The 132,022-nt window shown below is 46.8% G+C and overlaps 15 protein-coding genes, 1 long non-coding RNA gene and 2 pseudogenes across 41 annotated transcripts in view; 6 read left to right on the top strand and 12 right to left on the bottom strand.

The window, feature by feature from the left end:
• Positions 1-17,394: 17,394 nt before the first annotated feature.
• Positions 17,395-17,760, bottom strand: LOC120704702. The gene has a single exon (XM_039989187.1). The coding sequence runs from the start codon at positions 17,758-17,760 to the stop codon at positions 17,395-17,397; it is 366 nt and encodes a 121-aa protein (XP_039845121.1).
• Positions 17,761-27,611: 9,851 nt separating this feature from the next.
• Positions 27,612-29,545, bottom strand: LOC120702345 (WAT1-related protein At3g30340-like). Its single transcript, XM_039986108.1, has 4 exons — positions 29,160-29,545; positions 28,988-29,050; positions 28,388-28,907; positions 27,612-28,248 (listed from the first exon to the last, which is right to left on the bottom strand). Exons 1-4 carry the CDS (start codon positions 29,354-29,356, stop codon positions 27,955-27,957), a joined length of 1,074 nt encoding a protein of 357 aa, XP_039842042.1. The 5' UTR covers positions 29,357-29,545; the 3' UTR covers positions 27,612-27,954.
• A 3,532-nt stretch (positions 29,546-33,077) lies between these two features.
• Positions 33,078-34,892, top strand: LOC120702343 (60S ribosomal protein L9-like). Its single transcript, XM_039986107.1, has 3 exons — positions 33,078-33,588; positions 33,719-33,841; positions 34,539-34,892. The coding sequence occupies exons 1-3, from the start codon at positions 33,226-33,228 to the stop codon at positions 34,623-34,625; spliced, it is 573 nt and encodes a 190-aa protein (XP_039842041.1). The 5' UTR covers positions 33,078-33,225; the 3' UTR covers positions 34,626-34,892.
• A 206-nt stretch (positions 34,893-35,098) lies between these two features.
• Positions 35,099-36,776, bottom strand: LOC120702344 (annotated as a pseudogene).
• A 1,157-nt stretch (positions 36,777-37,933) lies between these two features.
• Positions 37,934-40,861, bottom strand: LOC120702342 (deubiquitinase DESI2-like). Its single transcript, XM_039986106.1, has 4 exons — positions 40,626-40,861; positions 39,557-39,818; positions 39,316-39,383; positions 37,934-38,867 (listed from the first exon to the last, which is right to left on the bottom strand). Exons 1-4 carry the CDS (start codon positions 40,752-40,754, stop codon positions 38,541-38,543), a joined length of 786 nt encoding a protein of 261 aa, XP_039842040.1. The 5' UTR covers positions 40,755-40,861; the 3' UTR covers positions 37,934-38,540.
• An 8,725-nt stretch (positions 40,862-49,586) lies between these two features.
• On the top strand, positions 49,587-52,219 carry LOC120702341 (probable polygalacturonase). Its single transcript, XM_039986105.1, has 3 exons — positions 49,587-49,741; positions 50,478-50,807; positions 50,890-52,219. The coding sequence occupies exons 1-3, from the start codon at positions 49,703-49,705 to the stop codon at positions 51,973-51,975; spliced, it is 1,455 nt and encodes a 484-aa protein (XP_039842039.1). The 5' UTR covers positions 49,587-49,702; the 3' UTR covers positions 51,976-52,219.
• Positions 52,220-58,552: 6,333 nt separating this feature from the next.
• On the top strand, positions 58,553-61,377 carry LOC120702340 (protein CWC15 homolog). The gene is made up of 7 exons (XM_039986104.1): positions 58,553-58,841; positions 59,823-59,929; positions 60,028-60,063; positions 60,146-60,233; positions 60,619-60,715; positions 60,807-60,913; positions 61,019-61,377. Exons 1-7 carry the CDS (start codon positions 58,711-58,713, stop codon positions 61,140-61,142), a joined length of 690 nt encoding a protein of 229 aa, XP_039842038.1. The 5' UTR covers positions 58,553-58,710; the 3' UTR covers positions 61,143-61,377.
• Positions 61,337-66,318, bottom strand: LOC120702337 (protein ACCELERATED CELL DEATH 6-like). Of its 2 annotated transcripts, none has more exons than XM_039986090.1 (5): positions 65,635-66,318; positions 64,598-64,777; positions 63,552-63,663; positions 62,446-63,060; positions 61,337-62,332 (listed from the first exon to the last, which is right to left on the bottom strand). In XM_039986090.1, the coding sequence occupies exons 1-5, from the start codon at positions 66,271-66,273 to the stop codon at positions 62,253-62,255; spliced, it is 1,626 nt and encodes a 541-aa protein (XP_039842024.1). In that variant the 5' UTR covers positions 66,274-66,318; the 3' UTR covers positions 61,337-62,252. The 2 variants fall into 2 exon arrangements, with proteins under 2 accessions (XP_039842024.1, XP_039842025.1); XM_039986091.1 differs by having other exon boundaries at positions 62,456-63,060.
• A 4,497-nt stretch (positions 66,319-70,815) lies between these two features.
• Positions 70,816-72,693, bottom strand: LOC120702339 (putative septum site-determining protein minD homolog, chloroplastic). The gene is made up of 2 exons (XM_039986102.1): positions 72,130-72,693; positions 70,816-71,451 (listed from the first exon to the last, which is right to left on the bottom strand). Exons 1-2 carry the CDS (start codon positions 72,617-72,619, stop codon positions 71,015-71,017), a joined length of 927 nt encoding a protein of 308 aa, XP_039842036.1. The 5' UTR covers positions 72,620-72,693; the 3' UTR covers positions 70,816-71,014.
• Positions 72,694-72,769: 76 nt separating this feature from the next.
• LOC120702338 (protein REVEILLE 6-like) lies at positions 72,770-80,418 on the top strand. Of its 16 annotated transcripts, none has more exons than XR_005686350.1 (10): positions 72,770-73,112; positions 73,378-73,435; positions 73,905-74,028; positions 74,120-74,281; positions 74,354-74,467; positions 75,233-75,345; positions 76,284-76,340; positions 76,829-76,905; positions 76,990-77,113; positions 80,202-80,418. XR_005686350.1 is itself a non-coding variant. In XM_039986093.1 (9 exons), exons 1-8 carry the CDS (start codon positions 72,916-72,918, stop codon positions 78,493-78,495), a joined length of 927 nt encoding a protein of 308 aa, XP_039842027.1. In that variant the 5' UTR covers positions 72,770-72,915; the 3' UTR covers positions 78,496-78,529; positions 78,785-79,995. The 16 variants fall into 16 exon arrangements, 9 of the variants coding, with proteins under 9 accessions (XP_039842027.1, XP_039842031.1, XP_039842028.1 ...); XR_005686348.1 differs by lacking the exons at positions 76,829-76,905; positions 76,990-77,113; positions 80,202-80,418 and adding exons at positions 78,394-78,529; positions 78,785-79,068; positions 79,554-79,995; XR_005686349.1 differs by lacking the exon at positions 80,202-80,418 and adding an exon at positions 78,394-79,995.
• A 5,849-nt stretch (positions 80,419-86,267) lies between these two features.
• Positions 86,268-94,997, top strand: LOC120702335 (protein transport protein SEC16B homolog). 3 transcript variants are annotated; one of them, XM_039986085.1, is made up of 14 exons: positions 86,268-89,731; positions 89,809-90,132; positions 90,884-91,003; positions 91,082-91,204; positions 91,316-91,477; positions 91,980-92,105; positions 92,180-92,314; positions 92,629-92,756; positions 92,826-92,937; positions 93,020-93,340; positions 93,407-93,514; positions 93,601-93,899; positions 93,969-94,531; positions 94,613-94,993. In XM_039986085.1, exons 1-13 carry the CDS (start codon positions 86,522-86,524, stop codon positions 94,519-94,521), a joined length of 5,721 nt encoding a protein of 1,906 aa, XP_039842019.1. In that variant the 5' UTR covers positions 86,268-86,521; the 3' UTR covers positions 94,522-94,531; positions 94,613-94,993. The 3 variants fall into 3 exon arrangements, with proteins under 3 accessions (XP_039842019.1, XP_039842020.1, XP_039842018.1); XM_039986086.1 differs by having other exon boundaries at positions 93,410-93,514; positions 93,969-94,997; XM_039986084.1 differs by having other exon boundaries at positions 86,273-89,731; positions 93,969-94,993.
• Positions 94,998-95,110: 113 nt separating this feature from the next.
• Positions 95,111-99,962, bottom strand: LOC120702336 (protein arginine N-methyltransferase 7-like). 3 transcript variants are annotated; one of them, XR_005686345.1, is made up of 15 exons: positions 99,621-99,962; positions 99,314-99,539; positions 99,104-99,229; positions 98,839-99,003; positions 98,649-98,767; positions 98,478-98,578; positions 97,736-97,992; positions 97,214-97,450; positions 97,039-97,112; positions 96,815-96,924; positions 96,527-96,620; positions 96,270-96,419; positions 96,114-96,188; positions 95,617-95,713; positions 95,111-95,512 (listed from the first exon to the last, which is right to left on the bottom strand). XR_005686345.1 is itself a non-coding variant. In XM_039986089.1 (14 exons), exons 1-14 carry the CDS (start codon positions 99,923-99,925, stop codon positions 95,459-95,461), a joined length of 2,073 nt encoding a protein of 690 aa, XP_039842023.1. In that variant the 5' UTR covers positions 99,926-99,959; the 3' UTR covers positions 95,111-95,458. The 3 variants fall into 3 exon arrangements, 2 of the variants coding, with proteins under 2 accessions (XP_039842023.1, XP_039842022.1); XM_039986089.1 differs by lacking the exon at positions 96,815-96,924 and having other exon boundaries at positions 95,111-95,505; positions 99,621-99,959; XM_039986088.1 differs by lacking the exon at positions 96,815-96,924 and having other exon boundaries at positions 99,621-99,957.
• A 1,826-nt stretch (positions 99,963-101,788) lies between these two features.
• On the bottom strand, positions 101,789-103,838 carry LOC120702334 (annotated as a pseudogene).
• A 764-nt stretch (positions 103,839-104,602) lies between these two features.
• LOC120704971 (lipid transfer protein EARLI 1-like) lies at positions 104,603-105,076 on the bottom strand. Its single transcript, XM_039989520.1, has one exon. The coding sequence runs from the start codon at positions 105,043-105,045 to the stop codon at positions 104,662-104,664; it is 384 nt and encodes a 127-aa protein (XP_039845454.1). The 5' UTR covers positions 105,046-105,076; the 3' UTR covers positions 104,603-104,661.
• A 2,162-nt stretch (positions 105,077-107,238) lies between these two features.
• LOC120702330 (DExH-box ATP-dependent RNA helicase DExH9-like) lies at positions 107,239-115,458 on the bottom strand. Its single transcript, XM_039986077.1, has 14 exons — positions 115,056-115,458; positions 114,403-114,603; positions 114,094-114,312; positions 113,553-113,891; positions 113,352-113,456; positions 113,013-113,123; positions 112,167-112,417; positions 110,711-110,834; positions 109,767-110,043; positions 109,278-109,423; positions 109,029-109,178; positions 108,725-108,957; positions 108,067-108,331; positions 107,239-107,907 (listed from the first exon to the last, which is right to left on the bottom strand). Exons 1-14 carry the CDS (start codon positions 115,353-115,355, stop codon positions 107,629-107,631), a joined length of 3,000 nt encoding a protein of 999 aa, XP_039842011.1. The 5' UTR covers positions 115,356-115,458; the 3' UTR covers positions 107,239-107,628.
• A 2,938-nt stretch (positions 115,459-118,396) lies between these two features.
• Positions 118,397-120,462, top strand: LOC120702332 (BAG family molecular chaperone regulator 7-like). Of its 2 annotated transcripts, XM_039986083.1 has the most exons (4): positions 118,399-118,837; positions 118,892-119,182; positions 119,413-119,688; positions 120,002-120,462. In XM_039986083.1, the coding sequence occupies exons 1-4, from the start codon at positions 118,511-118,513 to the stop codon at positions 120,203-120,205; spliced, it is 1,098 nt and encodes a 365-aa protein (XP_039842017.1). In that variant the 5' UTR covers positions 118,399-118,510; the 3' UTR covers positions 120,206-120,462. The 2 variants fall into 2 exon arrangements, with proteins under 2 accessions (XP_039842016.1, XP_039842017.1); XM_039986082.1 differs by having other exon boundaries at positions 118,397-119,182.
• On the bottom strand, positions 120,248-130,192 carry LOC120702331 (rho GTPase-activating protein REN1-like). 5 transcript variants are annotated; one of them, XR_005686344.1, is made up of 26 exons: positions 129,609-130,191; positions 129,219-129,338; positions 128,611-128,724; positions 128,180-128,216; positions 127,898-127,974; positions 126,858-126,928; positions 126,692-126,770; positions 126,276-126,423; positions 125,387-125,491; positions 125,191-125,268; positions 124,939-124,994; positions 124,771-124,840; positions 124,505-124,589; positions 124,044-124,287; positions 123,723-123,941; positions 123,104-123,131; positions 122,801-122,997; positions 122,682-122,731; positions 122,283-122,343; positions 122,108-122,191; positions 121,703-121,819; positions 121,466-121,617; positions 121,322-121,382; positions 120,987-121,235; positions 120,609-120,898; positions 120,248-120,519 (listed from the first exon to the last, which is right to left on the bottom strand). XR_005686344.1 is itself a non-coding variant. In XM_039986079.1 (26 exons), the coding sequence occupies exons 3-26, from the start codon at positions 129,252-129,254 to the stop codon at positions 120,704-120,706; spliced, it is 2,613 nt and encodes an 870-aa protein (XP_039842013.1). In that variant the 5' UTR covers positions 129,255-129,338; positions 129,451-129,504; positions 129,609-130,191; the 3' UTR covers positions 120,444-120,703. The 5 variants fall into 5 exon arrangements, 4 of the variants coding, with proteins under 4 accessions (XP_039842014.1, XP_039842013.1, XP_039842015.1 ...); XM_039986079.1 differs by adding an exon at positions 129,451-129,504 and having other exon boundaries at positions 120,444-120,898; XM_039986080.1 differs by having other exon boundaries at positions 120,435-120,898; positions 129,981-130,191.
• Positions 130,193-131,814: 1,622 nt separating this feature from the next.
• The window catches only part of LOC120704970, a 1,732-nt gene continuing 1,524 nt past the window's right edge, over positions 131,815-132,022 (bottom strand). The window contains exon 3 of the long non-coding RNA XR_005687742.1: positions 131,815-132,022. This exon is cut by the window's right edge and continues 248 nt beyond it. This is a non-coding gene — a long non-coding RNA (uncharacterized LOC120704970).

The raw sequence follows: 132,022 nt of genomic DNA, 5'->3' as shown, positions 1-132,022 counted from the left end.
TCAGTGAGGTCGTCTACTTCTCCCCCCGAATCAAAAAAGTACAGTGGGCGGTCCCTGCCACCGAGCACTGTGGAGCATGGTGCCGGGCGTGTCCTTGCTCTGTGGCTCCAGTCGATGGCGTGGAGATGACTGCTGAGTGCGCAGTGCCTTGCGTCGGATGAGGTGGGGCATCGAGGGTGTTGGAGACACCGGTCTTGCCCCCCTCAAAGGCCGCACTGTGTCCGAGGCTCGTCGCCCATGCCCGCCGAGGGTCCTACATGGGAGAAAAGTACAAGGGTAGGTGGCACAGTGGTGGGCGGTGTCAGGCAAGTCCGTACTAGGTGCCGTAGACCTGCCCCGCGCCGAGAATAGCAGTACAGTGGCGGGCGTAGGTTGAGAAGATGCCGGTCACGTCCGCTGTGTGGCATGGTGGCCGACGCCAGCTGACGCCGCCTGACACCATCTGACTCCCACCCCATGTCGTGGAGTGGTTGGCGAGTAAATGCGCCCTGTCCCGTCGGGTGGTTGGGTCGCCGCCCCAGTCTGTCGAGGGTGGTCTCGAGCGAGGCGGAATTTCCCCCGTGCCGAGGCCCTCCGGGGGGCTCGGCTGAAAGGGTCTCGAGCGAGGCGGAGATTGCCCGTGTTTCGAGGGGTCTCGGCAGGGGACCTTCGAGCTAGGCCGTACCGTGGTGCTGTGTCGTGGGCCGAGCGTGACTTGGGCTTCCCGTACCTGAAGAGGTGTCGGGCATCCAAGTTTGGACCTCGATGTTGCTTAGGGAAGGACTCGACCCAGGTGCCTAATCCTGTTTTGCGTGTTTGAGGGTGTTTTAGCCCTGGGTTAGGGTGCCCCATAATTATGGTACCCGACAGTAGCCCCCGAGCCTTTGGTCGAGTCAGAGACGCGGCCAGAGGATGATTTTACTCCTTGATGTGATCGATCGGCACAACACTTCCGCTGGGCGCATCTGGGGGCTCGCCTGCGTGATGTGACGACTCGCGCGTCGGGGTAGTGCGCCTGCAGAAAAAGCACTCCGAGGTGCGCGCCCTTCTTGTTTTGTTTCGGCGACGAGATGCGTCAGCGCGTTGAGCGGGCCAGGGCCATGATGGCGCTCGCTGCTCTGCGGCCAGTGTTGATGCCGCGCTGTTCGGCGTGCAGGGTTTCAGCTCTGCCCCTTTCGGTCGCTTCGCTACGCACCGTCCGAGGGCAGTCGGTCAGTGCCAACACTGCGCTGCTCGGCGTCCGGGGGGCTCGGCTTTATCTTGTCCGGTCACGTCACGGTATGGTAATCGAGGGCATCTTTTGTTCATGGGGTGTCGTGCCGTCACGGGCAATCCAAATCTTACCCTCGCAACAGGCTAAGGCTTGGCACCCGATGTGGCTATAAATAGGGGTCCTGGGACTCCCTTTCTTCTCCAACTTTCCCTGCTCTTGCTTCTAACCTTGCCTAAGTTTTGTAATGTTTCTTTCCATCTTCCATGGCCGTCCTCCAAGGCGGTCTGGTTTCCTTAGGTCCCGATGCTAGAAGAATGCTTGTGAGCGGCGGGCGATAGCTGGAGAAAACGTCCTCACCATCCCTCAGCTTCAGGGGATTCAGCAGAAGAACATAGGGCCCATGAGGGCCTACTTCTGCAATGTCCCTCAGCCTGAAGGGGTGTTGAGGCGCCTGATCATGACGTCAGCGCCAGGATTCATCACTGTTCTTCGCACCGTCCCTGTCGGCGACAAGGTCGCTCTCAGGGAGGCGGCGTCGAGGGTGTTGTCCGCAAGGTCTTCGGAGGAGGAGAGGCTAGAAGAAAGCTTGCGAGAAGGGCATCCCTTCGGACCTGTACGGTCTGAAGATTGCTTCTCGTGCTTTCCTCATAGCCCGGCCAAAATGTCGGCCAAGGACTCGGTGTCCTTTATAGGCGGCCATTCCTCCCTAAGACGGTAAAGATTGCCACGTAAGTGGCAACGTGTTTGTATCTTTTGATGGCTTTGAGCCGGTAACCCTTTGTAACCTTTGCGTGCAAAAAGCAATGAAGTCTTTACTTCTTTGGTGTGGTTTCGCTTCTTGCTTGCTTACCAGGGGTTTGGTTCTTTGAACTTGTGAAGCTCTTCCCGTGGGGGCGCGTCAGCGCACCCGCGGGTGTAGCCCCCGAGGCCTTGGAGGAGTGGAATCACTCGTTCAAGGGCTGTGAGCATCATGTCTGTATGGTTGATTGGGTAGTAGGGCCACTCAGCATTCGTTTCAGCCGGCCACGGCATTATTTCAATCGGCATCAACATTCTTTTCAGCTGGTAAGGCGACCTTTGCCCCTTGTAAACCAATTCAAATAGCTCATCAAGCATGCAAGGGGTATGTCTGACATGTTGGACTTCACCACCGGGCGGCAGCCGGTTCGTTCGAGGGTGCGGCTCTTGCCGAGACGCGCGAGGAGCCCCCGAGCCCTAGCCCATGTGAGGGCGATCAAAGGGAACCCTCATCTTACTGTTACGACCCTCAGTCTGCCTTTCCGCAAGGAGGAGGGGTGAAGCAAGCCATGCTACCCTTGCCCGAGCCACGAGTTATGGATGCTTCTGTGAGCTGTTAGCGGATAGTTCGAATGAACGTCCGTGCCCCGTTCGATGAAGGTCGGATCGTGGTCCGGAGACACATTCCATGAAGTGCTTGCAAAGGTTCGCTAGGCAGGGCTCAGATCCGTTTGATTGGGTCCGAGGGCTCGATGCTCTCCCACGATGGGATCCCTCGTTCTAGCCGCCTCTGTCCGGCCTCGAACACAACGTAGGACATCTCGAACTCGCGTTCGAGGCTTAGGCTTTGTAAGAGCATGCCCGTGTTGCCCCTAACTCTATTGATCTGGGGCGGCTGTTCGAACCCTCGGTGGGTCAGCCTTCGAACCCCTGATCAGTAGGGCTCGGAATAGCAGTTCCTTTGTTGGTAAGGAACCCGTCACAGTTTTCGGCATGGTGAGCGGAGTCGTGGAGTAATGCGCGTCGTGGCCCGGTGCGCGCGGAGCAGGCGCGCCTTTTGAGGCGGCATCCTCGGGTAGACGGAATGGGATAGGCGGCTGTAGGGCGATGGGACGCCAGCGACTGTGCGCCTGCGCCACTTCAAAAACTACCCCGCTACAATTACTACGCGCGCGCGTGCTCCCGGGATCGTGGGGCCCAGCTGGCAGGGACAACGGTAACTACAGCATTTAATGTGGTAGATTTGGAACCGCCGCGGCGAATCCGCCCGCCTGCTGCGGTTAAATGGGGAGGCACGGTGAGTCCGTTCGGCTTACCTTTGCCATTGCCTTTTCCCTCCTTTCGTCGTCCTTCGCTCGAGCAAACAGATGAGAGAGAGAGAGAGAGATTGCGAGAGCACCTTCCCCTTGTTCAAGCCTTCTTTCTCCACTTTCCTCTACCGTCACAATGGTGAAGCTAGTGTAGCTTGTCGACCCGGTGCCCTGTGGCAGGTCCACAGCCGACCGGCCGTATCTAGAGTCGCTGGTCGCCGCCGGACAGTCGCCGCCCAACACCGATCCTGCGCACCCGGCGTGGATCCCGCCGAGGTCGGAGACGGTGCCGAAGCCCCCGAGCGGCTACGTCGTCAGCTTGGCGCGACTGCACGAGCAGGGCTTCGGCGTTCCCGCCGGCGATTTCATCCACGCGCTCTGCTTCCACTACGGGGTGGAACTTCATAACTTCGCCCCCAACGCCATTTCGCAGGCGGCGGTCTTCGTTGCCATCTGCGAGGGCTACTGTGGAGGCACCTCTTTCGGGGCGAACTCTTCACCGAGTCCGTTTCGCAGGGGGTGAGGAGGCCCGTCCATGCCGGAGGCCTGACGATACAGCTGTGGGTTTCGAGGAAAGACCTCTACATCCCCTGTACGATGACGTCGAACAACCGCGAGTGGGACCGAGTGTGGTTGTACCTTCGCAACGACGGCGGGCGGCTCCCGGCATACACCGGCAAGGTCTTGATGGAGAAGCCGGATGCCTGGGGGTATGGGGTATCGCCCCCCCGAGTGCCAAGCTAGGCTGAAGGTGTACACCGACGCTCTCCAGTGCCTGGCGGACAAGGGGCTGACCGCGGCCATCGTCATCGCCAACTTCAACCAACGGAGGATGCTTCCCCTCATGGAAAGGGAGCTTCCCCTCTTCAGGATGATGGAGGAGGCCCCGTCCGAGGGTACCCGGATAATGGTGGAGCCGCTGTCCGATGCGGTGGCCGCTCAGCGGACGGCACGGGTGGTGTCCCAGCCCCCAAACAACCTCGGGGACTTTTGGAGGGTCGCGATGTGCCCCGACGAGGGGTACATCCATGTGGTAAGTCTCGTTCCCAAGCCTCGGCGAAGATATTATTTTTCTTTCCTAACCCGAGCCCTGTTCGCCGGGGGTGCGTGGCCAGGGGTACACCTTGGATTCCCCGCTCCCTGAAGTCTGGGCCGTGAACCGCGAGTTCGCGGAGAGACGGAAGGAGCGGAAGGACGCGGAGAAGCGGCATCGTGAGAGGAAAAGAAAGGACAGGGAGGCATGGGAGAAGGAGAACCAGGCGCGGGAGAAGAAAGGCAAGTCGCCCATCCCGACACCCGACTCCACACCGGAGCCGGAGTCCTTATCCTCAGCAGAGGGCGTGGTCGACTACTTGTCGTGGCCCGACCCCAACGCAGAGGCGATCGGCGGTTAGTCGCCGGGCCAGCGGGGACTCGGCACCAGGCCACCGGCGCAAGCTGAGGGCGAGGACACGCACGCACGGTCGCCAGTGTCCCCGCCGAGGCGTCAAACCGGCCCTGGCGCAGCGCTCGGCAATCATTTGGCGGGAGCCAGTGGGTTGGCGCGGTCCCCGAAGAGCGGCTCGAGGAAGCGCAAGTTAGACGCTGCCTCGGGGAAGCTTCTTTCGCTCGTTTTTTCGATTTCCACCTGTCCCCTTCGCTTTTGTAGGTTTTGACTCTTTCTTCTCTCGGCTCAGCATGAAGGTCTCCACTGCCCGGCTCCCCTTGCTGGCATCGTCCAAGGCTTTCAAGTCGGGGAGGACCACGACGCCGGCCTTGGCGCCGCAGCCCCCGAGCGGGGGGTCCCGGACGGCGGAGGAGGTCGCCGAGCAGTACCGAACGGCGATGGCCCGGGGGACCGCGACGGCCCGAGCGCAGATCGGCATGGATGACGCCGGCGGGCGTATCGCAGAGGAGGAGGTCTAGCCAAGTCCGAGGGAGAGGTCGGCCGAGGCAGTGCGGATAATGCCGCCCGGCCGGATGCCGGCAAAGAGGGAGGGACCGACAGGGCCGTACCGGGGCGGCCCGCCGATCAAGTGGAAAGGGAGGGCCCCATCCCAGAGCTCGAGGGGGCCAGGGATGAGGGGGCCACGACGGTGGCAGAGATACCGGCGACGGTGCCGGTGATGGAGCCGGTGCTGCAGGCGATGGTGCAGCCGGTGCCGAAGCGGCCCGAGGGCTCCGGTGTGGTCACACCAGGTACCGCACTTGGCGAGGCTGGCGCCAGTGGCCAAGTTGCGGTTGGTTCCATGGGTGGTCTCGGGGCCGGTCCGTCCGGGCCGTCCATCGAAGGGGTAAGCCAGGCGGTCGTGCTACGAGGCATCCCCGAGGACTTCATCCACGCTGAGCATAAGGAGAAAGAGGTCTGGCAGGAGCAACTCGACCCCGGCGGCGCGATAAACGCTGACCTCCAGCACGCCGCGTAGCTCCATTGGCAGGAGCAGCTCAACATCACCCGGCTAAGTACTCTTCCTGCTTCAGTTCATTTCCAGTTGCGATTGTTCGTTCCTTGCAATCATTGTCAGCTCACGTCCCCTGTCCATAGTAGCTGATGACCTTGTCGAGGGAGAAGAGCGTCAAGCTGGCGCAATTGTACTCCCGAGTGGACTGGCTCGAGAGGTACATTGCCAGCGTGGGTTTGCGGCTGAACGAGGCCACGACCCAGGCGTCTCGGATGGAGGTGAAGGCCCACGATCTGGAGGTCGCGCTCGCCCATGCCAACAGCGATCGTGATGTGTAGAGGGCGGCTGTCGAGCAAAGGGCCCACGATGCCCAGCAACAGATCACCACTCTGCGCGAGACCGTGGAGGAGCTCACGGCGAGGGCGGCTCAGCTGGAGGAGTCTCACAAAGCGCAGGCGTCTCCCTTGCGTAGAAAGAGGTCCTCATCGAGGGGCAGGGGAACACCCTTCTCACAGCCGAGGCTAACCTCACAGCTGCACGGGCGGAGATAGAGGAAGAAAGGAAATGCATCGCAGGTAAGTGCCGGTATTAAGTTTGATGTACTTAATTTTGCCGAGACTTATCTTTGTTTCTGCTCAGGGCTACGGAAGGAGGTGTCGGAGGAGACCGCAGCGAAGGAGGCCCTCCAGGCTGCGTATACGTCCGCGCAAAGGGACTATGAAGACCTGGAGGAAGCCGCCGTAGCCGTGTGCTGGGGGGCCGACTGAAGCAAGCAAGAGAAAAGTGAATGAGACATGAGTTGATGTGCATATGTTATCTCAAAATTGGAAAGCTTGCATATGAAATTAAATGGTGAATTAATATTGATAAAGAAGATTTCATGCATGACACAAATCAATGTAAAGTTCAAAATGGATGGCTAGTATAAAGGCAGAGAGGACCGAGAGGCGTGTTTCAAGAGGCTACGCAAGCATCGGCTTGGGGGGAGCAAGGAAACCGATACGGGTCAAAATACCGGAGATTCTAGAGTCATGGAGAGCTCTATTTTGAAGAGTGTCATTATTTAGAAAATAGAAGTGACTGGAGAATCAAAGATGAATTTCATTCTTATATGAAGGAAGATTCAAAGTCACTAGCTCAAACAGGCATGCTCACTGAATTTAAGAATGTTGACAATCTCAAGATATTGACTGAAGAAGTTCGGCTTGATCAAGACATAAAAAAAAACTCAAGTGTTGTGTGTGTCATTTTATGTGAACTTGAGTATAGGATGCCGTACTATCAAGGGGGATGCAACATCAGTGGTTTGACATAACTAAAAGTGCTCATAGATATCCCATGTGAGAAAAATCAGAGAGAAACACTTGGGAGAAGAATACCTAGTGTGACCGATCCAGCCGACCGGTCTGACCAGTCGGGTCCGACGGCTAGTTTATTTGAACCGACCGGTCTGGGGAACCGGTCTGATCGGTCTAACACTGACAGAGCAACGGCTAGTTTTTGAGAGAGAGGTATTTATACCCCACACCCTCACCCATTCGTGGGGGCTGATGCCATTGTGATTCTAAGCCATCTCTGAGCCATGAGAGCACTTGAGAAGTCCTCCCCAAACCTCTCTTTGTGAGATTTGAGTGAATCAAGATTAGATCCTTGAGTTGGGTTGAGTGAAACCTTTGCTAAGAGAGCATTTGAGCAGTGAGAGCATAATCCCAAGCTTGAGCACTTGTGGTTGCGTCGGCCAACTTGTTGAAGCATTTTTTACTCTTGGAGGTGAAGCCTCCTAGATGGCTAGGCGTCACCGGCTAGCTCCCAAGCTTGCGGTGAGCAGCGGCAAGTTTGTTGCAGCAGCGATCGTGTTTCACGAGGACACATAGTCATATAGTGGAAAGGAGGAGATAGCTTGACCTTGTGGTCGCCATAAGCTTCCTCAACGGAGAGTAGGATTCACACGTGGTGAATGTGGTGAATCTGAACTTCAGTGAAACAAATCTCTGTGTCTCCTTTGCATCATCTACATTTGGTTTGCCTCACACTTGTGCTCTAGCTTTATTTGTGCTTCCGTTTCGATCTACTTGGTTTTGTTGTTTCTGTGTGTGCAGGGTTAAGAAATATATTTGTAAGCACCTACAGAAGCACCACACCAAGTTGCATTTGTGCTAGAGCTGGTAAAGGGGAGAACTAACTCTGTTTGTGCAGGTTCTGCGTAGGACCAGTCTGACCGGTCTGCTCAACCGGTTTGACCGGTTGGTATTTTAGTTTTCTGTTCTAAGTGTAAGACCGGTCTGACCGATCTGTCCGACCGGTCTGACCGGTTGGTAGTTGACATTTGTGTTAAGTGTTTTAAGCTGCAGGATTTATTTTAAATGCCTATTCACCCCCCTCTAGGCGACATCACACGATTAAGGTCATTTCAATTGGTATCAGAGCAAGGTCTCCGTATTGAAGCTTAACCGTTTGGAGAATCACGATGTCGACACCACATGAGGTACCATTTGAGCCACTTTGCTGCAATGGCTCAAACTATTCTTCTTGGTCTGCTCATGTACTTAATATTCTAAGGACCATGGGTCCTTCCTTTGAGCTTGTTGTCAAGACAAATGTTCTTCCCAAGGACGTTGATGATTTATCCAAATTGTCAAACGAGGAAAAAGAATACTTGTCTTGCAACCATTGTGTTACTAACCTCTTGTTTGAGTATATGGACAGAGAACTCTCAGATTCTATACAAGAGGAGAGATTATTGCAAAAGACTTGTAGTAATGCTTATCGTCTTTGTAAGTTTTTGGAAAAGATATATGAAGACGATAGCGATAATGAAGATCAAGAAGAAGAGGAGTCACTAGAGGAGTATTCCACTACAACAATAAATACTTATCCTTTGGTGACTTCTCACGATGATCAAGGAGCAAGATCAAAGAAGTCTGCTGGTTCCCTGTTGGAACCGGTCAGACCGGTCCTACCAGGGGGCAGCGCAAAGAAAGCTAGAAATGTTCTCGTAGGCGATCAAGACAAATTAAAGCTGGGTCAGCATCCTCAAGTGATGTTGATCACCAATGCTTGATGGCCAAAACAAAGAAGATGTCCAAGAAGTCGAGCAAATAAAAGCTATAAGAAAGGAGCTAGAATGTCTCAAGCTCAACTACGACCTCTTGGTAAGCAAATCGGAAACCTCCTCTGCGAATTCTTCACATCGTATAGATTCATTGCAGAAGGAGAATCAGGTGCTCAAGGATAAATTGGAGAAGCTCTCAAGTGAGTATGTGATCCTACAAGGAAATCATATGGAACTTGAAAAGTCCTATGAGAAGCTTGTGGAATCACATGTGGTGATTGAAATGGCTTATGAGGTCATGGTTAACACGGTAAAATCTTATGAACCCCTCACACACACTTGCTCATGCTCACATGTTCAAATTGACTTGACTTGCACTAAACCATGCTCTCAAGCAAGCCAATCTAGTATTGAGCAAGTGTTTGTAGAATCTTGTGATGACCTCATAACACAAGAAAATAAAGATCTTATGTGTGAAGTAAAAAGGCTCAAAGAAGAAGTAATCAAGTTGAAGGGCAAGGGGCAAGTGAGACCATCTCAAGATAACCGTGACCCCGTGGTGAAGAAGCTTGATATGGATTCAAACTTCACTAGCTCAGCTCATCAACAAGGTCAAAAGAGCATCAAGCACAAGATTCCAAGAAAGAAAATTCTAGAACACATCAAGTGCTTCAAGTGTCTAGAGAAGGGGCACTATGCAAGATATTGTCAAATCAAGTCAAATGAGAAAGCTCAACTCTCAAGAAATCAAAAGAAGCTTCCAGAAAATAGGATGTGCCATGGATGCAAGGAATTGGGGCATATGGTTCACTGCTGTCCACAGCAGTTCAGGTCTGACCAGTCATACCCGACCGGTCATACCGGTCCAGGCCAGTGCAGCTGCTGGACCTCTCAAGAAGCCCACAAGGAGCACTCTTGCACCCAAAAAGACTACTGATGCCCAGAAACTCAAAATACAAGTAAAGAGCACCTTTGTCAAGTTCAAATATCGAATTTGATGTACATGTCGGGCAAAAGGTCATACGAGCAAGGATTGCCCAAATGGTAAAGTACTCAACTCAAAAATTGTTCAATATGACTTTGCTAGACTTGGGAGGGATAAAATGAGTACTTATACTACTAAAGTGTTTCAATCATCGAATGCTAGCATAAGAGCTATTTGGGTTCCCAAGTCAATTGTGATTAATGTGGTAGGGTCCAACAAGAGTTAGACACCAAAGAATGCTTGAAAAGCTTTCAGGTACATGGAGATGCATTAGAGAGCTTGGTCCATATACAGATATTGCATATTCAAGTTAATGACTGAGTCTATGGAATTATTATCTTCATCCAATGTCATCTTGGTAACTCGTTTTCAATTCTCTGTGTCTCAGTCACTTGGCTCTAGATGAGAGCAAGCATGTCATTAGTGACACTCTATTAGTGACAAAGACATACTATTTTGAGTTACTCCCCATTTGCCGTGAGATACGTTTAATGGCTCTTGTGTAGAGCAATGTCTTGTTTTGCTTACAGGTATAAATATACACATGAAGAATGTTTAATTGAGGCAAGACATGGAAGAATTGAAGCATTCTGCAGTCTAACTGGTGCGACCAGTCTGACCGGTCCACCAGACCGGTCCACCAGACCGGTCCACCAGACCGGTCCGAATCAACAAACTGCAGCAGGCAGACAAAAGAAGAAAGAAGAAGTGTAAAAATACTTTTTTATAAATATATGCTTCAAGAAGGATCTCATGGGGTCATGTACCACAGGCAGTAAGAAATTCTTACACAAGTTTTCATTTCATATCTTATTCATGTGCTTTGTGACAAAGATTGTGAAGTGACATCTTTCAGTTCCTTAACATGGATAAAGTACATCAAGGGAAATTCAAAACTCTTATGCACTTATTTAGGGGGAGATCACTTTACAATCTGCGTCTTTGAGACTAACATTTTCTTTGAGTGTACTTGTAGTCTCATACATGAAGAATGCTGCTCCATATTAATCTGAGAATTTATCTGAATCATCATAAGATCGAGTCAAGTCAAATAGTCTGAAGATGATGAAGACCTGGAGCTATTCTAGTCGGAACTTCCGACACAAAGGTCGGAACTTCCGATGAGTATCGAAAGTTTCAAGTTTCTTCCGACAAGGGGTTCTCGGGAAACTGTCTCTGGACAGACCGGTTTGACCGGTCTAACCCAGAGCAGTACAACAAAGCCCAAAAAAATGAGAAATAAGGTCAACAAATATTATATGAAATAGTTTTTCACTCAAGGACCACAATTTGAGTACATTCAAAGTAACAGTAAGGATCTTAAGATCAAATTCAATTACTTAAAATGTCATTTGTATTTTGACCAAGTTTGTGTTTAAGCCTCCCATGTCTTTAATTGGATAAAGTGCTTCGCATCTAAGATATTCAAAATCTTAAGCACTGCTTTAGGGGGAGCTTATTCTCAAACTTGCATCAATTTGGGACTAACAATCTCTTTGAGTAATTTTGTAGTCTCATGTATTTGATTATGCCATTTTGGATCCAATGTGGTTTCATCATTTATTCAACTCTTGGATCATAATATACATGTTAGCATAATCATTAGTGCTTGTGCAAATGTTGAACACTACTTCTCATCATTAAGAAATAGTGTTTGAGCTTAACTCGTTATATGCACAAGGTTGTTGGCTAAGAGGCAAAGGTATGTTTTCTAGAACACTTTATAATACCTTTGAGCATCTAGGCCACTTTATCTTGCCAGTGTGTGCATTTTCATGTCTTGTGTGACATAGGACAGTTTATTTCAAAAATTCAACTAGCATGATTGGAAGTGTGAGTGTATAGGTTAGAATTTATTGTTGGTCTCTGTGACCCAATCGAGCTATTTGCGACTATCGTTCTCATTGATTGCTTGATGGCTAGTCACAAGTAGTGAGATTCTCTCGAGTCCACAAAATCAAAATCTCTCTCTCTCATTCTCTTGGAAGTATCAAGAAAAGCTTGGAACAATGGAATTATGATAAAAATCTATCTAGTTTCCTAGCCTACATTTCATCTCAAAATTCTGCTAAGAGAAACATCTTTGGACTTCAACTCCTAGCTGCCTGGGGGCGACCGGTCTGACCGGTCTGGCCTGGCAGTTACCTTTTTACCCCCCCTCTCACGGGTAAAATAGTAGAAACTCATCCTTTCACTCCCCACCGACACCTCTTCACCGTGCCCTTCTCTCCTCCGCGCTCAAGGCACCCCCATTGGCGATCTCAAGTTTCAACCAAGGAAGAAGGTGTTTCTTTGGGGGATTTGGTGCACATCACTGGCCTGACCGCCTTGCCAAATCGGTCCTTCGTTTTCTCCATCAAAATCTCGGTCTAAAGGTACTCTACACCTTGTTCTTCATCGATCTACTTATCTAGGCCGTAGATTTGAAATCCCTCTGATAGAACAACTCCTGCTACATCCTAGAGCCTGCCCCTAGAAGATGTTTCATTTTTGTTGGATATTTTGGAAGATTTCACAACCTAGGGTTAGACTGGCTCGACCGGTCTGACCAGTGAAACCCTAAGTCGTGATTCTGGACATTGTGATCAACACATCTATGCTAGGTCTGATCTAGATCTCCAGAGAAATTATTCTTGATCAGACTCCTGCTGTAAGACTAGCATTGGAGCCATTGGCTCTGTTCTGGATGCGACTGGTCTGACCAGTTGCTCAGACCGGTCTGACCGGTCTAGCCAGAACAGACCCAATTGCTTTAATATTGTTCCTAATTCTTACACATCCAAAGCCAATCTATTCATGTGCCCTTATGCTTTTGTTATACATCTTTTGGACCCAGGATCTACAGCAAAATGATAGGTGGTCGTGAGAGGAGGACAAAGCACATATTTGATAGTGGCCGGGCAAATCAAGATGAGAGCGGTTTTAGTCGCACCAATGTGGTCAGTGGCAGAGAGTTGAGGCCAAGAGAAAGAAAAAGAGCAGCAGCAGCTGACATAGTGGAAGAAAGTGAGGGTGGATCCTCCAGTGATGATGAGGAGGACTCCCCTTATAGGGTTGAGCAAAGGAGTGGGAAGGCTCCAATGCAGAAAAACAGCAGCGAGGAAGAAGAAGAGACTGCTGATGATGATGAGGAAGAAGAGGAAAGTGAGGAAAGGGGGAAAAATCTCATTTATCCCATTTTACAGAGGTCTGTCAGACTTAGATCAAGAAAATGTGTTGATTATTATGGAAAGGGAATGACAAGGGAGGTGAAGAGATGGAGAGCAATTGATCCCTATCCTGAGCCAAAGACCTCAACTGATCCCAGATTTCACACTTTATATCAGCAGGACTTTTATGAGTCTGTGATTCTGAGGGACAGGAAAATTGCTATTGAAGTACAATGTGTTGATTGGAGGAGCATGGAAAAGTCCAATGATCCTTTGTTGTAGCAAATTATTGATGCATGTGAGAGCAAACATGTCAAGGATCTCATGGGATTTCAGGAGGATTGGAACAAAGAGCTTATCGCCCAGTTTTATGCCATTGTGCATTTTGGATATTTAAAGGACAAAAGGGCTATATTCTGGATGACTGAGGGAAACTACTATAAAGCCACATTTGTTCAGTTCATTCGTGTGCTTGGACTTGACAGGCATGATGCAAACATGCCCAAGATTCATAATCAAGTGGTTCTCCCAAATGAGGAAATGAAATTCATGTATCCCAGGAGTGAGACAGGAAATGCAGGGAAAGCGATCGGGCTATACACCTATTATTCCATCATAAACCAGTTGCTTAGAAACACTATATCTCAGAGATGTGGCAACCCATCAGATATATCACTTCATGCAAAGAACTTGCTAGCATGCTTTGGGCCAAATAGAGAAGATTTCAGTGTGGCTGATTATATTTGGGAGGAAATCAAGTATATCTCAGAGAACCCATTGAAGATCTGTGCCTATGCTTCTTATTTGATGGAATTGATTGAAAAGGTGACAAAGACTAAATATCAAATGGATGTAAAGCATGAGTCTTTTCGCCCTAAGATGCCCAAGCATAGAAGAGAGCCTTCACCTCACAGATATTCAGAGCCTGAGGATGATATGGACATAGAATAAGAAGAGAGAGGGCAGCACACTCCGCAGCAGCAGCCATCCCCTAGTGTGTAGACTAGGACCGGTCTGACCGGTACCCAGGATCGGTCTGACCGGTCTCGGCCTGCGCAGCACAGGCACAGGCATGGCTCATCTTCTCCCATTAAGAAATTGATTAACCTATTTGTGGGAATTTGTAAGAGTCAGAGAGATATAGAAGTTGAGCAGCAGAGGCAGTGGAGGGCTAGCAAGAAAGAAAGAGATTCTGTGAAGATGATGCACAACGCAATGAATTTGCAGACGCCACGTTCACCCATCTCTCCTTCACCTCCTGAGGCTGAGATCCCATCTGTTGAGGACAAAGTTCAGGGATATGTGGACTCCGGATACTTTGAGCAGTATGGCCATATCTTTTATCCGGATGTTAGTGGTCCATCTCATGCACCTCCACCACCTCCTGGAGAAGGTGTGTTTGGCACTTACCCAGAGTACTTCTATGGAGGAATAGGACCTTCACATGAGCCATCTCGCCCTTCCGCGGCTGATCAGTTTGATGCTCGCATATCCGATGCTGTGTTTGGCCACCACTGGGATGGTCATTCCCCTTTAGGTGGAAATGGAGGCAATGGACAGTGATGGACAACCTTGTTTCTTCTCCCAACCCCTTTTATGGTGATGGATGACAAAGGGGGAGAAAAACAGGATTAAAGCTTGAACAAGATTAAATCTTGAAGTAGAGGATAAAGTGGAAGAAGAGGTGAAAAGAGAGTCTCAGTTCAGAGTGTTGATCTGTTTGTGACAGACCGGTCTGTATTTTTGTAAACTCTGAAACTGTAATAATTCTATATCTGTCGTTTGTGAACTTGAGGACTTGTAATGTGTGCTACTGGGTGTAATGAACCTTATTTATGTTATCTAGGAAAATTTGTGATAGTGTGTTGCAATTGATTGATGTGTTGTGGTTTTTGGCTGTAATTCTATATCTGTCTGGGTGTGACAGAGTCATGATTCCTTCTTGAGTTGAGGTGTATTATCTTGTTATATGCATCATGTGTAGAATTTTGTGTAGGCACACATACACTTTTGCACCCCACGGATGCTGAGATTTAGGGGGAGTTCTATTTTTCTTTAATTTGTGCAAATTGGCATGTGAGGCTAAATGTATTGAATTCCATTCACTTGCACAAATTAAGGGGGAGCTCAAATTAAATCTGAGAATTCAAAAGCATTATTGAATATCTTTTGTAAGCTTTAATCGGGTTGTCATCAATCACCAAAAAAGGGGAGATTGAAAGAGCATCTAGGCCCCTAGTGGGTTTTGGTGTATTGATTGACAACACGATTAAAGGACTAACTTGTTTGCATGAGATGATGAGTATGTATTTAATTTGTGGTATGATATAGGTCATGTATTGCAAGAAAATGTGTATGTCCCATTGGCAATAATTGTATGTGACAAGTTAGAATGAGAAAGAAAAATGGAAGAGCAAGGTAGTCATGTATGATATGAAAGCTCTAATATTGTGTTGAAGCTTGTTAATTTATGTGGGACTCAAAGTGACAAGTAAAGTTATAAAAGAAAATTTGTGAGCAAGGTATTCATGGTTGATATGAGTGCTCAAATATCTATAAAAGGCTTGTTCAACTTGTGATGGGATTCATATGACAAGTAAAGGTTATGAGAATGAGACATGATATCTTGTTGCATAGTCTCAAATTGGAAAGACTTGTCATATGAGAAGAATATTGTTGTCGGAGGAAGCAAGCAAGAGAAAAGTGAATGAGACATGAGTTGATGTGCATATGTTGTCTCATAATTGGAAAGCTTGCATATGAAATTAAATGGTGAATTCATATTGATAAAGAAGATTTCATGCATGACACAAATCAATGTAAAGTTCAAAATGGACGGCTAGTATAAAGGCAGAGAGGACCGAGAGGCGTGTTTCAAGAGGCTGCGCAAGCGTCGGCTTGGGGGGAGCAAGGAAACTGATACAGGTCAAAATACCGGAGATTCTAGAGTCATGGAGAGCTCTATTTTGAAGAATGTCATTATTTAGAAAATGGAAGTGACTTGAGAATCAAAGATGAACTTCATTCTTATATGAAGGAAGATTCAAAGTCACTAGCTCAAGCAGGCATGCTCACTGAATTTAAGGATGTTGACAATCTCAAGATATTGACTGAAGAAGTTCGGCTTGATCAAGACATAAAAAAAACTCAAGTGTTGTGTGTGTCATTTTATGTGAACTTGAGTATAAGATGCCGTACTATCAAGGGGGATGCAACATCAGTGGCTCGACATAACCAAAAGTGCTTATAGCTATCCCATGTGAGAAAAATTAGAGAGAAACACTTGGGAGAAAAATACCTAGTGTGACCGGTCTGACCAGTCCAGCCGACCGGTCTGACCGGTCGGGTCCAACGGCTTGTTTATTTGAACCGACAGGTCTGACCGGTCTGGGGGACTGGTCTGACCGGTCTAAAACTGACAGAGCAACGGCTAGTTTTTGAGAGAGAGGTATTTATACCCCACACCGTCACCCATTCGCGGGGACTGATGCCATTGTGATTCTAAGCCATCTCTGAGCCGTGAGAGCACTTGAGAAGTCCTCCCCAAACCTCTGTTTGTGAGATTTGAGTGAATCAAGATTAGATCCTTGAGTTGGGTTGAGTGAAACCTTTGCTAAGAGAGCATTTGAGCAGTGAGAGCATAATCCCAAGCTTGAGCACTTGTGGTTGCGTCGGCCAACTTGTTGAAGCATTTGTTACTCTTGGAGGTGAAGCCTCCTAGTCGGCTAGGCGTCACCGGCTAGCTCCTAAGCTTGTGGTGAGCAGTGGCAAGTTTGTTGCAGCAGCGATCGTGTGTCACGAGGACACATAGTCATATAGTGGAAAGAAGGAGATAGCTTGACCTTGTGGTCGCCATAAGCTTCCTCAACGGAGAGTAGGATTCACACGTGGTGAACGTGGTGAATCTGAACTTCGGTGAAACAAATCTCTGTGTCTCCTTTGCATCATCTTCATTTGGTTTGCCTCACACTTGTGCTCTAGCTTTATTTGTGTTTCCGCTTCGATCTACTTGGTTTTGTTGTTTCTGTGTGTGCAGGGTTAAGAAATATATTTGTAAGCACCTACAGAAGCACCACATCAAGTTGTATTTGTGCTAGAGCTGGTAAAGGGGAGAACTAACTCTGTTTGTGCAGGTTCTGCGTAGGACCGGTCTGACCGGTCTGCTCAACCGGTCTGACCGGTTGGTGTCTTAGTTTCCTGTTCCAAGTGTAAGACCGGTCTTACCGGTCTGTCCGAATGGTCTGACCGGTTGGTAGCTGACATTTGTGTTAAGTGTTTTAATCTGCAGGATTTATTTTAAACGCCTATTCACCCCCCTCTAGGTGACATCACGCGATTAAGGTCCTTTCATGTTGGCCAGTAGAAACCCTGCCTAAACGCGTTACCCACGAGGGTGCGTGGCACCGCGTGGTGGCCACATACTCCGGCATGGATGTCTCAAAGCAGCTCCCTACCCTCGGGAATGGGGAGGCAACGTTGCAGGACTCCCGATGGGCTGCGCCTATACAGCTCTCTGTCGATTATGACGAAAGACTTGGCCCGCCTGGCGACACATCGTGCCTGAGCGCGGTCCGAGGGTTGCACCCCTCAGTTGATCCAGTCGAGGAACTGGTCGCGCCAGTCATGCGAAAGTGGGGCCTCGTCAGTCTGCATTGCCTCGACCTCGTCCACCAAGGATGTCTCGGTTTCTGTCTCCATGGGCTCGGTCTCGTCCGCCGAGAGATTCCCGTCGGAGGGCTCGGCAGTCGAGGGGCCCGGCTCCCCTGGATCTTTGAAATCGACGGAGGGTTTGACGATGTCGCGAGCAAAGATATTCGGGGGAATGGTAGTCCGTCCCGACGCGATCTTAGCTAGCTCGTCCGCATCCTCATTGTACTTGCACAGGACGTGGTTGAGTTCTATGCCGTTGAACTTGTCTTCGAGGTGGCGCACTGCGTTGCAATATGCCTCCATCTTCAGGTCGTGACAGCTAGACTCCTTCATCTCTTGGTCGATGACAAGTTGAGAGTCACCGCGCACGTCGAGACGCTTGATACCAAGTTCGATGGCGATGCGGAGGCCACCAAGGAGGGCCTCATACTCCGCCATATTATTGGACGATGGAAATAGAGGCGAATCACGTAGTGCATGTGCACTCCGTGGGGAGAGATGAAAAGGAGACCGGCGCCAGCGGCGGTTTTCATCACCGACCCATCGAAGTACATGGTCCAACACTCAGCTTGAATTTGTGGTGGGGGCAGCTGAATGTCGGTCCACTCAGCGATGAAGTCAGGCAAGATTTGGGATTTGATAGCCTTTCGAGGTGCGTAAGTGAGAGTTTCTCCCATTAGTTCCACGGTCCATTTGGCAATTCTACCGGAGGCTTCCCTATTGTAGACGATCTCTCCCAAGGGGAAGGATGAGACCATGGTGACGGGATGTGCCTCGAAGTAGTGGCGCAGCTTGCTCCGAGCCAAGACCAGTGCACAGAGCAGCTTCTGGATCTGTGGATACCGTGTCTTGGTTTCCGACATCACTTCGCTAATGTAGTACACCAGCCATTGGACGGGCAGAGCATGACCCTCCTCTTGTCTTTCCACAATGATCACCGCGCTGACCACTTGGTTCGTCATAGCTACGTATAGGTAGAGGGGCTCGTTGTCTATCGGTGGTGTGAGAATGGGGGCATGAGTGGGTGACGCCTTTAGCCTGTCGAAGGCTTCCTGAGCCTCGAGGGTCCACGAGAAGCGCTCGGTTTTCCTCAGGAGTCGGTACAGAGGCAAGCCTTTCTCACCGAGGCGCAAGATGAAACAGCCGAGGGCTGCCAGGCAGGCTATGACCCTCTACACCCCCTTCAAGTCTCGGATTGGTCCGTTTGATGGCCTCAACTTTCTCAGGGTTGGGTTCGATGCCTCGCTGAGAGACGATGAAACCCAAGAGCATTCCTCGAGGTACTCCGAACACGCATTTTTCCAGATTGAGCTTTACCCCCTTAGCCCTAAGGCAGTCGAACGCGATCTTGAGATCGGTTACCATGTCATCAGTCTTCCTAGATTTCATGACAATGTCGTCGACATATGCTTCTACGTTCCGCCCGATATGGTCCCCGAACACGTGGAGCATACATCGCTGGTATGTAGGCCCGTCATTTATAAGGCCAAATGGCATCGTGACATAGAAGTACATGCTGAAGGGAGTGATAAAAGAAATCGCGAGCTGGTCGGACTCTCTCATCTTTATTTGGTGGTAACCAGAACAAGCATCAAGAAAGGATAAAAGTTTGCATCCCGCAGTTGAATCAACGATTTGATCAATACGTGGCAAAGGAAAGTGAACTTTCGGACTTGCTTTATTTAGACTTGTATAGTCTACGCACATCCTCCAATTTCCATTCTTTTCTTAACTAATACAGGATTAGTTAGCCACTCGGGATGAAATACCTCCTTGATGAATCCAGCCGCCAGAAGTTTCTGCAGCTCCTCGCCGATCGCCCGGCGCTTGAGCTCGTCGAAGCGTCGTAAGCGCTGCTTCACCGGCTTGGAGTTGGGTCGGATGTCAAGGGAGTGCTTGGCGACCTCCCTCGGTATGCCAGACATGTCTGAGGAGCTCCACGCAAAGATGTCTGTGCTGGCGCGGAGAAAGTCGATGAACATCACTTCCTATTTGCTATCGAGGGTGGCGCTGATCTTCAACGCATTGTCATCGGGATGGTTCGGGTCGAGGGGCACTACCTTGATACCCTCGGCAGGTTCGAAACTGCATGCGTGCCGGTGCATGGAGTCCATGGCTTTGCTTGCCGTCTTATCCAGAGTGGCTGCGAGGGCCTCGTCCTTCACCTGGACCTCGGCACGCTCAACGCATTCGACGTCGCACTTGTAGGCATGCTCGAACGACGGGCCAACAGTGATGACACCCTTCGGGCCTGGCATCTTCATCTTGAGGTAGGTGTAGTTTGGGACCGCCATGAATTTGGCATAGCACGGCCGCCCCAGTATGGCGTGGTACGCTCCACGAAACCCTACTACCTCAAAGGTGAGTACCTCCTTGCGGAAGTTAGCCGGCGCGCCGAAGCAAATGGGCAAGTCGATCTGCCCGAGGGGTTGGACTCGGTTTCCTGGCGCGACGCCGTGGAACGGCGACACACTGGGGCGCAGCTTGTCCTAGCCGATCCCCATGAGCTCGAGGGAGTGCATGTACAAGATGTTGAGGCTGCTGCCGCCGTCCAGGAGCACCTTGAAGAATCGGGTGTTGCCGATGATGGGATCCACGACGAACGGGTACAGACCCAGATTCGGAATGTAGTCGGGATGATCGTCTTGGCTGAAGGAGATCGTGTCCTCCGACCAGTCGAGGTAGGCTGGCGTAGCCTTGGTGACGGAGAAGACCTCTCAGCGTTCTCGCTTGCACTGCCGAGGGGTCATGTTCGCCGTAGGCCCGCCAAAGATGAAGAACACATTCTCGATCGAGGGGTAGCCGTCGCCGCCTTTGCCCTCTTCATCCTTTTCCTTCTTGGCCTCGTCCTTGCGGCTGAGACGATTGAAGTACTTGCGGAGCATGTCGCACTCCTCGATGGTGTGATTGACCTTCCCCTTATGATAAGGGCTCGGCTTCTTGAGCATGTTGTTGAATAGGACGCCGCCTCGAGGGGGTCCTCGGCCTCACTTGCTTTCAGGGGTAACGACGAGAACCTCGTCGGAGTCCTCCTCCTCCCCCTGACCGCGTTGGTTAGGTGGGCCCTTCTTCTTGCCCTTCTTGCCCCTCCTGGGCCTCTTTGGGTTATTCTTGGGCTTGGTGTCGTCCGTAGGTGCTTCCCCCTTGCGTTTGCTCTTCTCGCCATCGACCGCCTCCTCGCCAGAGGCGAAGTTGGTTGCTATGTTGAACAGTTCATTTGCGCTAGAAGGAGGGTTGCGTCCTAACTCGCGCATGAGATCCCTGCATGTCGTGCCGAAATGGAAGGCACTAATGACTTCGGAGTCCTTGACGCTGGGGAGCTCAGTGCACTGCTTGGAGAAGCGTCGGATGTAATCCCGCAGAGGCTCGTTGGGTTGTTGACGGCACCCTCGGAGATCCCAAGAGTTCCCAGGATGCACGTACGTGCCCTGGAAGTTTCCCACGAAAGTCCTGACCAGGTCAGACCAGTCGTGGATCTGGTTGGCAGGAAGATGCTCAAGCCAGGTACGTGCAGAATCCGCAAGGTGCAGAGGAAGGTTGTGGATGATGAAGGCATCATCAGTCGCGCCGCCCAGCTGGCATGCTAGGTGTTAGTCGTTGAGCCAGAGCCCGGAATCCGTCTCTCCCGAGTACTTGGTGAGTGTGGTGGGCTGCCGAAAGCGTGGGGGGAATGGAGCAGCGCGGATTTCCCGGCTAAACACACGGGTGCCCGGAGGCTCCGGTGATGGGCTCCTATCCTCCTTGCGATCATAGCATCCACCACATCGAGGGTGGTAGCTGTGAGCGGCACCATCTTCCTTCTTCTGGTTCAGGATGTTGCGAGCGTCGCCGTCGTGGGCGTTGCCGCGCGTGTCCTGGAGTCGATCCTTCATAAGAGTCTGCTTGACACGATCGTATACCGAGGGTGCTTCGCCCTGTTTGCCTGTGGGGTATGCACTGAGGCCTCACGGTCCTGCTGTGCTGCCCCATTAGCTCTCGCCGAGGCCACTGAGCGCATTCGAGACGCAGAACTCTCGGCCTACTGCACTGTAGCATCCTCGAGGAGTGCCTGTCCTTCTTTGCGCAAGTTGCGGCCTTCGGGTGTGGATGGCTCTGGCATTGCGCAGATCAGGAGTGCTGCAGCAGTGATCTTCTGGCTGGCCCTGGGTAATGCCAGGGGGCTTCCTTCGCGTCCTTCTGCCAGGATCCAATCCCGGGCCACGCGTCCTGCTTCTCGTGCTCCCGTACCATGGCCGGTATGTCCCTGCTCGAGTGCAAGGCGCAACTTCTGCGTTTGCCCAGGCTCCTCGTCGAGCTTGGTTTCAAGCTCCCGGAGTTGAGCCAGCTGTGCCTGCTGTTCTGCCGCGTTCGCCGGTGCGGATAGTCTAGTTGCTGCAGTTGCCCCTACCGCGGCTGTCGCGGCGTGAGGCGCGTCTACCGCGGCGTCATCGTCGATGTCGCTGTTGTGCTCTCCCAGCACGGCGGAGAAACATTCCCGAGTCGGGTCATAATTTCCCTCGCTGGAGTCGTCGGAACAGGTGAGGCAGTAGTCTGCCGCAGCCTGAAACGACAAGAGTGCTCCGAGATCACGGATCCCGGAGTAGTCCCACTCCGGGTTCACGCGATCCTGCATAGGGATAGACCCTTCTTCGGCGGAGTCGAGGTATGAGCTGTCAGGTGTTGACGATATGAGGTTGCGGATTGAGAGCAGATGATGCCCTGGCAAATCCTCATACGCGCTCATGTTGGTGCTGACAGATGACACGTAGGTCATGGCAGAGGACCGCATCGCATGAGGGTAGAGCGGCGGCCTAGACGTGCCCTCCCCTGTCAGCATTGCAGTTGGTCTTGGTGATGAAGTGGTGGCGCTCCCCATCATGGCATCTGTTTGTGGCATGCTAGCTTCGACCCATGCGGGGAGGCTAGGGCGCGCCACTCTGCGCCGTTCCATGCGCGCTCGCCGCGCGTGCTAGCCCGAGCACCTCTGTCGCCGTGGCTGCAGCGCTGGGACATCGGGGTTGCTTCTGGGCGGGAGGAGCTCCATGAGGTAACCATTGCCGATTGCCCTGAACTCAAGACTCCCGAACCAGATCACCGTTCCCACTGGGAACGGGTCTGATATGCCCATCGGGAACTGTCTTGACATGTCCGCCACCTAGAAATCGAACGGGGGTAGAGGATGATTGTCACGCAGTGCCCCCTACCAGGAGCGCCAACTGTCGGCGTCCGGACCTCGCGGTTCAGCGCCAACTAGTAATAATGTTGCGTGTCCCTGCCCCTAGATGGTTGATGCAAGAAGAAACACAGTGACTTCGGGGTTATCCTGGTTCCGGCGGATGAGGCCGTACGTCTAGCAAGGAGAGAGGTAATGTATTATCTTGCACCGAGGTGCTCGTAGTAGGGGGTACAAGCTCGTGCAGGAGAGGGAGAGAAGCTCCCAAGTCCCTGGGTGTGCTAGGGTTTGATTGAGGCAAGTGCCAATATCAGGAGAGGTGAATGTGCGGGTGTTTGTGCATGCTTGACTTGTGTTCTTCCCTCCCCTTTTATAGGCTCAAAGAGGAAGTGTTACATGCATGGGGGATCAGTGAGGTCGTCTACTTCTCCCCCTGAATCGGGGAAGTACAGTGGGCGGTCCCTGCCACCGAGCACTGTGGAGCATGGCACCGGGCTTGTCCTTGCTCTGTAGCTCCAGTCGATGGCGTGGCGATGACTGCTGAGTGCACAGTGCTTTGCGTCGGATGAGGTGGGGCATCGAGGGTGTTGGAGACACTGGTCTTGCCTCGGTCAAAGGCCGCACTGTGTCCGAGGGTCGTCGCCCATGCCCGTCGAGGGTCCTGCGGGGGAGAAAAGTACAAGGGTAGGCGGCACAGTGGTGGGCGGTGTCAGGCAAGTCCGCACTGGGCACCGCAGACCTGCCCCGCACCGGGAATAGCGGTATAGTGACGGGCGTAGGTTGAGGAGACGCCGGTCACGTCCGCTGTGTGGCATGGTGGCCGACTCCAGCTGACGCCGCCTGACACCATCCGACTCCCACCCCATGCCGTGGAGTGGTTGGCGAGTAAATGTGCCCCATCCCGTCAGGTGGTTGGGCCGCCGCCCAGTCTGTCGAGGGTGGTCTCGAGCGAGGTGGAATTTCCCCCGTGCCGAGGCCCCCCGGGGGGCTCGGCTGAAGGGGTCTCGAGTGAGGCGGAGATTGCCCGCGTTTCGAGGGGTCTCGGCGGGGGACCCTCGAGCGAGGCGGAGATGGCTCCACGGCTAGCGAGGCCTCGGAGGGGCCATACCGTAGTGCTGGGCCATGGGCCGAGCGTGACTTAGGCTTCCTGTACCTGAAGAGGCATCGGGCATCCAAGTTTGGACCTCGACGTTGCTTAGCGAAGGACTCGACCCAGGTGCCTAATCCAGTTTTGCGTGTTTGAGGGTGTTTTAGCCCCGGGTTAGGGTGCCCCATAATTATGGTACCCGACAATAGCCGATCTCCAAAATCTAGTCGTTGGTACTTCCGACCTAGTTAAACCAGCTAGCCGAGAACCCCCTGTTGAAGAAGCTGGCAACTTTCGACGGGGGTCAAAACTTCCGACACACATTGAACCAATGAGAGAAACTGTGTGCAAATGTGTGATTCGTGTCTCTCATAGGTTATTAGCATTTCAAATAAGTACCTTGACATCTTCATGCTAAATTTTCGCGTCCCCCTTAATAGCACGGTGTTTATGTACTCAAATTCAAAATAGAAATTTATAAAAGACCTTCTTTTAAGCTCCAACACCGTTCTTCGTTTAAATTGGTGTCTTTTCACGCTCTTTTTCATTTCAGTAAACTTTGAATCTGTCCATAGCTCAATAAATTCATTAGCTTCTTAATTGTGCATGTCATCAAACCAAAACTCACTTAAGAGGGCCAAATGCACTTTCAGAAGCCGCTGTTGTCCGGTGCTCTAAAAAAAGAGTAAATTGCACACTAGGTCCCCACACTTGTTGCGAAGTTTCACCTAGGTTCCTAAACTCTCAAATCGTATATCTGGATCCGTAAACCGTGCTAAGTTGTCACACCCTAAAATTTTTGAATTTCAAGATGTGATTAAAATTAAAAATAAAGCAACAATTTTCTCATAATTTTAAAAATTTCCCCAACATTTATTTTTCCTCACAGGAAAATTAGTATAAAAGAAAAAAAATTGGTTGTTTTTCTAAATTAAATAACGATGTTCGGTTTGTTTTGCATTCATGCCGCATTGCATTATTTTATTGCTTGTTGCTCAACTTGAGTTTAAATTCTCTTGAATTTGAATTTGAATTGAACTTGTTTGAATCTATTTCAAAAGAAAAGGCAAAACCTTTCTCTCTCTCTATCCCTCAATCTAGCCCAGCCCAAAACCCCTCTCTTCTCTCCCTTCTTTCTTCTTTTCCCCCTGCAGCCCAGTCGCTCGGCCCGACAGGCCGGCCCAGCTCGCGCGCTAGCCCGCTTCGCCTCACCCCTCTCCCTCTCTCCCCGACAGGCAGGGCCCGCCCGTCAGCTCCGCCTTCCTCGCGGCGCCAGGCTCTGGTTCGAGCCTGAGCTCGACCCGGCCGCGCCGGTGCCTGCACCCCTTGGCCCACACGCCTAGGTCAGCCTCTAGACCCCTATAAAAGGGACCCGCGACCCCCTTGACCCGTCATCCAAGCCGCCGCCGCCTCTGCGCCTCGCGAACACTAGCCCCCTTAGCCGTCGCTGCCACCCTTGGAGCTCGGTGCCGCCGTCGAACCGCTGCTCTGCCGCCATTCCTCGATGTTCTCACATCCCCGGAGCACCGCGTCGTGGTGAGAAATCTCACTGGCCCCTTTCCCCTCTCTCGCATCCTTTCACCGCTGCAGTCGCTCGCCAAAGCGAGCTGGCCCCGCGCCGCCGCGGTACGCCCTGCCTCGCTCGCCGAAGCCCCGCTCAGAGCCTGTGGTCGCGTTCACCGTCACCCCCGCGTTCTCCCCAACCTAAACCTGAGCCAAATCCAAGCCTGGATGGACGATTTCGGCTAACGCCGGCGAGCCGCCGCCGCGCACGCCTCGCCGCCGGTTGCCGTGGCGCCACCGCTCCGCCCCGATCGACATGAGCCGCTCGATCGAGATCCAACGGGCCAGATTAGATCTGATCCGAGTCAAACAGGTCCATACCGGTCAACCCTAGGGAGTTTTTCAGAAAAGCCCCTTGGTTTTCTGGAAATCAACCCGGGGCCCACTCCAGTTCAAAAATATTTACAAAATAGTCCTTTCTTTTTTATTTTAGCCCCTATTCTTTTCTATAATAGAACTCGCCGTCCAGGAGTTGGAGTTTTGCATGCTAGCCCCCAAGTTTAGGGTTTTATTATGTTTTAGTCAGTTTCTTCACCCAGAGCCCCTGTTCTTTTGAAACTTTTACAAATAAGCCCCTGAAACCATGTTTTAGCCATAACTTCTTCGTTTTAGCCTCGTTTTCATCAATTGTTGCGCTCACGTGATCCTTGCAATGTGTGCAGTAGCCTTATCACTTTGTTGTCCTCTGTGAGCATACTTTGTTGTGTCTTACAAATCTTTTCTGTTGATCCTTAACCCTTTGGTTAATCGTGACTAAATCCCTAGCTCACCGTTTATCCCATAGTTTCCACGTCCTAGCTCCGTTTTTCGTGTTTCTTGCACTCTGCTAACCATAGCAGCGAGCCTTATCCGTTAGTATGCTCTTTTAATGTCTTTCTTTTGTTTTGGTGTACTGTTCTTAGTCATGCTTGTTGTTTGCTTTGTATAGTTGCTTGTTGATTGCTTCGAGTAGAAGGATCGTTGTTCGAAGAATGAAGAATCGAGAATTCCAAGTGAGCAAAAGCTGAAGAGCATTAAGAGTAGCTATTTGTTGGAGAAAGACAAGTGACCCTAACCATACTTCTATCTATACTTATTTATGAGAATATTATGAATTAATTGGAACATGGAGAACCACCCAAGAAAATAGTACAACCACAATACTATATGGCTTTGGTCTTGGCTGATTAATTAGAGACTCTACCTTGTGACAATCTTACCGAAAGGGCAAGAGGGGATGCATCGACGGGGTATAGCTCGGTCCTCTTGAGGGTTTGATTTTGTTTATGGTCCTTGGCTAACGTACCGCCTCATTAGGGAGGGTTATGGCCGCTTTGACTTGAAACCTTAGCGGGTTGTCACATGTTAGGAAATTTTTGTAAAGGCCTCGTAGCATCCCTATGCAATCACACCTCGAAAGTGTGGTATTGTGCCTGATCAGCACATGTGTGGTTTGGTTCAAAGTTCTTCAGAACTTTTACGCGAATTGTGGTGAAAGTGTACAACCTTTGCAGAGTGTAAAACTGATATATCAGCCATGCTCACGGTTAAGAGCGGCTTGGACCCTCACATGATTAATTTAATTTAAAGATGGAATTAAATTATTTTCTGGTTATTTCTTGTGGCCTTGCCGAGTACCAACCATAAGTATACTCACACTTGCTTACTTCTGCTCAGAAGGAGAAGGTTTATGAAGTATTTTGAAGATATTGCTGAGTTCTAGGTGTACGCAGCCCCCAGTTGATTGCCTGTGAAGTTTGAAGCCTTCGTTTCTAGGATAAGCTGTATAACTCTGATAGTCTTTTAATTCCTGTTTTTTCTTTTTTTGTGATACTATACCAATTATTCACTTATAATGTCACTATATGTATGAAACTTGATCCTGACGTATATATATAGTTATGCATTCGGTTTTGTCCTTAAAACCACAGAAGTGGTCCATCCGAGGTTCCAAACGCGCCATGTGAGCATCCGAAATCGACGTGGCATCCCACATGGCGCCACGGTGGCAAACATTTGCACATAATATAATCCCCTCAACAGATTTTATAATCATGCCAATTGCTGTATCGGTGGGATATGTTCACGACTAGTACCCCGACAAATTTGCTGTGTAACTGTTGAATCTTATCCTCCTTTTTTTCATTGCGGTTTTTGTCGATTCCAAGAAAATTATGTATTTGGATGAAATTTGGTGCATGAGCAAGAACTCTCTTCCCCGAAGAAGAAACTGTTGCACAACACAAATAGCATATCCATAACGCCTTTTCTTCACATTTTGTTGGATTATTTATGGTAATTCATCACATGTACTAATAATGCACTGGTATTAATAATTAGAAGAAAAGGTTAGCAGATGCCTATATATATATGTGCAGTGCAGAATGAAAAATCTGCTCTCCAGCAGTCCTCTGTATTTTCTCAAGAGCAGCAGTGACTACAAAATGGCTGATAGTGAGTCCAGCCGTCTATGATCGATGTTGCTTGCTACATATCAGAAGAACGATTTCAAGATATCATCCTATTGTTTGGTTTGGATTAGAATCTAGACACTCTGCTTGCCGGCACCAGACTGATCTGATGAGAAGAAGGTCATTGCCCCTCCTGCCCTGCCACACGAAAAGAGGAGAGAAAAAGGAGGGAGGGAGATCTTATATATTGCTGCAACTGTTACTACAACCCAAAGACGTCCAACAGTACAGTCAGCAGTGGATCTTCAGGTGTGCCCCACCGCGGGCTGCTGCTGCTCTTTGTCAGCAGCGTTTTCGGCGACCTTTGGAGGGCAGTGGAGGGCCTCCTGCCTCTTGCCCCAGAGCAGAAGGTACAGGCCGCCGATCACAAGCACTGATCCGAGCACGCTGCCGAGGTAGAGCTGCTCGTGCAGGATGGAGAAGTCGATGACGGAGACGATGATCTGCACGACGGGGATGAAGGCGGCCACGAAGACGGCCCCCCTCTTGTCGATGCACCATGTCACCAGCACGAACGACACGCCGCAGCCGACGATGCCCTGACGACAAGTTAGTTGAGAGTACTTGAGATCGATCTAGTGAGTGGCCGGTCAGGGCAGGCACGCACGCACTGACGACGACAACGAGACTACTGATCGATTACTGAATGAATCAAGACAAGAAACAGTCACTGAGAACCGCGTATAGGACGGTGAGGATCTGGAACTTGCTGCTGATGAGCCACGGCGAGATGCTCCGCTGGGTGCAGAGGCCGACGACGGCGACCTGGAGGAAGCTGAGCATGGACATGAGGGCGTTGCACGAGTAGACGTGCGGGTACTTTTTGGCGAGGCGGCCGTGGAGGAGGAACCAGCAGGAGAGGCAGACGCAGTTGCCCAGGATGGCCACGGTGCCCAGCGTCCACTTGCCGCGCGATCCCCCGGCCCCGTGCGGCAGCCGGTGAGAAGAATGGAGCGAAGAAGCCGCGTGGGTGAGGGCGGCGCCCTTGTAGAGGGTGAGCACCATGGCGCCGCCCAGGGAGACGAGCGTGCCCAGGAGCTTCGCCATGCCCGTCTTGGACTTGAGGTTCAGTGCTTCTGAGCGTGTTGCGACGGCGAGCAGGAAGGTGAGGACGGGGGCGATGTTGGAGAAGGCGGTGACGAAGGTGGCGGTGGTGTAGCGCAGGGCGACGAAGATCATGTACTGCCGCAGAGCTGCCCTGCAACAATAACTTCATCAATCAATCATTCATCAACCGCCACCTGTATGAGCGAGTGAGCAGTTACTGGTGGTATGTACCCGAGCGCCGCACTGACGAAGATGTAGGCGAAGATCTCCAGCGTCAGCTTTGGCCTCGACTTTCTGAACGAAATTCAGAAAATAGAATGTATCATCCTCCACTTGCTTTTCTTGAAAAGGAAAGGAAATGGATCGGGCGGAGGGAAATTAAAGAGAAACAGCAGCAAGCGACCTCTCTTTGAAGAAGGCTATTGGTGCGAGGAAGACGGAGGCCGTGAGCTGCTGCAGCGTGACGATCACAAGCGGGTTCATGCCGCCGTCCATGGCCACCTTGACCAGCGACACCATGACCGCCGCCGCCACGTTGAGGCAGAGCATGACGGCCACCGGCAGGCCGCCGCCGCCGCCGAGGCACGACGACCCCATCATCCCCGTCCGCAGCTAGCTGCGATGCTTGAGACAAGGATCCCACAGGCAGGTGCTGGAGGCAGATTTTTATAGTGTCGTCTTCGCCCGCCCGACCAGGCGATTCGATCGGCGGCCCTAGCTAGCTCTTCTTCTTGGCCTGGCGAGTGCCGAGAGACGGACGAACGCAAATGCTCAGCTCGAGCAAAGAAGCGAGAATCGTTTCAGGTACTGGGCCTCGTTTAGTTGCGCTCGTAAATTTTTTGAAATGAAATCTTTACACATTTGAAGTATTAAACATAGACTAATTACAAAACTAATTACATAACTTGTTTGTAAACTACGAGACGAATCTAATGAGTCTAATTAATTCATCATTAGAGCATGTGTACTGTAATAATTTAGTGTTTAATCATAGTCTAATTAGACTCATTAGATTCGTCTCGCAATTTACAAGCAAACTATGCAATTCGTTTTTTATTTCATTTAGATTTAATATTTCATGTATGTAAGATTCTCTTTCGATGTGATAGATTTGGAATTTTGAATTTTACAATTAAACAAAGACTAGGCCTTTTTCCTCTGACGAAAAGGATGGGCGAGATTGGGTACAGAAACCTATCTAATACTAGCTACTAGTACTACCTTAGCTCCCGGGTAGTGCCCGGGAACTGTGGCCCGTCTTTTGCATCTTTTTGTGTGTGGGCAATCATGCAGTCGCCATTGGGATTGCTTGCATTGGGCTGGCACACCCAGGCCAGTAACACAAGTGTGGCTGTGGCCACCCCCCCTCTTTCTTTCTCAAAGGCCTTTATTTGTCACTGTTTGGGATGCAATGCATGGTTTCAAATGTCCCTTTTCTTTTTGGGTTATCATCGATCTGCACAGTAACAGCAGTTAGCTTTGATGTATAGTAACTAGTAGTAGTACCCAGGTAACATAAACATCAGTGCAGTGCAGACATGCACAAGCATCTGTACTTGAGGCATATAAGAAGCATCTTGTGCTCGTGGAGCCGGAATAATGACGGGGAACCGAAATATATTAAAAAAAAGAAACTAGACTAGCAGTAACATTTACCGGAAAGCTAGCGTTTATTCGATCCCTTGTTGCAGCGTCACGGTGTCGGCGAAACATTAAATTAGAAGGTTTTCTGTGTGAGGTGAGGCAGGACTCGAGAGGGAGTCGTCAACCTCAAGGGGGTAGTAGTTTAGGAACTGTGGATTCAGATGAGGAGAGGTGAGAAAAGAATGGTACGAGTGGGGAGAGCAGCGCTCCCCTATTATTTTGTGACCTTGTATATATCCAGGAGTGGCTACCACTTTTATTTTGTGAGTGATTGAGGTAACCTGAAACAGAGAGAGAGAGAGAGAGAGAGAGAGAGAGAGAGAGAGAGAGAGAGAGAGAGAGAGATGAGGGCATGGGGCATTGCGGCTTTCCCTGGCCGGCTAGTGCATGAGAGAATCAATTCAACAATCGTCAGTCACTTGGCACAAACCACACCACATGCACCTGCTGCTGTTTTGCTGTCACTCAGTTAGTCAGTTGGGTTGGCAAATTGGCATGGAAAGGAAATGAAAGGGCGAGCCATCGACGGAGACACCATGGATCTGATGCTACAAGCGAACTCTCTTTAGCTGCGATTGCCAGAACGTCTTCGGTCCATGCTTAAATCGCTGTGTACTGTCAACTATCCTATCATTGATTGTATTGTTTTGGACTGGTAATAATTTGATTACTCATCGGTCTGATTAAGCAAGCAGTGCCATAATTTGATTTGTGTTCTTAAAGCAACTTCACTTTGACAGTTCGATTCATGAATGATAATCAACCCTCCTTCGCTATATCAATCCTCACCTTTCTGCTTGAATTCAGCTGCACTCTTCTGGTCCTGTTGTAGTTGTGTTCTCTGAATCTGATGGACAGTAAATTAAAACAGCTGAAATGTAGATTTAGCTATCTTATGCTGTATATGTTGAGCATATGCTGTATTGCTATATTATGCCAGAGTGATGAAAGCCTCACACAGAAAAACAACCTGACGTTTTCTTCAGACATGAAAACTTGCAAGGGTTACAGACTTACAGTAGATGTGCCGGCCAGCTCTTGCTACTTGTTCATGTTCAGATCAGATCCGATCGGATCGGATCGGATCGGATCGGATCGGATCCATGAGAGAGAGCGACAGATGATCAAAGGATTACCGCCCCTATATATCTTGGGAGGCATGCAACTGCAGCTAGCAAGGTTGTTTCAGTAGCCTGCCTAGCTCTACGTATAGAGTAGGTGATGTGTGCGCTAGCTAGTCCAGCACATGCATGGGCAAGTTTTCAAGTTTTCTCTTTCTCTTGTGTTGTGGGCATGATCAACAGTATGTGGGTGCTTCAGCCCGATCACAATTTTGCATCTGTATAAGAAGCAGAGGCTTTCTGTTGCAGTCTGAATCCGCTACTGTTCTCTGCACAACCACACCCGTTGCTCTTCTTTGGCAGCAACATCTATCATCTGAGATATCCTGATTAGACTCGACACACAGACAGCTTGGTGTGGAAGAACATGTGCTGTAGATTTGCTTTGCCCACTCCTAGTCCTATACGATGTGTAGCCTGCTCTGCTCTGTATTGGTATCGACCACCCTATAGATTCAGGATCAGGGCCACCTCGCACTATAGTAGTGTAGTGTCTACTCATTTTTTTTCTTCCAGCGAGACATGCATCAACCTTAGCTTGCTTGCTTTTCCCATGCTTCGCTGTACATCAAGTCATATGAACAGTCTTGCCAAACAAAAAGTCATATATATCAAGCCAGCAAAAGAAAAAGGTCATCATGTAGATTAGATGTGTACAGTATTAGTCTCCCCAAAGCACATAACCTTTTTGTACATGCTGATATTTATTTATTAGCATGGTTATTAAATTTTCTAAAAAGACAAGTAGTTTTATGTTTTCTTTTGCCTCAAGTTTAACTTTTTTTTATTTTCAAAATTACATGCAATGCCCCTCCACTCCATTTAAAATTATAGTTTTCTTTAGTGTCATAGGCCTTGTTTGGATGCGCGCTAGAATCCTAGCGCTAGAAGAGAATTTTTCCCGCATGAAGGACTGAATGAAGTTTATTTGCAAAATTTTTTTAGGGATGGGTGTAACTTTTGGCGACGAATCTAATGACGGCAATTAATCGATGATTTGCTACAGTGATGCTACAGTAATCATCCTCTAATCGCACGGTCAAAGGCCTCGTTAGATTTTTCAGGGTCACTAGCGCGGGAGTTCTAAAGTTGGTTTTATAAACTGATTTTATTTGACACCGTAATAAACAGTCAAAATGTCACTATTCACTAGCACGCTAGAAAACCAAACAAGGCCATAATATGTCAAACTTCTCTAGTTTTGAGTACGTTCATATAAAATATAATAGCATCTCTGCAATACGAAATTACTACGTGATCAAGACATATTTGATGGTGGATTCAATGAAACTAATTTGATGCTGTAGATGTTGATACCTTTTTTAATATAAATTTGATTATTTTCTTATTGCAAGTTACATTGGCAGGCCACAAGATTCAGCCCCTTCCCATAGCAAGAAAGCCCCTTTCCTGATGGGGGGCCTTTGCTCACCGGCCCACCCGTAGGATTTGAGGCCCATTACTCTGAGCAGAGGCCCAGGCCCAGGCAACCAAACCCTAAGAAGCCGCCGTGGATCCGACGGCGGGGATTGCCCGATCATCAAACTACAAAACCCTAAGGGTCCGACCTTGTTGTATAAAAGGCTACTCCTCTCCGCGCCGCCGTTCCTTCCTTCGAACACACAACACAAACCCTCCCCTCGCCTCCGCCGCCCCGCCGCCGCCGAGGAGGAGGAGGAGGAAGAAGCACAAGCGCCGGCCAAGATGAAGACCATTCTGGCGTCGGAGACGATGGACATCCCGGAGGAGGTGACGGTGAAGGTGGCCGCCAAGGTGGTGACGGTGGAGGGCCCCCGCGGGAAGCTCACCCGCAACTTCAAGCACCTCAACCTCGACTTCCAGCTGCAGGAGGGCGGCCGCAAGCTCAAGGTCGACGCCTGGTTCGGCACCCGCCGCACCATGGCCGCCATCCGCACAGCCATCTCCCACGTCCAGAACCTCATCACCGGCGTCACCAAGGGATACCGCTACAAGATGAGGTTCGTCTACGCCCACTTCCCCATCAACGCCTCCATCACCAACGCCAACACCGCCATCGAGATCAGGAACTTCCTGGGAGAGAAGAAGGTAATTGCTAACTAGTCCGTCGATCCATCTTTTAGATCTTTCATTCATTCCTGCGGCGGACCAGATCTGACGATGTCATGCCATGTGTTGCTCTAACTGGTTGGTTGCTCGGTCCTTCGATCATCCTCAGGTCCGGAAGGTGGACATGCTTGAGGGTGTGACCATCTTGCGCTCCGAGAAGGTCAAGGATGAGCTCATCCTCGACGGCAACGACATCGAGCTCGTCTCCCGCTCTGCCGCCCTCATCAACCAGGTGATCATCCCCTTTCTATCTTCCTCGTGCCGCGGTGCTCCGTGCTTTATTAGATGTACTTTGATTTGATGAAATAGGCCATGATAGCTGTGCTCTCTCCTGCTATATAGCTTTGTGATGAAACTACTGCTGTGGATGTAGCTAAAATTATAGGAATCAGGTGTTGCAGAGTTTCGTTCCAGTGCCTTGCTAGTTTTGGGCTTTGAAATAATGAAATGCGTATTCACAAAAGGCAGTTTTAAGTTTGTGTCACTAGTGCTCTCACAAGAAACTACTACTGCAGTCCCACATTTCTGAGATTTGTAAGTATCGATTATCCATGTTGAACAATTGTGGCTGCTGAATTTACGATTCATTGTTGTAAGGCTTCATGTCATCATGTGTTTGGTAGTAAGTAGTGCACACTTGATGGCCTAAAGACTCTTCAGGTTTTGTCTTAGTGCATCCTTGGATGGAAAATACCAAGTCACCTATTCAATAAATTCAGTGAGCTCTGTTATGCATGATGTGGTATTTTAGAACCAGTAAACAATGTTTTTTTTATCACATTATTACTACATGAAGCTGGTACAAGAACAGTCTGGACTTGTATCATGACTTTACTAGTATTGTTGATTGTTCTATAAATCACGCTATTACTGATGATTGCTGTCCAGTTTGTTCACGTTGCTGAATCAAGTTATATGTTTTTCAACAGAAATGCCATGTGAAGAACAAGGATATCAGAAAGTTCTTGGATGGCATCTACGTCAGTGACAAGGGTGCCATTAATGAGGAGCAGTGAGCTTCATTATCTGCCTAGTCATTAGTTAAAAATGCCTGGAGACGGTCCTCAAGTGCTGTTTCTGTATGCTGTGTTTCTATCATCCTTTGGGTTGAAATTTTCTGAGACTGAATTTTGTACTGGGTTAGGATGTGTTATGGAGCATGCTATCTTATCCTACATATCTTCGCTTCATCTCTGTTTTAACAGTCTGAACCTTGTTTTTCATCCCCTAAATATAGTTGACTGCAAGCATTCGTGGTTGAAACAAAGATGAGATTTTGTTAATCTGCATTTGTTTATTCACTCGCCACCTGCTAAGCTATTATGGACCTTTGCTCTGTTAAATCCACTTTGAAAAGGTCATCAAACCCAGGAAATGTTTGGCCCATTCTTTGTGAGATGGGCAAGAGCTCATGAAATTGGATGCTCTTGATGCTCTGGTGGAACACTTATAAGTAACTTTTGTTTCCAGTATTGTGCAAATTGGAAGGTGAGAGGTTTCATATTTCGTATGCATTTGATTCGTACTGACTTGGATGAATGTGTCCTAACAAACTTAAACTTCTTTCGCTGAATCTGATTATAACTCTATAAATCTCCATAGTAGTATGCGGTGCTTATAAGTCCAAAACTAACAAATGTGACCGGAAGCTGTGTCAGCCTGCCATGGCTAGCCTCGTCACATTCTTCTTAGCACGAACATGCCAAACTCGATGCCCAAGAAGGTGGCCACGGAGATTCCAAAGATGCCGACGAGGATGCCCGGCACAACGAGCGAGCTCCATCCTTTGGCCGTGGCCATGGCAGCCGCCGTGGTGGGCCAGCCAACGTTGGCGTTGGAGGCGATGAGCAGGGGCTTCCTCTCCAGCCCCATGAGCTTGCCGACGGCAAGCACGACGGCGGGGTGGATGGTCACCTGGAGCAGCGCGAAGGCGAAGACGCTGGGCGCCTTGGTGACGGCGTGATGACGTTGCCGTTGGCCCCGACGACGGCGAAGAAGAGCTGCATGAGGATGAGGGCCATGGTCTCGCCGGCCGGCGCGAGCTTGCCGAGCTGCCCGGGGAACGCCGTCGCCAGGAACACCACCAGCGCGGTGACGCAGGGCAGGGTGCCGCCCTGGAGGCCCAGCCGGCTGGTGATGGCCGACCCGGCCTTGCAGATGACGAAGGACAGCGCGATCGCCAGCCCGCCCGGTGAGCACCGAGAGGCGGCCGCCGTCCTCCTTGTGGCTGTCTGTGCCAGCCAGCATTCAGAGTCGAAATTCAGAGATACAGTAGCAGCAGGAGGAGCACAACAAACGTCTAACGGGGGCCGCTGCCTGTGAGTGGTGGTGTACCTACCTCTACCTTGACTAGCCGTCTTGGGTTCTGCCTGTATCTTTGATGCCAGGGAGAAGAGGGCCATGAAGTAGAGCGCCGAGATGAGGTTGTCTGCTGCGACGCCGGCGGCGAGAACAGATGGCGTGACGCCGAGAGCTTCAGAGATGGCAACGTAATTCACCGCTGTTGCAGTTGATGATCATGTGGTGAGTGAGATGATTGTGGAGTTGCAGCACACTAGTAGTATTACTTAGTGGGATTCAGTAAGAATGCAAGCAGTTACCTCCACCAATGTAGCTGCCCATGAGCGCGGCTGCGATCTTCCAGCTATCTTGGCCGATTACAGTTGCAACTACCGACAATTCAGACAAGCAGTAAACAGTGAGAAAACAGTTCGCATCATCTTGCGAGGCAAGAAAGAAACACCAAGCGAAGTGGGACAATTAACAAATCAAACTAGTATTATTCCTAGCTAATCCACCAGTGCTAGTGCTAGTGCTACTGCTACTGTGTGTGACAAATTGACACCAGATCCGATGAGGAAGGCCTTGAGGAGGTCGCCGGTGGTGCGTACGACGCGGCGGAGGTCGGCGCCGAGGAGCAGCAGCGGGACGGCGGCCGGCAGCAGGTACTCCATGACGGCGTCGTGCGCCGGCGCGCCGGGGGAGATGAGCCCCGCGGCCGTGGCTGCCAGGCCGGCCAGGATGCTGACCAGCGCCCCGCTGAGCGCGGCGCCCCACGGCATCTTCTCCTCGGACCTTGAGGCGTCATCGTTTCGTTTCGTCAGTATCATCTTCTTCCGGACATGAGCAGCAGTAATTAAGTGCTCGGTGCCGATACATACATACATACATACATACATACATACATACATACATACATACATACATACATACATACATACATACATACATACATACATACATACATACATACATACATACATACCTGTCCTTGTCACTTGATGAGCGTCCATCCATCCGTTCCACTAGTGTCCACCCAAGCTCACTGAGACACTAGGGCTGCTGCAAACTACAAGCCGGCCGGACTCTGCATCTGCCTTGTCACTTGGCGCCGGCCGCCAGATCCATTCTTGGCTTTGCTTTCTGCCTCTCTCTGTTTGCCTGCTTCCAAACGTTTGTTCGCCGGCGGTGCTGTGCACATCATCATCTCACATGTTTTTTTGTGTTTTCCCTTCATCCTTTCTCTTCTGTTGACGCGTCGTGTCCTTTTCATCCTGATTAGCAGAGCAGCAGTTGATGATTAAACGACCGATGAAACATGGCATAATGATGCAGCAGTATTGTGGCATCCGTCGCTTTGTATGAATGAAGACCAGAAACACGGCATCCCAGCATCATGCGTGCTTATACAAATTCCTCGTTGATCCTGGGAGACAGCCGTCCATGAATGAACGGGCGAATCCCAGAAAATGACGTGGTACTAGAACAGAGGACCAGCTGTCCAGGAAACTTCAGAGTGCAGGACCTTCAGCAGTCAAGGCCAATCAGCACCCTCTCACAGTCACAGGTAGGACTGCAACTGCCACAAAAAGAAGAAAAAAACCGTGGCACAACTAATGCAAATGATTAGCATGCCAAGATTGAGACATGCCTACGAGCCTTGCCTTGAAATGCTTGTCTTGTTCAGCGGCGAAAATACTCGGATTTGGCGACATGACAGGTTGGAACAAATTCTCGGTTCTTCGCAAGTTTGAGTTGAGATACACGCACATGACATCACAGGTGGCAAATGTCCTTGTGTCTAGCAGTGTTTATTCTGGTTTTGGACCTCAATCAGCTGCACAACAAGCCTCAACTGCACAAGGAACAGATATTCAGGGCATGGAGACATGCCAGGTTGTCAACAATTCTTTGCGTTTGGGATACACATACATGACATCACAGGCAGGTGCCAAATGGCGCAACTGACGAGCCAATCATTTGCCCTTCAGAAGATGCATACGTGTCTGCTCCAAGGGACACGTATGGACAACGCCAAGTCAAAGATTTGCAGATTCTCACATACACAGACAAACAGCACAATCATGACTCAAACATACATACATACCGGCAGAGTTTTATCATACCTACAGACACTGCAAGATTATTATAAGGAACAGCATTCTGTTGATGCTACACACAAACAAAGAATTCAGCTGTCATGTCTTGTATTCAGATATAAACTCCTCGAGGTCTATAAATAGATCACAGGAACAAAGATCAAGCATAGTGCAACCAAGCTCTCTAATATCTCACGCTACACTATTTGCTTCAAACTCTCCAGCAAAAAAGCACCTCATTCACTTCAACAAGATGGCCGAGAAAGGAAGCGCCGCTCATCTCATCACAGTTTACAGGGCTGAGAGGCAAAGGAGAGTTCGCCCGCTGCCACGGCGTGGACAGATTAAGCTCAAGATAGCGCATATTGTGGTGCACTCCATCGCATCTGCGCTTCTCAGGACCTTTTCACAGCTCCAGGTTCTCGATCAGAAATGAATGTGGCAAATTGTTAAGTTAGTTTCCTCTGTAGATTGCTCTCTGTGTAATATGTTTATCGGAAAAACGGCAGTATGTAGAGGTTGCTCCTCTCTCTGCATGTAATGGTGCGAGCTTCATGAATGATCCCGTGGTCCATTATTCTCACTTTTCATGTCCTGCTCCTGTGTTGCATCTTTAACTTGTCGGTCAGCATTGTCATCTGGTTCTGATTCACAATCAGAGCATTCGCTATCTGAACTATCTACACTGGCTAGACTCTTTGATGGCTTCATACTCATACCGACGATACTTCTGATCCATGTCCCCTCAAAAAGTGGATTTCTTGTTGAGGTTGACCCACCCGTATCCTCCGCATTCGATGAGCTGCTTGACGATGTGCCAGTCAGAAATGCTGAGGCCACTTTGCATGCAGTCACGATTTCCTTTTTTGCTTGTTTCAGCTGAGTGGAAAATAAAACATCGATCAAATTCAATGTGCCAGCCAATAAAACAACTACTTTTATTCAGGACAGTACTGCCAATGGATAAGGATTCTGCAATTTTTGGAAATACCAGCATACATTTCTTCAGATACTTAAGAAATACATTTTCAACATGATTTGGTAGAAACACACAGTTTTCTTTTAGATTCCCTATTTGCTATGTCCCTGCAGATAGCATGCAAATGCATTTTCGGGTGGTTCTTCGTGGGTTCATTTGTTTCAGTTTGATTAACATGATTTTAGAATTTAGTTGCTATTGAGTTTTCCAAGAGTGAGACACTGAAAAATAAATCTAGAAGATACACTTTACTTTGAGGGGAAATATATCAAACTCTATTGGTATAAAACTTGATGACAAAATTTCAAGAGAAAGCAGAAAATTAGCAGAAAATACCAGAACGTATACCTTCACCGCTGTAGTTTCAGCAACCTCTAGAGCAGCATCACCCGCATTTGCAAAGCGATTGATCCAACCTGCACATAATCCATCAGTCTCGAGTTGTAATGAAGTTTATTTTTTTTTTAAAAAAAAACATGATGCGGTTTCAGTTGAAACTAAAAGGAAGTTTGGATTTTAGCAGCCTGTACAGACAAGAAATGACCAAATAATTTTGGTTATGTACCAAACAGTAAGAAGTTGAAAGTACCTGGAAGTTTCGGCACTTCAAGCTTTTCACACAAGGTATTACAGAAGTGATTGCAATTTCTCGACAGGAGTTCATATGACTGTCCAGGCCACTCCCAGCTCAGTTCCCTTAGTATCTGATTCACTTTCAGAATACAGCAGTTTGTCTTCCCCAGAACTATGGACTCGCGATAAGTGTACATAGGATTTTTGCATGGGGGGCAGCTAAAAACCCCAGTGCCACGTTCGCAGTAGCCAAACGACCATTCTTCATCCCCGTAGACCTGTTAGTTGAGATGCTCAGGAGTTAATCAGGAATTCAGGGCTCATCTGACTAATAGAGTCTCAACAACAAGCATGAACATGAATACTCGGTAGCTAGAAATCCCATTGGAAATTTAGTCAGCACCATAATGGATGGCCTGTTTGGTAGGATGCATCAGTAAAATGTCATTATAGAGAGAAGGGAACCTTGCAATCAGTGTTTCCATTCTAGAGGGCCAGGAGGTAAGCCATTTCAGAAAAGCAGGAGAATGGTTGTATAAGAGTGCTTTTGCACAATTCGTTGCATCGTTGTTAAGCCAACACATAGTTATCTCTTTACCACAGGGCCGCATCTGCATTCAACCCTACTGATTTATGAAGTATCCAATTACCACTGAGATAACAGTTTCAGGTTCACTCTCTTCAAGGTGCAGGGTATCAAGCAAATTGGTGGCTACCAGTTACAGATATATTCAGTTCCTACTCTTGTCCTATCCAGTGACAAAACAAGCTAATTTCTTCAAACCATTAAGCTCATAATAAACCCAATGTGTACCACAACATTGAATTAAGATCTGAATATATATATATATATATATATATATATATATATATATATATATATATATATATATATATATATATATATATATATATATATATATATATCTCATCAGCCAGCGCCCCATATAAAAGAACCGATTTTTATCTTTCTAGAAGAGGAACCCGCTGCCATCAAGATCCAATCAATCTTTGGGGGCGCTGCGGAATCCCAAGAAGAGAAAGGATGAGGAGGGAATGAATTGGGAGCAATGGATGATGATGACCTGGATTGCGGTGTGGAAGATGCCACCGAGGCCGATGGCGTCCTTGAAGAAGCGGTTGATGTGGAGCACGGTGGTGTCGGAGCCGGCGTTGGCGACGTCGTAGACGTGGGCGACCACATCCTGGCCCATCCCCGGTGCGGCGCCTCGCCGCCGGAGATCACTTTTCGCCGGAGCGGATAACGGACCTGTGTGACGATCACGGAATGCGCCCGGGCAAGCCTGCACTTTTTGGTGGCGTCTTTCTGTTTTACGTTTTCGTTTTCGTTTCTTTTTCCGAGACCCTTTTTTTCCTCGCTCTGTTTGTTGCAGCTCCTAGTACTACTGTAGTACTCCAATATAAGCACTTCTAGGTTTAGTCCAAGATAAATTTGTTCAGTTTTAACTAATCAATATATTTGTATATATAAGCACTTCTAGGTTTAGTCCAAGATAAATTTGTTCAGTTTTAACTAATCAATATATTTGTATAGCTTTCTGCAGTAGAAATGTATTGGCATATGTGCTAGTAATTTATAAAAAATTTATAAGATAAAAATAATATTACTAGATTTGTTATGAAAGAAATTGTCATAATATATAAGTGTTTATATTTAAAATAATTCATTTATAAGAACATTGATGATTAAAGTTGAACAAATTTAACTTTGACCAAACCTAGAAATTAATGTTTATATTTTTTTCGCAACCGTGCCTAAGCACGTTTTTCATTAAGAGAATAAAAAATAATGTTTACAAGAGGGATTGGTTCCGGAGAGATGAAACTAACCCTGACTCAAAGCACTGAACACGATTACACGGCTAACAATTCGCGACCTGATGGTAACCCAAGAACCGGAAAGCCCACCTCAAGATGCCTAAAACTCGCGAGAGACCATGCTTTGATCTCATCCAAAACACAGCATTGTCAATCGTGCGAACGCAACAGTCGAAAGTTCTATCATTGCGCTCTTTCCAGATGATTCAGCACACCAAAATGACTAGAGAATCAAAGCCTCTTCTATCCGTCTGGGATTTGCTTCCGTGCATCTGTCCACCATGAAGGAAAATTGAATGTCAATGTGCTGGGCGTAACACGATCCCACCCAAAATTACGCAAAATCTTGAACCAAATCTCCCGGGAGAATGGGCAAGTAGTTAGAAGATGATCAATGGTTTCCGACGACTGGGCACATAGCACAAACAAGTCATCATCCTGCAGGCCATGTCGCTTGCGCCGTGCAACAGTCCAACATCTATTGTGAAGCACAAGCCAAATGAAGAATTTGCACTTTCCCGGAGCATGTGTTTTGCGAAGTACTTTAGCCCCCTCAATCGGGTGTTGTCCATTGAAAAAGGCCAAGTACGCTGAGGCAGTAGAGAATGTCTTGTCGGACGTCCACTTCCAACAAATCCTATCCTCTTGATTCTCTAGTAAATGAGTGTTACGTACTCGATCTCAGATTTGGAGGTACTGTAAGAGTACTTGCACGGTAAGTGCTCCCAAAATGTCCTGAATCCACTAGTCACCTTGTAGCGCCTCGGCTACCGTTCTTTTCTTTTTAACTCGGGCTCCGACTCCGACTGCATTGCAAAGGCATGGTGCCAACTCGGGTATGGAATGACCCTCGAGCCAACGATCTGACCAGAATAACGCCTTGTGTCCATTCCCAAGCTCAGCATATATGGAGGACTGAAACATTGTATCAACCTCAAACTCACGTTCGATGGGAAGCTCATGCCACGACCTCTGATTCTCGGTTCGTTGCAACCAAAGCCATCTCATGCGTAGGGCAAAGGGAGCGATTTGCTTGTAGCGGTTTGCACATTGTGCATTGGAAACTCTGCACTTTGCACTAAAAAGAATAAGATTGGGCCTAAGCCTAATGACGGCAAAGGCAGAGGCATGCCCATGATGCCTTGATTGGGTACGTCGGCGATGGATGTGTGTGCGGATGCCACGTACGCACTGCCTCTCCACTGCTAGAAAGGAAATGGAAGTCAAGAAAGAAAAGGGAAATGCAAGGATCTGTCGATGCAAAAGTGCACCTGATGATACAGTATATATATTGTGATGGAGGATGGAGTGCAGGTCACAGTTGAACAACTAACTCGATCGTCGTGGTGTGGGGATGGATTGGATATGCATGATAGAAAGGCCGGTTAATTGGTTTGGCTTCCCGCCACCTTCATCAATGCCATTTGCCACTGCCACTGAATGCCGCCACTTAGCTTGCTTTACATTTCGGCTCTTCTTTTTTTTTTAAAAAAGAACTTGCTTTGTCTTGTGATGCATTGGGTCGTTCAAACTTCAAAGAGTAAATGTTGTGAATGGGATATCCCCAACCCAACCTTGCTACTTGCTAGCTGTAGATGTACATATATTCACCACAAATTAAAAGCCTATGGATGGACCTTGAAGCTAAATAATACTATACTATCTGAAAATTAAAGAAGAACATTTAGGTTAGTTGTTCCTCTGGTACTCCTGATTGTCAAGTAATTGGTTACTTGATGTATGTATGGAACAAATTCAATTTAAATCGTGTGACTAATATAATTAAGCTAAGCCCTCGATTCTTATTAGGTTTCTTGTGGTGAAACCGTGAAACCCTCACGTCTCTATATCTTCGTTCCAATAAATTTTTAGGTCTAGCGAACCTGCCCACATCTCGTCCATAGCTCCATGCTACTCACGTTATCCTCGTCCAGAGTTAGGGCATGTAACAGTGGACTCCACGCCGCTATTATGCACGACGGCATGAGCTAGCAACCTTGTCACATAGTTCATGCATCCTATAATTAATTGCTTTTTAATTATTTCTGAGTAAAATGCACTGTAGGTCCTTAAACTAGTTGAGTTGTTCTGTTCAGGTCCATGAACTTTAAAAATATATTTTTAGGTCTAGAATTTATTTAAGTGAGTCACATGAGGCCCAAAACTTGCCACGCCATCGCCCGCATCCGACGTGGACGTGCCACGGTGGCACCTGGCCCGGTGAGCACGAGCGCGCCGCCGGGCAGAGCTCCCCTGCGCCCGCGCCCGTGGCGGCCGGCCGGAGCTCCCTCGCGCGTACCGGCGGCCGAGCCAAGCTTGCCTTTGCCTGCACCTGCGGCGGCCGGGGCGCAGCTGCCCTCCACGCGCACCCATGGCGGCTAGGGCGGAGCTCCCCAGGAGCGCGCTCGCGCCGGCCAGGCGGAGCTTGCCTGCGCCCACGGCAGACGTGGCGGAGCTCCACGGCACGCACGCTCGCGGCTGCCGGGCAGAGCTCGTTTGCGCCTGAGCCCGTGGCGGCCGGCCGGAGCTCCCCCGCGCACACCGGCGGCCGAGCCGAGCTCCCTCGCGCGCGCTCGCAGCCTCGCCGTCCTCTTGGACGTCGGCGTCTCCATCAACCTCGGCCTTGCTCGCGCACGCCATGCTGTTTTAACCCCGCCGCCGGCTATCCTCTCCAATTTCCCTCTCTCTGCCACCGTCGCACAACTCCACCGCGCCGGCATAATCCAGCCACTCCGTTCACCCTCCATCCAAATTGGCTGTGTCAATGTGTTCGCCTCATCCTTGTGCACCTCTTGCACCGCTCAATTGCGCCCTGCAGTACCGGAGCCGCTCACCCGCCCCGTTCTTCCTCGCGGCCGGCCGGCGCACCGCCGCGGACCGCCTTGCCGTGACCAGCTTTCTCCGGCCACGTTCTCTTCCTCCTTGCTTTTGTCTCATACTCGCCTTGATGACGTAGTGCTCTCTGGCTTGACCGTTGGTCGATTTGTGCAGCAGGTTGGCCGGAACACGAAGCTCGTCGACGTTAAGCTTTCCACCGCCGCCTTCGTCGTGGTCGACCGTGCTCGAGTCGATTTGGGGCCCTACTGTCGTGCTGTGCATGCTCGTGCCGTTTGCGTGGTCAATTTGAGGCCGGCGGGTCCTTGGTGCCGTACGGAGGGGGAGCCGGCGAGGTGCTCGGAGCAGAGCGTCCTCATGGCTCGCCAGGGCCGCTGCGAGGGAGGAGGAAGGGGGCGGTGCCACGGCCGGAGCCGAGCCGGGGCCGCTGCGAGGGAGGAGGAAAAGGGCGGCGCGCGGTCTTCCAGGAGTTCTGCTCCGCTGCGAGGCCCCTGCTCCGCTGCGCTTGGGATCGGACGAGCTTGAACTCAGCGGCACGGCGCCTCGCTCGGCTCGCTCGCGGCTACCCCTGCTCCTTCCCCACCTCCTCCCACTCGCATGCGCGCCGCTGCTCCGCGGCCTCCGCGCGCCGCCGCCTGGATGTTGCAGGCCGCGCCACTTCCCGCCGCGGAACGCCGGAGCCCCGCGCGGCGTGGAGCCCAGCTTGCCCCTGACCGCGCGCGCCGCTCCGCCTGTCCCGCCCACGACCGCCGCGCAGCAAGGGAAGGGGGGCCAGGTGCCAGGTTGACGCACGCCTCGCGTTCGCGTGGACCAGCGAGGGCGCCCTGTAGCTGCCACCGCACGTCCACGTCGGATGCGGGCGATGGCGTGGCAAGTTTGGACCTCAAGCGACTCACTTAAATAGATCTTGGACCTAAAAATGTATTTTCAAAGTTTATGGACCTGGACAGAACAGCTCAACTAGTTTAAGGACCTACAGTGCATTTTACTCATTATTTATTTACACTGTTTGTTGTACATGCATGTCATGTGCATTGTCAGCGATGATGTATAGACCGATCGATGATGTGCACGAGCAATAAGCTGCCAACCATGCCATTTGCCACTGCCACTGAATGCTGAGGATATGTAACCGTGGACTCCACGCCGCTATTGCGCATGAGCTAGCAACCTTAGCTTGTCACAGAGTTTGATTTAGCAACACCCATTCCCTCCTTCCAAACATGAAAACCAGAACCATGAACTCTCACTCCCCGTCCGTCCCTCTTCAATTCATTCCAGGAGACCGGGGCTGGCACTTCATCGTCTTTGCCAGGTGACGTTTGTGCTGCCCTTTCTTCTGCTCTTGGATATGGAGGTACCTGTTGGTTCTGTGGATGGCGGCCGGCTTGATCTGTGTCTTTTTTTCCTCAGCGGCGGTGGTCGTCGGTGGCGACGCCAGATTTGGGAGCTGGATGGATTGGGACGCGTTCCCGGTCGATGGAGGACCGCCGTTGGCTTAATCCCATCTTCGATGATGGGTGTCAGTTTCGACTCCACTCAAAGCCTGTGTGCGATGGGATTCGTCCAGCTCGAGGTGTTACTCGGCTTCTTCAGTGGCGGCGATGGTCGCCGGCGACAATGTCAAGCACTGAGGTTTCACGAAGGTGCCAGGGACCTTTATGTAATTTTTCTTTTGTTTGGGCATCTTTGTGAAGTTGGGTTAGGACAGGTGGCTCCGTATATCCATCGTATGTGTCTGTATTTGTACTCCATGATGTATGTTTTCCTTATCTGAAATACAGATATGTATTATCAAAAAAAACACCAAGCACACTGACTTGTCAGTTGTCACAAACAAATGTGGAATGTGGGCCTCCCACGCATCCCACTCCGGTCACAACCAGGGTTTTATTTCCTGACCGGTAACCGGTAACCGCCGGGCTCCGGTTCCGGTTTACCGGACCGGTTTGACCGGTTACCGGTCGGAACCGGTGGAATTCAAATTTGAATTTAAAAGGCGCAGTTCAACCGGTTCGTACCGGTATACCGGCCGGTTTGACCGGTTTACCGGCCGGGTTGACTGGTAACCGGCCGGTTTGCCTGGTAACCGGTCAAATTCAAAATTTTTTTTTGGTTTAAATTTAAATGCCCGCAAAGTATACTAAATAAATGTTTGTATAACATATTTTAGTCTAAATGAACCCTCCAACCCTCTTTTGTACTACTTTTACTTTGTATTTGTATACTTTTGTATGCACGTTTTTTTTGTTTAACTTCAAATCCCCGCAAACTATACTAAATGAATGAATTTTGAGAAAAATCGACACCATTAGATTCGTCGCACCTTGAAGTATTTTTAGGAATTTTTTGGGAATTTTTTATTTTTTTGAATTTAAATTTAAATTTTGAATTTGGGCCGGTTTGGTACCGGCCCAAACCAGAACCGGACCGGTTCCCACCGGTTAGGGAAACCCTGGTCACAACTAGCTTCTTCAGATCCAGGACCCACAAATGTGACCGCAGACATGGCATGGAGGAGGGCAACAATACAAGAGGCATGGTCGGAGGACGAGGAAGAAGATGAGGCTCAAAGTATGAAGTGGCATGAGATTTGGGATGGTGGCGGCAATGGCATTAGGCATATCTCCAAAAGATTATTCATCCCTCTTCTTAATACCAAAAAATTAATGTTTTGGTGATGGAGGTGCTCCAGTAAATTACCAATCCTCATTACCTATAAATTTTCCCTCTATCTTTTTTTTTGGTGATTGGATTTTGATAGCCTACATAAAACACAAAAATAATTATTAATAATGGAGAGAGAATTTATTTTGGATACGAGGTATGAGTAATCTGTTTGGGATGATCGGATCGGAGGGTCTGCTACATACGCGTGCATGCGGCGACCGCCCGGCAAAAAGGCAATGAAAACGACCGCAGACATGGCATGGAGGAGGGCGACAATACAAGAGGCAGGGTCGGAGGATGAGGAAGAAGATGAGGCTCAAAGTATGAAGTGGCATGAGATTTGGGACGGTGGCGGCAATGGCATTAGGCATATCTCCAACAAATTATTCATCCATCTTCCTAATACCAAAAAATTAATGTTTTGGTGATGGAGGTGCTCCAGTAGATTACCAATCCTCATTATCTATAAATTTTTCCTCTATCTTTTTTTTTGATGATTGGATTTTGATAGTCTGCATAAAACACAAAAATATTTATTAATAATGGAGAGAATTTATTTTGGATACGAGGTATGAGTAAATTCTATTGGAGGATCAGATCGGAGGGTCTGCTACATACGTGTGCATGCGGCGACCGCCCGGCAAAAAGGCAATGAAAACGACCACAGACATGGCATGGAGGAGGGCGACAATACAAGAGGCAGGGTCGGAGGACGAGGAAGAAGATGAGGCTCAAAGTATGAAGTGGCATGAGATTTGGGACGGTGGCGGCAATGGCATTAGGCATATCTCCAACAGATTATTCATCCCTCTTCCTAATACCAAAAAATTAATGTTTTGGTGATGGAGGTGCTCCAATAGATTACCAATCCTCATTATCTATAAATTTTTCCTCTATCTTTTTTTTGGTGATTGGATTTTGATAGTCTGCATAAAACACAAAAATAATTATTAATAATGGAGAGAATTTATTTTGGATACGAGGTATGAATAATTTGTTTGGGATGCTCTGGTTTCTAATTCTATTGGAGGATCGGATCGGAGGGTCTGCTACATACGCGTGCATGCGGCGACCGCCCGGCAAAAAGGCAATGAAAACGACCCAGCACTCGTCCCGGCCCTTGGATCGGCCCCTCTCAGCAGCAGCGGCGGCGGAAAGTAGTAGTGAGTGGTGTGTGTCTCTCTCTCTCTCTGGCCCAGCAGGCCACTAACTGAGTGAGATCTAATCCAAGGTACTCCTATGGATTATGGAATAGCAGGCAGGCTGCAGCTGCTGCGGCCGGCTGCCAGACCACCGACCCACCCACTGTTCAATAAATAATCAATCAAACTGAAGCATGCGCGGGCAGGCAGCTGGATTCAATGCAACTCTCTCTTTTGTTGCAGACTGCCTTCCCTCACCTCAACTAGTAGTATCTTGTAAATGAAACATCTTGGACTCGTCTTGTACACACAAAATCAGCTTCATCCGGTCCGGTCTCAAATGGTGATTCAGTCAGTATACACACGATCGAGTCCAGTACAGCATGTGCAGTGCAATCCAAGGTGAAAGAAAAAAAAATGCATGCTTTCTTTCCTGGCGTGCGTAATGTGAAGGCCGAAATTAAAGCAGATTGCAGTGGATGACTCACTAGTGAAGTGAGTGATTCAGATTCAGTGGGTCTGCCTGGCCTGGCCTGCCAATCAATAATTCAGAAGCATGCATCTCAGCACTAGCCAGCCGCCCGTGACCCATTCCATTCCATCCAACCAATGCAATGCATGCAGCCACGACAAAACCAAAACAAAACTAGCTAGCTAGGTGCCCGTGATGTCTGACGACTGTGGGGGTGGGGGGACACCAACACGAGCACGAAGAACTGGTGATGCCATTGCCATCGACTGTGTCGCTTGCATATATATGATCCAATTTATGTGGGTCACTCGCTCAATGTATAGCAAGTAATCCACACCATTTCTTCTTCCACCCTCCTGCAAATCCCAATGTTTTCTGAGTCACTAGTTTTCAGCAATACATAGGAGTATGTACTACTAGTCTGTCCTCGTTTGTACCTAGAGTACTTACTAAATAAAAGAGCTCTAGATTTGAGAAATTAACAACGGAGAAGAAAATTACCGCTCCACTTCTTGGTAACCGATCGATACAGCTTTAATTAATAGCCACCTTAACTGACAAGAATATGACAAATTAAGGCGACAAATAAAACAGTCTCACAGCAAAGCAGCAGGATTCCTCTTGTGCCCCTTAATTTCATAGTATATTATATACTCGGGTTCCTTTTCACAAAAGTAAACATTTGGAAATTCAGTTACCATGCTAAAATAAACTACTACTACTAATAGGCCTGAACGGTACAGTGTCAGTGATTCAATGCTAACCTAGGAATAGAGAAACCGGAAAAGGACACTAGGCCGGTAGAAAGCTAGTGATTGTCTGATTCAATGCTACGTGATTCAGGCAACTGAACACAAGTCTGTAAGAAATTGTGTACTGCTGCTGCTGTAATCGGACAATCAGAAGGACAGTTGCAGATGCAATCCTCCCCCCAAATCAGTGCTATAGAAAAGGAGCTACAGTACTCAACAAGGTACACAAAAGAGAATGCAGGAAAAGTTGGTTGTGGATCAGATCATTTATTTGGTTAGTAATAATGAATGAAGGAACTAGTATAGTAGTGCCCAACAGTGCAGAGAGGAGTCCTATAAATTGGGCGCCGCTCCAGCCGCTACATCCAATCCACTCCCTCTTTTCTCTCTTGTGACCTCACGGGTCACTAGAGGCCACTGCGCGCGGTTACCAGCGCCGAGCTGCAGCAGCAATGGCGTCGCCGATGCTAAATGCATCTCCACTCCTCCAGGTACCAGCTCTCCTCCAATCCTTCATTGCTGCGTCTTGCAAGTCGCTGCTGCGGCTGCGGGTTTCTTCTTCTTCTTCTTTTCCTGCACGGTTCCTACTATCATTCATGGCTGTACACCTGTACTGAGGGCAAATCTCTCTGTCCGGTCGAATAGCTTGTAGGTGCGGATGAGCGGATTCATCCAGTTTTTTTTTAAAGAAAAGTAAGGATATATCCAGTTCTGTTCCGCTCTCTTTTTGGCTTGCAACTTGAACATGCCCACCTTCTGGATGGGATGGCGCACTGAAACTGAAATGTGCCTCTCTTTTCTTTCTTTGTTTCTTTTTTGTTTGCTCAAGAATAATGTTCTTTAGGTGTTGCAACAATTTCGCCTGAACAGGGCAACTTGTGCATCATGCTGACCAAATGTGCCATTTCCTCTCTCGGATTGCAAACTACTAGATGGTGCTATTGTCGCACGCACCGCAAATTTTTCTTTTTTCTATTTACTTGTCTGTTTCCCCAGGCTATTATTCATACAGCAGTTGAGAATCTCCGAGCGTTTTCCTTCCATCAAAGTCTGCGATTTGCCATCTTTTACGCCATAGAGATAGAGATAATTATCTCTCTGTTTTTTTTCCCGGCGAATCAAACTCCATAAATTAAATTAAATTTCCCGATGTAGAAAATTCCTCCTGTATCTGTATGACAGCCACCACACTAGATAACAATAGGCAATGTTTGTGAGCAAGCACAGTTGGTATGCGTCCTCCTGGTGGCCGCGTCGTCGACGGTGGCCGGGCGCCACCACTACTCCCCAGCAGCGTCCAGGAGCGAGCAAAGCACGTACCTGTCGCCCAACTGCCGGGCGCACACGGCGTCGCTGGCGGACTTCGGCGCCGTGGGCGACGGCACGACGTCCAACACGGCGGCATTCCGTTCGGCGGTGGACCACCTGTCGCAGTACTCCGGCGAGGGCGGCGCCATGCTGTACGTGCCGGCGGGGAAGTGGCTGACGGGGCCCTTCAACCTGACGAGCCACTTCACGCTCTTCCTGCACAGCGACGCCGTCATCCTGGGATCGCAGGTAAGTTACTTGCTTTCAGGTATCTTCATTAATTCAGTTGTCAAACAAAACAAAACAAAACAAAACAAAGCAAAGCAAACAGGATATCGGCGAGTGGCCGGTGATCGACCCCCTCCCTTCGTACGGGCGAGGCCGGGACAAGGCCGGCGGTCGGTACGCGAGCCTGATCGGCGGGTCGAACCTGACGGACGTGGTGGTCACCGGCGACAATGGCACGATCGACGGGCAGGGCGCGGTGTGGTGGTCCAAGTTCCGCAGCAACAAGCTCAAGTACACGCGGGGTTACCTGATCGAGGTGCTGTGGTCGGACACGGTGGTGGTGGCCAACGTGACGCTGCTCAACTCGCCGGCGTGGAACATCCACCCGGTGTACAGCCGCAACATCGTGGTGCAGGGCGTCACGATCCTGGCGCCGACGCGGTCCCCCAACACGGACGGCATCAACCCGGACTCGTGCGCCCACGTCCGCATCCAGGACTGCTACGTCGTCTCCGGCGACGACTGCGTGGCCATCAAGAGCGGCTGGGACGAGTACGGCATCCGGGTCGGCATGCCCAGCGAGCACATCGTCGTCCGCCGCCTCACCTGCGTGTCGCCCACCAGCGCCGTCATCGCGCTCGGCAGCGAGATGTCGGGCGGCATCCGGGACGTGCGCGCCGAGGACATCGCCGCCGTCGACTCCGAGTCGGGCGTGCGGATCAAGACCGCCGTGGGGCGGGGCGCCTACGTGCGCGACGTGTTCGTGCGGCGGATGACGCTCCAGACCATGAAGTGGGTGTTCTGGATGACGGGCAACTACAAGTCCCACCCGGACGACGGCTTCGACCCGAGCGCGGTGCCCTTGGTGGAGGGCATCAGCTACCAGGACGTGGTGGCGACGGGGGTGTACAAGGCGGCGGCGCGCCTCGAGGGCATCCAGGGCGCGCCCTTCCGGGGCATCTGCCTCGCCAACGTCACGGCCGAGCTCGACAAATCGAAGAAGTACCCCTGGACCTGCACCGACGTCGAGGGCGTGTCGGCCAACGTCACCCCGCCGCCGTGCGACGCGCTGCAGCAGAGCGGCGGCGGCGACGTCGCCGGCGGCTGCCCCTTCCCGACGGACACGCTGCCCATCGACCAGCTCACCCTGCAGCACTGCGCCTACGACGTCCCAAGCAGCAGCAACTAGCTGCTGCTGCTACTACTACTAGTCTGATCTGAAAACAATTACTTACTGTAATAAGGAAACAGGAAAGGACCGTGCCGTGCGTGTGCTAGTTGAATTTCCCTCCTCATACAGTCATACTCTCTGTACTAATCAAAAGATTAAGGAGGCTGCTGCCCTGGCCGGCCCTGCAAGTTGTACTATGTTCGTCTCAGTTTGTTGCTACTTACTAGCTCTGCCCGAAAATCAGAATGTTGCATGTCTCAAATCTGACAAAGCAAGAAAGATGTGTGCGTATTGTATGGTGACCTCTGAATTTTTCGAAAAAAAAAATGTAGACCTCTGAATTCAGTCAGAACGGAATCCAAACCCAAGACAGACATAATTCCCCAAATATTAGGGGTCACACGAGTGACTAGCGGTCAAACCATCACACAAGACCCAATAACTATTTTTGTGACCCTGCAGGTGTCTAGCTATCAGAACATAAGGTTATGTGTGCATTTTGTGTGTTTATCCTTGTTTGATAGTCAAATTTTTTTCAGTACAATTTAGGGGCATATGTGTAATTATGCAAAATTACTAGCCCCTGTTTGCAAAAAGTTTGACCTAGGGAGTAATTCTAAATTTTTGAAGGGCTTTCTTGAAAATATGCAAGTAATCATGATTTTGGCAGCTTTATGGCATTTAAGTCCAAAATTGTGATAAATTTGCTATCAAAAAAGTATTTTTCTTTTATTAAATAGAGTTCATTTGAAATTTTGAAAATATTTCAAAATCCTTTGATCTAGTGAAAATTTGCACAACATGAAAGTTGCAGGTCTTAAAAAACTGAACAACTTTTATTTTGGGCACTTTTTCATTTGAGCCCTAGATCCGCGAGAAAATTTTAGTTTAAAGTTAGCCCCTTACACTTTTCACTATTTGCAAAATGGCCCCTCCTACCCTTCTTCCACCTCCGACATCGTCGGAGCCTCTGCTACGCCGCCGCCATCGGTTCCCTGCCGCGGTTTGACCCTGCGCCGCTGACTGGAGTGACACTCGGCCTCCCTAAGCCTCTCCTGACCCCACTCCAACCCTCGCAGGCGCCTCCCCTTTCTTCCACGCACGCGGCCCAGCTCGCCACCGTTGGTTCCCTTCTCCGGCGAGCTCGAAACTACGGCACCACCCCCAGTTCCGCCTCCCCGGACCGCCTCGCTGCCTCCACGCGCCGCGCACAGGATCCCGCCGCCTCGCCCTGGGCACGAAAAACCGAGAACCGAGGACCGAATCGAAAAAACCGAGAACCGAAGCCGAACCGAAGCGAAACCGAGAATTTCGGTTCCCATTCAGTTCCAGGTTCTCAGGAACCGAATTTACTCGGTTAATTCGGTTCGGTTCTCGGTTAAACCGAAAGAACCGAAATTAATACACAACCAAACATTCATCCCATCAAGCCCAGTAGCAAAACCTAAGCCCAATAGCAAACCCCGCGACCAGCGGCTGCAGAGCCCGCACCAGCGCCCCTCCCCAGTCCCACCCGCCCTGCCCCGCCCCGCCCTCGTCTCGGCAAGGCAGCTTCCCTCCCCCTCAGAGTCCCGGCGCGGCGGCGAACTGCCCCGCCCCGTCTTCCTCCCTCCCGGCGCGGTGGCGCCGCTGCCCCGGCCCCGTCTCCCTCCCTCGCGGCGCGGCAGCCGGCGGTGCCCCGCCCCGCCCCAGTCTTCCTCCCTCCCTCTCAGAGTCTCGGAGCGGCGGCGCCCTGCCCCGCCCCCGTCCCCCTCCCTCCCTACCAGTACGGCGGCACCATGCACGGCCGGTGTCGCCTCCCTCGGTCCCACCCACACGGCCACGCCGGCTCCGCCCCTCGTCCCTCGCAAGCTTGCGCCGCCTTGAGGCTTCCCCGCTACAGCATGCAGCAAGACGGGGTCGTCCCTTCCTCAAATCCGCGGCGGCTCCTCCTCCAATTCCATCGGGATCCGGTGGCGGCGGCTCCTCCAATCCCTGGCGAGGGAGACGATGGCGGCTCCAGCCGTCCCTGGCTCCCTGCAGAGGAGGATGCACTGCAGGAGGGGGTGCGCGGTGACGGCGAACTCCATGGCGGCCGGTGGGCGAGGATGCGCGACGACGGCAGACTCCGCCTAAGGTATAGCGGCATGGCACCCTCCTGCCTCCGCCCGGGTCAGCAGCGACAGCAGGGTGGAGCATGGACGACGGAGCAGCGACGAGCGTTGAACACGCTCGGTTCTTTCGGTAGGAATCGGAACCGAAACCGAAAAAAACCGAAACCGAATTGCTCGGTTCTCAGATTTTCTAGGAACCGAATGGTTCTCATTTCTGGAGAACCGAAGTTTGCTAAAAAACTGAAGAACCTATCGGTTCGGTTCGGTTAAACCGAATGCCCAGGCCTGCCGCCGCCACCCACGCCGCCCCTGCTGGCCTTCCGCATGCGCGCCACACCGCCGTGGAGAGACAAATGCTGTCTCCATTTTCGCTCCTCCTCCTGCCAAGTACATCCCCAGGCCCTTCTCGGTACTCATCCTCTCCACATTTGGCCTATAAAAGGGCAGACCCAGCCCCATCGCCGGTGTATACCTCCGCTGCCCCCTTCTCTTTCCATGGCGAGCTCTGCTCACCGCCGACCCGTCGCTACAACATCGCCTCAACCACCCCAACCTCCTTGCCAGTTTCGCCGTGATCCCACGAAGCTCACTAGCCGTCCATCCTCGCCATTCCACTGCCGGAGCACCTTCGTCGTCGTGTGCCTCCGCCGCCGAGCTCTGCTCCCCGCCGACAAGGCCCTTCCAGCCACCCTCTCTGGCCCCCAAGCAGAGGCGGAGCTCCCCATGTGGCAGGGTGGGGCAGCTGCCCAGCTGCCCCACCTACTGCCAGCAGGGAGCCCCTAGTACCCTTCTCTTCTTCCTCAGATGACCCAGTGGGCGCATGACGGAACGAATGGGCTAGAGGCCCAATACGTGGAAAGAGCCCATCAGTGCAAGAAATCACCAGCCACTGCATAGCTCTCGATCCCCAATCTCCCGACCGATCCTTCAGTTCATCACTGCGCTGTGTATCAGGCCACCGTCGTACCGCCCTTAGCGCGCCGCCGCCGCGCCCCAGGCCTTGCTGCTGCCTACCACGACGCCGTCTCTGACCGACGACCTTGCTGCCTGTGCGGCCCGCTGGCGCCCCTTGCCATGCTAGCCTGCAGGGTTGCCGCTGGGTGGCTGCTGCTGCCTAGTATCTGCCTGGCTGCCTGCCTCAGCAGCTCAGTCTTGCAGTGCAGGGGCAGCTGGTTAGGAAGATATGTCTCCTTGTTCTTGTGTGCTATTTTTAGATAATCATATATGATATATTATACACTAACTAATTTGTTTTTCAAATTCATAGGTTTAGTTAGATTTTCTTACTCTTGTTTAGTTAGTAATAGACTATATTTGACATTCATGTGTGGCCATAAGATAACATAAAAAATTATGCCCCACCTAAATTTCTGGCCGAGCTCCGCCACTGCCCCCAAGCACGTCAATAGGTGCGCCCTGAGCCCCTCTGGCTCCCTAGCCCCCTGGCCCTCGCCGCCGGCGATCACCGTCACCGGATTTGGCCGGTCAACCCTCTCCTCCCCCTCTGACTCCGGCCAAGGGCCTAATTGCAAGCCCCAAAAACTTTCTAGGGTCCTTTCTGCAAAAGTTCTTTTTCCTTTTTATTTCTTTTTCCAGTGAACTTTGAAAAATCCTAGAAAATTGTAGAAAAATCAGAAAAATGTGAAATTAATTTTGTTGTGTTCCTTTTATTTAGCTCTATCATCTGATGTGAAGAGTTTGAAATATTTTCTTGTGTAGCAAATTTCAAAAATAAAAGTTAATAATAGCTCTTTTTAATTTAAACTTTTATTCTAAAGCTATGCTTTAAAGGAGTTTTGAATCATGTGTTCTATAGCACATGACCAACTTTATAAAAATTTTCAAAACCCTTTACCAAACTTTAGCTCATGCTTTTCAAATTTTTTTCTTTGTATATTGTTTATGTTTTTACAAATTTAATTAAAACCTTTTTGGTGGATTGTTTAAATTCCAACTTTTTAGTGAAGGAAAGCTATACTCAAGCATTTCACTAATTGTTCCAAATATTGCATTTCATATAGAAGTCACCCCGCTAGCAGACGGAACGTACGAGCTCATCCAGGATCCAGACGAGATTTTTCTCTGAAGCTCAAGTTAACGCTTTTAACATTACTGAAATCCCGAACTCCGATTTGGAGGAACCCCAGTTTACTGACTCCATATACACCTCTACAGGCAACCCCGGTGCATAATTCAATTATTTTAAATTATGCAACTTATGTTATTATTTACTTGTGCATTTAAGTTATTGGAGTTGATTGAAAACCTTAGATGCATAATTCTAGGTACCTATTGATTGAACACTAGAAATTGAGTCCGACTAGATGCTATGCTAATAGGATCGGTAAAAGTCGAGTGATTGCCTGTCACTCGCGAGCTTTATAGGAGTTGATTGTTTACTTCTTGCAATCACTATAAGGATCATGGACGGATTTGTTGAAGTCCGTCTATGTTGATGAACTTGATAAGACCGCAGTGTGTGGTAGCGGTGGTTAAGCATTTGAAAGTACTACCACATGCCGTAAATATGGTACGCGGTAAGCCTAGTAACTCCTCGGCCCGGCAAATGGACATACCCCCCCACTCTCTCTTAGAGATAGGAAATTAATCTATAACTAAAGTTTATTTTATGTTGCACAACAAACCACGGGTGCAGAGAAGAGCGGTTCTCTGTAGTCGGGGAGAGTGACGCTGATCCATGAACCGAAATGAGAAGCAAACAGTTGCTTGGGAGTGACTCGTCAGTGCTCCAAGCGTGTGTGTTAGGTTTACCCTTGCAAGGTTGGAAATTCGATTCAGAATCGTTCGTTTCTCATGGATATTGAGAATGCTTGATCCCTTTGCCACATAGAGTAAGAAGTGGAACAATTATGATACTTAATCTTGTTGGATGCAATTAAAAACTCTACCATATTTGTACAGATAGGTGCTTACCAAGACTGGTTAATCCAACTAGAATCTGAAAGCTAAAATTTGAAAGTAAGGATCCACTCTTTGTTGCTTTTCAGAAAAAAAAACCCAGAGCCTTCACAAGTTTTGCATGTCTAGTTAAAGGACTGTTATATACCCTTATATGGGTCAGTCTTGCTGAGTATTAGTATACTCAGACTTACTTTTGACAATGTTTTCAGGAATGCCTTCTGATGATCACAACAATAGTATGAATTGGCTGGTCTATGGAATGGGAACTATCTACCAGCTATGGTTCGGATGAATGATGTCATGCCCGGGCTTATCATGACATCACCCCTACGACATTGTGTATATTCGTGTTTTACTTTCCACTGCAAAACTTCTTTTTTATACTCTGCTTTTGTGAAACTTCTCTAGTTTTTTTTGGAATAAAACTTGTAAAAGCTAGAGCTTCGGCTTATTAGCTTCAAAACTCCGATGTAAAGTATACTCCTTATCTATGTGATGTAATTTATTGTAGAATTATTGTATCTCTGACTCGCCTTCGTGCGGGATGTATACTTGTGTTACGGTCCGATATCAAGTGGTTTCATCGGGATATTACCCGACAGACCAATGGTTATACCGGCTGAGGTGCATTTAGATGTTTAGTGCACTTAAACTAGTATAATTCAAAATGGTTCTGCCACAATTTTTTTGTTCCAAAATATTTTTTTAGAACAACAATTTTTTTATTATTTTTTGAGATTACACAGTACAACTCAGACACTCACAACGCACGCACGCTCACACCCCTATGAACACACGTACGCAAATCCTACCCTATGAGCATCTTCGAAGACTGAGCCGGCAAATTCTCAAGATTGACGAAGTCACCATAGACATCTCGCTGTTGACGGAAAATTGTTCCGGAATAAAAAAATATTTCGAAATAATTTTGACTGGATTACACATGTGGGTTGGTTTGTTGGGGCTGTTTAGACTCAAAACATGAAATCTGGAGTAGGGGAACCTCAGAATCCAAACCCAGCGGCCCAATCGCATCAATGGCCCATATATGACCTACCTACTTGCTGTTATATGGGCCACGCCTTCCTCCCTGTCCTGGGCTTTCGACGGCATCTTTCCATACGGCACGGCCTTACGCTTTGCCCACTTCCCTCGGACGCCGGCCGCAGTCCGTCATCATCGTCTCTTAAATAAATAATAAATAAAATACTCCTTCCGTTCCAGAATAATTGCAATTCTAGGACTAGGCATGCAAACTAAGATGTATGTGAAATTACAAAATTGCCCTTGTTAATATCAACCATAATGACAACTTCTGGAAAGCGGGTGACTGAACACCAGCTAGCCTTTGCAAGAGTATTTTGGAAGATGATGAATGAGTGGACGGGAGCGCTCCACATCGGTGCATGCAGGTTCCTGCTATTTCTTTTTTACCGGAGCAGTGCACTGCCATTTGTTCATATTAGATCAGCGCACACTGATGCTCTCGCATGTGGTCAAAGTGAGTGTTTATTTTGGGACAAAATTTGAATCCTAAAATTGTGTTTATTTTGGAACGGAGGGAGTACCAGATTTGGCGAGGGGCTTCGCCGCAATTGTGTCGCGTCGGCCAGCCACAGCCACAGCCAAGCCACCACCTGACTCCTCTCGTCTTCACCAGCCCGGAGCCAGCCACCACCCCAACGAACCAGGCAGGGATCCACCCGCCTAGGGTTTCCTCCAATCCGCGCCAAGGAAGATGACTACGGCGGCGCGCCCGACCTGGGCGCCGGCCAAGGGCGGCAACGAGCAGGGGGGCACCCGCATCTTCGGCCCCTCCCAGAAGTTCTCCTCCCGCGACCTCGCCGCCCACACCTCCCTCAAGCCCAGGTATGCGTTTCATCCATCCTTCCACGGAATATAATCAAATCTTCCTCTTCCTACACCGGGACCGGGATTCATTGCCTGCTTCCTGCCTTGGAGATCGCGATTTCTTCCTTGTTTCCCCCTAACAGTTCGCCTACATATATATATATAAAAAAAAAAACAGTTGCGCCTAGCTCGACGGAGGACTCAGATTGGGGAAACGGGCTAGGGTTTGTTTGTTTTTCGACGAGGGGTGGTCATTCCTCGATTGGGGCGGCGTGTTCGACCCCACCACGACCATAATCGCCACGTTATGTCGGCTACCAAATCATCGGTGCCTCAAACCTTGCGTTTACTTTGTTGCCACCACCCGATCGCTTAATTCTAAACTCTAGAGTGCTTAACCTCAGTCCGGTTGCTAGTTATTAACCCGTTTGCACCACATGATCGCTTGAAGGCAACAGCACGCTTTTGCTCCCCCTCATCACCATACAATTTTTACTGCACCATGTAATTTGGATTATACATGTGCAAATTGCATACAAGGTTTGACTAGTATCTTATACAGGGTTTGATTTTTCCTCATACCGAGCTAGTAACTTCTTCCTAGGAAACTAAGGCTCCAAATGTTCGCTTCTATTATTTATCTAGTCTATTCTACAATGCAAAAGTTCCTGACTTTGGACATGGGACAGTTTTGTCATAATCAATTTAGCATTTACCAACTCAAATTTGCTCAATTTTCTTCTCAAGCCAAACAAAATTTCAGCACCACCGACTTATATACTTTTTTAAAACGTGTATATGTTTCTGTTAGTATCTTGGAATCAAAAGTAACCCTCCCCAGATACAGCTAAGATATTCCTTTTTCATCGTTATGTATAATCCCACCGATTGTCTCTATCTAAACCAGCAAGTGAGATTGGCTGCATGTAGCCGTTGCCATTATGTCAGCCTGAGGTTTTTCCCTCTATTGCTCACGACCTACTCCCATGTATTATACAGGAAAGAGGGCCAGCAGACCCAAGAGGAGTTACAGAAGAGGAACCTCAGGGAGGAACTTGAGGAACGTGAACGCAAGCACTACTCTTCCAAGGATAAGTCCTATGCCGGTATGCCTACCTTTTCATTTCCACCTTCTTACATGGTCATCTAATTGTAAATTGAAATTTAGTTGTACAATTCCTAACATGCATATTCTTGCCTGCAGAAGAGAGAGACCGGCGGAAAAGCCTTCTCTTAGAAGGTTGGTGGGAAAAAATGCTGCACAATATCTGTTCATGCTGTGGCTTAGGGATGACTTATTCCTTTCTTGCTCTAACTCACAGGTTCAAAGAGAGATGCTGAGGATAAGATAGTTCCACGAGAAATCGATGCAGATGACTCTGATGTGGAGCCTAAAAGTGACGACGAAAGGTCTGTATCATTTCCCTTTTATTAAGTGACAACTGTTGCGATTATTCTTGTTTCTACCTTATTAGCAGGATTGACCTGATTTGTGACTGCAGTAACTATTTTGTAGATTGTGTTAAAAACATCTTTTTGTTCTTTCTGTGTCACCTTCAGTAAAATGTTCTATAGCCACATGCCACAAGACCACACACTTGTTGAGTAGTGATTTATATCTGTTATTGCGCATTGCCTAGTATAGTAGTGCTTTTTATCTTCACTTTAATTGGGCTGATAAATAAGGCAACACTGTTTAGGAGTAATTGTTTGTGTCACGTTCTCATAATGTGGGAAATTTTGCTTCACTATGTTTTGCTGCTCTTATATACATTGAATTGCAATTTCTATTCAGTGATGAGGATGAAGATGACGACGACGATGACACGGAAGCACTAATGGCAGAGCTCGAGAGGATTAAGAAAGAAAGAGCTGAGGAGAAGCTTAGAAAGGTTTGTTAATTTTTGTATCTCTATCATGATTTTCCAATGGGATGTTCATTTAGGTTTTGGGAGCAGCATAATGGAAATGGTTGAATTGCAGGAGCGCCAACAAGCAGAAGAGGAGGCCAAGATGAAGGAGGCTGAACTGATGCGGGGAAACCCTTTGATCAATATTAACAATCCGGGCTCCTTCAGCGTTAAGAGAAGGTAAGATACTGATGTTTAGCTTCTTGTGTCATACCATGTCATGTATAGAAATCCACAAGCGACTTCTGGTGAGCCTAATCTTGCTCTGACATGTGTGGTTTGTAGGTGGGATGATGATGTGGTATTCAAGAACCAGACACGTGGAGAGACCAAGACTCCAAAACGGTTCATCAATGACACCATCAGAAGTGATTTCCACCGCAAATTTCTGCAGAGGTACATGAAGTGAGGCTTGTGCTGTGTATGGTTGAACATGCCCCTGGCGGGTATGTGAGGGCCTTGTTTCGGGGCTCATCATCTTGTGATAGATGTTTGTGTATGAGCGAGAGACCATTGTGCTGTATGAAATAACATGCCCTTTAAAGATGTGCTTTGCCTCCAGACTCCAGATTGAAATGATTAGTGATACATAAACCCTTTTCCTGACGGGGAAAGGTAAAGGAATCCAGCTCGCTCATTGTATATTTGTCTATTTGATGATGTGGTACAAAGCTGAAGAAATCCTTAGAAGCATTGCAGCCGTATATGGTTTGTTTTAAGTTAAAAAAAGAAGAAGTTGATAAACCAGTACACAGAAGTAGTGTGTACACATGATACACTATTGTGCAGATTTTGGAAAACTAAATTATTAGATAATACAGTCTGAAGACGATCGATTATTTGGGCCTGACGATGGATGTATGCGCTCTTGGCATGGCGACCAAGGAATGTTGGCTCCTATTTAGCTGATGTTGCCCACTTGCGAATTGCTGGGAGGCCGAAGATTATTATGAAGCTCCCGAAGTGTACCAAGACATGAAAAGAAATTGCTTGCGCGTAACTCCGCAGTGCATATGGTCGAATTCCAGCTCGAGCGCGGACCGTGATCGCCAGACAAGTGATCTTCCAAGCTTCCATGTTTCCAAAAAGCAAAGATGCAAAAATAACGACACAGACAGAGACTGCAACCATACGATCCGCTGGAGCCAGCACGAGATACAAACACAGTCCGAACGCGACCACGAAACTTCTTCCTGCGTTCTGCAGCAAAAAGGCAGAAAGATTGAAGTAGTAGGTGCGGATGGAGATGTCCATAGCCGGCACCCCGGCGTAGACGAGGCTGAAGGTAGCCACGCTGGAGCAGATGAATGCCAGAGTGTCGGCCAGGATAAAGGCATCGAAGGCATAGCCGCTGGTCCCAGCAAGCACGGCCGTCCCCACTGCGCGATAACCTCCGGGCAGCGTGAAAGCTGATGCAAATGTCACAGTAGCGATGAGTACAGCGACAATGCTCATCACCTGCGTCGCCTGTGTATGCTTCTCTGATTCTCCGTCCACGTCTCTTTTAGAGAGAGATTTCTCATACAAGAGCTGCGGCCGAACCGGACCGGGCCGAGCTCCTGCGTATGCTAATGTCATCTCTATAATAGATCTTGGATTCTGCATGCAAGCAAGAGTAGAATATATATGCAGTGTTAATTAGCAGCAGCAGCAGCACTTTCTCGGAAAAAAGGGGGGGGGGGAGAGAGAGAGAGAGAGAACAAATTGCTCACCATGAAATACTGAAAACCCTGGAGGGTTCAAACTCCATGCGAGATCAAGAGGTGTCATCCCGTCTTTATTTGCTACATCCAACCGTACCTGCCGATTCCGAATGAGACAGCTGCAGATTGCCACATTCCCAGCATGGACAGCTCGGTGCAGCCCGTTCTTGTCCTGCGCATTCAGGATGCATGCAAACTGCGGCATCCCACACACATATTGAACCATGCCTGGGAACTCCTCCTCAACAGCAACATGGAGGAAAGTCCTCCCTTTACCATCTCGCAGAGTGGCGCTGTCCGGGCACCTCTCCAGCAGCAACTTGACGACGCTTAGGCAGTGAGACCATGCGGCAGCGTGTACGGGGTAGGATCCCTCATTGTCCGCCTGATACGCCGTGGATACATTAGCATCCAGAAGCGCCTTGGTCGCCGCCCACCATGACCCCGACAAAAACTGAGGAAACAATCTGAAAAGAAGGCAACTCCAGGGCCGCGCTTTCAACGCTGCAGTAGCCGAGTGAAGAGGGGTTCTCCCGTCCAGCTTGTCCCTCTGGCTAGTCAGCTGCCACACGAGGTCAGCCGTCTTCGTCTGGTCCTTGAGCAACTTCAAAAGTATAGGCAGCGCTGCATGCAGTTCAGCAGGATCGATTAATTGTAAATACATACCATAACCCTACTTTATTTTACGATATAATAATTAGACGTGGTGGTACTTTATTTTTGATTTATTATTCAAATAATTCATCAATTAAATATTGTTGATCAAAGTTTGAAAAAAAAATCAACAATTAACAGAGGCACAAGCAGGCAGATAGGACGCATGCTTGCGTTATTTAAGAAGACTAGCATAGTACTCGTACATTGGTACGGGTAATATAATAGATCCACGTAATATCATCGATTTTGTGTTAATTCACTTCATGTACAGATTGTGTTGTGATTGTGCGAGATATTGATTGTCCGTGTTACGATTAGAATTCCGATTGATTCGTCCCAGTTCCGATTAGAATTCAAATTGATTTGTCCAGGCTCTGATTATAATTCCCATTGACGGATTAAGAAAATATCGCTTACTTTAAAAATAACAGAGATTGAGAGATTTGAGAGAGATTTACCTCGCCCACAGGAAACCGCTGCATGCAAGACGTTTCGTCCGTCTGGTCCGGCGTAGGACAGCCTGCCATCGCTCTTGACCAGCAGGTGCTCTGCAATCTCCAAATCTCCTAAGACTGTCTCCAACAATAGAACCTAAAATACAACACCCATTCCCTTATTTGGGTCGTGTACAGGAAAATAGTGGTCACCCAAACTAACCCAAACTCCAACAGCGAACCCAAATCCTCTGCCTCCGCGTTGCCATCCTCGTCTGCAGCTCCTGGCCGGCCTCGTTCGCGTCGCCGTCCTCGCCGCGCCGCGCCGGCCTCACCCCGCCGCAGCTGCTCCCGGCCGCGCCGGCCCCGCCCCGCCGCAGCTGCTCCCGGCTGCGCCAGCCCCGCCGCGCCCCGCCGACCCGCTCCCGAGCAGCGGCGCGGCGGAGAGAGGGGAGGAGGAGCCCGCCCGCCTCTGCGGCGCTGGCCCGCGCGCCGGAGCCGGCCGAGCTCGATCCTTGGGCACCTGCGGCGGCCAAGCGCGGCGGAGCCGGCCGGGCTTGAGCTCAAAGCGCCCTCCCTCTTCTCCGGCGGCGCGCGCGGAGGCCTCGGCGGCAGGATCTCCAGCCGGCCTCCTTCATATGGCGGCGGCGGGCCTCCTCTCTCCCTCGGCGGCCATGGCAGGCTCGGCTCTGGCGCGCTCCGGCACCTCGAGCTCGGCAGCGCTCGGCGGCGCCTCGAGCTCCGCAGCTCGCCGTCTCCTCCTCCCCTCTCTCCGCCGCGCCGCTTGTAGGTCCGCCCCGCCCCGCCGCGGCCCCTCTCCACTGCGCCGGCCACTCCACGCCCCGCCGCCGCCGCTCCTCGCCGGGCCCACCTCTGGAAGCGTGGCGGCCGGCCGGCGGAGGAGTAGCGGCGCGAGCGGACGCATTTTTGCATTGCACTCCTGCTCGAACCCAAAATGCGTCGCTCGTTTGCCTGCTCCGTTGGAGAGCGATTTTGGTACCTAAATGCACTGTGTGCGACGTATTTTGGGTTTGGGTCGTGGGATGCGTCCGCTGTTGGAGACAGACTAATGAAATGGCCAGGTACAACGGGGAAGCAGAAGCACCCTCCTCTCCCTCCGCTGGGATGCACGCCAGCTCCGAGTCCACGGACATGAGCCGGTCAATGATGCAGACCACCACCTTGTCGGCGTTGTTGTCGGCACTGGCAGCGCGGCGGATCGCATGGTGCAGGGAGGTCTCCCCACACCGCAGCGGCGGAGCTAGGAATTTGTGACTGGGTATGCCACATATAAAAAAATTTCAAAGCAAATACGCAATACAATGGATGATAAGTTATAATGGCCACAACAAATTCATAATAATAACCAAAGTATAAGTAATAATTAAAGAATATTATAAAACAATAAAGGCTACTATAATATAATCCTACAACCCCTTCTGTTCGAAGAGATTGATAATATACTCATCTTTCACTTGACTGAAGAATTCTCTCTGAATAAATGTAACTAAGCAAATGTAATCGCAGCCCGCGAGCGATAGCCAATGGGGGCGAGCGCGCGAGGTGATGGGCTACCCGCCTATCGATAGAGTGACCAAGTGTGAGAGCCGTCGAGCGCCAATTGCCGAGCTGGGGATGCGCCGATGAGGCCTCTAGGATGCGGCGCTGAGGCGAGCGGGGAAAGGGGTGATACAATGCGACTCGCTGCTTGCGAGATGCGAGTACGCGAGTCTAGATCTGTATGGTTACTTCAAGCCCATAAGCCTCTTGTAGAGGCGGAATAATAGGGGTGTGGAGTGGTACATATTAAAAAATGTTATTTTCTTGATGCGGCCCACATGAAATAAACCTCGTAAGCATCCTTTAAAGGAGCTTATGGGTTTATGGAGGGGCTTATAAGTCTATGTGTTTGGATGAAATGAGATTTATTTGAAGTTTGTTGGGCTAGTTTCTCCCTTGATGAGCTAGTAGACTTTATTCCTTCATGTGCTGAATATACATGATACGTATAAATATGTATATATATTAAAATTTGATATCAAATCATGGGTATGCCAAGGCATACAGGGGCATACGGCATACCCCTGCCGCCGCCCATGCCACACCGGTTCCGTATTCTGACGAACGCCTTCGCGTCGGCGGTGTTGGCGAGGGCGACGAGGCAGGAGATCATCTCGGCGTTCCCAGCTCCGGCGGCGCAGTGCAGCGGCGTGTCGCCATTGCTGTTGCGCGCTTCCAGGACCAGGCGCTTCGCGCCGGCACCGCCCTTCCTCTCCTTGTCGCGGACGATCATCTTGGCGCACTTGATGAATTCCTCGCCGTCGCCGCAAGCCGCAACCACGTGCAGCAGGGAGTCCCCATCCATGGTCACCCCGCCCCCATCAAGGACCACTGGGAGTGGTGCCGGTGCCGGTGATGGTGCTGGAGCTGGTGCAGGTGCAGCACCAGCAGAAGAAAGCTCAGAATCAACTTGTACTACGACGACTTGTTGTGCTGCCTCTGCCTCCACGGGCGGCCTGCGGACGGCAGTGGCAGGGTCCTCGTCGTCGTCGTCCTCCAGCAGCAGCAGCAGATCCTTGAGCTGCTTGCTGTCGCCGCGGCGAGCAGCCATGAACAGCCGAGGATCTAGTAGTGTGGCTGGCGGCGGCCGGGCATTTGCTGCAGTTGCGAGGATTATTGGTGGTGATGGCTCCTCACGAGCAGCAGCAGCAGCCTGCTCGCCCTCATTAGCGCCTGCTCCAGCCATTGTCGGCCACGACTCACGAGCGTTATTGTTAGCTACTCTTTTCTTACTCCCGGGGTGAGTATATATGCCAGGCGGTGGGTGGTTGGTTGGGAGGGAGGGAGGGAGGGAGGTAATGACTTTTAACTTTTGTTGTTCTTGCCGGGAAGCGGTAGCGAAGAGAGGAGTAAGACGAAAAAGAAATTTCCATGTGATTTCCAGGAAGTTGCAGCCGTCAGCAGTGGCGGAGCTTGACCTTGAATTTTAGATAAATGAGGGGGGCACTCTTTTGCTACAGTAATGAACAGTAGCCATTTTACTATTCACGTAGTGGGAATTTTCGGGCCAAGGCCCCCTTGGCCCCAATAAAACTCCGCCACTGGCCGTCAGGCACGTACCGTTGTCGAGTCCTTTTTCGTTTTCCAGGAAGTTGCAGTGCCCTCTTGGGTGGCTTGTGGATCTGGGCTGGGGGAGCTGGTTCAGTTGGACCAGCTGATACGTGTGGCTAGAGCTCTCTAGAAAGCTCAGGGCTCACAATAACATATATATATATATAGGGACATGATATACTCCTCTATTCTCGAATGTAAGATATTACAAAGTTTAAAATTTATACTTAAATATAAGACATTCTAAAGATATGTTAATCTCCTTAGTTTTGGTGCGGCAGCTGAATAGTCAGCCAAAAATTAAACAATTAATTAATTAAACAGGGCACTAATGAGAGGTGCGTGCGTATTTTGTCATGGCGCCCGAAATTCCAGGACGAAAGGAGTAGGTCATTTTCAAATAACCAAACTGGGCCTGTTTAGTTGCAAAAAATTTTGGACAAAATTTTTTCGAAACTTGTATAACACAAATTTAGAGTATTAAATATAGACTAAATATAAAACTTATTACACCGATGGATAGTAAATCGCGGGACGAATCTAATGAGGGCAGTAAGAGGATAATTAATATATGATTAAAAGATAATTAATGTAGCATCACTGTTGCAAATTATGAATTAAGAAGGCTCATTAAATATTCGTCTCGCAATTTTACAGCACATCCGTGTAATAAGTTATTTTTATCGTCTACATGTAATACTTTATTCATGTAAGATTCTCTTTAATGTGATGGATGAAAATTTTTATTTTAGGAACTAAACACATATGTATGTAAGCTAGATTTTGTTAACTACGTACTTGACCTAATAACCCCACAGGGTTAAATCTAGTCTTTATTTATATAGAGTGTGTTTAGATCATTTTGACAAAAAAAATTGAAAGAGAATCTTACAAATTTGGAGTATTAAATAAAATCTATTTAAAAAACTTTTTTGCACGGATGGGTTGTAAATCGCAAAATGAATCTAATGGGCCTAATTAATATATAATTAATCTATAATTAGCGGATGATTACCATAACATTACTGTTGCAAATCATGGATTAAATAGGCTCGTTAGATTCATCTCGCGATTTATAACCCATCCGTGTAAAAAAATTTATAAATAGATTTTATTTAATACTTCATGTATGTGTCCAAACATTCGATGTGATATTTTTGGATATAAAATTTTGGGATGTTTTCGCTTAGCTTGTCAACCAACCAGCCAATAGTACTGTTTTCTCATGCTAAATCAACACCAGCCACCAGCTACCAGTCAGTCAGCAGTAATGTTTTCTTATAACAAATCAACATCAACCACCAGCCACGCACTCGAGCGAACACAGCGAAGCCGTAGTTCCAATGGACAGAGTACCTGCTTGACTCGGCATGTACGTGCTGACTCAGCTGCCGTACGTTCCCATGCTCGGCCTTTTCCTTTTGTTGTTCATGCCAGAAAGCTGCAGCGAAGAGAGTAGGGGTGTGTTTAGTTCCCACCAAATTTCCAAACTTTCCATCACATCTCCTATCATATCGAAACATTAAATATAGCAAATAATCCATGCATGGAGTACTAAATGTAATAAAATAAAAAAAACTAATTGCATAGTTTTGATGTACGTTGCGAGACGAATCTTTTGAGCCTAGTTAGGTCATAGTAGGACAATATTTACCACAAACAAACGAAAAGTGCTACAGTGTGCTACAATGACTGATGTGACTTTTTCTCCCTCTTTTCATCTCATCTAAACACAGCCTAGGATGAAAAGGAAATTTCCATGTGATTTCTAGGAAGTTGCAGCTGTCAGTACATACTGTACCGTTTACTCCGTGGGTGTGTTTAGATCCCTGAAAAACCACCCCAAAATCCAAACTTTCCATCACATCTCCATCACATCGAAACATTAAATATAGCAAATGACTCATGCATGGAGTACTAAATGTAGGTAAATAAAAAAAACTAATTGCATAGTTTTGATGTACGTTGCGAGATGAATCTTTTGAGCCTAGTTAGGTCATGGTAGGACAATATTTACCACAAACAAACGAAACGTGCTACAGTGTGCTACAGTGTGTGATGTGACTTTTCGCACCCTTTTTCACTCCATCTAAACACAGCCCGTGCCGCAGCTGTCAGTACATACTGTACCGTTTACTCCGTGCCGCGTGACTCGAGCCTGTGCACCTAAAGTTTTTGAAACAGAATCTTTGCATATTTGATGTATTAAATATAGACTAATTGCAAAATTAATTATAAAATTTGTCTATAAACTATGAGATAAATTTATTAAAATTAATTAATTTGTCATTAGCATATATGTACTGTAGCAATTTAGTATCTAAATCATAGCCTAATTAGGCTCATTAGATTCGTCTCGCATTTACAAGCAAACTATGCAATTCATTTTTTTTATTTCGTCTAGATTTAATACTCCATGCATGTAAGATTCTCTTTTGAGGGGATAGTTTTGGAATTTTGAATTTTGCAACTCAACAAATCCTCAGTGCAGTACTTCAGTGTAATTCCTAATTGTACATCTATACGTGCAAGATGTAGAGGTGCCCCCCAACCCAAAAAAAAAAAATTCTTCCTGCAAAACTTATGAAAACTGTAATAAGCTCTGAAAGTCTAAAAGGCTTTGGGTTGGAAAAAAAAACTACTCAACAAATAAAGCTGCAGAATTACTTTATACTCTTATACAGATTGATTTGTCTTTTTAGATATATAGAGCTTATTAGAATTTTTTAATTTTAATACAAATTTTTAACGTAATTACAAAATAATACTTCAGATCACAGAAATTTCAAAAATATATCCCTATCGTCTACCCAGTGGACGAAATTTAAATTTCGTCTATCCACTGGACGAAATCTAGTGATTTCGTCTGTTCGGTAGACGAAATCTAGTGATTTCGGTAGACGGAATCTATATATTTATGGACGAAATATAGATTTCGTCCCCCCACTAGACAAAATCAATATTTCGTCCCATGACCGGACGAAATTTAGCCGACAAAATTGCATGCCGGGCAGTGGAGCGCCTGTGTGGGCGGGCATGATGGGCCGTATGATTCGCTTGTTTTTGTCTTGCACGTAATGATTTCCCTGCTGGTCTACTAGGCACTTGAGCTCGCTGCATGCCTTATGTGGTGCTCTCCCAGCGCTGCTGCCTGTTCCTTTATCTTAACACGTGCACAGCTACTCATCTCTTAACGATGAGTCAAAGGCTGCCTGTTCCTGTGCACAGCTACTCATCTCTTAAGCGCTACTGCCTGTTCCTTTATGTGAACACGTGCACAGCTACTCATCTCTCCTCCAACGAGGTGGCTTGGAGCCAGCAGGTGGACTATTTGCATGCAAGGCAAAAACAAGCGAATCATACAGCCCATCATGCCCGTCCACACAGGCGCTCCACTGCCCCCGCATGCAATTTTGTCTAAATTTTGTGCAGTCATAGGACGAAATACATATTTCATCGAGTGGGCGGACGAAATCTATATTTCATCCAGAAATATATAGATTTTGTCATGCAAATATATATTTCGTCTGTTCGTAGACGGAATTACTAGATTTCGTCCAGTGGGTAGACGAAATTTAAATTTCGTCCACTGGGTAGACGATAGGGATATATTTTTGAAATTTCTGTGATCTGAAGTATTATTTTGTAATTACGTTAAAAATTTGTATTAAAATTAAAAAAAAATCAAGCTTATTATGTATACTTTATACTCCCATATATACTATGTCTAGATATATTATCTAGAAAAATTAAACATACTATTGTTATAATGCATTAAAAAAATGTTGGATGCTGACACCTTCATTCTGGTCCTACCTGCTAAAACCTACATGCTGGTGATATTTGCTGTTCTTCCCAGGGTTTTCTCCTGATGCAGTCATGGACACCGGCTTTGCCATCCGCATCATCTAAGGTGGTAAAAGTTTAAACATTTAACCTAAAAATTTAAGAATCAGGCTCAAAAAGTGTTATGCTCATATTTTATATACGTTTGAGTTGAAGATGATTAAGGATTAAACTGGATTGCGAAGGAGCCATTAGCGCAATAATCCATTACCATCCCTAACGTCATCTCGCTGTACGCATTACATTTGCAACAAATACATACAGTTAAAGATCCTCATGGTGTTCATACACCTGTGATTATCCTACAAGTCTCAAACCAGCACAGCAAAAATGAAGCAAACGTAAAAGCAGAATAGATCCTCCGATAATAGAACATCAATCCAGAAACTACACATATTTCTTCTGCTCCATCACAAACAACGAATCACAACACTAGAAACAAACCAAAACCAAAAAGGAAAATAATTGGAAACTCCAGATTGCGAGCCTATACACCATCTACAGTCTAAAGTCCACGACCGAACTCAGACTCAACTACTGAAGAATGAAAAGAAGCCACCTTTCTTCTTGGGCCTCTCCTGCTCCTCAACCATGACTGCTGTCATCGCATCTCTTTCTACCAATCGCCAGGTGGCCTGCTCCAGAGCAAGGCCAGCCGGTGTAGGCGGGTCGTTGAGAACAAGTGGCACACCCCTATTCGTACTGCGGATCACCTCCGCGTCCTCTGGCACCACACCTAGCAAGGGCAACCCGAGCATTTCTTGCACATCAAGCGCTGACATCATGTCTTCCCCCTTCACCAGGTCAGGTCGCACTCGGTTCACAATGATCTTGATGTCTTTGATGCCGTCGCACTCCAATAGCCCCGCGACACGGTCAGCATCACGGAGAGCCGTAATGTCAGGGGTAGTAACAAGCACCGCCTCTTCCGCAGGGGCAATCGCAGTGACAAACCCAGCATCAACACCTACAAGGCATACGGAAATAAGCTTTACATAACAGAACTAGATGCATATAACTAAATTCAAAGTCATGACTTGTTTAAGGCAGGAAAAGGTGCAACACCATGTCAGGCAGCTGCGTGGCATATATGGTATAAAATTACTGTTTATCTAACAGTTCATTAGGTCCATCTGACTGCAATATATGTAGCACTGGAATAAATGCGAGAGTGCTTAAGGATGCACTGCAGCCACAGTTAAAGACCCCAGAGGCAATCAGTCAAGATGAAATTTGCACCCTGAATTTTGTGTCATCTTGGATATTAAACAATGCTTTGTATGCCACAGTTCAGAGATGTAACTAGGATACCGCATTTTTGGATTAGCATCTTGGACTTGTTTGTAAATGGATAACAAAAACAGTTTTGGAAAATTATTACACATTTATTATGGGTCCAAATTTGACGAATCGGAACATTCCAGGCTAAGAATGGATTAGAATCACGGAGATGATGTGAAGCGCATTCAATCCAGGCTTTGAATTCTTAATCTGTGGCATCTGACAGTAACAAATGCGGTTCCTCCGATAATTCATTGGGTCCAGATAATACATAACAATTGGGGATCTGCGCTACAATTGGGGTTGGATGGGAGCAATGCAAGATTGAGAGAAATAGAATGCTGGCGGTTCGAGGGTTACCTACCTGCGGGGCAGTCGATGAGGATGAATGCTGGCGGGTTGGGCGCGCGGCGTAGCGCGTCGGCGACCCAGGTGAGGGTCTTGGATCCGAAGGCGAGCGGCAGCTTGGAGCGCGGCTTGGAGAGGCAGAGGAGGTGCAGGTCCTGCAGCGCGCGGTGTCGGACGAGCGCCTGGTCGAGGCGGCAGTCCCCGGCGAGGACGTCGGCGGCGGTGAGGTGGACGCGGTTCTCGAGGCCGAGCAGGAGGTCGAGGTTGCGGAGGCCGGCGTCGGCGTCGACGGCGACGGCGGGGAGGGAGAGGCGCGCGAGGGAGGCGGCGAGGTTGGCGGCGGTGGTGGTCTTGCCGACGCCGCCCTTGCCGGACGTGACAACGACGACCCGCGGGGTGGGGCCCGAGAGCTCCGGGGCCGTGCGCCCCCCGTGGTGGCGCGCGGAGACGGCCGGCGTGGCGGCGGAGCGGGCCGGGACCGGCGGGGGGAGGGGCAGGAACGCCATCGGGCGGCTTCCCTAGGGTTTCTCCTTTTTGTTTTTCTTTTTTTTTTGAAAGCATTTTTCTTTTTCTTTTTGGGAGGTCTCACTCTCAGTCAGTCCGCTCATTCATAATGTGTTGGGATTTGAAATTGGTTTCGGATTTGAGAAAATTTCGATTTGAAAATGAACAGGCCAGTGCCCTGACCCAGTAGGAAGGCTCTCAGCTCTGCTAGTGGTGCTAGCCCCGCGACCTCCATTTGCAGCAGGCAGAGCGCCAGCACCGGACCACGCCGACCCTAGATCCCCCCCTCGTGGTGTCCATGACCACGACGCCGCACCCTCTCGATTCCCCGACGGCCCCGGGCAAGGAGGAGGAGGAGGCGCGCCCGATGCGCCTGCCGCTGGGGGACGACGACGACGAGGGGCCCAGGAGGGTGCGAAAGCCCTACACCATCACCAAGTCGCGCGAGAGCTGGACCGAACCCGAGCACGACAAGTTCCTCGAGGCGCTGCAGCTGTCAGTCTCCCTCTCTCCTCCCATGTCCCATCCCATCCTTCGTCTCCTTCGTCAGGATCCTACCCAGATCTAGCTCGCCTGATATTAGATCGCAGCTTCCTGCAGCTTGCTTAATGAGCCATCCGTGTTACCTGCACTTAACTTTTTTTTGTATAAATAATCGGAACAACAACTTCTTTTCCGCACTCCTTGCCTTCTAGAATGGCTCATGTGACACCTGCAGAAAGCTTTGTTACATATTTCCTTCTTTCTTCTTCTCTAACAGGTTTGATCGTGATTGGAAAAAGATTGAAGCGTATGTTGGCTCAAAGACAGTAATACAGGTATAGTTCAAATCCGTTCTCCAGCCTAAAACTTGTGCCATTGTTTCCTGTTTAGTTGGACACACTATTTTAGGCAAGTTACACACACAGTTTTAGGTGAGATACATACATTTTCTTTGTAGCAACATAGGATAAGGGATCATGCCAGCAACATTAAAATTCATGTTTTTTCTCTCCCTGGCCATCCTACTTTTATATGCTGCAAAGATTATAAATTTAAAACTTTAGTGGCTGAACTAGTCGTATAGAAGTCCTATGCTATTGGGAGTCCGAGAAACTCGATCATTTCACTACCTCATATTTTCTCCAACAACTTTGTTTTGACGTTTTGCTACTTGTTCTTTCAACAAGGTTATGTCATAAATCACCCACCATCAACTTGCTACTTTAAAAATTAAACCGGTTGCTGCTTTTTGTCATGATGTATCTGACGGGCTGTGCATCATCTAAATAACAGTTCCTTTAACAGATCAGGAGTCATGCGCAGAAGTACTTTTTGAAGGTTCAAAAGAATGGAACAGGCAAACATTTGCCCCGTCCTAGGCCAAAACGTAAGGCTGCTCATCCATATCCACACAAAGCGTCAAAAAAAGGTTTGGTTTTTTTCTTTGATTCTGCATCTGACTGTCATGAAATCTATATTTTAGCAAATATATCTAAAATAAACATTGGGGGCTCATGCAGCACTTCAAGTTGTCTTACCGCAACAAGCTTCTCATATAATGGAGCAAGGCTGTGGTACATCTATGGATACAGCTACTGTTGCTATGGACTTGAGTGCAAATGATGCTTTTCCCTCTTGGGAGAATGATCCTGTTCAACATTTAAGTCCGAGGCATACACAAGGTTTCTTATGTTCTGTTGTTGTGAGCTCCATTTCTAACCAATTTCTTGCAAGGAGGTACTTACTTATCACAGATGCTACAGGTTCGGGTGCAACAAATAATTACTCTAGTAGCATAGGTAGCCAATCTGGAACTTGGCCAACTTCGGAAGCTACAGAGCAAGACATTATGCTTCCATCACTGCGAGGTGGGCTTCTTTTTCAACTGTGTCCCTAGAAATGTTTTGCTGATACTAACTTCCTAACATTACTCTGGTTATTATCTGGGACACACTTCAACATGTTATTTGTGCAAATCGTTTTCTATTCTTTCCCCCATGATTAGTTGGATTAATATAATTTGATATATGATAATCCATGGCAAGCAATCTAGTTCCTACTTTCTTGTGTTAAATGAAATGAACTTTAGCTAGTTACTTCTCTTCATGGATACCTTCAAACTCTAGTATCATCTAAAGATTATGCTAGTTATCATTGTTTAGGTTCAGATAGATATGGACTTAGTTTAACTTGTAACAATTGTTTATGTTGTCTTCATTCTCCTCCAACAAAGTTTGTTGAATTCAAATACAATGTTTTCGTTGCTGCCCTCAGTAGATGGCTATATTGTAGTCTTATAGATTCGTCTACATCACTGTTACATTACCTGTCGATGATAACTGTCTTCATGCTCTGTTTGCTTTAGCGAACATTTTCTATGTTAGATTCATCTTCTGTCTGTATTCCATAACCTTAATTGTGTCCTTCAAATTATACATGTGATCTTAATGCTTTGATGCTTGGTTGATAAAGGCTCATATGACCTTATTGCAAATGGGATCCCTACCTCCTGCTTCCATATTTCCCTCTGGTGGCATTAATATTATTGACTGTGGTTGTGTCATTTGTGTCCCATCTTCTTCAGACATATTCTCAGTTTTTTCTCCTCTCGCACAATCTTGTGGAACTTGCAGCCATGCCAGACTTTGCTCGTGTATACAGCTTCCTTGGAAGCATATTTGATCCAGAGACAAAAGGACATTTGCAAAAGTTGAAGGAAATGGATCCTATTGATGCTGAAACGGTATTTCCTTCTCCCAGCTTAAAGTTAATTAGGTAATCCATATGTCCTTTTGTTACTCCTGCTTGCAGGCATGAACCTCATACTTTGATAGTCTTATTTGTATAAATCTATCTTTCTACATGGACAGCAACAAAAAACTTAATCTTTGTTTTATGTATTAAACGAAGACCTGTCTACAGATTATAATGCGAATAGTCTTCAAGCTGCTTGTAAAACCACCATTCTGGCAGTATATTTCTTTTTTCTAGAAAAGGGGCTGTTTAGTGCAAATGGTATATCTAACTCGGCCGGGTGGGGAAAGACTGCCCCACCGGTATTAAGCTAAGAAGAAGCCTCGGCTTCCCCGACCGAGAAAATCCCCGAACCCCAGCCCCGCCCTGACACTGGGAACCGTAACCCCTGGGTGCCTGGGCCCTACACGGTCCTCAGGCCGACCTGGGCCGGCTCTTAACCAGTGCTTTGGCACACGGGACCGGCGAGAGGATTTTTTTAACCACAGCCTGAAATTCGCGAACACATTGGTATGCTGCCCGGTGTAATGTAGTCCATTCCAGCTTGTTCATTTTAACATGAACATGCTAGTACACCATGTATAATTTCAAGAAAACAAATAGCAAACTGATAACCACAAACAAAGAATGTTTGGCAGATCTTTTGGACTGCACTAGCACTTTTTATGCTTCCGCCTCTTGTATATACCTGCTGAAGCCAAAATCTTTACCTCTTTCTCATTACGCTTCATAGGAAAATAAAGTACTGCAGTTGATAGGTTTTGCTGTTTTCATCAACTTATCGGGCTTGCATAGACTTGTCCTGAATCACTGTGCATTGCATTTTCACTTTGCAATCAGTTTCTTCTACTTGACATGTACCTTCATCGTTTTTTTTTTTGTCATTTCTCCAATGGAAAGTGTCGTATGTGACGATTTCTATCTCCAGGTTTGTTGCTGATGAAAAATCTTTCAATCAATCTAACTAGCCCAAACTTCGAGGAACATGTAAGCACCTGTTCCTTTAAACTCAATTTCCTTTTGACCTGACTTTCATAGTGTTTCTAGTTAAACTGCCATATAACACATGTTTTATCTACAATCCAGTACTGCTGTGGAATTCATTTATAATCCCACAATCTGATTAGTATTTAGTACTCCATAATCCTAGTCAATTCAGTTAATCTGTTGGAATGCTAGAATTAAGTCATTTTCTTTCTCACTGTCATGAGCTTCATTAATAAAATCTGGTGTTTCACTCCATCCTGTACAATAAATTGAACACTGTAAAGTTCTGTGTCTTTGCTGTGGATGTGGTTACAGTCAGCCCGCAGGTTGGAAAACCTCCGCTAGAAGTGGTAAAATGCCTCCTTGTTGGAGGTGCTAATAACATAACCCATGATTAGTGACGCGCATATACTTACACGCCCGTCAAACTTCCCCAGTAAATGTTGTTCTCCTTGGATTCTTACCTATTGGGCCCCTCTCTGTTGCAGAGGAGGTTGCTTTCTTCACATGGCTCAAACATGGACCAAGATACTGGCTCTTCTCACACCATTCATCTTCCCTTCATGTAATTCTAAGCATTCTCTTTCTCAACTTCATTTCTCCTCCAGAGTATCTTCTTCTTTTGCTAAGTTTACCGATCACAATGCAGGATAACGAGCAAATGAGAGAAGGTCCCCTCTGCGAGCACCCGAGGCTTTGGAGTCACTCTGTAGCGTGGCAGCATGCTGGATGCTAGCCGCATGTTGTAGTTTTGCATGTGTACATAGCTCTTGGTAATGCCCTAACCACCTTAGGCTGGTTTCGCTCATCATGTAGATGGCCGGCTAGTTTATGCACATGTGATTCTTTGCCCCTTCAGTTTTCCCTATCTCTACTCCTTTAAAGCGTGAGTGGTTCGTGCGTCACCCGTCCGACTCGCTCGAGCGGTCCGCCTCTGACAAAAACCGCTCCAGCCCCCACCCATCCGCACGTTCTATCATGGAAACAAAAGAAACCTACCTCCCGATGACCTTGTTCGGTTCCTCGAAGAAAAGGAAACCGATCCTAGATCCCCTGCCGCCGCCTGGCCCTCGCCCACGCCACCATCGCGCTCGCCCGCGTTGCAGCGTTGTCCGCCTCCGCGCCGGTGTCGCCCGCCTCGCCCTCCGCCCCCTCCCTCCAGCGCCGCCACCACGACGTCCGTCTCGCGCCGCCGCCCCCTCCGCCGTGCTCCAGACTTCCAGTATTCCGCCTCCCCCGCCGACGCCCTACGCTACTGGTGCGCCCCGTCGGCCGTCGCCTCCCGACTCCGGCGCCGCCCCCGGTTACTCCTCCGTACCCTCGTCCTCGAATCCCGCCGATATAGGCCCATCGGCGTACGCTCACATCCTTGCACGCCGCCACCTGCCTCCAAACTCGACCTGTCGACCCACTCACTTCCGCTCCCCCATCCACGAGCGTTATCAGATCCCCGTCGCCGATTCTACCACGACAGCGCGGCTGCACTCATCGTCTCCGCATGGCTGCGCCTCTCCCTCCCAGCCGTCGTGACTACCATGACCCCATCGCCCACAAGTCCTCACTGTCGGTGAGCCTCCACTCTTTGTTCTACCTCGTTGACACAACAAGGTCTGAAGGGGGAGAAGAAGAATAGGGGAGCAGCACGACCACCGACCATCTCTTCTGGCTCGTGCGGCCAAATAGCACAACACCGCCGACTGTCGCCCCGCCTTTCTCCTAGGTATCATATTTTGGATTTATTCTTCCTCTCTTATCTCCCTCATATTTTGCCCACAACTATTGCAGAAAAGAGGATTCGTATAATAGCCCCGAGGTATGCCCCAGCCATATCTTCAATTAATCAATCCTTAGCATCCTACCAGATGATACAACATGTCTAGATGCACAAATAAAAGGGTGTTTGTAATCAATCGCTGGGTGGCTGGCACTGAAAATATATCTCTGTTCTGTGTTTATGGTTATCATTTTTCAGTTGCCTCTTTCAGAGCGAACTTCAGATTCAGTTTCAGCCTTACTGCTTTTTTCTAACACCGATGAATTTTTCTTCTAGCAGTCTTCATTTTCCAGCACAAGATCGAAGTCTTCATTTTTCAGCACAAGATCGATGGTGCCACAGAGCGAGCCTGATGAGTTCACTTGTCACGCTGGACCTTAGCTTGATGATCTATAGGGTCTTTCATCATAATTAGGTAACTGACAATTAGAATGGAAAAACATATGCCAAGCATGGTGAATCAACTACGGCTCATGATTGCTCTGTACATATCCTACTTAAGCTATTTTTATTGATTGCTACTTCTGATGAAATCTCAAACTGAAGTTGCCCCACCATGAATATGTGATTTGTGCGTACACAGCTCTCTGATTTTTTTTTAACAAAAAAACTAATACTATCTACAATTATAGGTGCAACAATTGTAAGTTTGTTTAACTTTTTCTTACAGTTCCATTCAACAAAGGTAAAGCATGGGCGTGGGCAAGCGGCGGAGGCAAGAACGGCGGCGCAAGTGGCGGAGCGCCAGCGTGGTTGAATATGCTTTTACTAATTCTACATACAAGGGTGAATATGCTTTTACTAATTCTCTGTAGTTTTTGCAAGGTGATCGGTTTTTTAGACATCGAAGCTCTTGCTTTGGAAGGTTGTCACCATCCCAACCTGGATTTGAGGCTTAACTCCTTGCCCTCAAGTGCAACAAGCTCACCAGCCTATATCTCACTTGCACTATTGGTGAGTGCTGCTGCTTTTCTGATTTCTTCAGCTGTTCTAATAGATTACTGAAAATCATTTCTTCTATTACTGTTAATTTCAGGCTGTGCTGTTTCTCTTTTTTCCATAGTTAGGTGAATATCTTGGTATGCATAGATTAGTTCTCATAATCGCATGAACATAAAAAAACTTCAATTCTTAGGATGACCATTCACTCAATGTATGGAACCGTAGCATATAACTTCTGTCATTTTGTTTGTCTATTGGTAGTTTTGGCCAGCCATCCAGTACTACTAAATATAATAGTAGATCCATGATTTGTGACTCATATCCTATGTGGTACCAATGTGTTAAAAGTACTGCTCTATGTTCACATATTTGGACTTTCTTTTTGGCTCAAACATGCTTCATCACTACCTGTATGATATCAGAGCAGCATGTTATCCCCCCTCTCCCTCTTTATTCTGATTTGAATAGAGTTCAATTCTTGTCCTTAACATGTGCAGTTTGAGATAAGCCAATAACCATTGGCCTCGAGTGGTGATCGAAGGATTTAATTTGAGAAGCTATTATGCTACAACTGCTGTCACTTTATTTCATTTCAACAGAAGTTTACACCAGTTTAAGACTGAGCTATTGTCAGGTAACCAGCATGTATGTGGTTTTCAAAAATTAGTTGAAGCATGGAAAGGTATAATTATTAATGAATTTGGTCCATGGAATCACGCACCGATTTGATGACCATACTGGTGATTTGGCTTTTCCTCTAGCTAGAAATTACAGATACTTGGCCAGTGCAAGGAATATTAAGACTAAAGTTGCTTGTAGCCATGAAAATAGTATTTTCTAGGTCTAAGTTCTTTCCCTGTTTTTGGTAGCATGTTTGAATTACAGAATTATGTTCTTTCTGTCGACATATACACCTCTGAAAATCATAAATTAGAACAATGCTTGTTATTTATTGTTATTTAGTATATATATATATATATATATATATATATATATATATATATATATTCCGCGTCAATATTTTATGCCGCCGTGGCAACGCACGGGCACTCTACTAGTTTTAACTTATATGTGAGCCTGCCACGAAGTATGAGTCAGTGGTTTGTTATGGTATGCTTATTGTCGTTATCTTTTTCCCTCACAAGGAAGGATGGATGGATGGATGGATGGAATACAATGATATGTAGTTTTTGCAGTGGTATATATATGCAATGGTATGTGTATAGGCTAACAAACTGCTGTTGTAATGCATAGTTGAGAGTGCATGATTCTACAGCAGTTCATGTGAAGGACTCCTCCGAATGATATTGTATTGAAGAATGGTAGGCAGATGTAAATAAAATTCAGTTACCCTTGCTGACACATGGTTGCAACTCTTGTCTAGAGTTTTTGCCCTTATCATTTCACTCTGGCATACGCCTGCTAATGGGGTTGAACCCACCCCAAATCCGCTCCTACCCATATTTCAAGAGTCTTAACTACCACCTGCCCCGACCCACCCCGTCGGCCCAATGTCCCGACCCGCCCCAACCCGAAGTCACGATGGAAGATGATATGCGACTTACGTGCCGATCTACTACCATAGCGCCCCAACTCGTCCCAACCCGTCTATGTCGTCAACCCAACCCGCCCCAACCCATTTCATAGTGTCACCCGTTTCCACCCATCCAATAGTACCCGTATTAAAACCCACCCAAAAAACCCATCAAGTCCCGCCCCATTAGCAGGAGTACTCTGGCATACATATGTGACATTTACTTGATATGTTCTGGTTTATCTGGCTTGTATAGATCTGTTGAGTCTCAGAAAGGAGAAAGGAACCTGAGTAGATAGATGTCCTTTATGAAGAATGGAAACTGCACGTGTGGTTTGTGAATGTGCACGTGGCTTGTAAAATAGGCTGATCGAAGTTTGAGATGTCGAATCTTTGTTCTCCTGTGGACTGTGGTGTTCCATTGTACTCGGTGGCAGATCTTTTGAGATGTATGCTTGTACATCTGATTCTGACTGATGTCTCGCGTGCCTTGGATTGCTTTTGCTTTGAAGCAAGCGCGTGAGAGAGAGAGAGAGAGACGAGGCCTGCGCTTGCTTGCCTTGCAATCAAGGTTAGTGTCCGAATCTGGCGATCATCCCCCTCTTGCTCTTGTCTCGTCCGATCCGTTACCGGGCATCGATCAGCTCGGGATGTCGCTGCGATTATTCCAAATCAGGCGGCTGCTGCTGCTGCTTATGGCCGTTGCCTCGATCGGATTGGAATGGATGATCATATCGATCAGGCCCGCGAGCTTCAATTCCTTCCCGGCCGGCGCCGCTGACGATAGATGTGCTCCATCACATCCGCCATGGGCGCCCCTTTCACCGCCGTCCTGCACAGGTGATCCTGGACTCCAGACGAGTGGTTTGCAATGGATCGGAGGAACAGGGCGGCGTGCTGGGAATTTTTTTTTATTTTAATCCTTTTTAATCTAATATTTTATAAATAACACGTACCGATCTAAATTTTCGAAAACTAGCCCTTTTGATCGCGCCAAGTTACGTGGCGTGACTCCCTGAAGTGTCACGCCACATGTTTTGGCGTGACCAATCTGCCACGCTGGCACACGCGCGATGCGGCGGATGATGTGGCAAGGCGGAGTCGCACCACATGTTTTGGCGCGACTGAGTCGCGCCATGTGCCGTAGCGCGACTCAGCTGAATATAGGTCCACCCGCTAGACGGCCTCTTCCTCCACCTCCCTTTCTTTTTTCCTTCACTCCCCACCCGAACTGAGCTCCATGGCGCCAACAGGAAGGCGCTCCCACATCCACAGTTGCAATAGGTAAGCACAACCACCAAGATTTGCACTATCTTTGCTCCGCCGACAAGCATCACACAGCTGACGGTACAACCACCCAAGTGTTGCATTCCCCCAGCTGAAAGTGGCAATGTTGTCCCAGTCTTGACCAATTAGTTCTAGCCACATCCATGAGATTGTGTTCCCGCTCGAATCAGGAAATAGAAACCCGGCGATCAAATGTCATAGCCATGCCCGAGCGAACCTAGCAACCATCCCGCCATTAGCATCCGCTCCAGGTGGTGTACCAAAATGTTGTGTCAACCAAGCTGAGGTCACTCCCGTAGGCTTCTTATCCTTTGTGTCTTCCGGTGGTTCGGGTGGGTGCACTCCAAACAACAGCTCCACTCTTTCTCTCCATCCATTTGGACAGATGCTACCAGTTACGGCTCTACCATCTATACGAAGCCCAAATAGCATTGCCACATCTTGGAGTGTAATTGACATCTCACCGCTGGGAAGGTGGAATGTGTGTGTCTCAGGCCTCCACCGGTCCACCAGAGATGTTAAAGTTGCATTGTCCATACCGAGGAGGCCCTCCTTGACTAGCCACGCCAATGGGAGGAATCCAGCCCGTTTTAGGTACGGTGCGTACCTATCGTCCCACCGCAGAGGCTTGTGAAGGCGGGGGCGTAGAGGCTTCAAAACCTACAAAAATATCAATGAACTTTATAATCAACTAAAATCAAATTAATGACTTGACAAAAATAAAAACGAACACAAGTTCACCTGCGTACGCTCTTCTTGTATCTTGCCACGGTGTCGCTCATCGTAATACATCTCCAGGAGAGGGTAGCGCGGGTGGTGTGCCATCTACATACAAAAAGTAATATATAATAAGCAATCCCTTTGTTTCATCAGACTTGTACTATGAACATTGGTTTCTGAATGTAGTTGCATGTTGTGGTCATGGTTCATAAATGTTTCAAAGGTTCACACTCATGACTCAACCCTGGCCCTTTCAAAGTTCCAAAGCATAGCAATGGCCCAGGGAAAAAATAGGTTTAGGCATAGTAGGCTAGACTCATTGAGGGAAAAATGAGCACTGGAAAATTGAGAAAAATAAGGTTTAGCCATAGTAGCAACTACCAATATTCTGATAATTTATTAGCAAGTAGTAGGTATAAGCAAGCATGAGCACTAGAAATTTGAGATGGAATAACTAGAATCCTCTTACTCACCTCTGTAATCGAAGGAACCAGGGGCGGATCTGGATCCGGCGGCACGAATGGCCCTAGCGGAGGCGGCAATGGCGGCGGATGGTGGCGGCTAGTGCTCCGCAATGGCAGCGGTAGGGGGCGGGCCGTGCAGGGCCCCGGCGGCCGGTCCGCAGGGGGCGCGCGGGTGCAGGACGCCGGGGGCCGGTCGCCAGGCCGCGGGTGGGGGGTGGCTGCAGGGCGGGCGGCAACGCCGGCCGCAGGCAGGGGAGCTTGCTGCAGTGCTCCGGCGGCCGCAGGTGGCGAGCGGCTGGGTGGGTCGCGGGCGGCGGGCGGCCGGGTCCCCGGGTGCTCCTGGACACAAGATAGAAGATAGGGAAGTGAGGAATTGGACTAGGATTTCTCGGTGGGCCGAGTCAAAATCGGCTGAGTCGCGCCACGGCGCATGGCGCGACTCAGTCGCGACAAACCATGTGGCGCGATTCCGTCTTGCCACGTCATCTGCCGCATCGCGCGTATGTCAGCGTGGCAGCTTGGTCACGCCAAAGCATGTGACGTGACTCTTCAGAGAGTCACGCCACGTAACTTGGTGCGACTAAAAGGGCTATTTTTTGAAAATTTAGATCAGTACGAGTTATTTATAAAATATTAGATTATAAAGGATTAAAATAAAAAAAAATTCCCGCGTGCTGGGCGGGGCCTGCGTCGTGTTCCAGACATGTGGTGCCTGGCCGCCTCTGTTCGTGTTCGTGTTCGGGCCCGTGCAGACCGCCGTGTGCTCCGCCATCCTGTCGGTTGTCCCTGTCCTGGGGACGACGAAGATGATCAGCCTGGCAGGGATCCTTCTCATGTTACATTGTCCTGTGGGCCAAGACGAACGAGGCCACTACTTTCGCTGTCGTCGCTGGCGATGATGATCACCCATCGCAGGCTGATGACGTCGATGCAGAGAAGGCTCCTCTGTTGCTATTAGTGTCGAACATGGATAGTAAATAGGAGTAAGTATGGTCATTTTATCTTCTAGCTAATTTGTCCTAAAATTTTTAGAATGATTTATTTTTTAGGACAGAGGGAGTAGGTTGTAAAAAGGTCCGGCATACTAGTCGCAGCTAGTGTAGAAAGGCAATGGTTAAATGTGTGAGTAGGGATGCCACACCGTATCTGACTATCTCTATCATAGATAGGTTTTTTTTTGTTTTTTTTTTCAGGTTGAGAGTGTCTGCATGAAAATATTGATTCAGCTTAGACAAATATTCAAAATTACATTGTTCGACTTCTAACACTAAAAAAGAGAAATTGCAAGGCTGCCCTTATTCTGAAGTCTAATTTCACGTTTGCTCCTGTTTTTTATTTTAATTTTGCATGTTTGGCACTATTTTTTGAACTTTACATGTTTGCCCCTATTTTTATTAAACATGAGCAACCATGAATTGGAAGACTAAAAATAGGAGCAAGCATGCAAAGTTCAAAAAACAGAGGCAAACATACAATTGGACATCAAAATAAGGGCAATTTTTGCAAAAGACCACCTTAAAAAAACTAGCACTTGACTCCTAGCTCCTTCCCTAACATATGGTATTATACTGTAGCTTCTCAGGGCCAAGTCAATGAATATTCAGGTGGGTGATTCTGTCCTCTATCCGTGACCTTAAAAAAAATACTGTAGCTTTTCATCACTGTGCACCTTTTACTTGCATGGCTAAGCATTTTTTTCTATGTGAATTATCGGATATAAAAAGGTGTTCCACAAAGAAGAGAATAAAAGCTCTTTTGACTCGTAAAAGGAAAGCACATTTTCCTACTTTTATATCCGTAGTAGCAATCTAAACAAAAAAGGCTTGAAATTTTTATATGACATCATCATATCCCTTTTTTCTCAAAAGATAATAAAACCAACATATTCATATCTCCTTAACACGAAAGGTGGGCCGATTCCCTGGCCGGGCAGCGTGGCCACGTCGCCCGCTGTTCCCGGCCGACGGATCGGCCAGACGAACGGCTTAGATCTTGTTTTTCCTGATCATTTTGCAAAAAAAATTCTCAAACTTTATAGAAATCAACCCGTGGTCCAACTTCCTCTCTCAGGAATTTTTGCGAAAAAACCCTCAATCTTTCTCAAAATCAACCCGCAGTCCAATAATCAGGGTTAAGGAAAATTTACAAAGAAAACCTTAAGTTTATATCAAATCAACCCGCCATCCTATCATCTCTCAAGATTTTTTACAAAAACCCTCAGATTTTAATTAAATCAAACTATAGCCCATTCCACCCGTTACTTCTACACGAGTAACATTATACGTACAATTTGAACACCAAAACACATTAAAATCAAAAGTTGCTCAACATAGAATTTGATCAAAAAATTCAAAACCAACTTTATCATAGAATGAATTTTAAAATTCAAAACGCTTTCGCGATTCGTTAGTACAAACGCTTACATGCAACCCATTGTACCTACAATTTGGACACCAAAATGTCTTCAAATAAAAAAGTAATCAACACAAAAGTTGCCTAGAATTTCAAAATCTACAACTTTAGCATATAGCAAAGTTTTGTAAATTTAAATTATTTTTGTAATTCGTTCAACATAACATCTTATTTTGCTTAAAAATATAATAGCGTACCACCGTTCTTCTATGCCTTCTCATGCTATGTCCACAATAACGCATTATATTTTAATATAAACACTACTTCCCTAAATAAATAACACGTCTATTAATCGCAATAAGATTTTGTAAATACGTTAAGTATCAAACTAATTGTGCTCCGCCCTCGCTAATAAATTATCTTACCCCTTCTTTCACCACAAAAATATAGCAACAAATGTCATAGCTACATTTCAATACCCAAAATAATATAGTACTTAAAATAACGTCACCATAATAGAATGTCCCAAAATATATACAAAGTGCAATAGTGGACTGCAGACCATGACACCTACGCTTAAAGAAAAAGCTACTACATGCATCAACTAAAATTCACATCAACTACAATCGTCTCACCTACGTTGCAATTCTGAAAAATCAAACATTCTTATTTCACGTATGAAATAAAATTTCACCAAATACAATAAAATGGTCACGAACAGGCCTTGCGCGGCAATGCCGCATGGCCTTTCTAGTCATAGACGACAAGTGGATAACCATGGTTTTGCATGTCATCCTGCCTGACCTCTAGTAGTAGTAGCATTTCAAGCAGGGAGAGGGGAGGAAAAAAAAAGGAAAATCAAATGGAAAAGAAGAGGGAGCCGAGTAGCCGACGAATGAAGGAGAGAGCGTGACGTCACCGCCGCGTCGCATCGCCATCGTCATCGCACGCGCCTCCTCCCCCGCGGCCCCGCCTCCGACTCCATCTCGTTCCCCTGCAGCTGCAGGCTGCAGGCAGCAGCGCAAGTCCACCACCAAGTCCAAGGGCGCGGCGCCCCCAAATCTCAACCGCGCCCCCACCCCAGATCCAAACAAACCCTAATTCCGCCATGGCTGCAGACTTCGACGACACCACCGAGGACTTCTTCGACAACCTAGTCAATTCCGATGATGACGCCGACGACGGTCGCCCTCGCCTAGCCGAGGCCTCCGCGGGGGACCTCGCCGCCCTCACCCTGGACGACCAATCCGACGCGGGCCCACCCGATGATCAACCCGCGCCGCCGCCACCGGCGGAGGAACCGGACAATCACCCCGCGCCGCCGAATCCCGACCCTCGTACGGAGCCGGTGGCGGAACCCGCCGTCGCGCCACCTGGGGCCGCGGCTGACCAGCCTGCCTTCGCGCCACCTGGGGCCGCGGCTGACGAGCCTTCCGCGGCTCCGGACAAGGGCGTCCACGCCGCCCCCGCCCTCAAGCAGGTGCAGTGGAACGATTTCGGTGCCGGCACAGGGGCAGATCCGTTCGAGGACCTCCCGCCAGGCGGAGCGGAGGACTCCTTCTTCGGGGGTACTGCTGCCGGGGATCAGGGCGGCCAGGAATCTCTTCTGGGTGCCAGCAATGCCAGCGCACCAGATCACAGCTTCTCCGCCGGTGCGAGTAACAGTACCACCGCCACTGATGGGCTGCCGGATTACAGCTTCTATGGGGGAACGGACGATAACAATGCCAATTCCCAGTTCAACTCCACCACGGGTGCTGCGGTATATGGCAATCAAAGCACCAACTTTCAATTGGAATCCGCTGACCCCAGATATCTTGAGAGCCTCTACCCTGGGTGGAAGTACGACGACGCCACACAGCAGTGGTGTCAGGTAGACACTCTCAGCACACAACATATTGCTGCTGATACTACCAGTGCTGCGGCAGTGCTTGGGAGTGACAATGTTCAGCAGCAGCAGCAAAACAATTCACATGCACAGGCTGTGCATGGATCCACAGAGACAACTCCTCAACCCAAGCCTGTGTCTGAGGCTGATGATCAGACTGCGCCGGCGCCACATAAGGAGGATGCGGACCATGAGCCCATGCCTGCGCATCCACAAGTGGAGCCTGTGGGCGGCCATGCATCACTTCTAGGTACCACCAATGCCAGCACACCAGATCACAGCTTCTATGGTGGGATGGATAGCAATGCCAGTTCCCATTTCAATTCAACCACAGTTGCTGCGGGATATGGGGGTTACAGCACCGACGCACAATTGGAATCCGCTGACCCCAGATACCTAGAGAGCCTCTATCCTGGATGGAAGTATGACGATGCCACGCAGCAGTGGTATCAGGTAGACACTGTCAGCACACAGCATACTGTTACTGCTGAAGCTACCAGTGCTGTGGCAGTTGTTGGGAGTGATAATGTTCAGCAGCAGCAGCAGCAAAACAATTCACATGCAGAGGCTGGACATGAACTCACGGAAACGACTTCTGAGCCGAAGCCTGAGTTTGAGCCTTCGGCAGCGCCTTCTGAGACTGAGGCTGATAATGAACCTTCGGTAGCACCACATAACGGTGAGGTGGAGAATGATCCCACACTGGTGTATCCACAAGTGGAGCCTGTGGTGGTGCATCATCCTGAGGCTGATAATGAGGCAGTTGAGGCGGGGTCTGCGGTGCTGCATCCTGATACCAAGTCTGAACTCCAGGAAATGCCCACCAGTGCTGACAAGGCTGTCACAGCACCAGAGAGGTGTGGGTCCCTGGGTTCAGAGAAGGGCATCCACACCGCCATCAAGCAGGTGCAGTGGAACGACTTTGGTGCCAACACCAGTGCCGGTGGAGCAGATCCTTTTGGGGACCTCCTGCCAGATGGAGCAGAGAACGACTTCTTTGGGGCTACTGTGCCTGGCGATCAGGGTGTCCAGGCATCCATGGCAGGTACCAACAATGTTACCACACCAGATCACAGCTTCTCTGCAGGAGTGGATAGCAATGCCGCCATTAGTGCTGGAGTGGTGGGTTACAGCTTCTCAGGGGGAGTGGATAACAATACCATTTCCCACTTCGATTCCAGTGCAAGTGTTGTGGGATATGATGTTCAGAGCACCGGTGCACAATTGGACTCCACTGATCCCAAATATCTCGAGAGCCTCTACCCTGGATGGAAGTACGATGCCGCTACGCAACAGTGGTATCAGGTTGATACACCCGGTGCACAGAGTTATGCTGCTGATAATACTGGTGCTGTGGCAGTGCTTGGGAGTGATAATGTTCAGCAACATCAGCAGCAATTTAGTGCTTCATACCTGCAAAACGCCTCGCATGCAGCACTTGAAACCATTGCAGAGGAGAGCAGTGCCAATGCCGCGAGCTGGGGCCAGTCTGGGAGCAGTGCTGCACCTGTAGAATACCCCCCGAACATGTTATTCTATGCAGAATACCCAGGGTGGTACTTTGATACCAACACTCAGCAGTGGCAATCACTCGAGTCGTACCAACAAAGTGTTGCGCTAGCTGCAACTTCTGCAGCAGCCTCAGATGGGTTCGCAGGGTCAGGTCATACAGCTCAGTACACCAATGATTCTTATGCAAGTAGCTTCAGCCAGCAGAGCCAGTGGCAACCCGATTCATTGGGTAACACTATGCAGCCTGATGTTTTGGGAGGTAATAGCTTGCTGGGTCGTTCCTATAGTTCAAATCAGCAAGCTGAGAATCAGATTGGGTGGCAGGCCAATTCTGAGTCATTGCAGTCGTCTATAAATTCTAATCCTCATGCAGACACATTTGTGCCTTCTGCAGGCCAACACACTGATAGTGAGGGCAATCATGCTAGTTATGAGGGATTCAGAGGGAACCACAGTTGGTACAAGGGTTCTGAGCATTCTACAAGTCAGGAGGTTGGGTACAAAGGGTTTGCATCTTCAACAGGTTTCCAGACTGGTCACAAGGAATTGCAGCCTCCTAACGATCACCAGGCTGGCATGGCATATGAACCTTCAACAAATGTTGGGTATGGTAATTCAAATGGTCCAAAAGACTTTGTTCCAAAAGAGAGCATGTACAAGACACAAACACATGCTGTCTCCTCCGCACATACATATGTGCCCAACAACTATTGGGGCACTCAGACCGCAATGGACTTTGCTCAGCAGCAACAGATTGGTACAAATGCTCCATCCCAACAGTTTGGTTTCTCACCACATGAGCAGAGATCATCAGCTGGACGTCCACCACATGCTGTGGTCACCTTTGGATTTGGGGGGAAGCTATTAGTTTTGAAAGAGAGCAGCTCCATGACCGCAAACTTTGACAGCGGAAATCAGGTACAGTGAGATTATTTCTTTGTAATATTCGTTTTGTAATGAGTAGTGACTAATGACTTCTATTGCTGCAATCTTAGGGCAATTCTGGTCTCACGGTATCAGTTCTTAATATTCCAGAAATTGTCGCTGATAAAATTGACAATCCAAGCATGGCTAACGGCAGTGCACTTAGCTACTTCCATGCTCTTTGTCGTCAACCTATTCCTGGCCCTCTTGTTGGCGGAAGTGCTGCATCAAAGGATGTGAATAAATGGCTTGATGATATGATTGGAGTATATGAATCTTCTCTCACTGAATTCCAGGGAGGGGATGTCCAGAAGGTGCTTATTTCGTTGTTGAAAATACTGTGTCAACACTATGGAAAACTCCGTTCACCCTTTGGGTCTGATCCATCACAGGAGGTATTCCTGTTCGCAAGAATTCATATTTTTGTTTTAGCCTCACTTATCACTTACTCTATTACAAATCTTCCAATAAGCAAAACATATAGCAGACACCACTATCATGATGTTGTCCTATCCAGTCTCTGTTTTATCTAAGATCGCTTGTTAAATATAATCTGCTTTCTGATAATTTGTAAGGAGACATGTTTAGTAATGGATTTGTTCAGTATTAATATTTTAAAAATTATCATTCTTGGATAGTTGAAGATTTACTCTATCGTTTTTATCTGTATGCATTTAGGTCTCCTTTTTAGTCCAATCTTAAATCATTATTATGTATGCTTGAATAACATAATCTTTTGATGCTTAAGCTCAACTTTTGGCCACCTAAGAGATATACTTTTAAGGCTCTTTTGTGTTATGATTGTGTTGTTTTGTCAATTGCTCTGATAGAGGTGATCAAGTTTTCACTTATTAATGGAAATTGTAGATATGATAATGAAACAAGAAATGTTGGAAGATGATTAATGAGTTCGTTAATGCCCATGTATGCAAATTAAGTCGTTGTGTCTCCATGTATATGTATTCTGATCTAAGAAACGAAAAAATGTATTATTGTGTTCAATCTGTTATTGAATTCAGCCAGATGAATCATGTGCTAAGAAGGGCTGGTTTCAACTGGATGCATAACTCTATTGTGGCTACTATTTTAATTTTTATGTTGAATACTTATTTAGTTATTTTGTTTGAACTATTTGTAATGTAATAGGGTGTAGATGGCCCAGATATGGCAGTTACAAAACTTTTCTCATCTTGTAAGAGCAGTGCTAATATGAAAGGGTATGGAGTCCATTGCATGAAAAATCTTCCCTCGGAAAGCCAGATTCAGGTAATTATTATTTATCTATCTGCGCTGCAATAAATAGTACAATGTATTCCCTTGTTTAGGAAAAATACCCTATTGCAGGCTACTGCTCAGGAGGTTCAAAATCTCCTGGTTTCTGGTAGAAGGAAAGAGGCTCTTCATTATGCACAGGAAGGTCAACTTTGGGGACCTGCACTGATCCTTGCTTTACAACTTGGTGATAAGGTCTGCTTCAGAATCGAAACTTGCAGTCTCTAGATTAACTGGATACTTGGATGGCATGATGGTTTCCTTTCCCTGAGTGATTTCTTATTGCTTTACTACCTCATGATGCAGTTTTATGCGGATACTGTGAAGAAAATGGCTCACTGCCATTTTGTGTCTGGGTCACCTTTGAGGACATTGTGCCTTCTTATTGCTGGACAACCTGCAGATGTTTTCAATTCTGAGAACCCGGTTAACAGTGGTTCTTTGTATACACCCCACCAGCCTGTAGAGGTAACATGCGCTCCCATCGTTCGTACATACCCTTTTGTAGACCAACTTGGTCTCCAATATGCAACTTTGACCAGTATTATTTATATGTTTTTTTGAAGATTATAAAGCTGCTTATATCATGAAAGTATTTTTTGTGACAAATCCAATGTTAAATATGACCAACCCAAATAGTTCTTTTAAAATTTCTGGTCAAAGTTGGAGGGGTTTGCTCATATTTTTGTGAATGTAGCTACTGTACTTGAAATAGTGTTTTAAATACAATGATAACTGTCTCAATGGGAAATAAATTTATCATCAATGGCATCTACTTTCTTCTTTTTGATGTCATCATGCATCACTTCAAGCAGCCCTTCATGTAATTTGTCCTGTATTATACTAATTATGTGCTGTCATCTAAAACTATGGTAAATGATTCTTGGATTTTATGAATTCTCATCGTGCATGCCTTTTTCTTAATTGTAATATTTGTAATATTTGAAACTCACTTTCCAGTTTCGGACAGGTTGCGCCTAAGGGTATGCTGGATGACTGGCAAGAGAATTTGGCTATTATAACAGCAAACAGGACAAAAGGTGATGACCTTGTAATTACCCACCTTGGGGATTGCCTTTGGAAAGAGAAGAACGAGGTTTGAGTCCTTATGTGATGAATATACCTGTTTCAATTTTATGGTTGAGTCTAATGCACCTTTTATTTATGCAGGTTGCATCTGCCCACTCATGCTATTTAGTTGCTGAACTAAATATTGATTCGTACACTGAAAGTGCAAGGATGTGCCTCATTGGCGCAGACCACCTGAGGTGTCCACGCACATTTGCCAGCCCTGAAGCCATCCAGGTCGATACAAATCTGCACTGTTTGTTTTTCCTGGTTTACAAGATTGTTTTCTTCTTTGTCTCCTGCTGCTAGTGTTAGTGTTAGGTTCTGATTGAGGGTGCTAGGCTTACCATACAATATTATTGTGACATCATGCTTTGCTTAAGTTAATTTGGAGTACATTAGGAAAATATCATACAGGTGAATTTGCATGATATTATTGTGACATGCATTATGTAATGAGATATGAACATTTCTGTATCTTCTAGTTCAAATTCTTTGGACATGCAGTAATTTTTTTGTGGCCTCTGATCAAATTCCTGTTGAATGAACAGAGAACAGAAGTGTATGAGTATGCAAAGGTTCTTGGTAATTCTCAGTATATACTCTTGCCATTTCAACCATACAAGTTGATATATGCATATATGCTTGCGGAGATTGGGAAGGTTTCTGATTCACTAAGGTAGGTTGTTGAATTATCATTTCAGTATTTTTCCTCATTTCCTAGTTGACATTGAATTACCTTGTTAAGGTATTGTCAAGCATCTCTGAAGGTGCTGAAGGCCTCTGGCCGCACACCTGAACTAGAAGCATGGAAACAATTATTTTCAACCCTGGAGGAGCGAATACGCACCCATCAACAGGTACGACATATACTGCTGTTATTATTTTTTTTCCTTGGGCATTTCTTTTCATTGCACTGATAGTCAATATGCTGCTATTTAGGGTGGATATGCAACAAATCTTGCCCCTGGAAAGATTGTTGGGAAGCTTTTCACATCACTTGATAAATCTTTGTCCCGAATGATGGGTACACAATCTGCACCAATGCCACCACTTCCACAGGGCGCCGCAAATGAAAGAAATGTCTATTCTCCTCCAGATACAAAAGTTGTAAATAACCAGTCAGTGATGTCCATGTCACCTCTAATGTCTTCTGCTTCAGAGCAGTCTATGAGCGAGATGGGAGGAAATAGCGGCCCTGGCAGGGAAGTTGCACATAACAGAAGTATTTCTGAGCCAGATTTTGGCAAAACCCCACAAAAGGTATTTCCTGTGTGCTATTTTTTCTGAGGATTTCCGAATTATGTTTACCTACATTTGAAATTGTAGCAGGCTGCTGGGTCAAGTAAGGCACAAAGCACATCAGGTTCTGGAAGTTCTCGTTTTGGATGGTTGGTGCAGAAGACAGTGGGGCTTGTTTCAAAATCTCATCGTCAGGTACTTGGGTGCACATTAAGTACACTATTTTATCCTTGGCTACTTTCTACCTTAGTAACATGCTTAATCTCCTTATGGATCTGAAGGCAAAGTTAGGGGAACAGAACAAGTTCTACTATGATGAGAAGCTGAAGCGGTGGGTGGAGGAAGGTGCTGAGGTCCCTGCTGAGGAGCCTCCACTCCCCCCGCCTCCAACAAAATCCTCATTCCAGAACAGTATTCCAGAGTCGAACTTGAATGGTCCCCCGGTTGGTGGAGGTTATACTGCTAATGGATTTGCAGAAGCTAAAGCTTTGAACCCTTCGGAGCCTAGTTCTGGGATGCCACCGATGCCACCCACCCAGAACCAATTCTCAGCACGGGGAAGGATGGGTGTAAGATCAAGGTGATTTGCTTAGTTATTTTTTCTAATTTCTCTCTGTATCAGCTGGGTGTGACATTTTCTTCTGTCTAGGTATGTTGACACTTTCAACAAGGGTGGTGGTGGTGGTGCAAATGCCTTTGGTGCAGCAACAATGTATAGCAAACCAGCTGCTCCATCAATGAGTTCGCTGTCGGGTGCAAAATTCTTTGTGCCAACTCCTGCTGCTGCTTCAGAACAGGCAGCTGCTGACGCACCAATGGATGCCCACAGTGACACCACTCAACAGGCTGAACCCTCGTCCTCCCCAGCACTGGAGGCCAGTTCATTGGCACCTCCAGTACCCATGCAGTCAACGATTCAGCGGTACCCAAGTGGGGACAACATTCAGCGGTACCCAAGTATGGACAACATCGTGGCCCCCTTAGACAGTGCTGGCAGCTCCATGTCAAGGTCAAGAGCATCGTCATGGAGTGGAGGGTACCCGGGGCAGCTGAGCGGCACTGCTGTTTCCAGATCACCCGATGGACAGACCATGCGGTCCCCAATGATGCCTGGAAAGAGGCCTCCGCACAGCCGTTCCAGCAGCAACTCATCGCTGCAGTTCAATGGTTTGGGTGAGGATCTTCACGAGGTGGAGCTCTGATATTTGACAGGTGACACAGCCTTCACCGTGAAATGTCTTAGCTTTAACCCTTTTGTCCGTTTTTGTAACTTATAATAGCTGTGGTGTCTAGAAAGGAAAGGAAACGAAAGGAGAAAAAGAGTGGCATCCCTTTTCGATTTTTACAGGAGAAGCATGTGGATCGCCGCTGTACCTGTACAGATAGTTCACTCGTTCGCCAGATGCAAAATGTATCAAGGAGAGATGTAGGTTCAGGTAGCAAACAAGTTGTAGAAAGGCTGACAATACCTCTCTTTTTTCTGTCTTTTTTTTTGTTTCTATATAAACACTTGAATTAGAACCATGATTCATTGTTAAGCTGGATGCTGGGAAAACTTTGATGAATAAGGCCATGTTGCTAGCGGGCTCAATAATCATGTTTTGTATGTTAACTTGCATAGTATCTGTGTGTTTCTACGGTAATATAAATATTACTCAGATTTATATGAGATCATCAATTTTGTGCTCTCTCACTTCGTGTACAAGTTGTATGTTATGAGGTATTGATGGTCCAGTTCTGTTTGGGATTCAGATTGATTTGTTTGGGTGATTTGTATTGATGGTCCAGTTCTGTTTGGGATATGTTATGAAGCAGCAATATAAAAGTCAATCTCTAGTTCTCTACAATACAAACGATACGCTCAACCACCTTGTTAGCCCACACACTAAGCGCAGTATTATAGCAGATCTGATCAAGGTCCCTGCTGCAATCACAGGGAACGTATCCCACATCAGGAGCTGCTGACCAACACAACCAAACTACAGCTCTACTATCCAAGTTCTACACATGCAAGAGCTTGGTTGGTCACGCGTACAATTTGCACCACACGATCACATCACGAGACCATGGATTTAAACACGAGCTCCGCCGTGTCAGGATCGAAATGCGCCTCAACATGCATCACCGAACTCACTGGATTCACTTGCACAGGCCTGCTAAGCAGCTGCACTCCTTGCTTCCAGTATCTGCTCTCTAAGCTCAAAATCCACACGTCAATAGCAGATTTCGTAGTGAATCCCAGGTTATATTAAATAGATATCACTAAACAGTACCATATGGACGTGCATAATCTTTACCTGGTCCGGTGCTTATCACAATTGAATTTTTCTCGTCAAGTACCCAGTCAATCCAAACTGCGAAACCATGGCATATTCCATCATGGGCAAACTTGATCTGCAAGGTGGTATGAAAGGAGTTCACTGAACGCCGGAAAAAACAGCAGGAAAGTAGAAAACTACATGGAATTTCAGCCAAGTGACCAATGCTGCATCGCAGTGTATGATTAACTTGTTCATAAAAATATTGCCTCCATGCTCTGGCCACAACTCTACTAATCGTAGTGTTTCACTACTAACACTACAACTTTTTATAAACAAAATTGTTACAGCAGGCACTCAAAACTCATCAAACAGACTGTTTGCATCAGGGTCTGAAATCTCCTACACTCAATTTTCTCAATATACACCAATTCAGCCAGAATCATCAATTCTCTCAATTTTGCAAATTTAAAGCAACTAGCAGAGTCAGAAACATCAATCATGATATACTTTGTCCAGAAAGGTTAAAATGGTACCTTTGTTTTGCCAAAGCAAGAGTGAATAGGCTCAGAAAAATTAAAGTCCATGAGAGAGTAGACTAGACTTAATTTCTGGAAAAATTGATAGAGCATCAGTTGCGTTTCAATGAAACAATATTTGTTATGTGGTTACAAATGTGGCAGTGATGTCACCTTGGTATAACCGCATTGCCACACGTAATATGGCAGGCAAGGGCCTTGTTGCTCTCCAGACAGATCACCACAGGCTCCAAAAGTATCATTAACAACCGAGTGATCAAAGCCCTCAACATCTTTAAGGCTGCAACGGCTTCTCCACAAATCCTACAGTAAAACAGTTATCAGAGAAAATAAAACTAAAAACTATTTGTCCAAGTGAAAATAATAGGGCTGAGAGAAAAACAAAAGAGGTGAATATATGATGGACTAACCGGAAGTGACATGGCACATAACCTTAATATTCCTTTACAAGGCATGATGAATGCATCCTCAGATAGCAATGGATCAAGCAGAGTTCTTTCATTCCTAGAGTCAGAAAAACATGATTCTTTAAAACTAGTAACAATAAACAACGCAAAATTGCAAAAGTGAGTTCCAGATAAAATAAAAGGCTTCAAGTCGCACTTTAACAGGAAAAATCCATATTAGTGAAATAAATTTGTTTCTCGATAAATCTCATCAATATGAAGCGGAACACCCTGACTTCATCCAGCGCATACCGGGTCTCAAACTTGTCTTTTCTTCTTCCGAAACAGTTAACCCAGCTGGTATGGGTGGTTCTCCAAGGTCTGTACATGCAACTATAACTAACCGTGTGGGACTTAGACCACTACTTCCAGCCAAACATGGACCAAAAGGGAAAATAAGAACTGGTAGCCATTAGTTATGGCACGAAGCTTGATTTGGCTGGCAATGATTAATAGGGGTCAAAGTATTTACGAACCAGAAACGCAGATTTTGCCATGGCAGCATCCCTTCACTTCCATGGTAGAAAGGTTCCCCTACTACTAGATTAATCTAAAATGATAAAGTATCAAATGTCACTCATTAATCATAAACACTATAATATGAATCTTGAAATTAAACGAGATGAGAAATATAGGACCTATAGCCTTTACCTTTTCATCTTTTAAGTCATTCATAGTAAGGGATGAGGCTTTTTTACCAATGACTTCAATCCGGTCCATGGAAAATTTATTTGCATCCGCAACAGCTCGAAGATAGTTGAAACCCTTGTCCCTAAGACCAGGAAACATCGTAATAACTTTTGAAGATGGTAACAGAGAAGAAACTATGACGGCTAGTAGCACACTGTCATCGGCCACAATGCACGTTGGAGAAGATCTTCCACTCATCTGGGCAGAAAAACCATTAAACATGATACAGTTAAGGTGAGGAGATGCACATGATAGGACAGCTACAAATAATCTATTCTATACAGAGTTGACCACTATGATTCTCTATTGCTAAAATGAGAAAAAATGCACCAGAATTGGAAGGCTGTGTAAGTTTTTGAATATTTGGATATCCTAATATTTCTTCCGAAATTACACCGAGCAATCATAGAATAATGCAGAAGTTCATGGAAAAAACTAGTTGGATACAACATAATTATACCCAAGTAAGGATGGGGTACTTACAGCATTTCTAACTGCACCTATCAATGCTGATCTCCAAGCTTTATCACCATAAAGCGCTATCCTTTCTGGCAACAATGTTAGATGGTCACTTTTGGGGCTTCTACTGCTTATTTCATCATTCATATTCAACTGATATGAGATAATAGTTTGGTCGTGACTAGCTCTCAAGGCAAGAATTTGATCTTTCATAGCAGGAGCCCCTGTCCCTTGTATAAACCAAACACACTGCTTCCAATGATCACACCAATCCTTCATGCCTAGCAATTGAAATAAGGGATAAAATGGTGTAAAGATACTTATAACATTCAAAGTACCCCCAATATCATTACCCTTCAACCAGGTTAGTCTATTCCACTTCTAGACAGATAAATGCCGATTCAACAGTCAACTTGAAAAATGTATTTCTACATAAAAGAATCGAACAAGATTTGAGGAAGAATATGTGTACTCTAACAAAAAAAAACATCATATACAAGTCACTAATTGCTTTTGCAAGATGCTAGGTTGTTGCATTTGTACAATTTGGAATATAAGTGTAGCACCATGCAGGCACAGTGACATTTTCCACAAAATACAGGCATAGTCCTGTGCTGCATTTCAGCACTGTGTTGGAGTTGTGCCAATGAAAGTTAAACATCCAAGTAACAATAGATTACATGTTGGGCAAGGCATGCCAAGTATATGAATCAATCAAGGGAATTCCGTTTAATAAATGCAGAACAAGAAATGTTGTTTTACGAACCATTGGCACATTGTGGTAAATCGACACCACTCGATTGTCTCACCCATCTAGGAGCCGTTGAGTAAAAGATTGATCCAGCAGAATCCAGTTGAAGCACCCACCTGCAATATAAGACCCAAAAAAAAATCAGAGAAATTTAAGGAGAGTAGAGAGACAAGACTTTGTGGTTACCATGAAATAATAGCATGCGCATGTCCATCAGCAGTTGCTTTTATCTCAATCTTTGTTTCACGATGACTATCTGGTCGTTTCCAAAAGTCAAATTCAAAAACTTTGAAGGGTTCTGACAGCTAAAGCAAAGAAATTAGGACTAGGAACAACACTTTATATATATAAAAACATGCAAAGAAAATCTGCGTACCAATCGTATTTCATCTGCCAGTGCATCACATTGCATAGCGTGTTGTTGTAACTTCACAGAAAGAATATTTTGTGTCCCGTCAGGAGTAAGCCACACACCATCTTCAGTGTTTGCTTCATTGCTGTGCAGATCATGCATCTTCCACAAGAACGTGCTCTCAACTAACTAGGATACCAGACACCAACAGATTCACATTGGTTAATAGAAAGGAGTTATTATTGGGAAGGACTTACATGGTATTCAAAAGGCAGCAGGCACTACTAACCACTCCGTATGTAGTAGCTCGATACGGAACTGTCTTTGGATTTTTCACCAATAACATGTCGTGCGCATGCTGTAGAGTAGGAATGAGCCCCTCACCCAAGAGTTCAGAATCGAGAATTTCACTTACCTGCGCCCAGGAATAAGCAGTAGAAGCCCCAAAAGTGAGCATCTAACATGACAGTTGAGCTGAGAGAAAAAGGTGGTTGGTTACCAGTATATCAGCTCGAGAATCAAGCTCAACCCCAACTCTGAGCTCGTCTGAACGCTTGAGAAATACTTTGATCTTGTTTTCCATTCCATTGGCTCTGAACACCCTCCGTGTTAGTTTGGCCATTGGAAGGTAGGCCTCGCATGCTGAGACGCTTCCCCTGCCTTCACCTCCTCCAGCAGCTGCCAAAGCTCGCGCCGCCATCATGGAGAGCAACCCAGTCCCAGCTCTGAATCCATACTTGGGCATTAATTAGCATCAACAATCGTGGGGGCTGAATCCAGAAGAAAGCGGAGGCAGGCAGGGTCACCCGATGTCGAGGACGCGTGAGGTGGGGTCCGTGACAGTGGCGTCGATGGCGTGGCGGTAGGCGCGGTTGCGGGCGGTGTCGTTGAGCATGTCGAGGTAGGAGGTGGCGACGAGGAGCTGCCTGTGGTGGCTCGGCGCCTCTTCCTCCTCGTCGACGACGAGCCACTCGGAGTCGCCGGTGAGCGGGTTGAGGCGGAGCTGGAACGCTCGGTTGGAGGCCATTCGGCGGCGGAGGAGCAGGCCGAGAGCGGCGGGCGGCGGGCGTGGCGCGACGCCGAGCCCGATGAGGAAGCAGCAGCTCGGCATCCGGGGGCCTTGAGCCTTGCTGGCGGCGGCGGATGGGTAGCACCACCAGCCGGGCCTCGATGCACATCCAGGCCGTTGGTTTCCGAGCAAATGGGCCTCGTCGAGCCCATCAGAAACGAAGCCCATGAGCAAAGGGCCAGCGATGCGACTGTTAAGAATATGTACTCTCCCTCCGTTCCAAATTATAAGTCATTACAAGAATTTTGGAGAGCCAAATCATCTCAAAGTTTGACCAAAATTATAGAGAGAAATATAAAAATTTATGGCATCGAATAGGTGCACTATGAAAATATAGCTAACAAAGAATTTAATGATACTTAATTGGTATCATAAATGTTATTATCTTGCCATATAAATTTGGTCAAACTTGAAAAACTTTGACTCTCCAAGATTCTTGAAATGACTTATAATTTGGAACGGAGTGAGTACCAAGAAACTAATTTGTTTGCAATAGGACACGGTGATTGCTTGATTAGCATAATAGGATGGTGTACAGAAATCTTGGACTGTCGTTGTTGTTGACTTTGTTTAGTGCCCCCGATCAGAATGGGAGTGTGACTGCCAAAAAGGAGAGGCAGGCAGGCAAAGCTTCCTTGAGAATGCCAATTGCCAAGCCGTCGTCATCATGGCTGTCACCATCGCGCCGCTGTGATCGGCTTGGCTACATTGCTGGACGTACGTGTTCTCCGGCCAATCATCAATTGCTCTCCCTGAGATTTGGATGGTACAGTTGAATCTCGGATACATTGAATTCAATCATCATCTGAAGATGACCTGCATTTTTCTTCAGTGCATTGTATCTTTGCTCTAGTACTATAACTGTGCTTGCGAAAAATTGTCAGCGTTTTCAGAGGTTGCCACTGAACAATATAATATTCAACTACTGGCAGCATACTACTACTACTACTCGTAGTAAAAAGATGCATCATGCAAGATGCCACTGCTGCGTACTTTGCTTGGGCACTCGAAAATACCTTTCCTGGGCGGCAAGAAATTAAAGAGCCGTAAAGCGTACAGTCATCGTCTCAACTTTCTTGGCTTGTTTGTTGTGGTGAGGCTAATATAATTCACCTGCAAGGCACTAGAATTCAGAAGCAACAGTTATGGAGCACAAGTTTGAGTCCACAAGACTATGGCATCCGATGTAATGGCCTGTGGTCCTCCTGCTAATAGCTACTTTATTAATTTGGGGGTCATAATAATCTTCACTCCAAAAATAATGCCAGGCAGTGGTCCTCATCACATACCATCTGTCTAACTCTAACTCTTGGTAAAAGTATATTAAAGGTGAAACCAAGATATATATGCATGGATGGTCCTGGTCCAGGATGTTGTTTTCATCCTCCTGCCCGGCCCACAGGTGATCGATCTATTGATTTCTGGAACAGATGCATGGATAAATCTAGAGGTATTACCAGAGCACATGCGTCATACTGATATGGGTGGCAATGAGCCATGGTCCTAGTGGCCTCTTCACAACCCATCAAGACCCTTAAATTTTTTAGCTCAAAATTGTATAAGATTAGAGTCAAACCCTTTTAGAGCCCGGCCCTTAGATTTTCTAGTTTAAAATTTTGGACCCTTTACCACCTCTATACGTGACATGAATATATACTAGCTTTGTGATAAAGAATTAAACACACTCAGCCGCATCATGTAGCTCAAGCTCACATGATGCGAGCGTCTGTTGTCTGAAGAGCTAAAAGAAAAAAGGAGTAGCACACAATAAATATTAAAGCTCATCCAGACTAGTAGGAGATTATCTATGATGTAGCTGATGCGGTGTGGATGGCGCATGCCAAATAGAAAATTCAAAACCTTGATGCATGTGATGAGGGGCAAAGCCCATGTGACACCAAATCATTCAAGTCTAGACACAATGCATACTTATTAATCCGTTCATACATACATATATATATATATCCTACATGATAGAGAACAATATGGCCAAGCAATAATACTGCAAGGCTAGAATACAACCAATTGATGAAGGGGATTAGTTTAAGGTTATTAGCTTATTACAGGGCAAAACAGGAACGAATTAATGATATCTCAAAGGCCATCAGAGTGACCCAGAGGAGTTTATCAGGGGTCGCAGAAATCGTGAGCAGAGAGACTTACAAACGCAATAGAAAAATTCTCAACTTCGCAGGTGGACACAAGTTAATCAGCAAGCAAATACTCCACGCACTACCGTACCGCATGAAAGAAGATTCAATCTTTACAAAGATATATATAGAGAGAGGATTTACAGCAACTGTGTTCCGAATTAGTATAGTATTTCACCTTCTCGTTCAGCACCGCCACGCCGACACCGTCACCAGCTCCGACTGCTGCCACCGCAGCGCAAGAGCCGCCTGCCGCTTCTCGACATGGAAGCCCGGCGTGGGCGTGCGCCGGACAAGGCATTCGGCCTGTGCCTCGGCGGCGCTGCTCAGCTGCACCGGTGCCAATCCGGCGGACGCAAACATGGTCTGCCATGGCGCCGGCATCCTGTCGCTCAGCAACAGGCGCTCCACCCTCGGACGCAGGATGTACTGCTCGACCTTCGCCACAGCGTCCGCCGGCGCGCCGGCCGCGTCCAGCGACTCGAGGAACGCCGCGCCGGAGCGCACGACGTTGAGGGCGTGATGCGACAGCGGCAGGTGGCACCCCCCAAATGTTTCGACGCACACCACGATGGCGGGCCGGAGCTGCTTCACGACGCGGAGAGCCGCCAGAGCCGGCGAGAAGGTCCCGGAGCCGAGGGGGAGGTGGACGGCGACGGCCTCGCCGGGAGCGGCGGCCACGGGCGGGGACGGGTCCAACCCCAAGGGGTCGAACACGACGGCGTCGAACTCGAACCGGATGCCGAGGTCGGCGGCGAAGCGCGTCAGGCTCTCGCGCGCGAGGCGGAGCTCCATGTTGTTGGGGTGCGCTGGGTACCCCGGCGAGATCGAGACCAATGCTGTGACCTTGATGCTCGGCGGCGGCAGTAGTTGCGACGCGGCGGATGCCCGGCGCCACTGGAGCGCGAGCTCTTGCATTAGCGGCGGCCACCGAGCGCCGAAGCCGACGTCGAGGTCGACGACGTGCACGCGGCGCGCGGCGCCGAGCGCGTCGAGGAGCGCCTGCGTGGACGTGAAGCTGGCGAACTGCACGGTCGGGGACGCGTCCGCCAGGGCCTTGTGCGCGGCGAGCTTGAGCGCGACGTCGAGCGGGGACGACGACGACGAGACGGAGCCGGGGCCGGGCGGCGGGACGAGGAGGCGCAGGAGCGCGTCCCGGAGGTGAGCGGCAGCGCGGAGGAGAGGAGGATATCCCAGCGGCGGCGAGGGGAGGCGATGATTGAGCCGCGCCAATATCTCGCGCGCGCCAGTGGAGTCCCCGGAGTCGGCGCGGCGCGCCGCCTCGAGGAGCTCGTCCACCACTGCCTGAGGCTGGAGGTCCTCCTCGGCCACGGGGAGCGGGGCCGGCTGCGGCGGCTGCAGCAACAAGGGCTCGATGGCGGGCTCTTGGCACAGCGGCGGAGCAAGAAAGGGGTCAAGGGTGTCGTCGTCGTCGTCCATGATCCAGGGGAGGAGCTGGAATTCGAAGCAGCTGTCGGCGGCTGGTGGCGCGGCCATGTCGCCGGCGGAGAGGACGGCCTCCCAGTCCTCGGCGCTGATGGGCGGCGGCGGCTCGGGCGAGGGAGGATGAGGTGGGCGGGCTGGGGCTGCGGTGGTAGAGCACGGAGGTGGGCTCCGGCGCCGGCGACCTGCGTAGGCGCTTGTTGGGCGGCGAGGCGGCATTTCCGGCGTCGTGGAGGTTGCCGTTGGACATGGGCAGTGCGAGATTGCTTGAGTTGAGAGGGGTGTGTTGGTGTTGCTCCTGCTGCAACTGCAATAATATGCAGAGGGGCCGAGGCCTGAGTGCAAGTGCAACTCAACCAAAGCTTTAACCACCGTCCCCTCTATCACAAGGCCGGATTGCTCGACACAATGATTCGAGTTGCGCCATCAAAAAAAAAAGTCAAGTTGCTAAATACAGCAACGGGTGATTTCACAGCCGTCATCTCATACTCTGATTATGTGTACAGCTCTAAACTCTTTTAGAGATGATGATGATGATGATGATATGTGTGTGAATATATAATTATTTGCCCTTTGACAGCAAGCATGGCCAGAGAATTAAGAACCATGTGGTGATTTTATATATATGGTGTACTTAATAATAATAACAAGAAGAAGGCTGCTGCCAAAGTCTTGAGTTAACGACGCCGCAGCATGCACTTAGCTAGCCTGCATATATATTAATTATACTAATTAATTATACAACACAAAATTATGAAGCAGGTGGTGGTGTACGTGTGCCTGAAACAAGAAACTTTATCGGTCATTTTCATCAACGTTCTTTTCAAGGAAATTCTTTCACATTTTCATTTTTTTTAGTGAAGTTTGATGGGTTTTTTCCCCTTGAGCGGACAGGACATGAGGCCCAAACTATGAATTATTAGTTGGGCTGCTAGCTAGTAGGCCTTTAGAGCAAAGAAGCCCAGTCCCCCACGGCGATGCAAAAAAAAAATGGAGGAAATTAATGAAAGCCAGTAATTGCATGCACGCGCCCTTGGATCTAGCTTATTTCTTTCTTTTACCATACATACATACACACACTGACACACATGATGGATATATTATATAGACGTGTCGATGGATCGGTAGCGGTAGCGCTGATGGATCATGGATGGATGCATGCGCACACTGACACTGTGCAGTTGGCTATGCGCACTGGAAGCCGGCGGGCACGGTGCGGCCGCAGTAGTTGACGAGCAGGGAGAGGTCGACGGCGACGTCGAGGCCGATGCCGAGGACGTTGGCGTTGATGGCGAGGCAGACGCAGACGGCGGCCTCCAGGTCGGCCAGGCCGGAGATGAGGGAGCAGCAGGGCTCCTTGGGCGGCTGCCCCACCACCGCGTGGATCAGCCCGTCCAGCACGTCCGCGCACACGCCCAGCTTCACCGCGTTCACCGGGCACTTGCCCGCCGGCTTCGGGCACGGGTGCCCGCCGCACGCCAACGCCGGCGCCGGAACAAGTACCACCACCACCAGCAAGCAGGTGATGATGATGGCCTGTTGCTTCCTGCTCCTGCTGATCGCCGCCATTATTGGATCGAGCTGCTGTAGTGATGATCGAGCTGAGATAGATGATGGCTAGCGGGTTTGTTTGCTATGCGATCATAATAAGATGGAGGCCATATTTATACTGCACGAATTTTGGAGGCTAGCTAGCTAGCTCTTCGCTCGCTCGCTTATTATTAGCTAGCTAGTAATACTGACAGACTGCCGGCCGGCAAGCAATTTGACGCGCGCATACATACTGACGCCCCAGGCCAGCAGGTAAGAAGGTTGCTTCCTTCCGTCCACTGGTCAATCAGTATCATTGCTATCTTCAGACTCTTGTATGAATATACAATGATACAATCATATCATTGTATTCATATTTAAAAATAATTTCATATGAATAGAATTTTGCTGCTACAAACATGTATGTTTTTACCGTGTGTGTCACCCAAAAAATACACGGCAAAATTGGGCATATGGCACAGCAAAGTAACAAAAAAAATTTCTCCTCACCACAAACTTTTTCTACTCTTCACATACAACATATGGTACTCTATGTAAAAATTTGATACATTTTTGTATTTATTTGCTATATTTAACTGATTATTGTATTTTAAGAAATTTTTTAAAATCAAGACAAATTAGAACTGCAAGTGATTCAATAATAGAATAAAATGAGTAAAAAATGATATTCATATTATGTAATCTAGTTTGAGGCCTTATCCATCAAATGAAAAGAAATTTCGAACACCTTATCCAGGAAGCACGACTACGAAATGCCGAATTGTTTTAAAATTCTATAAAAAGCAATCAAAGTCTGAATTGAGAAGATTTACACTCGGTTTAATATAATATGTGGGGAAAAACGGAGTATAGACACAAGTGAGAGTGTGATGCAGCGGTAGAGGTTACACGCGAGAGGTAGGTTGCGGCGGGTTCGAATCCCGCCGGCCGTGTACCGCGCAAAAAAATGTCACCACTTGCGATTGGGACGGGCAGGCGATGACAGGTAGGTGGGGCCTCCCCCCAATTTTGAAAAAAAAACTTTTTGCTATTTTTCAAAGGATTTTTTCTGTTTACGTATTCCCACCATAGGTCAAAGCCCCAAAAAATGACCCACAGCAAACATGGCTTTACCGGTCGTTGTTTACTGTGGGCACTTTGCTGTATGCAACACACGGCAAACTCTTTGCCGTGTGCAATAGAGCATTTGCCATGTGCCTTTGGCACACGGCAAAGAAGGTGAATCCCATAGTGACTCTAGTATGTACTATGTAGATTGCCTTCTTGATTACACAGAGATTTTGTATGCTCTTCGTTGGGTCAGATATGTCTTGCATCGTAAGATATATATGTGGGAGTAGCTAGAAGTGCATGCAGAATGTATTTTTTTCTATATCTGTGTATCTATAATATATATATATATATATATATATATATATATATATATATATACATAGAGATAGAGAGAGTCGCAGAGACAATATATAAGATAGAGACAAAGGGCAGCAGATATGTGATCACATCATGCACGAGTTAGTTACCTGCATAATATCCAACGATGACAATTTGCTCACTACCACTTGCATTAGTAATAATTAGTGGATAGTAAAAAGAAGCAGCACTGTATATATATGTGATTGGCCGGCCATCATGTACAATTATTGTTTACATTGCTAACCAAATACTTGCTCCATTTGAGATTAATTACTAGTCGCATTTCGTTGTCAGGACGGGTTCTTTGACTCAGTCACTCTGTTTATATGCAATCTATAGTATTACACAAAATCATAATCATAAATAACTAGTACCACAGATTTTGCGTTCTAAAATTATTCTATCAGATCATATAATTTCCGCATCTGGTTACCGCACAAGCGTCAGTCAGTTTGTAGCTTACTGCACGTACATACATACAGCAGGAGCAGGTATATCATCGCCTGACTTGGCTGACCAGTTCCAAGTTTGACACTTGCACCCTGGTGACGTTGTGTTATCTGTCATAACAATACTGTCTCCGTCTCCACAGCATGCAAACATGTACATACAAATGCTCACTTTCAAATGATGATATTGTCCAAAAGCAACGATATAATAGCCCGTGACCTTCAGCCGGCCAATAGCATCCAAACCAGCACATAGCAAGTTCAAAGTGGATATGGGGCACCACGTACCGCTTGAGCTTGACACTCAAGTGACATTGACCTTTGCAATAATATACACACGCACACAAAATAATCTGAATTTGACCTGCTCTCTTACACTCATTTCTGAGCAAAAAATAAACAATGGATTTCAGTGAGTCTCTAATTGTGTACAGGGCAAAAAATCAGTACAGATTTCCATCCATGGACTACTCCTAACTAATTTACTTGTACAAGCTACATCGATTCCTGCGGTTCTCCAGAATTTCTGGTAGAACTGTAAAGGTTCCTGCAAAATTCTTACATCTTGCATTCCGAACAAACTAACAACACTAACAAAACTTTGCCTGCCATATCACTGCTCCGTGTTTCCACCAGACAGCTCCATCAGGCCAACAGCACTTGAGCGAAAATAGCTAAGAGCGATTTTATTTATCTGTGCTTTGGAGCTCATACGAAATCACGACGCCATCCAGACATGTTACAAATACAAAGATGCAGCGAATACTATATCCCTTTTGATCTTGCTGACTGCCTCCTCAAGTTTTGCTTCCAATTCGGTTTCCCCAATCGACTTGGATGCCAGAATTAGCTGCTGTAGAACCTCCTCTAGCCTCCTGATGGCCCTGATCAAGCTGCCTTCGAACACTTGGGTCATCTCCATGATTTGGTAGAATTTCGACCCTTTGGCCCATGAATACACCGCTTCCATTATGTCAGGTCGGAAAGAATTCACAAAGCTTTCCACATCAATTTGGATCTGTCATTATCAGTTAGAGCACAATATCATTTTTCAGAACCCTGATTCAATATATACATATACGCAGCACTACAAGCCCACATATCTTTCCAGAAAAAGGAAAAAAAGAAAACGAGGACAGGCATTTGATATGATGATTTAGTAGTATTAATTAACTACCTTGCACTCAAGCTGAAGGTTAGCAACCCTTCTCGCTGTCTCCTGCAATTGGTAAAAGAGCAAATCAAGCTCCTCCCTTGGCTTTGGGGCATCCTGGAGCTTCTCCTGCCAAACAAAGCAAGAAAGCAGGGCCACCATCTGTTCTACGGTAGCATCCTTCAAAATGCCACTAAACATAAGCTCTGTCAATGTTAGCTCATCAGCTGAGCTTATTTCACAGGCCACCTTGCCCTTCACTTCCACAACATCATCGCTTGTAACATATCTGAAATAAAGATATACATTCTTGAGAAATTGCAAGGTTGGTGTGACTATATGATATCCCTGACACTATTCTTTTGAATTGACAATGAGATTTCAAAACTCATGATAGGACATATTTTTCCAATTAGATTCAAAACTATGGCAAAGGAAGATGCTTCTAATTAGTAAATTAGCCTACCGATTATGTTCTGTGCCTGTTTTTTCACATCACAATATTAGATGCCAAATATTATACTCTACCCAACCAAAATTTGGATTCAAAACAGCAAATTTGTTGTCAGAAACATGGTACACTTGTAACAAGACAAGCATTAGGTAGGCAGTTCATCTTAAAAGTTTCAAATCAACACTCTGGGGTTAAAAAGATCACGTCAAAGAAAAAAAAATACAATACCCCAGCCTGCGAAGAACCCGTTTCCGGGCCTTGAGCTCGTCCTTGAAAGCTAAAGCAGTGGAAGACCGCATTGTTTTCTTGATGGACTTTATTTTAGCTGATAATTCTTGCTTAGCATGCAAGACTTTAAGTTTTTGCTGGATATGCGGAGAACCACGGATATCATGCTTCTCAAATAAGCCCTCCAGAGCTTCTATTCTTCTGGTAGCTTTCCGAAAAGATTTTGATTGTACCTAAAAGGAACAGGTCATATTAGAACCGCATAAACAGAGGAAATCTGACAGCATCCTTAGTGTTTTCTTACCTTCATATCCTCTTCTGGATCCAATAAAGGTACCCCATCTTTAGCAAACCTTGACAGCACTTCTTCAACTTTCCTCAAGGTGTTTTCTCGAGCTTCTACAGGCAGAAGATCCTTAGGTATGTACATCCGAATGCTGCTTAGTCCATCAATCTGTTTTATTCAGGTTAACCCCATGATTAGGAAAAGGCAGATTAGCAGACAGAATGATAAGGCAAAAACTTCACTGCTGAATTGTGCAAAGTAAATAACCTGTGAAAGTGGCAGTGAAATAACAACTGGTTCTCCACATTCTTTCAGAGGAATAATCTTCATTGTTTTCTTTCCACTGCTATCCTTACTTACAGAACATCTGGTAAGGACATCAACTGTATAATCAGAATCTTCAGGCCTTCTATCTGCAAGAGCAAGACCAGAAGTTAAGTAAAGTATTTCCCTTTCAGCAATGACCTTTAAAGGCATAGTTAGAATCACAGTAATCTGACTATATTTAGGAATTAAAACCAGATGTGCTTGCTGTGTGTGGTTGAGAATTCAAGACCCACTTCATCAAAAAGAGGTCCTAACTTAGGTACAGTTACAGGTTAAAAGCTGCCAAAAGTGTATAACTACATAATCCAGTAACGGAATGCATCGCCAAACATTTTCCGGATAAAATTCATTTTGTACTCTAAACATGCAAGGAAAATAGAAAACCATACTAGCAAATTAGGTTGAAAATGAGATTAACTATTTAAATACCTTCACCATTGGATTTCACTTTTTCAAAGTTTATAATAATTCCCCATGTGACATTTTCATCAATGGAGAAGGTGGCTGACTCATATGTACTATATAGAATACGGACAAGCCTTCCAGGTTGCAAGAAAGGTAGGACATGTTTTGGAGATAGGACAATATCACGGACATCCTTCTTCAAACTTTTGTACTGCTGTAAGAGATCATAGTAATCCTTCAAGCTCTCCTCTTCCTCAATGACCATGGAATTCCTATCTGATTCCAGTTCCTTGATTTGCTTCTGCACAAAATTCAAAAAATGGAGTGTTATTGCAAGTTTCATGAAATGGTTTGGGGCTTTGTTGCTGGGTTCCTGACTTCCAGTGTCTCTGTTTTAGTAAAAGTACTTATAGATAAAAGCAGTAGGTGAAAACAACTCAGTCTACCAGATTAGCAGCACAAATTCCTATTACGAGTGTCTAATGATCCAATAGAAGTCTTATTGTGCATGGATACATCTCTGAAGTACTCTGGAAGCCATCCAAAAATGCTTGCATGCCTACGCTCCTTTTTTGAACATGCAACAACATACACAGAAAAACTAGTAACAATAGTGGTGCCAGAAGGAACATGTTAAACTTGTGTTCTGTATTGAATTTTAAAGTAAAGCTGTCAACTTTACTTCCCAGGGAGTATTCCCTCAGAAAATCACTAAAAGATGAACCTACAGGACCCGTTAAAATAAGTTCATAGCAGCAGATGAACTGTGAAGCAGGTACAGGGTAAAGTGTTAAGTGTGTAATAGTGCAAGTTTCAACAGGCAACGAGTTAATAAATGCACAAAATGTGTTTGATGGCTGTCAACTATGATAAATATGTGATGCATGTAGGATGACCACGAAGAATACTCAGGGCATAAGTAAATTCTTCACTTCAAAGAGGAGGAAATCATAGACATGTCAACAAACCTCAAGATCAGGGAGAGCTCGATCAGCCTGGAATTGGTAAAATGAAAACCGAAGAAGCTTTTCTGGATCTCCATCCTCAGATCTCATTTGATTTAACAGCATATTGTAGCTCAGATGAAAGGCACTAATAAACAGAAGGGTAGTTGTGTAAGAGCATGTAGAACAGAACAGTTTCGCAGTTGAACAACTACAAGATACATACAACAACAACAACAACAACATAGCCTTTTTTCCCAAGCAAGTTGGGGTAGGCTAGAGATGAAACCCGAAAGAAATAAGTTCAAGGTTCAAGCACATTAATAGCTAGTCTCCAAGCGCTCCTATCCAAAGCTATCTCTTTAGAGATGTTCCAATCCTTAAGGTCTCTCTTAACCGACTCAACCCACGTCAGTTTAGGTCTACCTCTACCCCTCTTTACATTATCGACTAGCTCAAGGACCCCATTACGCACCGGCGCCTCAGGAGGCCTTCGTTGGACATGTCCAAACCATCTCAGCCGATGCTGAGTAAGTTTCTCCTCAATTGGTGCCACCCCGACCCTATCCCGAATAACTTCGTTCCGGACTCTATCCCTCCTTGTGTGCCCGCAAAACCACCGCAACATCCGCATCTCTGCTACACTCAGTTGCTGCACATGTCGCCTTTTTGTAGGCCAACATTCAGCACCGTATAACATCGCCGGACGAATTGCTGTCCTATAGAATTTGCCTTTTAGCTTTTGTGGCACCCTCTTGTCACAAAGGATGCCAGAAGCTTGCCGCCATTTCAACCAGCCAGCTGAAATTCTATGCCTAACATCTTCATCAATGTCGCCATCCTTTTGTAGCACCGATCCTAAATACCGAAACGTATCCTTCTGGACCACCACTTGCCCATCTAGACTAACGTCTCCCCCCTCATGCCTAGTCGCGCTGAAATCGCACATCATGTACTCGGTCTTGGTCCTACTAAGTCTGAACCCTTTCGACTCTAACGTGCGTCTCCACAGCTCTAACTTCCTATTAACCCCTGCCCTACTCTCGTCAACTAGCACCACATCATCAGCAAAGAGCATACACCAAGGGATCTCACTAGCCCCAACGAGTTTCTTGTAGGTTTCATATCCATTAGAGTGGCATTTTTTATGCTGGTTTGCCAAAACCTAACGCAACCCTCCTCCTTTACCCGGGCTTGGGACCGGCTATGTTGAGACGACTCAGGAAAAAATATAAAGGGCAGCAGATCAAAACTTGAGCGTTGGCATGCTGACTCAAGATTTTAGGATGCAAGGAGTAGGCATATTACACATGGGTAGCACAAATATTTATCAGCATGGAGCAGTCTAACAATTATAACAAAGTAATTATTCATATTTGAGAGGATCTGTCCATCCCAGTATGTTTTGTTTTCATTCGACAGGCTAGATAACAACTATGCTCTACAGGTGCCAGAAATGTCAGGAATCAATGATATGTACCTGTTCAAACTATCAGCACTTCCTTTCAGCATCATTTTGGCAGTTGAAGGCTCCATTTTCTCATCTACCATCAGGATACATATACCACGCTGATCAATACCTCGACGACCAGCACGGCCACTCATCTGGATGTACTCACCACTCGACAACCATCTGAATCGGTCTCCATCAAATTTTCGCACATTGGTAAACACAACAGTCTTTGCAGGCATGTTCAGCCCAATACTGAATGTTTCTGTGGCAAACAAACACTATAACACCAGGTTTTAATATTGGCAAGAAATAAGAAGCCACAACACACATCATAGTCTTACAAAGGAAACATTATAAACACCCTCAGTGAAGCACGCCATCGTTATTCAGAAGAGAATGAAAGAACACAATGTGACACATTTCTCAAAGTAAAGACAATACATGACAGTAACCAGAGATGAGAACCACTCTGATAGAAAGTAGCCAGTAGTTTGAATTTATCCTTTAGAAGCTCAAGTTCAATGGAAAATAGCAGCCATTTTGTCCTTAAAGTAGCCAGTAGTTTGAATCTATCCATTTTGTGTGTTGCAAATTAAAGAATCGTTCCAGTTTCATTATGAATTAGAACGCAGTAGCAACTAGCAGAATCTGATCTCCTGCGAATCAGATCAAGCACTATCACCTAACTTTTTGAAGCATGAAATTCTTGCTTTTAGCAAAAAGGTGCAAAATGTATACAAAAATATCTATGATTAACTACCATTGCTCCAAATAAAATGTAGCTGAGGAGTGATATAGCTCCAGCAATGTGCTACTTTTGAGGCTAAGCAATAATAGACTCAAGACATCATAAGATTCATAAAATTTGCTAACCTTGATGAGGCCCTCCTGGAAGAGAATCTCAATCACTTCCTTCAAGATGGGCAACAGACCAGAATGATGCACGCCGATACCGCGTTTCAGTAAGGGTAGCATGTTTGAAACCTGAAAAGGCTCTGGTGACTCAGTTTTAAAACAATTATGAATTTGTAGCATTGCCTACCAGTACCACTGCTGATTCATGTATTACAAATAGAAATATTTCAAATGGTTAATTTGTAGCACTGTAAATAGCTTTGAAAAGCATTTCATAAGACTGCCATCGACAAACATATGCATGACACCTATAGGGAATACCTGAGACCAAAATTAAGAATCAATGGACTAACTTGCCTGAGGAAGCTTTTTGTCATCATCAGAAAGCAAATCCATAGCACTCCAAAAAATTGTTTCGATGTTTGCCTTCTCATCATCCTCATTCAAGTCCATCTTAGCCATCTATTGCACACAGGAAGGATAGTAAATATGAACCAAATTAATTTTATATTTTCTTTCATGGAATCACAAAATATTTCTGTTATCTAAATTGACTACCTGCATAGCAAGAAATTCACATTCCCTTTTGCTAAAGCTGAAAAGTATCACAGGATCGTATTGACGCTGAATTATCATTTTAACCATCTTGAATATGTCACTTTCCTCACTAGATTTGCCTGCCACGATACCTTTCTGCCACTTCCCATTTTCCTTCTTCTTGTCACCACCAGTTGCAGGGACAAGCGCATTCAATGCTTTCTGGAAACTGTCCTCTCTGAACCTGCCCTTCTCATCCACTACCAGATATAATCCATCCCCTCCTGAAGGAAATACATAGTGTTGGAGGGGTGTGGGTCGGTAGTCGGTGTATACTATATGGCAAGGTTGTTTATGTACCTGAGAAACAAAACAACCTCCACTATTAACAAAATGGCAATCCATTGAAAACATATATGAAAACCAATTAGCACCAGCATATGCCTTCTAACAATAACAAGTAGATGAGTTGGAGATGAAAATCATTGAATTTTTGGTTAAACACTCAATGTCGACATGGGAAAAGAAAAATGAATAGAACTAGGGAAGCTTGGCAACAGACCTTAGCTACCCAATCAGCAAACTCCTTGGCATTAGGTACAGTAGCTGAGAGGAACACGAAACGTGAGTTCTTGGGAGCCATCACTATACTCTCCTCCCACACCACTCCTCTCTCTCTATCCCGCATGTAATGCACCTCATCAAATATAACCCAAGCAACTTCCCTCATGATCTCAGATCCTTTGTACTGCATGCTCCGCCAAATTTCCGTGGTCATGACCTGCATAGACAGGGCATGCTTCTAAGAGCCAAGCACGGATAAATAATACAAGAAGTGATCTGAAAGAATAGTGTGAGGAGCAACTAATACCAGGCAGGAGGCATTCGGCACGATTGTGACATCCCCAGTCATGAGACCAACATCAGAGAACTCTTCTTTGAACTCTCTGTATTTTTGGTTGCTCAATGCCTTGATTGGAGATGTATAGATGACACGCTGTTGGTTGCGCAGAGACATTGCTATTGCATACAAGGCGACCACTGTCTTTCCAGCTGATGTATGAGCTGAAACCTGTAAATCGACAAAAGCAAAATATAGAAACATCAATTAGAGACAGACAACTCAGCTGACATAGGAGAAACGGTCTGCCAGTATACATAGAACAGCAAAGCAGATTTTCGGGTTCTTTTTTTTGTTTTAAAAAAGAAGAAGATATCTCTACGAGCTGTACTCCGATACCATACAACTCGTAGGAGAACCAGAACTCGTCATAAATGATGAATGCTAAATTGCTAATCGACACTACAGCAGGTTGATGAGCACAAATTGCCTTGAGTGAAGCTAATTTGAGGAGGCCCGTGTCCTAATTCAGGGGGGGGGCACTGGAGCTACAAAAATCATAGTTTGGCGCGAGCACCGAGCGGGTGGACAAATGCAATGGGAAATTTTTGCTCCCGTACTTGATAAACTGAACCAATGTACGCACTGAGGAGAAAGCAAGATAAAACTCGGGATGTTGTTACCATGACTGACTCGCCATTGTCGAGGCAGCGTATGGCCTCGGCCTGGAACGGGTCGAGCTGGAAGGGGAACTTCTTGGCGGGCTCATAGCCCTCAGCACCGCCGGCGAGCACGCGGGAGGCAGAGGCAGCCGCGTCGTAGCCTTCTGGGTAGGAGACGTCGTGCACGCAGGCGATGGGCTCCGCGGCGGCGAGGGTTGTGCGGGCGGGAGGCTCCGCGGCGTCCGCGCGCGGCGCTTTGAGAGGGGAGGCGTTGTCGGCAGGCGCAGGTCCGTCCGGGGCCTTGCGCTTGAGGGTCTCCATGGCGGCGGCGTGGACGGCGGCGGCGCTGCTAGGGTTTAAGGGCGCGCGGAGGAGGAGGAAGTTGGGCCCCCGTCTGTCTGCAACTGCAACCCGCTTACAGGTATGGAAGTCGTTTTGCTCCAGGGAAAGCGTATTCTTCGTCCAAGAGATGACAGTGGCCTCAACAAGACAACGTAGGCAAAATCATTGTTACAAAGGATTATTACATCATATTATCTGCTCAATTACTCCCTTCGTCCCATCATACAACGCGTGGTCAAACTTATATAGTCTTAAATAATAATATTTAACTCGTAATATTTCCTATAATATAATATTTGTAGCAACAAAATCTATACTATAATAAAAGTTATTATACTATAAAACTTGAAACACATTTTCACCAAGATTAGGCCCATCGTACCTCTCTCGGAGCTCCCACTTGTCAGGCCAAAAGTTTGACGAAAGAGGGTGTAGACCCACGAAATTGACAGAAGAAAAATGTTTCCACCCAAAAGCTAAAACTTTTTTCACCAAAACCTTCTACGTACCCACCTTTTATACCCACCTAATATTTTTCTTTTATACCCGCAGCGTTTGATCATGGGCGGCTGTTTTTTTTTTGGCAAAAATATGGGTGCCCTGATGTTGTTTCCTAAGGCATTTCAAGTTTCCAATCAATAGGGCCGTCATCTCCTAAATAGCCGGCCGGCCGTGTCGTGCTAGCTTGCTAGCTAGCTTCTAGCGCCGCCGAAAGAGGATAGAGTACACGGAGGCGGGGCGGCAGCCGGCTGCCGAAAGGCGAAGGGTAGTACGACGACGTATCCATGATGGCGGTGGCGCGCGGGGAGGAGGGAGCTGCCGCAGCTCATCACCCACGACGACAACCGCGGCTTCCTCCCCATGCTCTGCGACAACCCATTACTATTTACTAGACTTCTATGTTATATTTTTTCAATACACGTGCAGGCACGTGCGTACCTACTAGTTATAGTTATATGAAACTACTTTAAAATCTGATACAATAATATGATTGTTATAAAACAAAATTTTTATTATACAAGATTAATTGTAGATCAAAATTTTTAAGTTTGAATCTTGAATTATGTGCGCGTATTCTGAGATGCGGAGAGAGTACTACGTAAAAGTTGTCGGATTTTAAATGCTCCACTTACCTCCAACCTAACTCAGACGCTAAAATTATTGCTATTTTTATTATTAGCACACCTTGTTCACTTATAATTTTATTACTCAAATTGGTTTTTCTTCTCGTACATATCACTCTATTTGGCTGGTTGCCGGTAGTAGTATTTTTCTCTCACACTAAATCAGCACCAGCCACCAGTCAGTCAGCAATACTTTTCTCTCACAGCAAATTAGCACCAGCCACAGTCAGCAGAACAGAGTGTATGTGGCTAAAGAGCATTGTAGCAAAAATCTAGTGGTGAATGTGTGTGTTGATTTGTATGACTGCTGCTGAGAAGCCAATGACTAGTAGATAGGCCTCCTTTCCACAACACCATGTAGTAAGTAAAGAATTGGGTGGTAGTCTGGTAAGGTATGTTGAATTACAGCAACGAGAATACGAAAAGCAGCAATAACAAGAGAAGGACGGAAAGTGTTGCTAGCACACGGTAAAATCATATCTATTATTTGGAACTGAACTAGTAGTGACATAGAAATGTGGTACTTTCATACCGCGTGCACGCGACACAATGATAATAATTTCGAAACACAAACTAGTATGCGGTGGAATGTGGAACACACCAGTTTTTGGTCCGCAACTGCCATAGCAAGAAGAGGCCAGCTAGCCACCACCATCGGCGAAATGTATACATCGCGTACGCGTGTGCCAGCCAACGTGTTGCGGAAGTGCTTCCGCTTCTGTTCATCTTCTTCCACGGAAGGGAGGAGAGGGTGATCGGGGAGCGGTGCTAGGTGGGCGGAGCGGTTGCTGACGACCAGAGTGGTGGTCGAGGCAGCAGAACCTAAGGGTTTTGGGGTTACTTATGCTTCCATGGCCGGTGGTCTTAGAGGAGGGGAATGGAGGCGGCGGCAGTGGTGGGTTGGTCTGTGAAGGGTGAGGTCGGACATCCGGTGGACGATGACGGGTGGAGGGAAGGGAGAGAGTCAAAGAGAAGACGACGGTGGTAGACGAGCGGTTTGGTAACATGGTTGGTTATCGTTGACGACGGTCCAGGATGGCAGCGGAGGCAGGGTAGCGAGGGAGCAGCGTGCCGTGTGGCGCTGGAGCGCACTCTCTCAGTCAGTCGTCACATGGATACATCGTCAAATGGTCGCCGACTTGCCGCCAGGGTTCACGTATCCGACCGGTGACTGGTAACCGCCGGCCTCCGGTTCCGGTATACCGGTCCGGTTTGGCCGGTTACCGGTCGGAACAGGTGGAATTCAAATTTGAATTTAAACTTCCCCGTTCAACCGGTTCCGATCGGTATGCCGGTCGGTTAGACCGGTATACCGGCCGGTTTGGCCGGTATACCGGCCGGTTTGGATGGTAACCGGCCGGTTTGACTGGTACAGGTCAAATTCAAATTTTTTTCTTTTTTTTGTTTAAATTCAAATGCCCACAAAGTATACTAAATAAATGTTTGTACAACATATTTTAGTCTAAATGAACCCTCCAACTCTTTTTTATACTACTTTTACATTGTATTTGTATACTTTCGTATGCACGTTTTTTTATTTAACTTATAAATTCCGCAAACCATACTAAATGAACGAATTTTTGAGAAAATTTGACACCATTAGATTCATCACACCTTGAAATATTTTTAGGAATTTTTTGAGAATTTTTCATTTTTTTAAATTCAAATTCAAAATTTGAATTTGGACCGGTTGGGAACCGGTCGGAACCGGAACCGGTCCGGACCGGTTTGACCGGTTACCGGTCAAACCGGACCGGTTCCCACCGGTAAGGTTAACCATGCTTGCCGCCCCCTCCCCGGGATGGGCGTCGCGTCAGCGTCACGTGCAGCGCACATACCGCAAAAACATTGGCTTTACATCACCTCACCGGCCGGAGATCGGAGATCACCGTCCAATCCCCAGACTGATTGACTGAATCCCCAGACTGATTGACTGGCTCATCAGTCAAAGCAGAGCCAGCTCTGAATCTCTGATCCGCCGTCGCCGTCGCCGTCGCCGTCGCCGTCGCCATGGGATCCCACCGCCACTTCCTCGACGACCCCTTCTTCCCGTTCCCGCCGCCGCCGCAACCCTCCTCCTGCCCATTCCTCGACTTTGACAGCACCTCCCCGTTCCCCGACCTCGACCTCTTCCTGCCCCCCAGCGACCCCTCCCCCTCCCCCTTCCTCCTCCGCGTCCTCACCGACCGCGTCGCCGCTCTCGAGCTCGCTGTCGCCGCGCGCCGCCCCGAGCCCACCACCAGGAAGTGCACCTACGTCACGGAGGCCGGCGGCCGCAAGGTCAAGTGGACGTCCGTCCAGAGGCCGCGCGCGGGGGACCGCACGCTCAAGTGGGAGGCCGAGGTCAGGTCCCCCAACCACGACGGCTTCGACTGCAAGTGGAAGTGGGAGGCCAAGGGCGCCTCCGCCGCCGCGCCAAGGAAGCTCAAGTGGGGCGCCGCCGTTAAGGGCAAGGGCTCCCTCGAGCCCTGGTCGCAGGCCTACACATGGGAGGAGGACTTAACCGACGACGACGACGACGACGAGGAGAAGGCCGACAGCAACAAGACCAAGGTCGCCGACAAGAAGAAGAAGAACAAGAACAAGGCCGTCAACAAGGAGAAGAAATGCCCCGTCGCCACCGTCAAGATCGAGGAGATCTCCGACGACAACGATGCCGCCGGATGCGTCGCCATCAGAAAGGTATCACTAACATTCTCTTCTTCCCTCCCCCCACAATGGGAGTTCATTGTGATCTCGAGAAAAGATTAGATTTTTAGCAGGACCGCCGTAGACAAATTTTCCTAGACAAATGTTGTGGGTTTAGACGAACGAGACGAGATTGGGGATGCTGCCTGGCTGCACGTTCTAGATCTGCATTCCTGGCTTGCTGTTGCTGTACTGACTGCCCCTCTGCATTTTCCTCCCTCAAGGCTTTTGCTAAGGGCAATGGCAGGGGAAAGAGGAAGGAGCTGTCCCCGCAGGATGCTGCATTGCTTATCCAGATGACCTACCGGGCTCACCTTGCTCACCGCTCCCAGGTGCTTCGCTGCCTGCGTGATCTGGCTGTGGCCAAAGCCAAGCTCAAGGAGATCAGGTCCCTCTTCTATAACATCTCTTACAGGCGCCGCCTCGCTAATGACCAAGAAGAGCGCCAAAGGTTCTCTGAGAAGGTCATTGTACTGCTCATCACTGTGGATGCTCTTGAGGTAAGCTGCCTGTATATCGCCGTTTCCTTAGCTACACTGTTAGGTTGCAAGTTCAGCCGTTGCACTGTTGAGGTGAAATTCTGCAAACACAATCACGTTAGTCTCTGTTTCCTTCCTTGAATACATGTCAATCAGATGAACTGTTTCGTCCCCAGCTTCCTTCTTCGCTGCTTTTGTACCATATATATATATATAACCAGTACAAGTGATGGCGCTTGGCATGTATCCTCTAGCCCATCCTTTGTAGGCTGCTGACCTGATCAAACACAATCCGCATGCTCTAACCAATACTGGTTGCTTTGCCTCAATCCAGGGACCTGACTACATGGTGAGGGTTGCCAAGAAATCTATGCTAGAAGAGCTCGAAGCAATGCTGGAGGTTGTGGACCCTCAGCCACCGGGGAAGCAGAGGTCACTGAACCGCAGGAAGTTTGATCTCCCGGAAGCTGGAGCAGTCTCCGTTGAGAAGACGGCTGGTGTGAACAAGGCCGTCAGGATCATCCAGGAGGGCAAGTGATGCAGACTAGAGGCAGCCACCACCTTGTTAATGGTTGGATATCATGCCTTCATCCTGTTGAAAGCTTGTAGAAGCAGCATATATCTATTAATCTACCATCATCTAGCTAGGAGAACTTGAGACCTGAGAGACAGACCTCGAGGATCTATCTCTGCACTTTCTTGTACCTCTACTGTTATTCATGTGTTACTATGAACCTATAATATGCTGCTAGGCAATCAATTTGAGCTTTAGAATATGTGCCATCCTGTTCCCAATTCTCATGAATCCAACAGAACAGCCTGCCTAGCTGCAGACGCGTTCTACATGTGTACCTGCAAGTTTGTAGCAACAAAATCTGTGAAAAGAAAACATATGTATTGTACAGACAGCACTATGGATATCAGGATAAGGACGGATAGACCTGCACACAAATTACACTGCTGGTTCAGATATAGACTAGCTTAACACGGTCTATATTCAGCACACCACGAAGGGGCAGATCAGCATCAACTCTCCTCAAGTTTTCCTCTTCTCAGGCCCTTTTGGGCTTGGGGACTTGGCTGATGGAGCGGCGGCGGCTGGCAGCCGACCCAAATCCAGGTTCTGCATCTCGCTTGCCAGCAGCGCCCTCCGTTCCTTGAGGAAGTTGAGCCGGTTTGTCAGCTTGGCTAACGCAAACGACGTTGCTGGTGCGGCGCTTCCACCAGATTCCTGATCAACAACAACATGTTCATCAGTCGACAGCAAAAAGGAAGGAAGGAAGGAAGGAGCAGCATCTCATCTCATCTCACGCACGAACCTCTAGCCTGCCACCCGAATGAGCATTACTGGATCCGTGAAGTCCCCATATCAGTGGACTGTTTGAATAGTGTTTCTGCGCAAAATTCCACTTCGACCCGGATGACGACCCGTCTTGGCCCTCCCTGGCTACCGAGTGAATCCTTTGAGGAGCCCTCTGGCTGATGCTCCCGACCACCTCCTGACCTGGCTTGTCTGTCGAAGAAGGTGAATGCTGCGCAGTCTGCTTCCTTGGTTGCGCAACATCACCCTGAAATGCTTTGCGCTTTCTTTAATCTGAAAAAATACAGAGTTTCCTCCCGCTTATACTGAAAGCAGAATGAAGGGCACTCTTACCACGTCAGATGCAGAATCATTCCCGACAACTGACGATGCTTCCACTGAGGAGCTTTCAGTACTGGAGAAAGGGACCCCAATTTAGTACTACTTTACAACTGAAATGTTGCCAAACTGTAAGAAAATGCCAGATCATGATCTTACCCGCCAGTCCTGTCTGTACTTAGGAACCGTTTGTTGCATGATTCACAGCACAGCTGCTGGCCACTGGCTTGCCCATGAAGATCAGAAACCTTTTGCTTCAAGTTCATAATATCAGATTCAGCAGTCGCAACTTCTTCAAGATCAGCCTTAGTCTTTTATTAGCAGGAGAAGTTTGCAGATTATTATTAAAGGGAAAAAAAGAAGAAACCCTGCTTAAACTCAGTGACAGAAAACTACCTTACTATCTATTGTTGATGGCAAGGACACCTGCCCTCTTCGCAAATTCATTATCCCAGACTCCAAGGATGTCCTCAAATTTCTCTCCTTCTGTAGCTGGTCTCTCAAATTCTCAACCTATTGAATGAACAAATTTTTTTATTGTCAAACAGAGAAAATGCACAGCTGACTCTGAAAAGCACACAAAAAAAGCTTTCAGAAGAATGAAAAGTGCTATAACAATTTTGCATACCCAACGCTTTCAGCACTAATACATTGCATAGCTTCTTATGTTTTTATACAGTTATTGTAAGTTTTATTTCTGCTTGATGGTACACTGATCTCTTATCGAGACAGTGATCCAATTGTAAAAGCTAACACTAAGAGGGTCTTCCTGAAAAAAGAAGTTCAGCCTTCAGTTCTTACTTCTTTTTCAAGTGCTAAACGGCGCTCACGTAGTTCTTCTTTCCGCCTTTCTAGACTTGCCTGGAGGATTGCATTTTCCTTGGCCTACAAGAATAACAGGAACAATATCATGTCAAAGGGAGGAGTACGATGCCACTTAACCCAATTCCTGTGATCCTAACGGAAAAAGCTGTACCTCCTTTGCAATTTTCGATTGGAGATCAGTCTTGGTGTTCTCAAGTTTATCAATAAGGGTCCTAGTTCAGAATCCAAAACATAATACAACTCAAGTGTCAACCATAAACTGTAAAAACTTCCTTGAATTTATATGTGTTTTGTTTTTTAATCCAAAACCATAAACTGCTGTTAAATTTTGTTTGTGATATTTCTACTAGTTCAAGTTAACATGTAAACTCCAAATGGTAGGAGCTTCACAAAAGCTACAAATCTGAACCAGTGAATGGCAAATGCAAAAAAACATTCTTGTGCTTCCAAGGGATATATGTTTGCAACTCTATCAATAAATAGGATATGCCCAAAGGCCAAGGTTACAAACAAGCGCATCTAGCAGCCTAGTAGGGGCAGGGTTACTTACTCATCATCACCGCAGTATTCAATCTCCTCTGTTGACAGGTCTTTTCTTGCCTGTACATCAAGTATTCCAGTAATACTGTAAGATTATCCGCATTAAAAACCAAAAATATTCTCTCTTACCGAAGTACGGCCCCATAAGGTTCTTTTGCCCTTGTGTCCTGAGCTGCTTGATTTCTCCATAGATTTTTCATTGGAAGATGATGAACCAGAATTTGATTTTACCATGCGATCTTTAGATTCATTTGATCCACATGTTTCTTGTTTCGGGTGGGATCGACTATTGATCTTCATTTGAGAGGTATCCTCCGCTTGTGCAACTTTTGTGGAAAATGAATTGATTCAGTAGAAGAATTTTTATCAGTATCTTCCCTTGATGCACCATTTTCTATTTTTGTTTTTGTACAGACTGGTTATTGTCATTACCTGCAGCTTCTGAAGTTTTGTTTTTAACCTATAAATCAAGAAAATTGAAGTCAGAGGCATAAAAGTTGCATTTTTGAAAAAAAATTAATGTATTTGCGCCATATGAATTGATTAATTATTTGCATCTTCATATGTTCTTTGAAGCAGTAACCTAAACTATTATTCAGTAATCCAAGAACATAGTGTAACCAAGGTTTTCTCATGTAAGAATATAGTTCCAAGGCCCAAAGCAGTTCGCAGTATATGCAGCACTTAAAAATCTCCATGAAAGATAAGCAGTTATAAATATAACCGTCTTAAATGCCACTGTTTAAATATGGAAAAATTTGACCACACACATAACTTAGGCACCTATATTAATAGATAATAAAATCATATAGACCAGGGAGCCAATCTATGTTTGCTAAAAGGAAGAAGAACTGGCTAGTCTATGACCTAGCGAAGTCAGAAAATTGAAATAATAAATAATAGCACAGTGAAAGTTGAAGCATATTATGAATGGCTACAGAAAAGTAACATTTGTCTTGAAGGACCTTCCGATACCAGCATGGAGAATGCCTAATCTACAACATTTTGGAATTGATACAATGATTAATGATCAGTTGGAACTTGGAAGTACCTTGTCATCCTTGACATTAGTGTTGATTTTACTATCATGTTCACTGCCATCAGAGTAGTGATCACTATTGTCATCCAAGTCTTCTTCAATGTCATCTTCACCAGAATCATAAGAACCATCGTCGTCATGGATGTCATTATCTGTGGAATACTCCTTATCAACATCATCATCATCAGATCCCGTATAAGCGTCTGAAGAACAGGAACCTTCTTCCAAGTCCTGCATGATAATCAGTTGAATTCTCATGAACAACTAAGTGTGGTATTACTTCAAATGGAGCTTGACTAAACAAAAGGAAAAGAAGAAGTAAAAAGAGGATACATCAAATATCTGATCAAATTCCTCCATCATAATGATAACAATAGCTTGGGCATGATTTGCAGCTGCAGCAGCTTGAAGTAGCTGGAACGAACCATCCCCTCCCATACTGAAGTCATTGTCAATTTCACATTCACCAAGAAGAAGAGGTCGGAGAAGGAGTGGTGCCATGCAAGCCGCCAAAGCAGATTGAGACATCCTATTAACAGCTTTGTGTGACCCAACGATTTGCATCATCTTAAGAACCCTGAAAGAAACCTGATGAGTGTGGAGCCCATTCCTTGGATGTTGCTATGGTAAAGGATAATAAACTCAAAGTTAAATATATTATAATGATGTCGACGGATGAGAACCTCTGTTCGAGAATGAAAATCTGACTATGATACCTCAAGCATTAATATGTTGAGTACCCAGATTCTTTTGACAAGAAAATAGAATATAAGCATATAACAAAAGGTAGATACCTCTGCAATAACTGTCGATTTGGTTCTGGGAAAACTTCATATATCACTCTACTTATCTCATCAAGTCTTCTTGTCTTGTCAGTTCCTGTACAACCATTAGTCTCGATTATCATATGACTCTACACATCAGAATGCTGTGGACAAGGGTACATATTGATTTAATTTATTTGTAGTTACTTTATGGCAGAGGTTGTATATAGGTTTCCTCAATTCAGAAATACAAGAAGACTGCTGAATGCATAAAGAAAGCTCCAAACTAATCTTACGGTATGCTTTAACCAGGGCAGTGCAACATGATGCAGGAACTGGAGATGATGGCATCTCTCGAAGAACATACTGTATCAAATGACAACCAAATATATATTAGTGACAAGCATACCATCAAAGCACAATGCATTCTATGAGATTATAACCAACACTTGCCAAATAAATACCTTAATACAGTCACCAATAACGTGTGCATCCTCTTCTGGGGAGAATTCGTTTTTCCCTAAGAAATAAAGTTACGAATATGTTAAAGCAGACAAAAATACAACTCCTGCACATTATTATGACCGGCATAAAATATCTTTATGAAGACATAGTGAAAAGACACAGATCATTTTATCAATTTAACTATACACTGCCAAACACCAAATATAGTTATCCTAGATAAGAAAATAAGAGGTTTAGTAAAAAGAAATCACCCTTTTCATAATCCCGAACTCGGCGTTTGACTTCTTCAACGTCAGCAGACTGGCGTAGGATCCCTTCTACCTTGACCCCTACAGATAGTTTTTTTTTTTTGTGTGTGTGTGATAACAAGGCATTCGTGCTTGGGCTCACCATAATTCAATTTTTTTTCATGATTGTGTACTGAATTCAATAAGCAAAAATAATTACCATGATCTTCAATGAACTTCAGGGCCTTTTCCAGAAATGACGGACTGCCATCTGCGTCCACAAGCGCAAATTCTGCAGGTCTGCCAATAACAGAACTGTCCTCCGCTGCAAGACAAACAACTGAACTTGCTTAGCAATTAAATGTAAGGAGTCCACCCCTCCCCCCAAAAAAGAAAAAGTTGGATTAGAAAGATACTGTTAACTCAAGAAAATGAGCTCTGATAAGAAGAAAGATTGGGTGACAAAAGCTCCTGATGCAAATAGGATGAAATATCTAAATTTAATATGCAACCAAATATATGTTAAGTGTATCAGCAAAATGTGCAAAAATAAATAGAAGTTCTGTTAAGTGCATATATATTGAAGCATGACTATAAAGTTTATAATATTAAAAAACTCGTAACCTAGGAAGAACTAGGTGGCATCATAAATAAGAAGAAATAGGCACACAAATTCGAGCTGAAAAAGACTAAAATCTGGGAGGTTGGCATGTACACCCACACGTTCCACCAAGTTATGCCCGCTAATCGTATATAAGTTTATGTTAGCACTCAATAGAACTGTAAATCATACACATAGGACAAAGGGCATGAAGGAGAACATCGCACTGGCGCACTGCCATGTACTCGACCCTCTTTTCTAGTACTCTTCATAATTTCAAAACCACTATATCTAGACATTTTCAATCCTTTTATCACAAGAATGATATTATGAAAGCAAGCTGGCTTTCATTGAATAATGAGACAAAAAAATGAAAAGAAAGAAATTGAAGGTGTCAATTCTCAGAAAATGCAGGAGTTTCATTCTACAATTTGTAAGAGATGCAGGCGTATTAAAAAGTTCTAACATCTCAAATGGTGGTCAAGTGATGAAAGACAACGTGGCTTACACTGTTCAGCTGGAGCTTCAGCAGGTTCTGCCGCTACATCAGTGCTGAATATTGGATTTTGCCCCGTTGTATTTGCTACACATGGTGCTTGTGCTAGAGCATATTCCAATGAACTTCTCCACTCATTAAGGTCTTCTATGGTTTCGGCCTGCTTGGTGAAAATTCATACCATCAATTTATAATATGATCCCTGCATAATGGAACAAAAAATGGCCCACATTGTACACACAGGGCAGAACCCTGCAAGCCCCTAAGGGACTACAGCTAGCATGGCCGCCCCCTCAATCTAACCATTACTACTATTGCTTCACCAATCACTGCCAGCCACAGTCAGTTGTGCAAACTGCACACACAATCAACCCCACATGGAACACCAAAAGTGATATGCTGGAAACTGTATGAAGTGGACAACTAACCTTCAGAGTGAAAGTCCGTCCATCGCGGCCATCAGGAAATAACACTGTCAGAAGTTTCCTTTCTTCTTTGACGACAACACTTGAGCATTCCACAAGATTATAAACTTATCAGTTAGTACTGAAGAATCATCAACCTTTTGTCAAAGTTTTGGCTTTTGATGCATACCTTCCGGAGCTATTCAAGTCGATTCCGCCGAGTGTGACAATTGGTTCAGCTCCTCTTGGAGGGGGCACATTCTGAAATTAAAGCACATTATTAGGAGTAACCACTGTGTGCTCACCTAAGCTGATCAGCTTAATTTTTTTTCCTTGAAAATATGCTTTTTTCTGTATGTTAAGAAACCAAACTTGAAAAATAATAGCAGAAATACAAGCTTTAGCAATTATACTTTAATCATGTCTATGCTTTAGGAAAACTGTCAGTGACAATCAAAAGTAGCTTAACTTTTGTTTCATGCAACTTTTGGTATACGACTAATAGGACGAAAATTTTTCACACTTCACCACTAGTCCCACCAGAATGTTTCCCCTCATAAAATGTGTAAGGAATGTTAATTGTATTCTGATCTAGACACAGCAGAGTCATGTTAATTTGATATCTATAGAGGTATCTGAGCAATAAAATTCTATTATCACAAGTAGCTCTGCATGTAGATTTTAATAGATGATAATGGTATAACTGTATCCAGAGGACCCAGTAAAAACAGAACTCAGTCGGTCTAGCTGATACAACAACAACAACAACAACAACAACAACAACAACAACAAAATCGGGAACGCAGGAGAGAGCTGCGCATCAATATATTAAGAAGAAGAAAGGGTAAGAAACCCCAGGTGATACAGTTTAGGGACTGTACCAAACCCAAGCAAAGGACCCTGATTGCTATTACAAAAGAACTTAGATACATTCTCATTGACAAAGTGCAGGTTTTATACTTTTATGGGGATTTGGGACTGTATCTGCAAGAAGACTTAGATCTCCACATGAGAAGCGAATCAGCACTGCTAAAGCTTCTTTAGTGTTTTTCATTGCAAGAAAATTGATTTTACCTCAAACATATGACTAGGATATCACGGAGAGCAGATTGACATATGAATAATGATGTAAAGAAACACAGAAAGGTACAGGTATCCAACAGTATAACATAAAGAAAAAGGAACAGCATCCAAAGAAATAGTGCAATGTATGGGCACAATATATCTTACAGGGTCGCTTCTGAAGAACACTAACGATGCCCTTGTAAGAACAAACCAGCGCTTTTTCCATGATGTCCATCCAATTCCTGTATATAGCAAATTTAATATGTAACATTTTAACTCAAAATTAAAAGTGATCAGATGTGAAATGTTACTAAGTAGGGCAGACAAGCTTAAACAAACTATCAACGTTAGGCACTAAAAAATGATGGCAAACTATTTAAGATATTAGAGGAGAGAAAGGAGAACACAGAATTATGCATTATCATACATATTTGAAGGAAAGCGTACCTTTTGATGAAAGTAGTAAATGCCCGCTCTTAAGGACCTGCACTACAATAGTATTTGTCATTGGCCTTAAAAATTCTCCTACAAAGGTATGGACAAAATAACAAGGCACATTCTTTTAATTTTACTATTTATCATGACCTAAATTAATAGTAGTTTGTAACTCTAAATTGTGTTTCTAATAACTTTCTTTTGACCATACACCAGGGCACAGCCAAGTTGCAGATAAGCATCAGTGCCAGCTCTGCATAGCAATGGCAGCTTGTGAAACATCAGATTGTATAAAATCAGCCCATAAAGCTAAGTACCCAACAACGTATCAAGCAGCGTACTAATTTTATGAGACACTACAGCATTGAAAAGGTTGTTTATTTATTTTATTTTATTTTTTTGCTGCAGCACAAAGCCTTTAGGTGTAAGGAGATCTCACAAACCTGGCAATTAGGACAAGAAGTTGGCGGGCTGTCACAAGTTTCAGATGTGTCTCCCTCCCCACATCGGCAGGTCTTGAACTGATTTGCAGTCTCAGCAGGCTGTGAGGAAGAAACCTATCATAAAATGAGAAAAAAAAAGGTTGAGTGAACATGTAGCACAGTGACACAGTTGAACGATTAAACTGTGAATTATTAGTGAGCTTGGCTTTTGTAAAAAAAATAAAAAAGAGAGAAAAGGGCATTTAGATTGACAGTTTTTTTTTTCACAAATCAAGGCATATTGAGCCAAGAGCTTTCGATCTTTCAGCATATCTTCCATATTTAGATATGCATTATGGAACATATTCTCTGCGCTTTAACTAAATTTACTCTCTTAAATATAAATGATTCTTCACTAAAATGTTGTCTGAGATCAGCATATATATATATATATATATATATAATTGGATTGCTACTAAATTCAGAAACGTCATATCCCATTATTACTCCACTAAAGGTAGTTGAATAACACAGCAGAGAGATTCTTAGATAGATATATACACTGATAAGCAAACTCCAGCACGAAACCTGAAAATTCTTGTTGAAACATATATATAAAAGCCGCTTACTTGCTGGTACGGAATCCTGAACTCAGAAGCTGACATTGTGTGCCTGATCTAAATCTCTGGGTTTCGAAGAAGCTCAGGACAATTTTTGCCCTGGCAATGTGCCGCCGCCGTTCTTGTTCCCTATTGAGAGATGCATGCAGTGTACAATGTTAGTGCCCATAAAAGCCATGAGCTTTCCGTTCGTTTCAAAAACAAAATTAAAATGGGACAGGTAACCATGCATGCATGTTACCAAAAGTGATCTGAAACACCAAAATACCAAAATAGCTGGATGCGCGTTACAATTCTGCAAGCAAGACGTGATTGTGAATTGTGATTGCCTATGTCCGAATCGCAATCAGCTAGAGGGTGGGGAGGGGGGCAATAATGCGGATGATTCTAATTAATTACCTGAAGGATCGAACAGCTGCAGGTGGTCGGTCGTCAGCGCGTCATGGACAGGACGCGAATGGCCGGTGATTCAGATGATGATGATGAGCTAGGCTAGGCTAGGCTAGGCTAGGATTCCCCCCGGCCCCAACAAGTGCGTGATCGATCGAGGTGCTCCTCCTCCGCTCTTCCCTCTGGGCCGGTCTTGCTACCGATCCACATGGGTGGTTGGTTGAGCTGAGGTCCCTCCCTGGATCCTCTCCGTCGGTCTCCGTGTCCCTCCAGATCTTCCTCTTCCCTCGCGCCTCGATCGAGTGGAGTGTCGTACATGGATAGGATCGGTCGGAGAGTCCTTGCTATTCTTGGCAAATGGAGATCGATCAGGCCACCTACCTGGGGTTCCTTCTCGGCCAAGACCTTCTCTTGTACGACCCGACCAAGCGCCGCCGCGTGCTCTGCTCTTCATCTGATCTGGGGGGTGCCAATGGCAATGGGTGGGCGTGCTGGCTTCTGGACACCAAAACCCCCACAGCCTCAAGCCCTCAAGCACGGGAGGAGGAAACCATGAATTGTTGTTAGCTCTGAAATCCAATGGGTTAAGAAATTTGCGGGCCATGCTATGACCAGCTACAGCCAGTCTCTGTGCAGAGCCGCCAAGTTCAGGTCCATGGGTGGACCCTACTTCAGGGCCTCGGGCCCACCACAGGAAGCACAAAAAGCAAAGGTAAGGGCAAATGTTAGAAGTATCATATAAGATCCAATAACTATTTTTTTTCCGAAACAAAATTTTTTGTTCTTAAACAAATTTTTTTATTGCCAGAACAATTAAAAATTGTTCCGGAACAAAATAAATTTGTTCCAGTTTGTTGGACCAGTTTAAGCCAAAAACATAAAATCTGGAGTGGGTGACAAGTCTGCAGGGGTCAGCAGCCCCAAGGTAACTCGTTTAGGTCAGCCGTCAATTTTAAAAATTTACTGGTTTAGACCAGTCTCAGTGGGAGTGTTACAAATACTGTAAACTATGTAACCGAGCCGGAGAACTATCATCACCGTGTCATGGTGATAACACTTCTCTTACATTCCATGACACTTCTTCTCCTCTCTCTCTCGCTTCATAATGAGACTATCATATCAGCAAATTTAATGTTTACGACATTCTTATAACACTCTAATTGAGAATGACCTTATTAGTTTTCAGAGATGGTTATAGGGATAGAATTTGCATACAGTACGTGCGTTTATAGAACTGAGTGTGCGTGCGCTATAAGTGTCTGAGTTGTATTTTTATAATTAAGAAATCATCTTTTAAGCATTTTTTTTGCGAAGAATCATCTTTTAAGCATCCCGAGGTAGCTAGTTAGGTCTCCTAGTTATGTGACTTATGTCACTGATCTTGAGGCATTGCCGGCCATTGTAAGTACTCCATGTAGTACTATGTACTGCTCCTTGAGAGTTATAATGAGGACAAGAAAATTAGTTGAGACGACACATGGTTGCACATGATGGAGCTAGGTATTGGATAGCAATGGCAATGACATGTACGCACGCACGCCTGGCCGACCATCTACCTGACTATCCACATGTTGTTGGTGAAGGAATGAATCATAATCTGCACGTACTGAATTCAATTGCATTACAGCGTGAGGAGCAGCCCTAGGATTGAGTCGTCGCGCACATGGGGATAACACGTACACGAGGGGTGAACGAAGAAGAGAACTACTCCATCCTAACTGTTCTAAATTAAAGAATGTTTTATGATTTTTCTATACATATAGATATACAGTATGTTTACATACATTGAAAAAAATCATATACGTAGATTTATCAAAATAATCTACAATTTTAAAAAAAATACTTTCCTAAGGAGAAGGAAGGCACATATCTAGAGGAAGTACAAGAGGAGAAGAAAGATCAGAAGCAATGCAACGCAAGGAACATTTGACCCAAACTAGTAGGGTGCACATGCGGCACGCACATGTTTGAATGATGATTTTGCGAAAAAATAATTCGCGCTAAATTTTAGTTGCAACAAGCATTTTTTTAGGAACTATATATTATAGTGAAAACAAGCAACGATGTCTTAGTTGTGGCGAAGTAGACAAAATATTCGACGGCGTCAAAAAAGCAATTAGATTAATAACAAGCTGACTATGGAAATTACATCGTCCAAATTAGATTTAATGTTGTTTTAAATCATACTATCAAAACTCGTTATATCCGTTGCTAATACATGCGTCCTAAGATGCGCAACACAATTATACTGGAAAAAAATGAGCATGGCACGAATGCGGTGACACCAGTTGCAACCCAAGGTCTCACATCAGACGACTTGACATTCTAGTTCTAACTCATAAAAGTACATTTGCAGGTACTTGAACCATACACCTCTTCCAAAATCCAAACAAACTACAAATCACAACTTTTATAGTCTCAAC

This window comes from Panicum virgatum, chromosome 4K (genome assembly GCF_016808335.1).
Source record: "Panicum virgatum strain AP13 chromosome 4K, P.virgatum_v5, whole genome shotgun sequence".
Taxonomy (NCBI): domain Eukaryota; kingdom Viridiplantae; phylum Streptophyta; class Magnoliopsida; order Poales; family Poaceae; genus Panicum; species Panicum virgatum.
Note: the sequence above shows the minus strand (reverse complement) of the source record. Positions and strands in the feature narration are given on the sequence as shown.

Bases quoted from the DNA above. Each gene is read 5' to 3' on its own strand.
- LOC120702343 (XM_039986107.1), top strand. From the start codon at position 33,226: ATGAAGACCATTCTGGCGTCGGAGACGATGGACATCCCGGAGGAGGTG. The intron at 33,589-33,718 runs GTAATTGCTAAC...GATCATCCTCAG, and splicing joins ACTTCCTGGGAGAGAAGAAG to GTCCGGAAGGTGGACATGCT. The intron at 33,842-34,538 runs GTGATCATCCCC...GTTTTTCAACAG, and splicing joins CTGCCGCCCTCATCAACCAG to AAATGCCATGTGAAGAACAA.
- LOC120702338 (XM_039986093.1), top strand. From the start codon at position 72,916: ATGACCACGACGCCGCACCCTCTCGATTCCCCGACGGCCCCGGGCAAG. The intron at 73,436-73,904 runs GTATAGTTCAAA...TTCCTTTAACAG, and splicing joins GCTCAAAGACAGTAATACAG to ATCAGGAGTCATGCGCAGAA. The intron at 74,468-75,232 runs GTGGGCTTCTTT...TGGAACTTGCAG, and splicing joins TATGCTTCCATCACTGCGAG to CCATGCCAGACTTTGCTCGT.
- LOC120702340 (XM_039986104.1), top strand. From the start codon at position 58,711: ATGACTACGGCGGCGCGCCCGACCTGGGCGCCGGCCAAGGGCGGCAAC. The intron at 59,930-60,027 runs GTATGCCTACCT...TCTTGCCTGCAG, and splicing joins CAAGGATAAGTCCTATGCCG to AAGAGAGAGACCGGCGGAAA. The intron at 60,064-60,145 runs GTTGGTGGGAAA...TCTAACTCACAG, and splicing joins GAAAAGCCTTCTCTTAGAAG to GTTCAAAGAGAGATGCTGAG.
- LOC120702336 (XM_039986088.1), bottom strand. From the start codon at position 99,925: ATGCCGAGCTGCTGCTTCCTCATCGGGCTCGGCGTCGCGCCACGCCCG. The intron at 98,768-98,838 runs GTACGCAGATTT...TCTTTGCTTTAG, and splicing joins TGGCAGATGAAATACGATTG to CTGTCAGAACCCTTCAAAGT. The intron at 96,420-96,526 runs GTTAGTCCATCA...GTTTTACTGTAG, and splicing joins TATGTGCCATGTCACTTCCG to GATTTGTGGAGAAGCCGTTG.
- LOC120702342 (XM_039986106.1), bottom strand. From the start codon at position 40,754: ATGGGCCAGGATGTGGTCGCCCACGTCTACGACGTCGCCAACGCCGGC. The intron at 39,819-40,625 runs GTCATCATCATC...CTCAACTAACAG, and splicing joins TCTTCCACACCGCAATCCAG to GTCTACGGGGATGAAGAATG. The intron at 38,868-39,315 runs GTATACGTTCTG...TTTTCCACTCAG, and splicing joins CTGAAACTACAGCGGTGAAG to CTGAAACAAGCAAAAAAGGA.
- LOC120702332 (XM_039986082.1), top strand. From the start codon at position 118,511: ATGGGATCCCACCGCCACTTCCTCGACGACCCCTTCTTCCCGTTCCCG. The intron at 119,183-119,412 runs GTATCACTAACA...TCCTCCCTCAAG, and splicing joins GATGCGTCGCCATCAGAAAG to GCTTTTGCTAAGGGCAATGG. The intron at 119,689-120,001 runs GTAAGCTGCCTG...GCCTCAATCCAG, and splicing joins TCACTGTGGATGCTCTTGAG to GGACCTGACTACATGGTGAG.
- LOC120704702 (XM_039989187.1), bottom strand. From the start codon at position 17,760: ATGGAGGCATATTGCAACGCAGTGCGCCACCTCGAAGACAAGTTCAAC.
- LOC120702345 (XM_039986108.1), bottom strand. From the start codon at position 29,356: ATGATGGGGTCGTCGTGCCTCGGCGGCGGCGGCGGCCTGCCGGTGGCC. The intron at 29,051-29,159 runs GTCGCTTGCTGC...AATTTCGTTCAG, and splicing joins ATAGCCTTCTTCAAAGAGAG to AAAGTCGAGGCCAAAGCTGA. The intron at 28,249-28,387 runs GTTCTCAGTGAC...ACTTGTCGTCAG, and splicing joins TCCTCACCGTCCTATACGCG to GGCATCGTCGGCTGCGGCGT.
- LOC120702337 (XM_039986091.1), bottom strand. From the start codon at position 66,273: ATGGCTGGAGCAGGCGCTAATGAGGGCGAGCAGGCTGCTGCTGCTGCT. The intron at 63,664-64,597 runs TTAGTCTGTCTC...TTGGAGACAGTC, and splicing joins CGTTGTACCTGGCCATTTCA to TTAGGAGATTTGGAGATTGC. The intron at 63,061-63,551 runs GTAAATCTCTCT...AACTGCATGCAG, and splicing joins AGCGGTTTCCTGTGGGCGAG to CGCTGCCTATACTTTTGAAG.
- LOC120702330 (XM_039986077.1), bottom strand. From the start codon at position 115,355: ATGGAGACCCTCAAGCGCAAGGCCCCGGACGGACCTGCGCCTGCCGAC. The intron at 113,457-113,552 runs GTAGTCAATTTA...TGTGTGCAATAG, and splicing joins GTGAATTTCTTGCTATGCAG to ATGGCTAAGATGGACTTGAA. The intron at 107,908-108,066 runs GTAGTTAATTAA...TGATAATGACAG, and splicing joins ACCTTCAGCTTGAGTGCAAG to ATCCAAATTGATGTGGAAAG.
- LOC120704971 (XM_039989520.1), bottom strand. From the start codon at position 105,045: ATGGCGGCGATCAGCAGGAGCAGGAAGCAACAGGCCATCATCATCACC.
- LOC120702339 (XM_039986102.1), bottom strand. From the start codon at position 72,619: ATGGCGTTCCTGCCCCTCCCCCCGCCGGTCCCGGCCCGCTCCGCCGCC. The intron at 71,452-72,129 runs GTAGGTAACCCT...TATGCCTTGTAG, and splicing joins CCTCATCGACTGCCCCGCAG to GTGTTGATGCTGGGTTTGTC.
- LOC120702341 (XM_039986105.1), top strand. From the start codon at position 49,703: ATGGCGTCGCCGATGCTAAATGCATCTCCACTCCTCCAG. The intron at 49,742-50,477 runs GTACCAGCTCTC...GAGCAAGCACAG, and splicing joins ATGCATCTCCACTCCTCCAG to TTGGTATGCGTCCTCCTGGT. The intron at 50,808-50,889 runs GTAAGTTACTTG...CAAAGCAAACAG, and splicing joins CCGTCATCCTGGGATCGCAG to GATATCGGCGAGTGGCCGGT.
- LOC120702335 (XM_039986085.1), top strand. From the start codon at position 86,522: ATGGCTGCAGACTTCGACGACACCACCGAGGACTTCTTCGACAACCTA. The intron at 91,004-91,081 runs GTAATTATTATT...ACCCTATTGCAG, and splicing joins CCTCGGAAAGCCAGATTCAG to GCTACTGCTCAGGAGGTTCA. The intron at 91,205-91,315 runs GTCTGCTTCAGA...CTCATGATGCAG, and splicing joins CTTTACAACTTGGTGATAAG to TTTTATGCGGATACTGTGAA.
- LOC120702331 (XM_039986080.1), bottom strand. From the start codon at position 129,254: ATGTCAGCTTCTGAGTTCAGGATTCCGTACCAGCAA. The intron at 127,975-128,179 runs GTACGCTTTCCT...TGCTATATACAG, and splicing joins TTTACTACTTTCATCAAAAG to GAATTGGATGGACATCATGG. The intron at 125,269-125,386 runs GTAATTATTTTT...AACTATCTGTAG, and splicing joins GAAGTTCATTGAAGATCATG to GGGTCAAGGTAGAAGGGATC.